The following is a 144,179-nucleotide window of genomic DNA, read 5'->3' as shown; positions in this document are numbered from 1 at the left end:
TGACTTGGTACCATATGACATTTTGATGAAGAAACTAAAATGAACAAATTCAACATGGCACGCAATAAATGCATTAAAAACTGGCTAAGTGATAGGTCTCAAAATGTAATTGTAAACAGGTAATCATGACTGAGTGGGTGTATTTCCAGTGGGATCCACAGGGATTGGGTTTTGGCCCTACACTCATTAATAGTTTTATCAGTGACCTGGAAGAAAACAAAATCATTACTGACAGTTTTCAGATGACACAAAGATTTGGGGAGGTCACTGAGGGAGAGCAATTTGGAACTCTTAGTAAACTGGGTGCAAGTAAACTATCCATTACAATAGAGCCAAATGTAAATGTATACATCTAGGAACAAAACAGGCATGCTATATTTACAGAATGGGGGACTCGATCCTGGGACGCAGTGGCTCTGAAAGAGACTTGGAGGTCGTGGTGGATAATCAGCTGAACATGAGCTCCAAGCATAGGCGCCGACTCCGTGGGTGCTCCAGGGCTGGACCCACCGGGATAATCAGTTGTGGCAGCTGCAAATCAGCTCTCGCGCATGCGGAGCCCCACAAACCTTCGGCAGGCGACTGAATTAGCGGTTTCTAACCAGCCAACTGTTGTGCGCCGCCGCCTATCAGCTGTTTTGGCAGGGAGCCAGCAGAGGAGCAGCATGGGGCTGCAGTTGGTAACCCAGCTCCCACGGCAGCTAAAAGTGGTCTGTTTCCAGGGCAGAGCAGGCTTTTACTCCTCCCTGAGCAAGAAGTTGATCTGGCTGTCCTGGAGGAGCTGGATCAGCTGCTCCTCTCTCCCCTGGGCTGTGGGAAATGTAACTTCCCCATTGTGTGGGCTGCTGCTCCCAGGCTGGGAGCAGGAGCGCTGTCTGGATTGCTCTGTCCTCCCCGCCCGTTCACACACAGAGGGAGTCTTTAATGAGTTTCTCAAATGCCCCCTCAGGCTGCGCGGCTGAGAGCCTGTGCGAGTTAGAAATCCCCCAGCAGCAGTGATAGCAGCTCCTGGGCCAGAGGGGCACTCAAAGCACTTCATGTGGAATAGTTCCCACCCAGCTGATAGGATGAGACCCAGGAGAGTGCAGTTTCTGGCTAGCCTTGGTCGAGAGAAGGGACCTGGTGAGTGCTGACCTCAAGTCTCGTCCCACAAAGCTGATCGGTTTTATTTTCAGTGTCACAGTCAGTGCTTCCTTGAGACATTTCAATTGCTCTTGATGGAAATCAGAGGAAGCATTATTGTACATACCTCTGCTTCTCAATCTTTTGTCTTGAAATGGTCAATGGATCTTGAGGACTTCTTTTTTTTTTTTTTTTTTTAATTAACAAACCTCCCGGAGTGCTCTTAATTCTACCTGGTTTCAGAGTAGCAGCCGTGTTAGTCTGTATTCACAAAAAGAAAAAGAGTACTTGTGGCACCTTAGAGACTAACAAATTTACTTGAGCATAAGCTTTCGTGAGCTACAGCTCACTTCATCGGATGCCACAAGTACTCCTTTTAATTCTACCTGGTTGTTACAGCCTTAGAACTGGTCTCTTTAGTAACTTCCTTAACATTTGAGTATGCCCTTGAAAATGACATTGTTTAGAGGACAAATTTTCTTTAAATTGTGTCATATTGTATTTTCATTAAGCCACAGTTAATCGTCCAGTTCAGTCACTGTAGATACATACTCAGGATTTCTTATTACATTGTAAAACTGAACTGTTTCCAGAGCTAAAACAGGCTTTTAGATCAGTCATTTGTAAATGCAAGTTCAATTTTTAAATTTGTTTTTATGTTTTGAATCTTTATACCTTTAATATCTTGAACTGGAGTGTGTTTTCATTTGTGCTGGAGACATATCAAATGCATTGTATAAATAGATTACAATGTTTTTAAGACTTTATTTCTAATTGCTGAGTAACTTAATAGGAAAAGAAAGCACACTGCCACTGGAAAAAGATGATAACATTTGTATCTACTGGAAATACACCCTCAGGCATCTTAGAGCTGATAGGAAACAAATAAAAGGAAGTATTTCTTCCCACAATACATAGTCAACCCATGGAACTCATTGCCAGGGGATGCTTTGAATGTCAAAACCTTGATACCTCCATTGCCCGCATCATCACATAGGCATGAATAGATTTAGCCTAGGAGGCAGGGAAACATTCACCCCATTTGGAAGGGGGGACCTAGGGCACCGAGAGATGACGTGACTTTCCTAAGACTAAGTAGAGAGTCTGTGGCAGAGCAGAGAATCAAACTCAAAACACCTGAGCCCCAGGCCTGTGCTTTAACCAGTAGGCAACCTTTCCTACCCTGAGGAGGGGAACCACCTGTGTCACTTTGAGTGAGTGGGTGGAGTCAGGTGCTAGACCGAGCCACCAGGAAGTGGGAGCAGAGAGAGGCAGAGTGGGGACAGGGCCTCGGGCAGAGTGGGGACAGGGCCTCGGGCAGAGTGGGGACAGGGCCTCGGGCAGAGTGGGGACAGGGCCTCGGGCAGAGTGGGGACAGGGCCTCAGGAAGGGGCAGGGCCAGGTGGGGCACCCACTGGCAAAACCAAAAGTCAGCACCTAGGTTCCAAGTGCAGTAGTGTGGCCAAAAGAGCTAATGGGATCCTTAGATGCATAAACATGGGAGTCTTGAGTAGGAGTAGGGGGGTTACATTTGGCACTGGTGTCACCAGAACTAGAATATTATGTCCAGTTCTGGTGTCCACAATTCAAGGAGGATGTTGAAAAATTGTTGCGTGTATAGAGAAGAGCTATGAAAATTATTAAACGATTGGAAAACATGCTTTATAACAGGGGTGGCCAAACTTACTGACCCTCCAAGCCGTATATGATAATCTTCAGAAGATAAAGAGCCAGGGTGCATCTCCATGATCAGCTGTGCTGGTGAGGTCTTCACATTGATCAAACAGTAAATGAACATTCAAAAGTTCCTGGGGCTTTAACAGGGGAGTGGCTGTTTCCTGTGTACCTGGCTGACATGCAGTAGAGTTGAAAGTGCTCTCCAGAGCTATCACAGTGGAGCACTGTGGGACACCTTCTGGAGGCCAATTCATTCGAATTCCACAACGCAGTGTCTACACTATCCCCATGTCGACCCATGGATGTTGAACCAAGCGCTACGCCTCTCGCGGAGGTGGAGTACAGAAGTCAACTTTACAGGCCACTTAGGTTGGCGGAAGGGACTCGGTAGTGTGTAGACGCAGACACTATTAGATTGACTTAACATGGCTTATGTCGACCTAAGTTTGTAGCGCTGACCAGGCCTTAGATTCTCATATTTTCCTTGGTTGAAAAATGCACAAACCTCCTGCACGTCACAGGAATTTTATGTCCCCTCTCCCTCCCCGCACCAAAAAAGTGCTTGACTTTACTGAACTTGAATTTTAAAAAAATGAATAACTTTTGGTAAAAAAAAAAAAACATTTAATCCAGCTCTAGTATAGAGTCTGTGACTAGTCCTCTGAAGGACCACTGTGGTATTTCTACAGGGTTTTTTTAAGGAATACACTTTAGGAACAAGTCCAGTGGGATAATTGAGTTAATCCTATTACTGCTATACTGTACGATTACTGTGTATTGTCTATAGAACGTTCTGACTAGAGGCCAAGTTTCACTAAGGGCAAGTCTACACCACAAAATTAAGTCGACCTAAGCTACAGTGATGTATAGCCACCACAGTAATGGAATCAGTTTTACACATCCACACATGGATCAGCTCATGTCACTTAGTTGTGTGAGCTTACATTCCTGACACACATTATTTCTTTTGACTACTTATATAGTATAATTTTCAATGTATTTGGGAACAAATGCTGACATTTTACCATTAACTGCGCTAACTCCAACAAAGTAATCATTAATTTAATGCATTTGCTAATTACTTTTCAAAAGGTTAAAGGTCTTCTATTCTCTTCCTTCTTGAAGAAGAGCACACACTCAGAGTTCTTTTGTTACCATAGAAGCCTATTAATATCCTTTATGTACCTGGAATGGAATTGCTATTCAAACTACAGTAGAACCTCAGAGTTAGGAATGGAGGTTGTTCATAACTCTGAAATGTTCGTGACGCTGAACAAAACATTATGGTTGTTCTTTCAAAAGTTTACAACTGAACTTTACTGTGCAGAAGAAAAATGGTGCTTTTAACCATCTTAATTTAAATGAAGCAAGCTCAGAAACAGTTTCCTTACCTTGTAAAATGTTTTTTTTTTAAACTTCCCTTTATTTTTGTTTAGTAGTTTACGTTTAACACAGTACTGTACTGGTTTTTTGTGCGGGGTGGTTTTTTTTGTTTTTGGGGGTTTTTTGGTCTCTGCTGCTGCCAGGTGGCGTACTTTCAGTTCCAAATGAAGCGTGTGGTTAACCGGTCGGTTCGTAACTCTGGTGTTTGCTGTTTGTAACTCTGAGGTTCTACTGTATTTCCATACTTCTCCATATACTGTTTGCACCATGCATGTACTACTTTTCTCTGTCCTGAATTTATGATGCACTATACTGTTAGCCATGAATGATGCAGTTATTCTTGTATTAACTTTGCTTAGAACTTTGCCAAAAGTTGAGGGTGTTACAGGTTTTTAAGCAATCGATTTTTCCTCTTTTGTGACCTCTTTTAAAGGACTGGATGAAATGCCAGTTACCTTGATCAGTCTAGTTATACACTCTACATGTCTGTCTGTTTTTTGGGTAGCAAATAGAAATGATCTTTGATTCAAACACTCATCTTCAGGTAGTTTTCCATTCTCTTGGAGATCTGGTCCCTTGTTCATTATCTGTTACAATTACTTTTGCAGATAACCAGATCATTCCCCCTTGATCCATGCACAAAGTGGACTCTCTGTATATGAGTAGCCCCTCTTCCATAAAGAAGGGCAGCTCAGATGCTTCTGAGCATGGTTTTCCCCCCTCCCATTCTCAATGTGGTACAGTACCTGTGTTGAGGGAAGAAGTGGAGACAGGGTAGGATGGAGGAAGAATGGACAGGCTCAGGAATGGGAAGGGAGGAATGTACATCACTGCCCTTTGGGCACTTTGAAATTATTCAGAAAAGATAATGCAACTGAGGGCCACCTATTCATCCCTCATGTGAATTTTTCCATGAAAAGCGCTGGTCTGGGCCAAGCACAATTGCGAAGAAGTTCATTAGTTCTTTGTAGAAGTAAGCAATATAGGTATTGGACAATGACCAGCCTGTAAAATAGTTGGGTAGGCCTCAAGTAGATACAGAAATATTGCACTGTCCAGTGGCATGCTGATGAGAGTAGTGTTAAGTGATCTGTGAGCTCACTCGTGGGTGTTGCAATATCCGGCTCAATGTATATGTGGGGCTTCTAAGGGACAGAAATGAGAAGACTCGGGCTGAAGTGCTGTACGTATTCTGATGATACTTGGCTCTGTGTGACCATTTCACTGTTTTCCTAAAGTTTGCCTGATACTGGAGCTTGGATTAAAAACTCAGTCTAGATAAGACTGAAGTGGTCCTGGTAGATAGAGGAGACGGTGAAAAACTTGAGGAGATAGTGGAAGGGATATCTGCTCCTTCTGTTGAGAGAATATGCCATCTTTTGTGACTTGGATTTGCACTTTAGGGGTCTTGCCAAAAGAATATTTGCTATTTGGTTCTCCAGAAGTAGCAAAAATGGCTAAGACTGCTCTTTTTCATCTGTATCTGCCAGAGACTCTGCATATCTTCCTACTGGCTGTGGCAGCATTTTACCCTGTGCATAATAGAATTTTCGACTTAGTAGACAGCATAATTCATTTATTAAGAGTTGAGTGAGTATGTCACATCTCTAAAAAATGAACCAAGCTGGCCACCCATCAGCCTGGCTCTCTTTAAGCAGAAAAGAAGAGAAGGTGAAGCCATGACTTTGAAAACCAGAAGGAAAATATGAAGGAGAGATTGTAATGCACCAATTTGAAGAAAATGCTCATTGGTGATAGTAAAAGGAAGAAAGTTATTTTTTTAAAATGAGAGTCTGTAGAAAATATTGAAATTTAGTCCCTGCATCTCAAATAAATAGAAAGATCCCATTTCAAACAGGAAACTGAAAAACAGAGCTGTTTTCTATACATCTCATTATCTGAATAATATCACATTAGACTTGGGGGGGTTATCCTGGATCTATTGAAGTTCATAGCAAACTCTTATTCATTTCAGTGGGATCATAAAATGACTTTATTTACAAAATCAAAAGCCAGGCCAGTTTTATGACTTTTTTTTTTTTTTTTTTAGGTTTGTGAAATAGTCTTAGAAGAGACAAAAATAGGCTGCTTTTTTTTAAGTGTGTGTGCTTTCACTACTACCACTTCTGACTCAGTAGTGACACATGCATGTTCCTCCTTGTGAAGGCGTTTCCCCCGCAGTAACTTAGTGTTCTGAATGGGTATATTACAATGACACGTTATTGGTGTCACTGCTTCACTCTGAGCAAAAGGAGATCTTTACATTGCCATTATTGTAAAGGGGCCTTGTATAAATGAGGATCAGGCCCATAGTCCATTTATGGGAGTATGTCCGAGCCTTTGTATCATGCATCCATGAAAACTGCAAATACATATCAGTAATGCATAGAGAAACTGACCCACAAAAATCCTTTGAAGTCAAAGGGTGTAACTCAGCTCAGACCAGACACAACAATTGGTTGTGCAAAGGAACAAGCTTTCTTACATGATCATTGCCTACTCAGACTTCTCTGCTGAACCTGGCAAGGTATAAAGCAGATTCAAAACCAAAAATTAAATGAGACAAGTCAGATATCTTTAGTTCAAGAGCTTTCTGTTGTTTACCTGGCACCCTGCCTACTCTTTGAGCTTGACTGTGCCCTTTAGATCTGCCATGAAAAGCTTGATGTGAAAGTTCAAACTCTTATCTCTCTCTACTGGTAGGAAACTCAAATCCCAGGATCCAAAAGAACTGTTGAAACAAAATAAAATGGAGGGAGAGAAAAACTGCTCAGTGTCAATGAGTGGACAAATAGGGTCAGGACTGGGCTGAACTAGTCTATATTAGTGAGAGGGAGAGCAGAAAAGGAAAGGCTGAAAGGAAATGCTAGGAATTTACATTCAGCCACAGTGCTGTTTTCAGAAGCATAAAAGAGCTAGACAGTCACCTAAGGAAATTAGAAGAATCCTCTTTATGCGGAAAGTAATTAGTATGGAACCCATTAGAACAGACAACAGGTTGCAACCACTGTGGGAAACCCCCAAACCGCGGTAAACTGGCAAAGTCAGTGGAACTCTGCTGATTTACTTTATCTGCGAATGTGGCCCTCGGAGCATTCTGGTATGCGCTGATGACTACTTGTTGCTATAACATTCTCAGTGCTATCTTGTGCTTCTCCATCTCTTTGTTGTATCCACCTGTGTGTCTCTTCACATGTGCACTGTTAGTTCTTTGGGGCAGGGACTGTCTTTTCGTTATGTGTGCACAGCACCTACCATAACGGGAGCTTGATCCCTGATTGTGGTGGGGGAGAGGGTTGAGGTACTACATACAAATAATAATCAGAGGAGATTCCAGCAAAAGTCACTCTCCTGTCTAACCTTAATTGACACACAGTTAGCTTAGGCAATAACAGTGCTTTCAGTGCCAGGCCAAAACTTTGTATAGATAAGCACCTTTTTTACAAGGTCCAGTCAGCTTTTAGAGAGAATTATACTGCACAGTTCACTTCTAGAGCCAGGATTTCATCTGCAGTTTCTCTGGCTATAACCTGCAAATATGTGTCAAACTTTCCCTTGCCATTTGCCACCGTTTGCAGGGCTGTGCATGTAAAGTATGCATGAAAGTTGCTAAGGCGTGAGCCCAGAAAAATACAAAGAACTTTCTTGTGGTGTGTTTAGTGTTACTATGATATTTAAAAACAGAATAAACTATCATAATATTGTAACACATTTGTCGCCACTTGTATATATCCTAGTTGCCACTATACTTCACATCATGACCACTTGGAGCATCTTGATGCTAGCAGGGATAGAATTCAGAGCCTCCTTTTCCAAAAGCAAAGACCCTCTACTACTTGATCAGGTAGAGAATTGTCTTTAACACTTGGCAGTATAGGATCTATGGCACAGAGCTGTTCTGGTATGCAGTACAGGACAGTGGCACATGCACACGCAGTGGCCAGTTCATTACAATTTTCTTAAAATAACCGGACTTTGTTTTCCACTTAAACAAAATTACCAACATTTGAAAATCAAAAGCATGAAAAATCAAACATCAGCAAGGCCTTTACCATCCTCCACTTCTGCGCACATAAAATTGCATGATCATATATTTGTTCACACACTTGACAAATTCTAATACCTGACATTCCCAGAATTTCTTCTGGGGGTTTCTGGACACCACACATCGGCATGACTCTCATCACCTTGAGAGAGGGTGCAGAATGGTTCCTTCGCTGTGCCATCCAAGAAGGTGGAGATTGGGTCATGACCCTGGTCCCAGCACCAAGCCCCAGGAACCTCATCTCCCACTTCTTAGGGCACCACATGGAGCAGGAGCCCCTGCCTCCTGAAGACAGATGGGTTAGGCTCCTCCTGTCCAGAATCTGTCTCCCCTCCCCTCTGAGATAACAACCTTCTCCTGCTGCTAGCTCATGTAGTTAGTCCTGGTTTAAACACATTTTTGTACCCATATAAACAATTTCAGTTAAAGTGAGGTAAGTTTTTTAAATGTATTTATACCATTTAGTAATAAGCACAACCTTTGATGTGGGTGCACTTATACTAGTAGAAAGGTGCCTTCCCATACAGGAATAAGCTGCACTGGTATAAATAAGCACATTCATACCTCTGCCCTGAGCCCACACTAGAGAAGTTGTGCCACTTTAACTATACCAGCATAGTCAAAGCAGCACAACTTTTGTGTGCAGAGAATGCATTTAGTCTTGTACTTCAGGTGGTAGCAGTCTGTGTTGCAGTGCCAGAGATTCAGATTTCAAATTTTGATGGTTATTCATGATGGGGAGGTTGTTACAATTGCACATAGTGGAATTTTAATTTAAACTTCTCTCCTTTTTTTTAAAAAAAAAAAAACTTAGGAAATGACATACAAAAACCCTCTAAGATCTTTGACCAGGGACCAGCTTTTTGTTATGTGTTTGTGCAGCACCTAGCACAATGGGCTCTTAGTCCATGACTGGAGCTCCATATGTGTTATTTCAGTATGAATAAAAATGATATGTTAAAGTTATTTTGTTTGCAAAGTCAAGCACTTTAAGTCAGGAAATACAAGACTTATGGTTCCCATGAAACCTTAATTTTACCCCTTGAATAACTGCATTATGATACAGGTTTTAATCCACAAATCCCTGTATCTTTCAGTGCGTTGATTGGATGCACAAGGGGGTCAAATTAAAGTTGCACAGGCAACCGTAAATCTGGTCTTTCCTAATTTATGAGCCCTTGACTTGATGTGCTTGATGGAGCTTTGTAGGGTTTTCACTGGCCCCTTGGTTAAACTTCTGCAACCAAACTGAAGATATGGTTGCAATGAATTCTCTGCTGATGATGGAGTGTATCCACTCTTGTTAGCTATATCAGGCCAGACATTGTTTCTGCCTCTGAAACTTCAGAAGAGCAATTTTATTTTTTGCCTCTGGAATAAACCAGATTGCACCAGGTGTCAGGTATTTGCAATACATTTTTCCAGTGGAGGATCCTTTTGTTTATAGTCTTTCACTTCCTTCCCACATTTCAAATTACACAAATTGGACAAAGAAAAGGAGTACTTGTGGCACCTTAGAGACTAACCAATTTATTTCAGCATAAGCTTTCGTGAGCTACAGCTCACTTCATCGGATGCATACTGTGGAAACTGCAGAAGACATTATATACACAGAGACCATGAAACAATACCTCCTCCCATCCCACTCTCCTGCTGGTAATAGCTTATCTAAAGTGATCACTCTCCTTACAATGTGTATGATAATCAAGTTGGGCCATTTCCAGCACAAATCCAGGTTTTCTCCCCCTCCGCCCCCCCACACAAACTCACTCTCCTGCTGGTAATAACCCATCCAAAGTGACCACTCTCTTTACAATGTGTATGATAATCAAGGTGGGCCATTTCCAGCACAAATCCAGGTTTTCTCATCCCCCACCCCCTCCTCCAAAAACCACACACACAAACTCACTCTCCTGCTGGTAATAGCTTATCCAAAGTGACCACTCTCCGGCCTAATAACATCAGCCACACTATCAGAGGCTCGTTCACCTGCACATCCACCAATGTGATATATGCCATCATGTGCCAGCAATGCCCCTCTGCCATGTACATTGGTCAAACTGGACAGTCTCTGCATAAAAGAATAAATGGACACAAATCAGATGTCAAGAATTATAACATTTATAAACCAGTCGGAGAACACTTCAATCTCTCTGGTCACGCAATTACAGACATGAAGGTCGCTATCTTACAACAAAAAAACTTCAAATCCAGACTCCAGCGAGAAACTACTGAATTTGTAAATTGGATACTACTAATTCAGGCTTAAATAGAGACTGGGAGTGGCTAAGTCATTATTCAAGGTAGCCTATTTCCCCTTGTTTTTTCCTACCCCCCGCCCCAGACGTTCTGGTTAAACTTGGATTTATGCTGGAAATGGGCCACCTTGATAATCATACACATTGTAGAGAGAGTGGTCACTTTGGATGAGCTATTACCAGCAGGAGAGTGAGTTTGTATGTGTGGTTTTTGGAGGAGGGGATGGGGGATGAGAAAACCTGGATTTGTGCTGGAAATGGCCCACCTTGATTATCATACACATTGTAAAGAGAGTGGTCACTTTGGATGGGCTATTACCAGCAGGAGAGTGAGTTTGTGGGGGAGGGGGGGCGCGGAGGGTGAGAAAACCTGGATTTGTGCTGGAAATGGCCCACCTTGATTATCATACACATTGTAAAGAGAGTGGTCACTTTGGATGGGCTATTACCAGCAGGAGAGTGGGATGGGAGGAGGTATTGTTTCATGGTCTCTGTGTATATAATGTCTTCTGCAGTTTCCACAGTATGCATCCGATGAAGTGAGCTGTAGCTCACGAAAGCTTATGCTCAAATAAATTGGTTAGTCTCTAAGGTGCCACAAGTACTCCTTTTCTTTTTGCGAATACAGACTAACACGGCTGTTACTCTGAAACAAATTGGACAAGTTGTTGTACTATTAATATACTATGTATAGTTTTCATAGAATCATAGAATATCAGGGTTGGAAGGGACCCCAGAAGGTCATCTAGTCCAACCCCCTGCTCGAAGCAGGACCAATTCCCAGTTAAATCATCCCAGCCAGGGCTTTGTCAAGCCTGACCTTAAAAACCTCTAAGGAAGGAGATTCTACCACCTCCCTAGGTAACGCATTCCAGTGTTTCACCACCCTCTTAGTGAAAAAGTTTTTCCTAATATCCAATCTAAACCTCCCCCACTGCAACTTGAGACCATTACTCCTCGTTCTGTCATCTGCTACCATTGAGAACAGTCTAGAGCCATCCTCTTTGGAACCCCCCTTTCAGATAATTGAAAGCAGCTATCAAATCCCCCCTCATTCTTCTCTTCTGCAGGCTAAACAATCCCAGCTCCCTCAGCCTCTCCTCATAACTCATGTGTTCCAGTCCCCTAATCATTTTTGTTGCCCTTCGCTGGACTCTCTCCAATTTATCCACATCCTTCTTGTAGTGTGGGGCCCAAAACTGGACACAGTACTCCAGATGAGGCCTCACCAATGTCGAATAGAGGGGAACGATCACGTCCCTCGATCTGCTCGCTATGCCCCTACTTATACATCCCAAAATGCCATTGACCTTCTTGGCAACAAGGGCACACTGCTGACTCATATCCAGCTTCTCATCCACTGTCACCCCTAGGTCCTTTTCTGCAGAACTGCTGTCTAGCCATTCGGTCCCTAGTCTGTAGCTGTGCATTGGGTTCTTCCGTCCTAAGTGCAGGACCCTGCACTTATCCTTATTGAACCTCATCAGATTCCTTTTGGCCCAATCTTCCAATTGGTCTAGGTCCTTCTGTATCCTATCCCTCCCCTCCAGCGTATCTACCACTCCTCCCAGTTTAGTATCATCCGCAAATTTGCTGAGAGTGCAATCCACACCATCCTCCAGATCATTTATGAAGATATTGAATAAAACCGGCCCCAGGACCGACCCTTGGGGCACTCCACTTGATACCGGCTGCCAACTAGACATGGAGCCATTGATCACTACCCGTTGAGCCCGACAATTTAGCCAGCTTTCTACCCACCTTATAGTGCATTCATCCAGCCCATACTTCCTTAACTTGCTGACAAGAATACTATGGGAGACCGTGTCAAAAGCTTTGCTAAAGTCAAGAAACAAAAGTTTCAGAAACAAGGTGTAACCTTGCCAGTAATAAGTGCAGATTAATGTGTTTCTTTACCACATTGATGGCTCCTTCCTTGGTTATAAGACAGTGTCTTGTTTATTTTATTAGTTTTTAACAGGCAAACAAATGAAAAGTTTCCCCATCCCTTCACTCCACCCCACACAGTTCTGAAATAAGGGTTTAAGCACCAGCTAAGGTAAAAGGATCTTGTGAGCGCACCTTGTTGAAATACTGGCAGTACATCAATGCTGTCCTCTGATATAATACTCTTATATTCACACGATGACTTTCATCCAGCTGCATCCTAAAATACTTCTGTTAATTGATTTTTAAGAACTATAGGCCATATCCTCCTCCTTCCCATTTACACAAGTGCAAGCAGAATCAGGCTGGTTTACATGGAAGGAAGGCAGTAGTGTCAAAATGTCATCAATTCCCCACTCTCCTTCCACCAAATCAGTATGTGCCTCTCCATGCACACACCACCGGGTTGGAGCTCTGGCTTTGGGATGAGGGGGAGTGGCCAGCTGGCAGGCTGATTAAGTCAGTTGTCAGCGCACTATGCAATATCATTCCCCCAGACATTCCAAAGAACTTAAATTGGAAATTCCAGCTGGAACTTAATACTGAATTTTCCTGTATTAAGTCCTCCTCTTTTGGAGGAAAGGGGTAAATGCAGGCTGGAAGCCAGTGATAGTATGGTTATTTAAAAACCTGGCTATCACATGATAGGTTGCCCTAGACAGCAGTTGACGGGGACTGATCCTTTTTCTACATAGATGCCCTAAGATCCATGGAATTTTTACCACAAAACCTGAGACAACTGCATATTTATGTAGACCCCCTCCCCATCTGTGGGGTTGATGTCTTGAGAACTCTATGCAGTTCACCCCCACAGAGTTTCTCAAGTAACTTCTCCCACTCCTTCATCCCCCCCACCCACTGCAAGATTTCCCACAGAAAGGGACAATTTAATCATATTGTTCATGACTGAATTACAGGCAACTAAGCTACATTAACTGGGGCCTAATATGTGAAAACCAGGCCGTTGGCACTCTCCCAAATGTTTGCTAATTTTCTTCCTGAGAATTCTACTCACCTCAGTTGACCTACTCTTGCAATGTACCGTATGTGCTTTTGGTCTTGAGCCATATACCTAGGAACCATTTCTCATGCCACAGAAGATATTAGTTAACTAGATATTTTCATACCCTGAATAACATGCTAGTAAAGCTAAATTGAGGGGCCTAATGGTGCAAACCTTATTCGTGGGAGTAGCCCCACTGACTTCAGTGGACCTCCTGGTGTGAGTGAGTGCTTTCCAAAGTGAGTAAAGGTTGCACAATCAGACCATGAACTTAATACTTTTTAAAACAGCGTAGAGCAATTGCAACTCTGGGTTGCTGGGATGGGCACCAGAAATAAAAGGAAGGAGCTTGTCTTTCCTGTGTTTTCAATTACCCCGGTCTGGGCCCCAGGCAATGTGAGGGAGGAATATGCCTGATTCAAATGCAGAGGGGAAAAGAGCAAGACTCGGTGGAAGGACCCAAGGGGGTTGGTTGACTAGATTGGGACAAGGAGCCTGGGAGGGGATGTGGTGGACACGTGACCGGGACTGGAAGCTGGGGGATAGAGAGATAACTGGGAGTTGGGAGGAAGGGGGAGACAAGGGACTGGGAACCAATGAGATGGGGGGAAGAATGTGGAGAGGGGAAGAGAGACAGATCAGATGAGGAGCAGGGGCTGAAATTAGGATTTGCTGGGAAGAAGAGTGGGGACAAAGAGCTGGGGGTGGAGGGAACGGGAATGGTTGGGAAAGGAAAGTCTGACTGGGAGCAGGGAAGATAAGGCAGAAGGGATCAACAATTGCAAGGAACGAGCAGAGAAGTTTGTGCACACTAGAGAACACTATCTCCTCTGAAATCTCTGCTCCATCCTTCTGCCAGAATCTACTTTTTCATTTCACAAGACTTCCCCTTTTCAAGCCTTTTGGTTTATTTTATCTGTAATCAAAACACTCAACCACTCTCTAATCACAACAGGGGTTGCTGTATTTTGAAAAAGCACTGTGTTTGGGTGCTTAATAGTACTTGGCTTTGTGCCTTGTGTTTAATAACATACCCAGGCAAGCTTCCCCACTTCGTTAAAAGATTTAAAGATTAATGTTAAAGGGCATTCTACACAGACATCATAGAACCTTAAATTAAATTATAAGGCTGGAAAAAAGCCACTTGGGTCATCCAATCTGAACCCCTTTAAAGTCCAGGAAAATGTACATTAGAAAGGTGTGAAGGAAATACTTCTCCTAATAATCATTGCCAGCTCAGGCTTCTCCACTGACGCTCTCAGGACAAATTTGAATTTTTACATACAATCTATATCATTGCCAGGAATAATTGATCTAAGATCATGTTTTCAAAAATGCTCAGTATTGTCCAAATTATTTTCCCACTGACACCAAATGGGAGTTTTGTTAGACCAACACCTTTGGAACTCCTATCCCAATCTCTTTTTGACTATCTGCAGTACTCCCAACTCAGCCATTGATCTTAGTAGTCTGTTCCACTGCCCATTTGCTCTGATTATGTGAAAACCTTTTCCTAATTCTTCAATTAAATTATCCTTCCTTAACTTCATACTATTGTATCTACTCCATTACTCTTCTGAGAATCTGAATAAAGCCCTTCTTTGGTCACTTCTGTCACATTTGAGTAAGTATAGAACAATCAACTGTTATACCAATAAAATAAAAACCAGCAGGATCTTATTAAAGGGGGAAAGGCAAAATGCCACATTTATTTTGAATACAGAAAGAAAGCAGTTAGTTATAGCTATAACATTCCATTCAATTTCATATTTATTCACACATTCATTTATACACACACTCACACACAGGTTCTGCAAGGTTGTTATCATAGTTACCAGCCTTAGAGTTGCTCATGCCAAGCCACTGGCCAGGTGGCCTGGACATGAGGAGGGAGCAGGGCCTTGTCAGATGCTCATCTGATGCTCCTGGAAGTTGGTTTGCAGAATCAGACCCCAAAGTTCTCACTTTCTAGAGTCCATTTTAATAGGAATTTCTTCCTATGCCAATCTATGGGAATTACTTCATCATGCTGTTGCTGAGTCAATCAGCAGATGTCACATTCCTGACGGTTCCGTGCTGCCAGATGTTATCTTGTTCTTTGGTTCTCCCATCCTTGAGGCTGTTGGGTGGATTCCAGTCTGCCCTCCAGGGGTCCTCTGGTTATTTCCACTTGACGCCTTCTTCAGCTGATGGACACTGGATTCTTAGGCTGGCACCTCCCTGATCATTCAGTTATTATCCACACCAAGCATCCATCCACATACATCCTTTATCTCTATTTTAATCACAGTTGTTAACAAAGCGAGATGAATACAACAAAAGGGCGGGGCGTCTCTGGGTGCTGTTTCCATTGTTACACTATGTTAAACTATGGGGAATCAAACTCATTTGTGATTTTAATACAGAACTTCTTTAATATGATCCAACACAACCACTATGATGTGTCATGAAAGGATGAGCAATCAAAGTTTCTCAAAGGAACAAGAGCCTCTGCTTGACAAATAAAGGGGAAAAATCAAGTGGAGTATCATAAATAATATTCACTAAATGGACTCCTTTTATCCAAATCAAGTGTAGATGGGGTGAAGAGCCCATCTTACATCTTATGGTGGATTCGACTCAAAGGTGTATAATTGACTGTAAGTGTACTTTACTGAATCCTTTACTGGTCATCTCTGTAAACACTGAAGAACTCACAGGAGGAAGTAAAACAGGACATCCTCGCAGGATGTGCACTGACTACAGATGTCATGTGCTTTGTCTCCAAGAGACATACAGAGGGCCAAATAACACTAGGTCATGGATTCCTGGGATGAGATTAGCCATAGTGTTATCTTCATGAAACCAGAGCTCACTGTCAACACAACATCTATGACAGAGTAAAACGACATTGAAGTCTGGACCATCGATATGGACAACATCTCCATAACATCCATTTATAAGCCCCCGGGGAGAGGTTTGCCTTTATGAGCCCAGGAAACCTAGACCATGGCAAAGCACACATGATCACTGGTGACTTTAATAGCCACTGTGTCACGTGGCTTTATAGCAAAAACTATGGGAATGGCGACTTCGTCGAGATGTGGGCTGAGGCATATCACCTAAGCCTGATCTATGGCTCAAAATTACCCAGGTCCTTTAACAGCTCCAGATGGAGGGGAAGCTATAATCCAGACCTCACCTTTGTTGACAGCAACATAGAAATTATGTGCAAAAGAGAAGACGAAAGGCAACAGAATGGGAAAGAATTAATCGAAGGAATAGACATGACCCACACTAATCAGAAAGCCTGGTTGACCCTTCACAAGCTCAATAATGATCCAAAAAAAGTAGAGCAACACCACAATATCATAGCTAAATCAGGTGGCACACTGGTTTCTGCTCAACAGGAAAGCTCTGAACAAGCAGCCTACAATACTAATTAGATGACAAACTCATCTGGAAGAAAATAATTTCAGTGCGCTGTTAGAGGGCTTATTCCTTCACTCTCCCACTTCCTGGTCCTTCTCGCATGAACAGAGAGCAACAATGCCCAAAGTCCGAAGGTGCAAACAATTCAATGTTTATTGGGGTGAACTTCCAGCAAGCTTAAATCCAAGTTCCTTTTTCCTTATTTTCGAATCCCAACTTACTTCCTGTTTGCCCCTAATTTATATAGTAATATTCTTAGCTATACCTTAACCAATTATTCTATTGAAATTTACCTAACCAATCCTAACATATTGTAACATGATTAGCTAACCAATTATATCCCACCACCTTAATTAGTTTACACCCAGCAAAATTAATTATACAGCAGACAGAAACAATCACAGAACCAGAAAGAGACCATGAAAATAAAGAATAGCAAAGTGGGAACTATAATGACAAAACAATACAGAAGTGAGGAATTCACAACTACATCTATAAAGACATAAGGGTTTCCCAGCTGTGTCTATTGATAAGTGAGTTCTTACCAAACAGAAAACTATGAGACTAAATTTCTTTTTACATCTTCTAAGCTCTTCCCTTTCTCTGGAGGTGATAGATCGGATCACCTTTCTAACAGCCCCAGATTGACTAGTTTGGAATGTGAGGATGCGACCGGTCGCTTCCCAGCTTATGGCTGCCTCTGCTGCTTAGCCAAAGGCATTGGCCTAAGAACAGGGCCTCAGACTGTCACAGTGAGAGAAGGCCCTTACACAGATTCTTTCTTGTATACCTCCATTACTAGCTAAATAATAAACATATATCTAAATTCTTAAAGTATAAGCCTTTACAGGCAGGCCTGCATATCTGTATCCTAACATGCACCATATACAATAGATGAATTAATTAATGCCAGAATAAGTCACTTAAAGAATAGCAAAGCAGCTGGACTCGACAACATACTCATGGAGCAGATTAAGAACTTTGGTCCTGCAACCAAATTATGGGCATTATGCCTTTTAAACAATTGGTCATCAACCCTTAGATTACCTAAATTATGGCAATGACCCCTTATAATTGCTCTATTGAAGGCAGGGAAAGATGCCTCTGACCCAAAGAACATCAGGTCAATATCACTTCTATGCCACCTTTATAAACTCTATGAATGTCTTATTCTCAGTCACCTCTCACCTCATATCAAACAGCATCTAGTACCAGAACGAGCCAGATTTAGACCAAGAAAGTCCTGTATGGCCAAATACTAAATATCATCCAGCATATAGAAGACGGATTAAGAGAGGGATGTGTGACAGGTTGGACCCCCCTTTTGGGGTGCCACCTGATATATTGGGGTCCCACTGAGCCTGCTAGTTCCACCAGCCTGGGCTCCCTCACCTGTCCTCCTGCGTGCACGCGCACACACACACACACACACACAGGTAGGGACACACCCAGCTGTAGAATCACACAGAGTCTGCAATCAGCTCTATGTGCAAAGATTCAGCTCAGGGAATTGCCCAGCACTCTGTTGCACACACCCTCTGGAGTGTAAACCCAAAATTTTATATTGTCTTGTACTGAATAGAGATCTACACAGCATAGAAATGAAATTTGTTCCCTTCCTCAATATGGAGGAAGACATGCACAGCTTTTAGTCTCTCTCCCCCACCTCCCCCCCACCCAGTTATGAATTGCACAAACTGGTTATAGAATAAACAAAAAGTGAGTTTATTAACTACAAAAGGTAGATTGTAAGTGATTATAAGAGATAGCAAACAGAATAAAGCAGATCACTGAGCAAATAAAACAAAACACATAAACTAAGCTTATTACATAAAAGAAATTTGCTACAAATAGTAATTTCTCACCCTAAATGTTGTTCTATGCAGGTTGCAGAGTTTCTTTAAGGTAAACTGCACTGCTTGCGGCTTAAATCTCCAGGTAAACCCTTCACAGGCTGACCTTTCTCACCTGGGCTCAGCCCCTTCCTCCCTCTCCCACATCTTAGTTCCTTTGTTTCTTCAGGTGTTTCCAGCAGTCTTCCTTCTTGGGTGGGGAGGCAGTGGAAAAGAGCCAAGATTAACTCACCCCACGCCTTAAATAGGATTTACATATGGCGGGAATCCTTTGTTTCCTAGTATGACCCCCACCCCCTTCCAGTAGAAAAATAGTAGAAGTCCAAAATGATGTCCAGTAGCAGGTGACATGATCACCTGACCCTACAGTGTTAAAGCAGCATCCCAGGAAACTTCTCAGGAAGGTAGGAGATTAATATCTTCAAAGTCCTATTGTCCTTCCTAATGGCCCATCCAGGCTGTTTGCATACTGTCTGGTGGGCATTCCCCAGGTGAAAACACAGTTGTAATTATTACATAGTCAATATTTCTAACTTCAGATACAGAAATGACACATGCATACAAATTGGATAATCACATTCAGTAAATCATAACCTTTCCAATGATATCTTGCATGACCCATCTTGCATAATACATACCTTAGTTATGCCATATTCATATCATAAGCATATCTCTATGAAGAATATGGGGTGTAGGATCACACGATGATAACTGCGGCATACGATACGATACAGTCAGCCATCAAAACTTGTTTGGCAAAGTCTATGATATGATGAATGACTGCCACCTAGTGCAGCTCATCCAATCACTTCGGAGACCAGACGTTTTTACATAAAACTGCAAGAAACAGAGCCTCTGGAGACAACAATGAAATAGCCTCCCACAGGGCAGTGTGCTGGCACCAACCCTCTTCAACATATATACCAATGACCAGCCCATACAGAGCAATATGAGGAGCTTCATAGACACCAATGATCTAAGCATCACGTCACAGGAGGACTTTGCCACTATCGAGAACAGATTGTGAGCAACCTCTCAACTTATTACAATAAGAACCAGCTTCACACCAACCCAACCAAGACACAGGTGACTGCTTTTCACCTATGCCATCGAGACGCCAAGCAGAAACTACATCACCTGGGATGGAAACCCGCTGGCTAATCACCCAAATGCTGTCTACCTGGGGGTGACATTGGTCTGAACACTTTCCTTCAAAGCACATGTAGAGGAGACAAAAGGAAAAGTTTGTGCTTGCAACAACATCTTCCGAAAGTTGGTCACCTCCAAGTGAGGAATCAATCCAGCTACTCTGCAAACCACTGCTATTGCTGTGTGCTACTCCATAGCAGAGTATGCACGTCCAGTGTGGGAATGATCTGTCCATGCCAAGAAACTAGACCCAGTTCTAAATGACAGCTGTCATGTAATAATAGGATGTCTAAAGCCAAGACCAAAGGATAGCCTGTAATTACTGGCTGGCATTGAACCACCTGATATCAAGAGGAAGGTAGCAAGCCAGAGGGAAAAATCACAGCAGATGGAAGATCCAAGGCATCCATTATAGTCACACAGGAGTAAGCAAATGCCTTAAATCACTAAAGAGTTTTATCAGCATTGTTGTGGCTTTGGATACGAAAGCTGGCAAGGCACTACTGAGGCTTTGAAATGAAAGACTACGCGCAGTTGGATGCGCTGAAATAGATCTGGAACCCCAGGAGGATCTTTCCAGAGGGGTCAATACAAACTGGTCAACATGGTGATGTCTGAACTGCCTGCACACGCAAACTGGCAGATCAAAGACTATCATGATCAAATGGGGCTACTCTAATAACATGAATACATGCGAGTGCAGTGAAGTGCAGACCATGGAGCACCTTCTCATTTGCCGAGACCTGTACAAAGAGGACCTTGCTGCAGTGACGGAAAGAGTCCTCGCTTGTGCACAGTTCTGCAAAAAAATCTAGTTTGTGACAAGGACACGAGAAGAAGAACTGAATCTTTGGTTGTTTCTGGGTGCTGAGACAGCAGTGGTAGCCAAGATTGTTTTTATCATCTATATTTGTTGAGGGGATTCAGGGCTTTTCTTTGAGATGTAGCCTTTGCCATAGTTATCCATAGGTAACTGCAGTGTGTTTATCTTGGAGGCAAAGACCACAGCTATTGCAGAATACAGATACTCACTTACTTGGGAAGTCTCTCACAGGGACCAGAGTATAATGATGCTCCATAGACTTCGCTAGTTTCTAATTCATTTTCCAGGTGCAAATCAAAAAGGTGGTTTTGATCTGTCAAGCCCTTTAAGATTTGGATCCGATGTATCTTAGAGGACATCACGTTCTTCATGTTTTAACCTCACAGCTCATCATCTGAGACATTCTAGCTAATGGCTTTCAAGTTTATATGTATGAGGTCTCAGTGGAGGGCCTTCAACTCAAACTCACTCCCTTGGTCTGATAAAGCCCAAATTTATTCAATGCTAGGATATGTTACATGGCTTATCTACTTAGCTAGACTTTTTCCATGAATCTGCATGGGGAAATTAGGTTTTCTGGGTGTTGTTTTGTTTGTTTGTTTTTTGTGGGACAGTTTTGTTCATGCTTTTATTAGTTAATATTGGTTTGACTGCTATTCAATGTTGATATTTGTGTTGTTCATTGTAAATGCATCTGGTCGTTGTTTGGTGCATCATATAAAAGGACAAATAAACAAGTAAATATTGACATTAACCCCACTGACCTAATGCCCACGTGGAAGTCCAAATTTCAACTGAATTTGAGATTGCTCCCATTCAGTAGGGAAAAAATGTAACTTTATTAGACATTATGATGAAACACTGCCTAGATACAAACTCTCCTTCATTATATTATACCAATGCAAGAAACCAAAGGAATCCTTATTTAGCATGAGTTCATTTAATAGCAGATATGTAATCAAAAACTTCTATTCCCCAGATACAAACTGAACAAATTTGAATAATATTGGGACTGGTTACAGAAATATCATGTTGTTTCCCCGTCCTCTGACAAGAGTGTCAACATCTGGAAAGCAGTAGCAGGTTTTCAGGGCATTGGAGGTTGGTTTCCCAGTGGATGACAAATCAGTAAAGTGGAATCTGGATATACACTATGTTTTAACTTGTTTTATGAACACAGATACACCAGTCCTGAAATGAGATGGTCAAATAGCATGCAGGGCAATCCATTCTTCCAGGAATGTCAGCCCAACCCCAATGCCTAGTCCCCAGTGAGCACCTTTTCTTGAAGAATTGACTTAATCAGAGACTAAGGCAGAGGGTAATTTCTCCTGCTGCTTGAACAGCTCCTTCTTTCTTGATACTGCATAACTCAACAGCTACATGCCATGTCTTCCCAAGTGTCAAAATTTGCTCAGACCCTTAGTTTTCCAGTTTCTTTCACTTACTATATGTCTGCATTTCAAGTGGAGGTGTGATTCCCAGCTTGAGGAGACATACTCACTCAAGCTCTTGTCGGGACAGACTAGCCACCGAGTACATACCCATCCAACACCCTAGACAGATATTCAGGATGGCTAACGCATCCTGCCGCTTACACCACCATGGCTGCATTCTATTTTTAGCATGCTAGCTCAATGAGAGCTAGCATAAGTATGTTTCCTTGAGCTGGGAATCACAGCTCGAAGCGTAGACTACCCTATGCGAAACAGAAATACCTGTTGATGCCTGCATAACAATATGTAGATCACCTGAGGTGCTTACCGAGGTTAGAGCCTAGATTAGACTACAAATCCTTCCTTATTAACCCTAACCCAAAACTAAACAGTGCTATGTGAATGACTAGTGAATTATTCTACTGGCCCACTAGACCATAGTACAATAATAACCTGTTGGGTTACCTAGACCACAACATGTTTTTAAGTAAATATTAGCAGCTATTGTTTATTAAATGCTCATTACTAGGGTAAAAATGGCCTCTGTTGTGTACACAGACCCGCCAACAGCAATTCCGGGCCCCAGGGCCGTCCCTGGCGGGGTGCAGGGCCCAGGGTGGAAGTGACAAATCCATCACTTCCGGGACTGACCATGCTGGCCAATCGCACCAGCCCATGGGGCCCCCCCAAACACGGGGCCTGGAGCAGTCACGCACACCTAGGAGCCCTGTGGCCCCCACCTGGGCAATTTAAAAGAACCCAGGACTTGACAGCAGTTGCCAAGGGCCCCTGGGCCCTTTTAAACCACCCGGGCCCCTGGGCAATCCCCCCACCCCCCGCATCGGCAGGCCTGCGTGTACATGCACTCTTCTAGAGCACTTAGTCTAATATAAATTTTCAAACCTATCCTTTCAAATGTTATGGTTCAGCCTGTTCGTTTGTTTTTCATGTATAGAAGTGAATGCAAAATTTAAAAATAAAAAGCAAGGTAAAGACAAAAACATTCTTTGTAACTTACTGAGTGAAGAAAATAAAAATTTAAAAATGAAAAAAATACATAGGTCAAATCCAGCTCTCCATACCCTGTAGCACTACTTGCCTAAGAAGGAAAATTTGGCTCAGGATGTTGCTGCATATAACAGACTAAAGTTCTTATGATCTACATAAATAGTCTATAGTTAAACTGGTATGTTATATAGCACTTGCCATGGTAACAACACTTTTTCATTGAACAGCACAATAATGGTAATGTAGAACATATATGAAATGTCACAGGGCATCACTTACTGAGATGGTCTGTTCGCTTTTCCCTTGGTGTAAATAACACATGACTTCTGTGAAAAGGAAACAAAGGTTGTTTGCTTTGTGGTTTTTTTAAATGACCAATGTTAATGATCTTTTGTTTCTTTTATGAAAATTCTAGATGAAGAATTGTTCCATTATCCCTTCCTATCCACATAAACGTGAGTATTGTCAAAGTGGGACTGAGGTCAGATCAACAAGTGGGGTAAATCAGCATACCACAGATATGGCCCTAAGTGTTTAAAATAATATTAAAATTAGTTTAAAATGACCTTCATTGCACTGAGACATTCAGTTCAGTATTTCACAAATTGACCACAAATTCTGCCAATGAGTGTTCTTTCTGAAGAATAATTTAGACATGGTAGATACAGTATTCTGGATAAATATTTCCTATCTAGTAAGTAATTAACCCATATGGCTCACTTATAAATACTGTATCTATAAAAGTATTGTTGCCAACATTAAAAAGTAAATAGTATTACATATTACCCTAACACTTTGATTCCAGTTTTCACAAGTGATTACAAGCGCTTGTTATGTCAAGCAAATTTTAATTGAGAACTCTATATAATTGTAATAATGGTTTTTGGGAAATTGGGAGCCTTGGCGAAGAAGTCAAACCAAAGCATTTTAATTCCATGGTAAAGATTTGTTTGTGTATACATCTCCTTTGGGTCCTGTAAGGAAAAGGCTAACTTTTTGTTTTCAGGAGAGTTATTTTTTCCAATTTCATGTTGAAGCATATAACATTATCAGTGTAAACTGAATTAATCAGAATAATAATTGAAAATCAGGGAACATTTCATTTAGCAAAATAATAACATATTGAATACAGAAACACTAATTTAGATATTTTTGTTAATGAATGAACTGTACAAAAGTAAATATTGACCTGAAACAATGTATTGTCTCATTCCTCACCTATGACAAAAAAGAATCTTCAGCATCATCCAGTTGTTTTGTTTTTAATTTAAAGTGAGACAAGGTAGTTTATACTATGGAGTAGAAAACATCATTCTAAAATAGACCTGCATATTGTCAAATGGATTGATTCATAAAAATACATTTTTCTTGACCTTGACCCCAACAAGAAGCTCAATCAATGTTTACTTTTCACCTCCCTTCTTGTCATTACAAGCAGCAGCTTTTGGGTTCAGAATCATTCATATGTAGATTTACCAGTGCTTTGGCTGACCTTTTTCATTTTTGCAAGCATTTAATTGTCCTCTGCAAATAACAAAAATGCTAACTAAAAATTAAATCCACCACTAAACTGTATCCACTTCCATACAAAAACTGAAATTAAATGGCTGATCTCTGGCAATATAATATAGCTCAGTAAGATGTTCTTCCAATGCTGGTAACATATACATTGATTTTCAACATCTGTTTTAAAATAGTGAAGCTTCCAAATGAGGTGCTTGTTAAATCCCCAGCCACTTGTGCAGAAGCACTAGTCTATTATCTGGTGCCTCTCTTAACAGAAGTAAGGTCAACTCAACCTTTCAGGATTATGATACAGTCCCAAGAGCATAGAATCACTTCTGGTCTGAGTCATATCAGTGCAAACATGGCAACAAAGTGCTTCATATTTCTGTCTGTAATTGCTAGGCTCTAGGGGGACTGAACATTTACTGGTCAAAATTGACTGTAAGTCACAATTAAGTTTTACCATATTTATTTGGGCCTGATTCTTATTTACACTAAAATCACTTTACAATTTTCATTTTACATCTACTTAAAGGCCCCTTTACACTTCTAGAGCAGTGTAAAGTGGCTTTAGTGTTAATGAGGTTCAGTCTCATTTATTTCTAAGTACTGCAATGTAGGTTAGTAAAGAAGTTAGCCTGTAGGTTTACTGGTACTCTGGTCTTTAGCTTCCAACAATATATAAACAAAGCTAAATCAGTATAGATTTCACATTGATTTATAAAAACAGGCAAGAAAGTTTGGGATCTCTGAGGAAACAGAGATTGATTCTATGCATCTTTTGTAATTACAGCAACTGCACATGAGTTCATTTCAGAACTGGACACCAAGTTGAACCGAAGTACATTTCCTGACTTTAGGAAAATGTGTGCTATAACACACTAGGCAATGGAAGGACAGTGAAAAAGGGTGTTAGAACTGTCTGCAGTGCTGGCATTCTATGCTAATACATATCCTCACTGTACACTGCATGGGAGAGAAGGCTGAATAATAGTGAAGAATTTACAATTCAATTGCAAAGATGTCCAAAGAAAAATGTCTGGGTAGTCAGCCATGAGACTTAAACCTTGTCTACAGGGGAAGGATTTTGAAGATGCCATCACTAAAGGGGAAATATAGAAACATCTGTGCTCTGCTCTCTCAAGCAGTCTTGCTGAGATGAGGTTACTCTTGATAGGTCCAGGCCTGCTGCCAGAGAGAGGTGGGTGTGAACTACTTTCTCTGCCCTTCCTCCCAAATGTGCTGGTGTTATTATTTGTATTACAGTAAACCCTAGAGGCCATAACCAAGATCAGGGCCCCAGTGCGCTGGCACTGTACAGAAGCATAGTAAGGAATAGTCTCTTCTCAAGAACTCACTTCAACAAGACAGACAAAGGAAATACTGTTGTCTCCATTTTACAAATGAGGAACTGAAGCACCGAGAGGTGAAGTGACTTACTCCGGATCAAACAAAATCGGTAGTAAACCTGGGAATTGAACCCAAATCTCCTGAATTCCAATGCAGTGCCTTAACCAAAAGACCACTTGTGTCCCTTGGGCGGGGGTGGGGGATGGGGAATAGTTATTTCTTAGGCTACGTCTGCACTACAGCCAGGATCGACACTCTGAGAGCGATCCACCGGCCGTCGATTTAGCGGGTCTAGTGAAGACCCACCAAATCGACAGCAGATCGCTCTCCAGTCGACCTCTGTACTCTACCCTTGACGAGAAGAGTAAAGTAAGTCGATGGGAGAGTTTCTCCCATCGACCCCCCGCGGTATAGACCCCACGGTAACTCGACCTAAGGTATGTCGACTCCAGCTACATTATTCACATAGCTGGAGTTGCGTAGCGTAGGTCGACTTACTGTGGTAGTGTAGACATAGCCTTAGACTCGAGACACCTGCAAGAAATGCATACAGGAGACATTCCCTTCAATGAGACTTCAATTCTCCAAGATGGAACTGTAACGATGTTGGTTCTGGTGGGACCCAACTGAGAGTGCCAATTCAGGACAAATTGCTTTAAGCAGGCAGTTACGGCCCAAGGCTGGGGTTTCTATGCACACCAAGGCAAACCAAACCAGCCTGACAGAGAGGACTTTGGTTTTACCCCACTGGCTAACCACAAGTCACACAAGCAATTCCCTTAGACACTCCAGTTTCCCAGTATCACCACCAGTCCCACTCGTCATGGGGACAAATGGTTATGAAAACCAATACCCCAGTAAAAGAAAAATGGTTCTCTCAATCCCAAACGACCATGCCCCAGACCCAGGTCAATATACAAATCAGATCTTACCCACAAATCATGCTGTTGCCAATCTTTTAGAATCTAAAATCTAAAGGTTTATTCATAAAAGGAAAAAGATATAAATGAGAGCTAGAATTGGTTAAATGGAATCAATTACATACAGTAATGGCAAAGTTCTTGGTTCAGGCTTGCAGCAGTGACAGAATAAACTGCAGGTTCAAATCAAGTCTCTGGAGTACATCCACAGCTGGGATGGGTCATTTCATTCAAAGCTTCAGTGTAACAAAGTCCCTCCAGAGGTAAGAAGTAGGATTGAAGACCAGATGGAGGAGCTGCAGCAGCTTTTTATATTCTCTTGCCATGTGGTCTCTCTTTCTTTGTCCCAAAGACAAGCATTCCATCACATGGCCTGGAAAAACCTCAGAGTTCTGTCCATAGGCATGTCCCTGCATACCTTGCTGAGTCACAAAGCATGTCTGCCTTCTCTCAATGGGTCAGTTGTATAGCTGATGGTCCGTAATGGGCCATCAAGCAGGCTAGGCAGAGCTGACACCAACTTGTCTGGGGTGTCACCCAGAAGCATAGCATAAGTTTGAAATACAGACAGTATAGAGCCAATATTCATAACTTTAACTACCAAAAGGATACACACATATAGACAGCATAATCACAACCAGCAAACCATAAACTTGTCTTAGACACCTTATTTGACCCCCTTTATACAAGATTTGCTGCCACTGCAGGACCTTGGTTGCAACAATGATCTATACAGTCCCAGATTATGTCAATAACGTCATAGGAACAAAGATACAAGTAGCTCAACTACTGGGGTAAGGGTTGTGACACTTTCTCCTGACATCACTGTTTGCTGCTGTTTTATAAGTTTTCCCCTTTGCAGCAAGAACTTAAGCTAATTGGAGGCTTATGTGACTGAAGCAAACATGCAACTCAGTCATAGAGTCAGTACATTTTCTAGCAGATGCAAATATCTGCCTTGTGTGTTCCTAGGCTGTATCCCAGGGTTTGTACAACAAAAACTGTAGCAAGTTGGTGGAGCTTAATCTTTCTATTTGGTATACTACTATATCATCTTAAAGGTAAAATCCAAAATTGGTTCCCATATAAGAGCTTCATATGAGCAGCACAATCAAAGGGGTATCTGATCTGATTAAATGTGGGAGTCAGAGCAAAGCTACAGAAGCTACACTGGAAAAACAAAGTTAATTACAGCGGAAAATTGATAGAACATTAACTGTTTCAAATGGAAGTAACCTGGTATTGGAAAAATCTGAACCTTGGGGCAAAATATAAATGCTTCATTGCATGTGAAATCATATATGGACCTTCTGCAAACAATGGGAACATGGGCTTCATCTCAGACTCTAACTAGCTTTGAAAAAAGAAAAGGAGTACTTGTGGCACCTTAGAGACTAACCAATTTATTTGAGCATGAGCTTTCGTGAGCTACAGCTCACTTCATCAGATGTTTACCGTGGAAACTGCAGCAGACTTTATATACACACAGAAATCATGAAACAATTAGGCTTAAATAGAGACTGGGAGTGGCTAAGTCATTATGCAAGGTAGCCTGTTTCCTCTTGTTTTTTCCTACCCCCCCTCCCCGATGCTCTGGTTTAACTTGGATTTAAACCTGGAGAATGGTCAGTTTAGATGAGCTATTACCAGCAGGAGAGTGAGTTTGTGTGTGTATGGGGGCGGGGGGGATGTGAGAAAACCTTGATCTATGCAGGAAATAGCCCGACTTGATTATGTTAAGAGTTGTCACTTTGGATGGGCTAGCACCAGCAGGAGAGTGAATTTGTGTGGGGGGGGTGGAGGGTGAGAAAACCTGGATTTGTGCTGGAAATGGCCCACCTGTTGATCACTTTAGATAAGCTATTACCAGCAGGACAGTGGGGTGGGAGGAGGTATTGTTTCATGATTTCTGTGTGTATATAAAGTCTGCTGCAGTTTCCACGGTAAACATCTGATGAAGTGAGCTGTAGCTCACGAAAGCTCATGCTCAAATAAATTGGTTAGTCTCTAAGGTGCCACAAGTACTCCTTTTCTTTTTGCGAATACAGACTAACACGGCTGTTCCTCTGAAACCTAGCTTTGAAAAGTTAGCTGCACATTTCCTTATGTTATGGCTCCTTGCTTGGCCCACACTTGCTCCCTCTCAGATGGAAGACCAAGGGTCCAGTCCCCCTACTCTAAAGACTACTTTAGCATATACCCAAAGTGGAATAGCTTCAACAGAAGACATTGAAAAACCCCCACAACAGGATATCCTTTAACTTAGTGGTTAGTGCATGCTTGTGAGAGGTGGGAGACCCCTGTTCAAATCCTTTCTATCCAGCAAGCAGAGGGGGAAATTGAACCTGGAGCTCCCACATTCCACATAACTGTGCTAATCAGTGAGCTAAAAGTTATAAAGTAGGCAGTACACTTCCTCCAGCTGATTTGTGTGGAGTGAAACAGGTGCCTAACTCCTCACAAGAAATGTTTTAGGTGTCTAAGCTACCTCACTCCAGGAGAGAGTTTCCTGGCTATAGATCACTAGCAGAGTTAGGTGCCTACCTATAGCCTGGATTTAGGCATGTAATTCCATGAGAAGGGCAGGCCTAAAACACAACCTTTTGTCAACATCTCCCACTGGCTTGCTTAGGTGGGTCCACGTGTGCTGGCTTTTGGAGATCACATTCTACGGGTATATCTACACTATGAAATTAGGTCGAATTTATAGAAGTCGTTTTCTTAGAAATCGTTTTTATATATTCGAGTGTGTGTGTCCCCACAGAAAATGCTCTTAAGTGCATTAACTCGGCGGAGTGCTTCCACAGTACCGAGGCAAGCGTCGACTTCCGGAGTGTTGCACTGTGGGTAGCTTTCCCGCAGTCTCTGCTGCCCATTGGAATTCTGGGTTGAGATCCCAATGCCTGATGGGGCTAAAACATTGTCGCAGGTGGTTCTGGGTACATATCGTCAGGCCCCCGTTCTCTCCCTCCCTCCGTGAAAGCAGCAGCAGACAATCGTTTCGCACCTTTTTTCTTGAGTTACCTGTGCAGACGCCATACCACGGCAAGCATGGAGCCCACTCAGGTGACCGTCACCGTATGTCTCCTGGGTGCTGGCAGACGTGGTACTGCATTGCTACACAGCAGTATCAACCCATTGCCTTGTGGCAGCAGATGGTACAGTAGGACTGGTAGCCGTCATCGTCATGTCCGAGGTGTTCCTGGTCGCCTCTGTGAGGTTGATCAGGAGTGCCTGGGCAGACATGGGCGCAGGGACTAAATTTGGAGTGACTTGACCAGGTCATTCTCTTTAGTCCTGCAGTCAGTCCTATTGAACCATCTTATGGTGAGCAGGCAGGCGATATGGATTGCTAGCAGTCCTCCTGTACCATCTTCTGCCGAGCAGCCATGAGATGTGGATGGCTTGCAGTCCTTCTGCACTGTCTGCTGCCAGCCAAAGATGTAAAAGATAGATGGAGTGGATCAAAACAAGAAATAGACCAGATTTGTTTTGTACTCATTTGCAAACCCCCCCCCCCCGACCCCTATCTAGGGGAGTCATTCCTCTAGGTCACACTGCAGTCACTCACGGAGAAGGTGCAGCGAGGTAAATCTAGCCATGTATCAATCAGAGGCCAGACCAACCTGCTTGTTCCAATAAGAACAATTACTTAGGTGCACCATTTCTTATTGGAACCCTCCGTGAAGTCCTGCCTGAAATACTCATTGATGTAAAGCCACCCCCTTTGTTGATTTTTAATTCCCTGTAAGCCAACCCTGTAAGCCATGTCGTCAGTCGCCCCTCCCTCCGTCAGAGCAACGGCAGACAATCGTTCCGCACCTTTTTTCTGTGCGGACGCCATACCAAGGCAAGCATGGAGGCCGCTCAGCTCACTTTGGCAATTAGGAGCACATTAAACACCACACGCATTATCCAGCAGTATATGCAGCACCAGAATCTGGCAGAGCGATACCGGGCAAGGAGACGACATCAGCGCGGTCATGTGAGTGATCAGGAAATGGACACAGATTTCTCTGAAAGCATGGGCCCTGCCAATGCATGCATCATGGTGCTAATGGGGCAGGTTCATGCTGTGGAATGCCGATTCTGGGCTCGGGAAACAAGCACAGACTGGTGGGACCGCATAGTGTTGCAGGTCTGGGACGATTCCCAGTGGCTGCGAAACTTTCGCATGCGTAAGGGCACTTTCATGGAACTTTGTGACTTGCTTTCCCCTGCCCTGAAGCACATGAATACCAAGATGAGAGCAGCCCTCATAGTTGAGAAGCGAGTGGCGATAGCCCTGTGGAAGCTTGCAACGCCAGACAGCTACCGGTCAGTTGGGAATCAATTTGGAGTGGTTTCAGAGTAACAGCCGTATTAGTCTGTATTCGCAAAAAGAAAAGGAGTACTTGTGGCACCTTAGAGACTAACCAATTTATTTGAGCATAAGCTTTCGTGAGCTACAGCTCACTTCATCGGATGCATACTGTGGAAAGCGTAGAAGATCCTTCTATACACACAAAGCATGAAAAAATACCTTCCCCCACCCCACTCTCCTGCTGGTAATAGCTTATCTAAAGTGATCACTCTCCTGAGAATGATCACTTTAGATAAGCTATTACCAGCAGGAGGGTGGGGTGCGGGGAGGTATTTTTTCATGCTTTGTGTGTATAAAAAGATCTTCTACGCTTTCCACAGTATGCATCCGATGAAGTGAGCTGTAGCTCACGAAAGCTTATGCTCAAATAAATTGGTTAGTTTCTAAGGTGCCACAAGTACTCCTTTTCAATTTGGAGTGGGCAAATCTACTGTGGGGGCTGCTGTGATGCAAGTAGCCCACGCAATCAAAGATCTGCTGATATCACGGGTAGTGACCCTGGGAAATGTGCAGATCATAGTGGATGGCTTTGCTGCAATGGGATTCCCTAACTGTGGTGGGGCCATAGACGGAACCCATATCCCTATCTTGGCACCGGAGCACCAAGCCGGCGAGTACATAAACCGCAAGGGGTACTTTTCAATAGTGCTGCAAGCTCTGGTGGATCACAAGGGACGTTTCATCAACATCAACATGGGATGGCCGGGAAAGGTACATGACGCTCGCATCTTCAGGAACTCTGGTCTGTTTCAAAAACTGCAGGAAGGGACTTTATTCCCAGACCAGAAAATAACTGTTGGGGATGTTGAAATGCCTATCGTTATCCTTGGGGACCCAGCCTACCCCTTAATGCCATGGCTCATGAAGCCGTACACAGGCAGCCTGGACAGTAGTCAGGAGCTGTTCAACTACAGGTTGAGCAAGTGCAGAATGGTGGTAGAATGTGCATTTGGACATTTAAAGGCGCGCTGGCGCAGTTTACTGACTCACTTAGACCTCAGCGAAACCAATATTCCCACGGTTATTACTGCTTGCTGTGCGCTCCACAATATCTGTGAGAGTAAGGGGGAGACGTTTATGGCGGGGTGGGAGGTTGAGGCAAATTGCCTGGCTGCTGGTTACGCGCAGCCAGACACCAGGGCAGTTAGAAGAGCACAGGAGGCCGTGGTACACATCAGAGAAGCTTTGAAAACCAGTTTCATGACTGTTTGTTTCTCCTTGATGAAACCCCCCGCCCCTTGGTTCACTCTACTTCCCTGTAAGCTAACCTTCCTCCCTTCGATCACCGCTTGCAGAGGCAATAAAGTCATTGTTGCTTCACATTCATGCATTCTTTATTCATTCATCACACAAATAGGGGGATGACTACCAAGGTAGCCCAGGAGGGGTGGTGGAGGAGGGAAGGAAAATGCCACACAGCACTTGAAAAGTTTACAACTTTAAAATTTATTGAATGCTAGCCTTCTTTTTTTTGGGCAATCCTCTGTGGTGGAGTGGCTGGTTGGCCGGAGGCCCCCCCACTGCATTCTTGGGCATCTGGATGTGGAGGCTATGGAACTTGGGGAGGAGGGCGGTTGGTTACACAGGGGCTGTAGCAGTGGTCTGTGCTCCTGCTGCCTTTCCTGCAGCTCAACCATGTGCTGGAGCATATTAGTTTTATCCTCCAGCAGCCTCAGCATTGAGTCCTGCCTCCTCTCCTCATGCTGCCACCATCTTTCAGCTTCAGCCCTCTCTTCAGCCCGCCACTTACTCTCTTCAGCCTGCCACCTCTCCTCCCGGTCATTTTGTGCTTTCCTGCACTCTGACATTATTTGCGTCCATGCATTCGTCTTTGCTCTGTCAGTGTGGGAGGACAGCATGAGCTCAGAGAACATTTAATCACGAGTGCGTTTTTTTTTCTTTCTAATCTTCACTAGCCTCTGGGAAGGAGAAGATCCTGTGATCATTGAAACACATGCAGCTGGTGGAGGAAAAAAAGGGACAGCGGTATTTAAAAAGACACATTTTATAAAACAGTGGCTACACTCTTTCAGGGTAAACCTTGCTGTTAACATTACATACATAGCACATGTGCTTTTGTTACAAAGTCACATTTTGCCTCCCCACACCGCGTGGCTACCCCCTCAACCCTCCTCCCTCCCCGTGGCTAACAGTGGGGAACATTTCTGTTCAGCGACAGGCAAACAGCCCAGCAGGAATGGGCACCTCTGAGTGTCCCCTGAAGAAAAGCACCCTATTTCAACCAGGAGACCATGAATGATATCTCACTCTCCTGAGGATAACACAGAAAGATAAAGAACGGATGTTGTTTGAACGCCAGCAAACATACACTGCAATGCTTTGTTGTACAATGATTCCCGAGTACGTGTTACTGGCCTGGAGTGGTAAAGTGTCCTACCATGGAGGATGCAATAAGGCTGCCCTCCCCAGAAACCTTTTGCAAAGGCTTTGGGAGTACAGCCAGGAGAGCCGCGAATGCCAGGGCAAATTAATCCTTTCACATGCTTGCTTTTAAACCATGTATAGTATTTTAAAAGGTACACTCACCGGAGGTCCCTTCTCCGCCTGCCGGGTCCAGGAGGCAGCCTTGGGTGGGTTCGGGGGGTACTGGCTCCAGGTCCAGGGTGAGAAACAGTTCCTGGCTGTCGGGAAAACTGGTTTCTCCGCTTGCTTCCTGTGAGCTATCTACAACCTCCTCATCATCATCATCTTCTTCGTCCCCAAAACCTGCTTCCATGTTGCCTCCATCTCCATTGAAGGAGTCAAACAACACGGCTGGGGTAGTGGTGGCTGAACCCCCTAAAATGGCATGCAGCTCATCATAGAAGCAGCATGTTAGGGGCTCTGACCCGGAGCGGCCGTTCGCCTCTCTGGTTTTCAGGTAGGCTTGCCTCAGTTCCTTAAGTTTCACGCGGCACTGCTTCAGGTCCCTGTTATGGCCTCTGTCCTTCACGCCCTGGGAGGTTTTGGCATTTCGAAAACGGAGTTCTGATAGCACGGATTCCTCTCCCCATACAGCGATCAGATCCCGTACCTCCCGTTCAGTCCATGCTGGAACTCTTTTGCAATTCTGGGACTTCATCATGGTCACCTCTGCTGATGAGCTCTGCATGGTCACCTGCAGCTTGCCACGCTGGCCAAACAGGAAATGAGATTCAAAAGTTCGCGGTTCTTTTCCTGTCTACCTGGCCAGTGCATCTGAGTTGAGAGTGCTGTCCAGAGTGGTCACAATGGAGCACTCTGGGATAGCTCCCAGAGGCCAATACCGTCGAATTGTGTCCACAGTACCCCAAATTTGACCCAGCAAGGCCGATTTAAGCGCTAATCCACTTGTCAGGGGTGGAGTAAGGAAATCGATTTTAAGAGCCCTTTAAGTCGAAAAAAAGGGCTTCATCGTGTGGACGGGTGCCGGTTTACAACGATTTAATGCTGCTAAATTCGACCTAAAGTCCTAGTGTAGACCACAGCTTAGATACCTGGTTCCCCGTGCGTTGTATAAAAGTCTAGGCACTTAACTCAGGTTTTGTGGCATTGCAGTGTTTCTAAGGGCCTAAAAGTTAGGAGTTGTGACACTCAAAAACATTGCAATGCTCAAGTCCCTTTGTGGATCTGGGCCTAAGACCCCAGGATTGCTTTCACTCAAGTCAATGGCAAAACTCATAGCTCTATAGCTATGAACAAATACATTCAAACAGCAAGGAGCCAAAAAATGGAATGTTTATCCCTAAACTTAATACATTCAGATTACGTCTAGTATAAGGTGATCACCGTTGTTAAATGGAAATAAGGGAAAACCACACAAAAAATAAGAGACAATGCTTTATTTTAAGTGACATTTTAGGGACACAGCATTTCCCTTAGCATATCATGTATTTTTCTCTCAAGTATACCTTTCTACTGCCCTCAAGTATGCAATGCAATTATCAGAAGTTTCAATTTAATGTTTAAAATAGTAGTTATAAGTTTTAACACATAAGAACGGCCATGCTAGCTCAGACTAATGGTCCATCTTAGCCCAGTATCCTGTCTTCCAGCAGTGGCCAGTGCCAGATGCTTCAGAGCAAAGAACAGAACAGGGCCATTATCAAATGATCCATCTGCAGATACGCCAAACCCATGAAAAAAATGCAGAAATTGGACTTGGTTTTGGCTTAATTGTCTTGTGAGTTGCTTGTTGGCTAGTTTGTAGCTTGTTGCTTGTTTGGTTTGTAGCTTGTTGCTTGTTTGGTTTGTAGCTTGTTGCTTCTTTTTTTTTGATCGGCTCCAGGTAAGCAGAGGTAAGGGGGGGAGAGTCAGGGGTGCATAGCAGGCCCACCACAGTCCCAGACTGCATGCCGGGGGGGATCGAGTCACAGCAAGTGTTGGGGTTCTTAGGGATTGGCTTGTTTTGGCCTTGTTTTGAAATGGGATTAGCTTGATTTCTGGCTTATTGTGAAAGTCAGGGTGCTTATTTACCACCTGAAAGTTGGCAACTGTGTCCATCTCCTGTTGTCCAGTCCCAGCTTCTGGCAATCAGAGGCTTAGGTTATGTCTAGACAGCGAAGAAAAACTTGGGTTTGTCTGGAGGACCCCCTCAGAGTCCCAGAGCCCAGGCTCCAATCTGAGCCTGGAAGTCTAACATAGCAATGTAGGCCTGGTGTGGGTTTTTCTTTGCTGTGTTGACATACCATGAGGGACATCCAGACCATCTTGATTAATAGTCATTTATGGACCTATCCTCCATTAACTTATCTAATTTTTTTAACCCAGTTATACTTTTGGCCTTAACATCCCCTAGCAATGAGTTCCACAGGTTGACTGTGCTTTGTGTGAAGTACTTCCTTATGTTTATTTTAAACTTGCTGCCTATTAATTTCATTGGGTGACCCTTGGTTCTTGTGTTATGTGAAGGAGTAAATTACACTTCCCTATTCACTTTTCCCAAACTATTTGTGACTTTATAGACCTCTATCATATCCCCCCTTAGGCATCTGTTTTCCAAATTGAATGGTCCCAGTATTTTTAATCTATTATGACGTGGAAGTTGTTCCATTCCCCTAATCATTTATGTTGCCCTTTTTTGTACTTTTTCCAATTCCAATATATCTTTTTTGAGATGGAGCGACCAGAACTGCATGCAGTATCCAATGTGTGGGCGTACTGGGATTTATATAGTGGCATCGTATTTTCTGGCTTATCCATCCCTTTCCTAATGGCTCCTAACACCGTTAGCTTTTTAGACTGCTACTGCACACTGAGCAGATGTTTTCAGAGAAATAGATACACTTCAATATATCTTAAAATAAGGGACAAGAGATCACCTTAAGGATAAAATCAGTGAAAAAAGGTTTGGTTACTTAAAATGAGGTATGGGCCACCCTAATGTGGTACAACGAGGTTTAGAAGATATAAGAGATGTGGCCCACTGCTTCCCCCATCCATGGTAGCTTGTGTCAGTCAATCTGCACTGGGTTCAGGCTCCCTAAACGCCTGCTATTTCCCTAGCTTGTCCACAATCCCCCCCCCCCGGCTTTCCTACATTGAGGCCCACCCCCCACCACAGAACTTGAAATGCAGGGGACACAGAGGCCCTTCTGCGTGAGCTTTTCCACTCATTTCCCACAGCTGCAGACAATATTTGGCATTTCTGCTGTTGGCAGGTAATTAAGGTTCAGGGTTGGGCAGCCCTAATCCTGGCCTCCCCTAGCTTGGGAGGGCTGGACCGTGCAACCCTGTTACTGCCCCTTCGTGCAGCGTGTGCGTGTGACCTCCCCCCCCCCCCCCCGCCCCGGAGCGCTGACACAAGCCCATGGCTTTTACACCCCTCTCTGGACTGCGTGCGGGGGGAGGGCGGGGGCGGGGCCTGGCTCGAGACCGAACCCTTGGGCTTGGCTAACTCCCCTTCCCCCGTCCTCCGTTGCCCAACTCCCCCCATGGTGACGGTGACTCCAGGGGCCGGGAGGGAACTGTCCGACCCCAACATGGCCGCCAGCGCGCGCGGCCGCCTAACCGCTGCGTGCCGACGGCATCCGCGCCGGGACCCTCGGCTGCCTCCGCGCCCCGCCCATTGGGAAAGGTGGGACCTCTATGGTTCCGGGCGGAAAGTAGCGCGCCCTGATCTCGAGCGCGGTGCATGCCGGGATACCCTGCTATGCCCGCGAGTCCTCCGAGGCTGCGCCGCGCCGATATTCGTGTTTCTCCCAAGATGGTGGCGCTGGGTTCGGGGTGAGAGAGGCGCAAAGCGGGCCCTGCCCACCTCCCCGACCGACCGACCGCCGCCCTCGCCTGCACCCGCCGCCCTCCGGACCCCGCCGAGGCCGCAGCCCCGTCCCCTCGCCGCAGCCCGGCCCGGCACAGGCAGCGGCGCCGCCTCCCCCGCCCCGAGAGCAGCGCGGGCCCCGCATGAGCCCGGGCGGCGGCGGCAGCAGCAGCAGCAGCAGCGAGAGCGTCAGGGCCGCGCCGGGGAGCAGGCCGCAGCGCGCAGGTCCGTACGCGGGGGTTAGGGGGCGGCTCAGCCCGGCCCGGAGACAGGCGCCGACGGGCCCAGGCGCGGCCCGCCCGCCCGCCGGCGTGTCCCGACTGGGACGGTTTCGGTTTCGCCGCTGAGGTTTGCGGGCGGGGGGCCTCCGGTGCCGGGGCGGGGATGGAGAGCGCGGGGCGGCTGCCCAGGTGCCCGGAGATGGGGGTCAGTGGTGATCTCCGAGGCAGCGGGCAGGTGCTGGTGGGGCCTCCGCTCTTTGCGGGGAGGTGCCCACGGGGCAAGGTACATGGTGTGAGCGGCCTCCTGTCTCTGGTGCACGCGGTGTGGGAGGTCTCGTTAACATGGGGCTACGGCTTTGAGAGAAGGGGGTGGAGAGGAAGCCTGACCAGTGCTTTGGGCATTCGCTGGGGAGACGTCAAGTCCCTGCTCTGTCACCAGCTTCCTGTGTGACCTTGGACACGTCACTTAGCCTCTCTAGGTAGGTCTACACGGCGTTTTAGAACCCACAGGAGCCAGCTTCCGAGTCCAGGGCAATGGGCTTGGGCTAGCAGGGCTCACTCCGGTGCTTTAAAAATAGTTGTGTAGACAGGGCTTTGAAGTTGTGGTGTGGGCCGGAGCTGGGGTTTTGAAACCCTGGCCTCCACCCTGAGCCACAACTTCAAAGCACTGTCTACACAGTTACTTTCAGAGCACTAGCAGGAGCCGCGCTAACCTGAGTCTGTGAACCCAGGCCAAAAGGCTTGCTGCTGCGGGTTCCAAAAGACTTTATAGACTGTGCCTTAGTTCTTTAAAGTGCGGGTAATAGTACTTCCTTATCTCATACTGTGTTGAGAGTTACAAATATTAAAGATTAGGAGGTGTTCACATGCTACTGTGATGGGGGCCATATAAATGTGGTAGTCTATTCAAGGGGGCAAGCTGACTTGCTTGTGTAATATGTCATCCTGGTTGAAGAGTTGGACTTCCTGAGCTGTAAACAAGCTGCTCTTCAGTTCACTTTATTTAGTTAATGTTGATTGCAGGATTTTACTGCTTCTTGTGCCAGTATTTAGCATCAAAAAACAAATATATTGGCTGGAATGTGCTCCTTGGACTCTTTCTGATCATGTCTCAAGTTATAACATAAGTAGTATGTTCTGAAGTTGTACCAGTGGCTGAGGGAAATGCTGGAGCTGTGGAAATGTTTTTATTAAATTGATTAGTTGTAAGCATATGGAAACTATAAACACTATCTTGTTAGGGTTGTTACTGTTAAGGAAAGCTTTCCTTCACTTTCTGTGTAATATCCACACTGCCGCTGGGTTCTAAGCATCTTTGGGCGGGAAATGTGTTCTAGGCACCATTCTTGTGATCTGAGACTTGCAAGAAGGCCCTGTGTGTATGGACTTCTGTGGGACTCTTTACAGATGCAAGGGCCTGCAAGGATCAGTTTTCCAGATTCGAAGTCTTATTTGATGCAGGACATCAAACCTACTGTATCTGTGGCAAAAAGTCAGTTTTAGGGCAGAGACCTTGTTTTTTATTTTATTTTAATGAAAAGTGGCTAGCACATTTTGTGTGCTACCAGAACAAATAATTTAATATATCATGTGCACTGAAAAAGCAAAAAAGCTGGGAAACAGGTTTAAAGATACAGATTCTATCACTTTATAATACTATGAAAGTTAGTGTTTGTTAGTGTTTGTGAACTGTAACCATATTCATCTTGTAAATTAAATCTCTAAAATGTGTATTAAAATTAATTTGAATAACTTTCTCACATAACATCCATCATATTGACTTATCTGTATATTCAGATTTTGATTATTCCTAGTTTTGGTCACTTTTAGCTGCACATCTCAGTCAGAACAACTGTAATTTTGTGTCAACTGATACAACATAAACCAGTCTTAGAACAAGTAGTTATCACAGTATTAGGTAATATATGGCACGATTTATCACACTGGAAGTTAAAAGAAGATCCTTGCTCTCTCTACTCTTGTGTTTTCCATCACTACAATATGAGTACCTCCCAAGAATTTCAAAATAAATAAGAATGGCTGTACTGGGTCACACCAATGGTCATCTAGCCCAGTAGCCTGTCTTCTGCCAGCATCCAATGCCAGGTGCTTCAGAGGGAGTCAACAGAATAGATAATCAAGTGGTCCATTCTGTGTTGCGTGTTCCCGGCTTCTGGCAAACAGAGGCTTGGGACACTTCAGAGCATGGTTTTGCATCCCTGCCCATTCTGGGCAATAGCCACTGATGGATCTACCCTCCGTGAACTTACCTAGTTCTTTCTTGAATCCTCTTTTAGTCTTAGGGCATGGCTACACTTGCAGATGTGGAGTGCTTTGAGTTAAACCAGCCTTCGCGGAGCGCAGTAGGGAAATTGCTGCAGTCCATCCACACTGACAACTTCAAGCGCACTGGCGTGGCCACATTTGCGGCCATTGCAGCGGCATTGGGAGCAGTGCATTATGGGCCGCTGTCCCAGCATGCAAGTGGCTGCAATGTGCTTTTCAAAGGGGGAGGGTGGGGTGGAGTGTTAGAGGGAGTGTGATATGTGTATGTTTGGGGGGAGAGTGGGTTTTTGGGAGGCTGAGGGCATGTCAGCATGCTGTCTTGTAAGTTCAGACAGCAGCAGAACCCCCCCCTTCCCCCCCCTCTCTAACAGCATTCCACACTAATGGCTTGCTTTGTCTCGGAGCAGATAAGCAGCCGGCTGTCAGAAACAGAGCTTTCAAAGGGCATTTCCGCATTCCTACAGCCGATTCCCAACAATGACAAGAGTGGCCACTTGACTTAAGGGGATTCTGGGACGTTTCCAGAGGCTGATCAGAGCGCAGTAAAGCAACACCTCGTTCACACTGGCACCGCGGTGCTCCAGTGAGGGCGCAGCAAGCGTTATTCCACTCGCCGAGGTGGAGTACCAGCAGCGCTGTAGTCACAGAGTCAGAGCGCTCTATGTGCCTTGCCAGCGTGGACGGGTAGTGAGCTAGTGCGCCCAGGGCTCCTTTATTGCGCTGTAACTCACAAGTGTAGCCAAGCCCTTAGCCTTCACAACAACCTCTGGCAAAGAGTTCCACAGGTTGACCGTGCGTTATGTGAAGAAATACTTCCTTTTGTTTGTTTTAAACCTGTGCCTATTAATTTCATTTGGTGACCCCTAGTTCTTGTGTTATGAGAAGGAGTAAATAACACTTCCTTATTTACTTTCGCCGCACCGGTCGTGTTTTTATAGACCTCTGTCGTATCCCCCCCTTAGTCGTCTCTTTTCCAAGCTGAAAACTCCCAGTCTTATTTATCTCTCCTCATATGGAAGCTGTTCCATACCACTAATTATTTTGTTGCCCTTTTCTGTACGTTTTCCAATTCCAATATATCTTTTTTGAGATGGGGTGACCAGATCTGCCCACAGTATTCAAGAATACCATGCATTTATATTGAGGCAATATGATATTTTCTGTCTTATCTATCTGTCCCTTTCCCAGTGATTCCCAACATTGTTTGCTTTTTTGACTTTTACCAATATTTAAGTAAAAACATGAATCTTCATTCCTAGGCTTTAAGAGAAATAATTTGATTTGCTTAAAATTTATTTTTGGTTTTGATTTTAGTGTGAATGGGTTTTGTGCTCCTCCGTCTTTGAAAAAAGAAGTTATAGAGGGAAAGTTAGGTTGAGGAAATTTGTTTTGTATTTAGCTCTGAAAATGGTGAGGTTCATGGTCATTACCACCTTTTGTGGGAGTGAGTTCCACAGGATAAATCCAGCTCCTGTGAAAATTCCAGCTTCGTACCTCTCTTTCTTTTAAAAATTTACACAAGTTTATGTTTAAAACTCATTCTGCTTATTGCTGCTGTTGCTAAGAGGCAAATGTCAGTGATGTTCCTTCTGATTGGCAGTTTTTGTGGATTTTAGTTAACTAATGGAAGAAAAACATTGGTAGGTAGTATTAAATTGGCCTTTTAAAAATATTTAAGGTTTGTCAAATACAAATTGACACAAATTGTCACATGACCTAACTTGTCCTGTTATAATGACTATTTTCAGAAGGCTAAAGAGCTGTCTGTTTTATATTATGTTGGGCTGAAACTTATTACAGAACTTGTTAGCTAAGATAGATGTTTCTTAAGTTAATTAAAACTACATTTTTAGCATGCAAAGTTTTAAAAAAATAGTAGTAGCACTTTGGTTGATTTCAGAAGCTATTTAGTAGAACTCTGACTTTAAAAAAAACAAAAACAAACAAAAAAACAATGCTCACTTTTTAAAAAGTTAGAAAGCATGATCATAATGCTATTGCAAGACCTTAATAGATTTATCAACACTGGGTTATCGTCTAAATTTTCCCACCATAACAACTCCCTGCTAGTGTTACTAGTGTAGACAAGCTGTTGGAGTTTCAACCACCATGTCAACTAAACCAATACAGTCCCATTGCATTTTCAGTTCATAGAACCCTGAAAAGTTGTGCATCTTGCATATGGCTCAATTTTTCCAGCTTCATTTTTTTGTTATAATAAAGGAGAGGTATTGATCACTTCTCTGCATCAGCAAAGTTTTCTTGCCTGTTATGTATCACAACAGGCTTTGTGGGATGTGTAAAGAATTTAATAGCTTAATTTATACTTATTAATAACATGAATGCCCCATTTAACCAATATTCTGGATAGTTGAGATACTTGATATGCAGTTCTGTACAGTTTAAAGTCATTGCTTTTATTTTAACAATTTAAGTGTTGATGTACAGTGCATCATGATGCTGTAGGTGGGATATTTTAGTGCTGTTTGCTTGTTTAGCATCTTCAATAATCCTTTGGACATGACACCTTCAATGCATTTTTATCAACCTCTGTTCTGTATTAAACTTCTACACTGCTGAAATGTAGTGTTTTGAATGCATAAAAGTCAAGAAGTCTAGTTGATGAGGAACCACATCTCTTCTGCGTTGCAAATATATTTTCTCATCTGTTTACTTATTTGTAAAATAGATGTAATATTTATCTAACTTATTAGGGTATTCTGAGATGTGATTAATTTATGTACATTATTTTGACATCCTGCTATTAAAGACAGTGTAAAGTATATAAATGTAAACTGTTTATGTAAAAGCATACACAAACTATAGCTTCACTTTTCTTCTCTCCCTCCCATCTCTCAAAAACATTATCAATAAAAATTGAGGAAGCTGAGTACTAATGGGATTGGGTCTGTAATAAATAAATGAGGTTCATAATGAGTTAACGTAAATTCTCATGAAGGAATAAGTCTTTCCTATCATCACCAGCTGGTAGGAGTAGGTCCATGTGTAGTTCCCTCCTAGTAGATGATTCATGTAAGTAGACAGGCAACATATTTCCGCATAGGGTCCATGGAAAACACGTACTTGTGCTTCTTTGGTGTGTGGTAGTCCTTGGTCATGCTTTCTGCTTTTGGCCTACATGTAATGAAACTGCCTATGCACTAAGGGCCTGATTTTCAGAGGTCCTGGGCACCTGCATTTCCCATTTATGTTAATTGGACTTGCTGATGCTCAACAATTCTGAAAATCTTATCCTGAGTCTCTTGATTTTCTTTCCACCACCTCTCTACAGGCCCTCTGGGTTCAAAGGTGAATGGAAAGGGGTTCCATTGATCCTCTTTTTCTCTCCCTGCCTTTCATGGAGCAGGGATTTGGGATCTTCCATACACATACTTGGAACAGGAGAGTGCAGGAGAAGGTATGATGATATTCAAACTGGTTACTTTCACATAAATGGATTCTTTATAACAAAGGAGGCAGTGAAACATTTTTGTAGGGGGCTGAGTGTGGGAAAGTTTAGGTGTTTGATTTTCCTCATAGCTATGAAACTGGTCCACGCTTTTCTCCAGGGATGCTTGTGCACTTAGTAGCTAGATCTCCTGAGGTGGATTTGGAGAGAACTGCCAATGCTTTACTGTATGTCTACACTGCAGTAAAACACCCATGGCTGGCCTCTGTCAGCTAATCCGCACTCACAGGTCTCAGGTTGCAAGGCTGTAAAATTGCACTATAGCCGTTCAAGATCGAGCTGGAAGCTGGGTTCTGAGATTCCAGCCCAGTCCCAAACATTTACACTGCAATTTAATAGCACCGCAGCCTGGGCAGCTGCTGGGGCTTGCAGGGCTATGGGCCAGCTGCGAGTGTTTCATTGTAGCATAGAAATACCCTTAATGTTTTATGTCTCTTCTTGTGCAACAAGGGTTACCTCCTTGTGCTGTCATGGATGAGATGTTTCCCAGATCCTACCTCCTGATTCTGCAACAAGAAAGGAGAGGGAAGCATTAAACAAGGGCCACTCCCTCTAACCTTAACAGGAATTCTCTTAAAATAAAATAAATAAATAAATCAGTGAAATTCTGGAGAAACAGAAATCTTGCATTCACAAAAGCTTGAGCAGGGAGTCAAAGGTAGTAAACAGGTGTCTGGTGTTGTGTAGGTAAGGGACTAAATGAAGTAGAAATAACTTTTTTGGAAGATGACAGTACTAGACATGGGAAGGATAGATTTGAAATAGAGGAAGCTTTCAGGTTCCTGAGACACACTCAGTGGCATGGAAGCGGGATTGAAGGAAGCAAATGTGAGAAATGAACCCTGGTTGAGAATTAGTACATAAGAATTGCCATACTGGGTCAGACCAAAGGTCCATCTAGCCCAGTATCCTGTCTTTCAACAGTGACCAATGCTAGGTGCCCAAGAGGGAATGAACAGAACATGTAATCATCAAGTGATCCATCCCCTGTTGCCTACTCCCAGCTTCTGGCAAACAGGCTAGGGGTACCATTCATGCCCATCTAGGCTAATAGCCATTGATGGATCTGTCCTCCATGAATTTATCTAGTTATTTTTTTTTAATTATAGTCTTGGCCTTTACAACAGCCTCTGGCAAGGAGTTCCACAGGTTGACTGTGCGTTGTGTGAAAAAATACTTCCTTTTGTTTGTTTTAAACCTGCTGCCTATTAATTTAATTTGATGACCCCTAGTTCTTGTGTTATGAGGAGTGGAACACTTCCTTATTTTCTCCACACCGATCATAATTTTATTGACCTCTATCGTATCCCTCCTTTGTTGTCTCTCTTCCAAGCTGAAAAGTCCCAGTCTTATTAATCTCTCCTCATATGGCAGTTGTTCCATACCTCTAATCATTTTTGTTGCTCTTTTCTGTACCTTTTCCAATTCCAATATATCTTTCTTGAGATGGGGCAGCCACATTTGCAAGCAGTATTCAAAATGTGGGTGTACCATGGATTTATATAGAGGCAATATAATGTTTTCTGTCCTATTATCTATCCTTTTCTTGTTGATTCCCAACATTCTGTTCACGTTTTTTGACTGCCGCTGCACATTGAGTGGATGTTTTCAGAGAACTATCCACAATGTCTGCAAGATCTCTTTCTTGAGTGGTAACAGCTAAAATTATGTATGTATTCCATTTTATATGTATAGTTGGGATTATGTTTTCCATATGCATTACTTTGTATTTATGAACATTGAATTTCATCTGCCACTTTGTTGCCCAGTTTTGAGAGATCCTTTTGTAGCTCTTCGCAGTCTGCCTGGGACTTAACTATCTTGAGTAGTTTTGTATCATCTGCAAATTTTGCCACCTCACTGTTTACCCCTTCTTCCAGATCATTTATGAATTTGTTGAATAGGACTGGGCCCAGTACAGATCCCTAGAGGACACACTGTTTACCTCTCTCCATTCTGAAAACTGACCATTGATTCCTACCTTTGTTTCCTATCTTTAAGTAATGATCAAGACAGAAAGAACTTGGTCAGGGAGAGAGCAGTACTTACATATGCTCATGTACCAAATTTACCATCCAAATTTACTTTACCAAATTTACCGTCCTTTTTAGTCAATTTCACAGTCACAGGATTTAAAAAATCATAAATTTCATTATTTCAGCTATTTAAATCTGAAATTTCAAAGTGTTGTAATTGTAGAGTCCTGACCCAAGAAGGAGTTGTGTGTGCGGGGGTTGTGGTGGGTGGGGTTGTGGTACTGCAACTCTTACTTCTGTGGTGCTGCTGGTGATGGTGCTGCCTTCAGAGCAGGACAGCTGGAGAGTGGTGGCTGCTGGCAGGGAGCCCAGTTCTGAAGACAGCTGCAGCACAGAAGGGAGGATGGCAATATCATACCATGCCACCCTGACTTCTGCCCTGCTGCCTGCAGAGGTGGGCCATTGGCCAGCAGCCACCACTCTCCAGCCACCCAGCTCTGAATGCAGCAGCGCAAAAGTAAGGGTAGCATGGTATGATATTGCCACCCTTACTTCTGTGCTGCTGCTGTGGGGCACTGCCTTCCGAGCTGGGCATCCGGTCAACAGCCGCCGCTCTCCGACTGCCCAGTTCTGAAGGCAGCACAGAAGTAAGGGTGGCAATATCATACGATGCCACCCTTGCAACAGGCTTTCGGGTCAGGTACCCAAGTTGAGAGGTGCTGGTCTGCCCTGTGAAATTGGTATAGTATAGAGTAAAAGCACACAAGACCAGATTTCATGGGGGAGACCAGATTTCATGGTCATGAATTTGGTAGGGCCCTACTCATGTGTGAATTAATAGATCTGTAGATGCGAGAGTGTTAACTCATATTGGCAGGTGGGGAGAGGATGACTTTCATGTGAAGAGGAGGAAGAACTATGTGGGGGATGGATTGTGGAGCAGGGAATAAAGGATAAAATGGCTTATTGATTAAACAATATAAATGAAATAGCGTAAGACAATAGATTCATTAGAATGAAGAACATTTTTTCCCGGGGTAGACTTAAAGGAAGTAGTGATCTGCTTCTCTTTGAGGCTCCCCTAAGACTTTCTCCCAAACTATCTATAAAAAGCATTTCATATCAACTGGAGGAAAAGGCCAGTTGATTCAATATAAATATCTTCTTTTTAACTATCAACCTTTTTTTTTTTTAATAAGTTGAGCCTGCTTCCCCTTATCAGTTTTACAAACCCCATGGTTTGAGGGAAGTAGGGATGGTGTCACCTGCTTCAGTTTTTTCTACTACCTCCTTCCACCTTTCCCACCCTCTTTGCAGAATAGTGGAGAATTTCAGAGGAAGAACTGCAAATGCTCAACTGTGGAGCTATATTGGTGATGTCTTTAAATCCTCACTTCAGTGGCAGAGGCAAGAGGGGTGAGCCAACCACTTCTTTGAAGCATCCTGCTCTTTTTTTACTTGGGCACGGGGTGGAGTCAGAGGGGGGCAGAAAATGTGTTTTAAGAGAAACTTCTGATACTCATCTGAACAGATAACTTGGATTTTCCTTGGTGGGTGAAAGAGGCTTTATAGTCTTGATACGTGCATTCGCTGTCATTATAACTACATGGATTGTAAGGCCTGGTCTGCAGTTAAAATTTAGGTTGGTATAGCCACAGTGCTCAGGGGTGTAAAAAATCCACATTCCAAGTGCCATAGCTGTGCCAACTTAACCCCCAATGTAGATGCAGCTAGGTTGATAGGTTCTGTCAACTTAGCTACTGTCACTCAGGGAGATGGCATTCCTATCATAATGGAAGAAACCCTTCCATTGTGATAGGCTGCATCTACACTACAAGGTTATGCCAGCATAGCTACAGTGCTGCAGCTATGTCAGACATTGTAGCGTAGACGTGGCTTTAGACTTTTCAGCCAAACATATTGCAGCTTTCATCCAAATCATTTTAAAAGTATTGCTACATGTTTACATACATTGTTAGCCCACTATTCTTACACTTTTTTTTCAAAATCCCACAAACCGACGCAGTCCTTCTTGCTGTCCACCATCTCTGAGAGAAGCATGGAGCCTGCACAGCTCTGCACTATTGTCATGAGTGTTACAAGCACAGGGCGCACAATCCTGGAGCATTTGCAGAGCCACAAGAAGAACCAAATTAATGGGGAACGGCCTTCCTTGGAGGATGGATGGCTGTGGGGCATAACAAGAACCAATTCTGGGTTGTTGGTGGCGTTCACAGAGCAGCTCTAGACAGTGGCGCACTGCTTCCGGGCCTGAGAAACAAACTCTGGTGGGATGGCATCAAATACAAGTTTGGGATGATGAGCAGTGGCTGCAGAACTTTTGGACACACAAGGCCACATTTCTTGATCTGTGCTGAGCTCATCCCAACCCACTAGCACAGAGACACCAAAATGAGAGCTACACGAACAGTGGAGAAGTGAGTGGTGATGGCACTGTGGAAACTTGCAACACCAGTTTGCTACTGGTCAGTCGGGAATCAGTTTGGAGTCGGGAAATGGACCGCAGGGGCAGTTTTGATGCAAGTTTTTCAGGGCCATTAATCGCCTCCAGCTATGCAAGACTGTGACTCTGGGTAATGCACAGGACCTAGTCAATGGATTTGCAGCAGTAGTGTTCCTGAACTGCAGTGGAGCGATAGACTGCGCACACATCCCTATTTTGCCACCAGGCCACCTCTCCACTGAGTACATCAACAAAAAGGGCTATTTTTCTGTGGTTATGCAATCATTCATGGATCACTGAGGATTCCTCACCAACATCAGTGTGGGCTTGTTAGAGAAGAAACATGACCCATACATCTTTAAGAATATAGGACTGTTCAGAAACTATAAGCAGGGACTTGCTTTCCTGACCAGCAGATTACTGGCATTTCAACATTCCCACCCAGTGGTAGAGATCCTGGGGGGCCCAGCCTTCCCCTAGGTCACAAAGTCCAACTCCAGCCACCTTGACAGCACCAAGGAACCATTCAGCTACCAGCTCAGCAGATGCAGAATGACAGTTGAATGTGCTTTTGGTCGTCTGAAGGGTCACTGACGTTGTTTACTCACAAGATTGGACCTCCAGTGAGAAAAATATCCCAACGATTAGAGCTGCCTTCTGTGTCCTGCATAATATATGTGAAACAAAGGGGGAAAGATTTTTCCACCGAGGTGGAGGTGGAGTGGCTGTCTGCTGAATTTTAACATCCAGGTAACAAGGGCTACTAGAAGAGCTCAACATGGACCTATACAGCTCAGGGAGGCTTTGAAAGATAGTGAACCAGAGTAGTGTGTGGTGTTGTGGTATGCTCCACCTGGCCCTGCTCTTTTTGTAGCCTGGTAAGGATCGTGTGGTGACTGCTGTACATGTAGGAATATAAAGTTCCATGCAACTATTTTGTTTTGCATGATCCTGCAAGTTGTGTGTCACTGTTGTTATGAACTGCCTTTCTGCCAGAGCAATTCAGTCGATTCAAGAGAAACTGGGTGGATTTTAACCATTTATTGAAAACTACAATAGAAGTAGGTAGACAGTCTCACTTCCTGCTGGGTGGTCCAGCGAGGCATACCGGCTGCAGGCAAATGCATCTTTTTTTTTTTTTTTTCCTGTTTAGAGTCTCATCACTACTCCACCACACAGAGAAGCTCTTAACACCCTCCTATTTATCCTGAGTTACGCATGTGCCTTGTAATGGTTACGTGCAGGGTGGATTTGATTTAAATCACTAGTCAGGAAGACTCTATTTAATCATGGATTTCTACATAAAAGTGCATTCTTGTTGGTTGGTATAACCTTCATACATATTCTTCACAACTCGGAGTTAGATGTAAATTTCATTTTTAGAAGGTACACAGTATACATTTTTAAAGTGATTTATTTTGAAAACTTTTCAGATTAGCTTTACAGCTATATTAGCAAATGAATGATTGATTGGTTATTTCATTTACCAAAGGTAATGGAAGCAAATATTTATGAAGTCATTGGGAGGTGAACTATCTCCAGTTCAACAGGTTAATCATTAATATTTGGAGGATTTTCTTTCCATGCTGTATTAGGAGGAGAATATCACCAGTCAGACATTTAAATTGTTTTGTTTAACTAAAACAATAACATTATGTATTCTGGATTTTTTTTCTTCAACAGCAAACATATAATATTTTAACAAAATAAGCATATGAATTTTTGAATTTAGTTAAACATTCAAGTTTTTTAAAATCAGGTTTGTTTTTGTGTTTTGTTTTTTTAACTAAAATAGTTCTGCAGCTAACTCCGTCATCTTCACTTTCATTTTCCTGTTCGTTCATAATCTGGAAAAGAAAAACAAGCTTTCCTGCTTTTTCAGGTCCCAAACGATTTCTCAATTTGGAATGAATTAGTCCAAAGGGAGAAGATATTCTTTCTAGACCAGCAGAAGAAGATACTGCTGTTAAAAGTGAGATTAGCACTTCAACAGTCTCTGAATCCAAGTGCTTACGTGACTTCCACCAGTTCACTGGTGTGACTTTCTTTAAAACACCATCAGCAAACATATATTTCTTGAATGGTTCACCCTTAGCTCAGCATGTGTTCAACATTTCTCTTAAGCCCAATGTTGAGAACTTTGGCAGTGACAGTGCCATCTCTTTTTTTCACGATTTTGTTCACAAACTGTCGTCAGATTAGGCCAGTTCTTGATACAGTGCTCAAAACAGTCCACTGCTGAGTTCCATTGCATGTCTTGTGGGAGAGTTAGTTTGGTTCCTCCCACTTTTTTCAGAGCAGTTGCTGCAAAGTGGTTGTTACGGAAGTATTTTGCCATTTCAACAACATTAGCGTTTATTTCTGGAACACTGAACTCTTTGGCTAGGAGGTGCATCAAATGAGCACTGCAACCGTATGTTATTAGGTTGGGACTCTCTTCTAAATAATTTCTTCTCATCTTGGATACATTTGCAGCATTGTGACCAAGCTGTGTACTAAACATTTGAATTTTTTTTAAAATTTTGTTATAGCTTTTACTGCTACTACTTGTAAGTATTCTGCTGTGTGCGCGTTTCCTGATGTATCAGTTGTTTCTGTAAGGAAGACATTCCCTTCTTCTGTTGTCACACAAGCACATACAACGGGATCGTTGTGAACATTGCTCTGCCCATCAGGACTCAGGTTAACAATTTTACCCTCTAGACCTTTTGCACACTGCTCAAATTCTCTTTCATACACTTTATCCTGCAATTTGCCTGTGACATCTGCTCTTTTGGGTGGATTCTATCCTGGTCTTAATGACTGAACCATGTTAATGAAGTGTGGGTTCTCAATCATACGGAAAGGGGAGTTTGTTGCATAAACAAACAGGGAAATTTTTTCATCAATTACCTTTTTGTAATATGCTGGTTCTTATCACAAACTTATCTATTGTGCTTTCTGAATGATGGAGGAGTTTTTTTTTTCTTTTTGCGACAGGTGGTATACTGTGGCTATGTGACATACATGTTGTGACTGAAACACTATAATTGGCAGATAACTATGAAACTTCAATCCATTTTGTGAAAGTATCCACTTACCAAGAGGTATTTATTTCCTCTAGGTGTGGTAGGTAAGGGCCCAGTATAATCGACTTGCACCTTAATGTATGGACCATATAGCCTCTGGGTTTGTTAAGGGAATCTTGCTTCTTCCCTGAGCTGCGTTGACAGAATCACACTGCAAGCAATTTCTGACATATTGGTCAATATCAAAACCACCAAGCTGTTTGCAATAGACATTCAGTTGAATGAGCAATGCTCTGGTGCCCCTCTTGATCACATGCAAGATACATGATGTCATTTTGTAAGTGTTTAGGCATTACTCACATCCGCTGGCTTTGTGGCTTTGCTATGAGTAGACCACCCCCTTCAGGTAGTATTCGAAGAGGAATTCCTCCCTCATCTTTTTTTAAAGAGAGATTTCATAGAGAGATTTTGTTCTGCATTTCAGCAAGACTGTATTTTCTGACTCTGGTGTTTGAGTTCTTGCTACAACACTTTGTTGTGGAGATTGCCAGCAGGGTACATTTAATGCTCCCTGTTTAGCTTCAAAATCAGCCTGATAGGACCCCCAGCAGAATGGAACATGCTTTTGATGAGCTTTTACTTTGCCAATTAAAGTTTCATCTCTTCTGCTTTTTAAAAGGGTAACTGTATACAGATATAAATCAGTGAGTGGTACAGGTTTACCATCTGAACTACACATAGCATTTTCCTCCCATTCTGAAAGCCAGTCAGCTAGAGCCATGCACACCCATTGAGAATCAGAACACAAGTACAGATCTTCTTCTAAGGAAACATTTTCCAAAACTCACTTCACCCAATTCAGCTTACTGAGCCAAATGTATATTACATTTGCTTGCAATCACTGTCTAATTGACAGGATCTATAAGTGCAAAACCAGTGTAGGCTCTTCCATCAATGTGGTATGATCAACCATCTGTAAACCACACCTGAATACATTTTAGTTCAAAAAGCTTTCTCATCCCATTTGGAGCCTCAGAAAGATATTTCTTTCGAGTGCTCAGTTGAAGAAGTGGGCACTCATGGGGGTTCCCACCTACCAATAAACCTAAAGCAGTTTTAGATGGTCCAGGCAGGGTCTTTACCTGCAAATCTGAATCCATTAAAGCTAAAGTCCAGTGTGCCAGCCAAGAATTTGATACCTGTCCATCTTTAATTTGCCCAGAGAAAAGATATTTTAGAAGGGTGTGAAGAGTCCTAAGGACTGTGTGTTTAACTCTGTAAGAGATTCAAAATATTGAATGGCCCAATACACTGCTCAACTTGTTTTTTGCTTGCAGAAAATCTTTCTTCCACTCAGCTAGGAAGCAGGGAAGCATAGGTGATAGGTTTATCCTTGCCTAACTGAAGCTGCATTAACACAGCAGAAAGAGCTGTAGTTGAAGCTCCTACTTCAAAATAAAAGGTTTTTGTAGGTTAGGATGTGCTGGTGCAGCTATCTGGGCACTTTTTGATGTTAAGCCATGGACTGCTTGATGGTGTTTTAGACTTCCATTCCCAAATTTCTCCCTTCTTGAGAAGCCTATACAGCGGTTTAGCAATTTCAGCAAATGCTGGAATAAATTCCCTATTGAATTTTGCAAATCTCAGAAAGGATCTCAACTCATGTTCAGAGTACTGGGAGGTCTAAGATACCTTGGACTTGTTCCTGAAGGGGCTGTCTGCTATCAGGGCCAATTTCAGTTCCCAGGAAGGATACTTTATTCCTGCCTATCTGAACCTTAATTTTAACCCTGTCTCAGTCAGCAGTTTAAACAACCAAGTTAGGCCTTCTCTGTGTGCTTCCTCAGTTTCTGAGGCAACTAATATATTATCATCATGTACCAATACCTGATCAGTTTCTAAAAGAGGAGCCAGAAACTTGGTTATGGCTGCATGAAATAATGTGAGCGTTATTAAATCCATGAAGAAGTAGGGTTTGTGTAAACTGTTGACCTTTGTGCATGAAAGCAAACTTATATTGGCTTTCTGGGGCCACAAGGACAGACCAGAAGCCATTAGTTAAATCAAAAACAGAAAACTACTTCTTTCTGTCAGTTACTCGTTCTAATAGATCTTGACAGGATGCTACCTGAGAGGGCAACTTCAGGAATCCATTGATTCAGTGCTCGATAAGCAATGGTTAACCTCTAGGAACCATCCAGTTTATGGACTAGCCAAAGAGGAGAATTATTTTTGTTAGTTGTGTGAACTAGTATCCTTTGGTCCACTAAGGACTTAATAATTTGAGTAACTGCCTTGTCTGCCTCCTGAGGGTATTTATGCTATTTTTCGGTGGAGGATCACTTCCCACAATTTGCACTTCTCCACTGAGCTTTCCACAGTCTTGTTTATGTGTAGCCCACAATTTATGGAATTGTCTTATTAATTGGTCCCATGGGAGGGTTCTACTTGAGGCACTGGGATGGATTCATTGATGGTTCTCATGTAGTAAGAGAATCCCTTGAATCAGGATTAGTTTCTATTCCTTTTCTAATCCACGAAATGTGTGTCTTATAATCATGGGTGTCACTCCCAAGAATCCCAATATCATCTTCCAAATTTTGTTTGCCAAATTTTGTGTCGGTTTGCGCCCCAGATATTATTATTATTGGAATTTTACCTTTAAAAGGTATAAAGAGGGTTGACCAGTGTAGCTATCCAATTCATATCTCCTTGATTTTAAGGACCCAGTGTGCACTTGGTTCTACAGGTAAGATACTGTTTGACACCCTGGTATCCACTAACATTTTGTATTGCCTATCATGATTTTAACATTGGGGCGCCCACAGGAATCCCAGGATAAGGGAACCCCTATGAGTTGGTGGAGCATGTTGTCCTATTGTGGACAGGGAGCACTAGGCTTCAGTCCTGGGACACCACCCAAGGTTCTATCTAAACAGGTACAGATTTAGAAAAAGTCTTTCCAGGTGCTATGTACTCATTTTTACAAAGTGACATCATTAACTTCCAATATGGAATTCTTTCCTTGACATCTTCATACATATACATACATACATATAAAAAATGTATTTATTTTTAACGGTCCCTTAACTCGAAATAAGAAGGCCTCTTTTGATCTTTTCCTTTATCCCTGTTTATCTCTGAGGCCCTTTTCCTCTCCTTCCTTTCTCCCTTGAATGGTCACAACAGATCTTGTTTTTCCTTTTGTCTTTAAATCCTGCCTAGCCGAGCTATCCTGCTATGCTCCATATGCATGCTTGGCAGCATTGAGGATTTTGCCCTGGGTATTGTTTGCATTGACCACCAAGGCAATCCTATTCCTAAAATCAGGATGGAATCCTACTATTAACATTTGTAGACCAGATTATCACAGTTGGCATCTGGGAAGATTAAATCATAACCTCCCCAAAATCCTGAGCTTCAAAATCCTGAGGGCTCTTATTCTCCCTTTGTTTTGTATTCTACAAATTAGTTCCCCCTAAGAGTGTGGCACTAGATTATTTTTAGCTTCTCTTAATTGTGGTTTCTCATCTAGATGCTTACCTATAATCTCAGTGGGAATATCTGATTTGAGATTGGGTGTCAGTGAAACCGCAACCACTAAACAAAAATCTTGATTTGTCCATTCATTTATTTTAGCTTCTCTTTCCCAGTTTGGAAGCCAGCTCTTGTTACAGGTCCCATGGATGGAACAATGGCTCAGATTTGTTCAGGAAAAAGTGAAGTAGTCTCATTTACCACTTCTTCGCTGTCACCATTTTGATTGCCCCCCTCAGTGGGTCTCCACCTGACATGATGGCTTCTAGTGACAGGGACCATTGGATTAGGGAAATGGTTCTCAACCTATTTACCATTGTGGGCCGCATCCAGTACTACCTGTATGGCCCCAAGGATGTCACATGGGCCACAGCTGTGTGCTGATTGGCGAGGCTGAGAACCACTGAATTAGGCAAAGAGTCTTGTGGCATCTTTTAGACTAAAAGACGTATTGGAGCATGAGCTTTCCGACAAAGTGGGTATTCACCCATGAAAGCTCATGCTCCAATATGTCTGTTAGTCTATAAGGTGCCACAAGACTCTTAGTCTGGATCTGTAAAAGTGGCAAACACAGCTACCCCTCTGAAGCTTGACTGAATTAGGGTGACAATCTCTCTGATCTGGAACATCATGCCATAAATCACATTCATAATCATAATATGAGGGATATAAATCTCCCTCATTGTCATTCCTCTGAGGAGAAGGAGGATGAGGACTCTGTTGCATGGGAACCTATAATGGAAGCCATCTTACCCCTACTTGCAACTGCATTTGTAATTCAGCAAAGGTTTGATTGCAGTGACCATGGGAGGCTGCCTGTTTCCATCCCTGGTTCTCCTGCAGTAAAACTCAAAGGACAGATGAAATGTTTTTAATTCTTTCTCTAATTCCCCTACTTTTTGCCCAAGTTGTTGGCATTTCTTGGACAGTGTCACATTTTCATTAATGATTGTTCCCATTGTCACTGAGGAGCTCAAAATGGAGGCTTGAGCAGCCTGCAGATTGCTCTAATGCTGAAGAGCATGCTGATGTCCCACCCATTGGACTTGTAAATCCTTCAAGGCTTTCTGGACCTGACTCAGCCTTTCATGGAATTAGGTGCTCACCTTCCAGCATCTTTGAATGAGGGTGTTTTTCCTAATGACACTTTTAGGCTTAGTTGCCTAAAATAAATTTTTTAGTCTCTAAGGTGCCACAAGTACTCCTTTTCTTTTTGCGGATACAGACTAACACGGCTGCTACTCTGAAAAATATCTCTTGTATATTCCAGGCAGGAGTGCGTCTGTAGCATGTAGCCAGCATGATCAACAGGCCAATTGCACTCAGCTATGGACAGCTACTAGATATGCTCGCCAAGCCAGGCAGTCAGTGTAGACGTACACAACTCGGTCAGTGTGAGCTGCCTTGCATCGACCTAACTCTGTAGAGTAGACCAGGCCTGAGTACACTTCACAGACCTGAAGAAGAGCTCCGTGTAAGCTCAAAGGCTTGTCTTTCTCTCCAACAGAAGTTGCTCCAATAAAAGATATTACTTCACACACCTAGTCTCTGTTTTCTTCTCAGTTATTTGGACCAGTTCCAAACAGCAATTTTTTTGGCAATGTCCATTATCATAGCCTGTACGACATCATTTTGTTTCTTATTATAGTAAAGATGTGTGTCAGAGGAGTGCTGGTAAAAAAACTAATCTTTGGGTTTTTGTTCCAGTCACATGACATGGGTCAGGGTTATGTAAGTCTAGACCCCTGTCACTTGCCAGGGGTTTGTGTCCGCTGAATTCAGGGCTTAGCTTACCTCACCACCACCCCTCCCCGTCTCCCCCCTTACTTGGACATTTTTAAAATAGAATGGAACAGGTAACCAAACCTAAAAGTGCCAGTTAGTAAAACACAGATAGAGTGTCTTAAGCTGGCGGTCATGTGGATGTCATGAACTACTTTGACAGGATTATTCTGCTTCTTATTGGACAATAACTATGAACTCTGAATCTCAGATGTTTCCTGATCATGTAGCTACACCTCTACCGCAATATAACGTGACCCAATACAGCACGGGTTCACATACTACATGGTAAAGTAGGCCTCTTCTCCCCCCTCCCCCACTCCAGGTCTGGGAGGCAGGAGCTATGGGGGGGCACTTTTGGGGGCCCTGCAGGCCCAGAGTGGCCTGGGTGATTAGTGGGGGGCCGGGAGCAGCCCGCTCTGCTTCCCTCACCCTGGCTCCAGCTGTGTCGCTCGGCGGAGGGGCCTTGGGGGAAGCGATTTCCCCCCCCCCATCCCCCACCGGCAGTGGCGGGAAGCAGAGCAGCCTGGCCCCAGCCTGCTCCACTCTGCCAACTCCCAGCCACGGCACTCCGCTTCCCGCCCCCGGTGAGTGTGGGGGGCGTCCTTTTCCCAACCTCCCCCAACTCACCGGTGGTGGGAAGCGGAGCGCCGGGACGGGGAGCTGGTGGAGTGGAGCGGGCTGGGGCCACGTTGCTCCGCCTCCCGCCACTGCCGGTGAGTGCTTGTCAGGGCAAGGCATTGAGGGGACAGGGAGCAGGGGGGTTGGGTAGGGGGTGGGGTCCTGGCGGTGATTAGGGATGGGGGGTCTCTGAAGGGGGCGGTCAGGGGACAAGGAGCGGGGGGGCCAAAGCAAGTTCGATATAACACAGTTTCACATATAATGCTGTAAGATTTTTTGGCTCCCGCGGACCGCATTATATCGGGGGTAGAGGTGTACTTCTCAAAGATCTTCTACAGTGGCCTGTTCAGCTGCTGAGACAGATTCCATCTGCTGTTGGTGGTGGTGAATGTTGGAAGACAATGGGTCAGGGACAGCGAGTCAGGACACCTGGGTTCTGTTCCAGGCTCTGCCACAGTCTGTGTGACCTTAGGAAAATTGTCTTTGTCCCCACTTCTCCTGCTTTGTCTTTTCTTTTTAGATTGTAAATTCCGAGGGGCAGGAACTTTCTGTTTTGTACAATGCCTAACATGGTAGGGTCTCAGTCATAACTGGGCTATCTAGGAGTTACCCTCTTGTTACCCTCTTACTTTTAATTATGATCATAAATGTTCAGTGACTGGGTGAATTTACGGTACTTCTCTTAGTACATTGTTAGAATTCTGGATGTTCTCAGACAGAGAGGTATTCTCTTCCTTCGTTTCATTATGTATGTTAACTTGATATGCATGGTATGGCTTTGCAGATTGCTGTTTATCTTTTCAGGTTGCCAGCCACTTTGTTAGATACCTGATATTCCTGTTTTGGTCACAGTAGTGTTTAAATTCTTTAATGACTGATTTAGTAGCTTGTAATCCTCTTCGTGCTACTGCTGAAATGTCTCTGGACCTGCCACTTTTAGTGTGTGGAGAACTTTGCTTGTTTCGGATTCTCTGCAGTATCCTCTGCTTCCAGGAAAATTGTAAACATTGCAATCACCTCCATTTATTCCTTTCCAGATTGAGCAATTCATGTGCTTTCATATGATGCATTTTTTTAAATTCATATTCTAACATAAAATAATAATGTGGCACACTGTTGCTTGTAATTTTAATTTCCTAGTCCCAGTCGCATGCCATGGGTGTCAGAGTAGTTGTCGGAAGTGTTCAGTAAAGTAGTAGCTTTGTTTCATGTGCCACACAAGCTACATGGTTGAATAAAGTTTTAAGACAAATTTTCATGTGGTTTGCATAGCTTAGAGGTCACAGTTCCACTTGTGAGTAACTAATCTTTTACTGGAATAGATGTGATGGCACCTAAGAATACAGAGTATATATATTACCAGAGAGAAATCATCTTTATTAAGTGAATCTGTGTGCTAACAATATTAAAGATTATGAAATAATTGCAGGTACTTATTGTTGCTTTTGCCGGGAACAGATCAGGAATGCTCTTCATAACTCCTCAGAACTTCTGTTAAGTTAGTAAGTAATCTAGCTAGAAATGCGTTAGATTTCCTTTTGTTAAATGGCTGGTAAAATAGGTTGTGCTGAATGGAATGTATATTCCTGTTTTTGTGTCTTTTTGTAATTTAAGGTTTTGCCTAGAGGGATTCTCTATGTTTTGAATCTGATTACCCTGTAAGGTATTTACCATCCTGATTTTACAGAGCTGATTCTTTTTCTTTAATTAAAATTCTTCTTTGAAGATCCTGATTGCTTTTTCATTGTTCTTAAGATCCAAGGTTTGGGTCTGTGTTCACCTATGCAAATTGGTGAGGATTTCTGTCAAGCCTTCCCCAGGAAAGGGGGTGTAAGGCTTGGGGGGATATTTTGTGGGGAAGACATCTCCAAGTGGGCTCTTTCCCTGGTCTTTGTTTAACACGCTTGGTGGTGGCAGCATGGGGTTCAAGGACAAGGCAAATTTTGTACCTTGAAGTTTTAACCTAAGCTGGTAAGAATAAGCTTTAGGGGGTCTTTCATGCAGGTCCCCACATCTGTACCCTAGAGTTCAGAATGGGGAAGGGAAAAAATGGAAAAAAAATCTGGTCTTGAAAAATTTGGCATGCAGTGTGAGACTAAGGATATGTCTACACTAGTACTTTTGGCAATATAATCTATGTTGCTCAGGGGTGTGGGGGGGAAAAACCCTCTGACAGAAGCGCTGATGTGGACAACGCTATGTTAACAGGAGACTCTCTCCTGCCAACGTAGCTACCACCACTTCTTGAGAGTGGTTTAATTATGTTGATGGGAGAGGTCTCCCATCTGTATAGAGTGGTTTACACAAGCGATCTTACAACTGCATCGGTGCAGCTGTGCCACTGTAAGTTCGTTAGTGTAAACATAGCCTAGATAAACGCGGTCTACTTAGTGACAATTTACCAAGGAATGTGATGGATTTTCCATCCCTTGGCATCTTTAAATCAAGATTGGATGTTTTTCTGAATGATTTGCTCTAGCTGCACCAGAAGTTGTGTACTTGAGGCAGGAATTACAGATGACGTTCTATGCCCTGTGTTGAAGGTTGGACTAGATGATCCTAATGGTTCCTTTTATTATTTCATTTCAAAGTACCCGAAGATGGTATTCTGTACTAAATTAATGATCTGACCATTTTTATCTATTGAACCACAGTAACACAGCTTTAAAAGACTCAGCATTAACTCTGAGTACCATATATACTCAATCATAAGCCTGTTCATTTATAAGCCTACCCCCACAAGATGGATAAGTACAAATTAAAAATTTTTATGACCCATTCATAAGACGACCCTATAATTCAGGGGTCAGCAAATTTTGGCTCCCGGGCCGTAAGGATGAGCCGTTGGCGAGCCGAGATGGTTTGTTTACCTCGAGCATCCGCAGGCACAGAGGTAAACCTAAGTAAACAAAGTGTCCTGGCATGCTAGCTGCTTACCCTGAAGGGCCAGGACAGCAACTGGTGGGGACATATTTTGCGGGGGAGAAGCTGGGGATCAGGGGAGTAACCCCTGTGACCACCCCCCACGTGACCCCACACTCTCCCCATCCCATCCCTTCCCACCTTATCTGGGGAGGGCCGGGCGGCGCAGCAGCAGCCTACTCCGGCAGGCCGGGCCAGGCAGCACAGCTGCTTCGGAGGCTCGGGGGAGAGCAGCGTGGCCAGAAGCGAAGCGACTCTGGCCCCGCTTCTTCCCTTCTGGCTTTGCTGCCTCTCCTTGCTCCCTCTGTTGGGGGGAGGGACTGTGTCCCACCTCTCCCTCTCTATACCTGTTCATAAGCCGACCCCCTTCTCTGATGCTTCCCTTTTTTACTAAAAAAAAATTCGGCTTTTGAACAAGTATATATGATACATTTTTTTTTGTCACCTATTCCCTCAAAAGTAAATTTCTAAATGAGTAGTTTAATTGCCACAAAAATAAAATAGAATAAAATAAGGTAGTATGCTAAGGCAGATTTTGTTGTCAGTTTTATGCTTGATTCTACTGATAGTTACAACTCCATAAAAAGGAATTCATTATAACATTCAAAGATTAAATGTTCAGCAAAAACACCAAAAAAATGTGATTTTTTTCTTCTTTTCTGCTGCTTTATGATGTGTAACGGCAGCCTTAAATTTTTTTTGCAGTTATACATCTCAGTCTCTCCAAAGGCTTTCCCAAGATCCTACATCAAAGAGAGGGAAATGGATATTTATATTAGATTATGTGGGTCTCTTGGGAAAGTCTTTTTACATCCTCAAGGAGAACAGAAAAAGGCATTTTTTTGTTTTGATTTTTCACAGTTTTCCTTAATGCTGCATATGTGTTTGTAAACATTGTATCTTGTTTGTGAATTACACTCTGTTTGTTTTTGTGCACATAACATGTTTTTTGTTTGAGAACGTTCATCCAGTAAATGACACTAGTTTTTCGAGGCTGCTTTGTTTTGTTCCACGTTGGTTGAACTTGTTCGTCAGTGCAAAAACTGAAATGTGATGTTTTGTATTGTAGGTTCAGAAACAGTGGAAATCCATTTCATAATTTGCAAGGACAAACTTCTGAAGCTGTGGAAAAATATGGTATGTCTACTGTATTTTCATGTGTTGTACGTGCAACTTGTTGCCAACTGTCTCTTTAACAAAACTTGCCTATAAAAATGAGAATGATAACAAAAACTCCATTCAGGGGAAGTACTGAGACATATTCTTTTATTTTCAAACATTTAAGTTGTAATATCTCTTCCCTTATGATACGCAGTTCTGACAGTTGGCAGTCACTTGACGTTCAGGGATTCAGTAAATGAAGCACAAAATGATGTAGCCTGGATGAGCCCCCTTTAAAGTTGTTTCACAAACCTAACGTACTACTGTTACTATATATTTGTACTTACGTGGATTGAATCAGAATTGAGACCACTTTTAATTTTGATCTAACTGCTGAACACATTTGCAAAATTTCTAGAAGTTTGAAACTTCAGTTGCTAATTTCAAAGTACAAACTAAGAGGTAGGACAGCATTCAGTGCAAAAGCTGATATTAACATAGCTTTCAGTTTAGAAATTGAAATATCAGAAAATGCAGAAATTAAGGTTCTAATAGTAATGTTAAAGTGGTTGTAGTGCACACTGTCTCTCTTTTGTTGATACTTTTAACAGTGTGAGCTAGAACTGAAAATATTACACATGTGCAGTGTAGCAAAATTAATGTTTTAATTTTTAAACTTTTAAAATATCTTGCAACCTTTAAACTTTATGGGGTAAAAATATGGGTAAGAGAAGAAAAACCCTAGTGTTCAAAACAGTTGCATAACTAGCTAGGTTTTCAAGTGTCCTTTTGTGGAGATACAAAAAAATATAGCTGCAGAATTCTAAAATTTCCGAGCGTAGTGACCAGTAATTGACTGAAAACCTTTTAGAACTGCACATGCCCAAAGTGATGTTTTTAATCATTGTTACATTTTTTTCTAGTTTACTGAGTGACTGTCCATTAATAAAGACTAACGTTATGGAATTGGAATGCTTAAGTTTTAAACTTCAGCCACTTTTGAATAGTATACAGAATGTTTTTTGGAACAGTTTAAATGTGGGAAGAGGTGGTGTTCCTAATTAAAGAACTGCTGAACGCATCGGGGGGAGTTTTTTTGTTTTTTAAAAAGCAACCCCCCCAAAAAAGTTTGTTGTGCTAAAGTATTGGCCCAGAAGGAAAGAGGTTTTTAAAGAGTTACGAACAACGTAAAACTGTTGGGGGGGTGAGCTTTATAATGAAAATTGAGTTACAACCTTAGCTATAGATTTTGCTTTCGTGACGGATGTAACTCTTTGCAAGAGCTGTGATGTTTCCTTTTCATAATACAGTTGTTCTTGGGAGACTTTAGAAATTGGTCCTCTGCTCTGTCAAGCAGGTAGCAGCTAGTGACTGCTCAGTCATTTTTGTGCCCACAGCACCTCTGAGACCACCCACCTGCTTCTTGTTCTCCAAAAAATTGCTCCTCAGTTGCAAAAAATTTTGTGGATGGTAACAGCTCCTGTTGAAATCTAGGCCACTACTTTTATGCTGACTTTTCTCCTACTGGCCACTCTGCTCTGAATGATGTAACTATTTGTCATGGTTGGGTTTTTTTAACATAGTCCCTGAATGTGTACTAGACAAATTAGGCACTTTATAAAATAAGGGCACATTCCTTACCCCATTTTAGAACTTGCAATCTAATTTTAGGTGTGGGGAACACCAAGAAGGATGATGATTACAGGAACATAATCAAATGGTTATTCCATTTTAGTATCTGCCCATCTTAGTAGTTCCAGTAAGTGACGGCGGGGAGGGTGTGAGAGAGAGAGCAAGCACAATCACATCCTGTAGGTAATATGGGGGAAGTTTTTGTTTTTTTGTTTTTTTGTTAAGAGCTGTCAGGGGATGGTGAGGATTGGTGAACAGACACTGGGAAGGTAATCTGCATAAGAAGCAACAAGAAAGAAGATAGGAGTGTGAGAAGGAAACTAAGAGGGGATCACAGGTGGAGAAGAGGCTTGATGGAACAAAAGGTCAAACGTGAAGGCTGAAGTGGAACTGTGTACTATCTTTGTTGCAAGGACAGGAACTTTAAATTTGATACATAGGGCAAGAGGGAGCCATTAGAAGAATTTAAAAGGGGGTGATGTGGTCTAACAGCTGATATGGAAGGTAGTTTCAGCAGCAGCTGTGGGTATCAAAGACTGGAAGGAATTTACAGTGGTGGAGGTGATTGAGATGTAAACAAGTTATTTTGCCATTGCAAAAGACGAAAAGGAATGGATTCTTTTTTATGATGGGGAGAAAGATGGAGCAAGATTTGGTTATGACCCAAGTGAGAGATGGAGTTCAAATGACTTCCAGATTTTATCACTTTATGATGGAGACTCATGTTGACAGTAATGAACAGAGGTAGTGGACAGTGTATAGGAGGAAAAATAAATGGCTTTTGTTCATGCTGAACCTAAGGTAAGAGCAACCTATCCAAAAGAAAACCTAGGAAAGAGTCTGAAATGCAAGGCTGGACATACCTCATGTAGAGAAATAAATGAGTCCTAAGGCTAGAGATAGCAGATGCAGGCAAAAGAGCATAAGAATGGCCACCCGGGGTCAGACCAGTGGTTCATCTAGCCCAGTGTCCTGTCTTTTGACAGAGGCCAGAGCCAGATTCTTCAGAGGGAATGAACAGAACATGGCAGTTATCTGTCCCTTATTGACCAAGCCTAGCTTCTGGCAGTCAGAGGTTTAGGGGGACACAGAGCATGTGATTGCATCCCTGATCATCTTGGCTAATAGCCGCTGATGGACCTATCCTCCATGAACTTATCTAATTCTTTCTTGAACCCAGTTATAATTTTGACCTTCACAACATCTCCTGGCAATGAGTTCCACAGGTGGACTGTATATTAGCTACCTTCCAATCATCTGGTATAGAGGCTGATTTAAGCAATAGAAAACGTACCATAGTTAGTAGTTCTGCAGTTTCATATTTGAGTTCTTGCAGAACTCTTGGTTGAAACCATATGGTCCTGGTGACTTCTTATTGTTTAATTTATAAGTTTGTTCCAAAACCTCCTCTACTGACACCTAAATCTGAGAGAGTTCCTCAGATTTGTCACCTAAAAAAGGTAGCTCAGGTGTAGGAATCTCCCTCATGTCCAGTGGAATGAAGACTGATGCAAAGAATTTATTTAGCTTTTCTGAAATGGCCTTGTTTTCCTTGAATGCTCCTTTAGCACCTCGATGGTCCAGTGGCCCCACTAATTAGCAGGTTTCCTGCTTCTAATGTACTTAATTTTTTTATTGACTTATTTATTGCTGTTCTTTTTTTAGTCTTTTGCTAGTTGCTCTTCAAATTCTTTTTTGGCCTGCCTAATTATATTTTTACACTTGACAAGCCAGATTTTCTGCTCCTTTCTATTTTCCTCACTAGCATTTGACTTCCAATTTTTAAAGGATGCCTTTTTACCTCTTACAGCTTCTTTTACTTTATCATTGTTGTTTGCCATAGTGGCACTTTTTTGATCCTCTTGCTATGTTTTTTTAATTTGGGTTATACGTTTAGTTTGAGCCTCTATTATGGTGTTTTTAAATAGTTTCCTTGCATTTTGCAGGCATGTCGCTCTTGCGACTGTAACTTATAATTTCCATTTAACTAGCTTCCTCATTTTTGTGTGGTTCCTCTTTCTGAAGTTAAATACCACTGGAGTGAGCTTCTTTAGCATTTTCCCTCCCACAAGGATGTTAAATTTAATTACGTTATGGTCACTATTAATGAGCAGTTCAACTATATTGACCTCATCCTGTCCATCACTGAATTTTGTAGAAGTACCATCTCTCTAGCTTTACTCCGTCCTTTGGTGGTTTCTCTTTCTCCACACTCCTCTTTGCTGGAACACATTCACAGGGCTCTATGATTGCTTCTCTCTTGTTCCTCTACGCTATCCCTTTTGCTTTTAGGATCCCTTGTCAAAGGACCGTGGCTATCTCATGGAAAACGAGTTTAAAAAGCCAGCTCCTGAGCAACCAGAGGGAGCTACCGAACAGGAGAAGCAAACAGGAGTTTTGTGGTGGTGTGTGAGAGCCAGATACGCCTTACTCTAAACTTCGGCAAATAACACCCCTCCTCTCCCCCAGAAAAGAACAAACAAACAAAAACCTCTACAAGAGTAAAAATAATGCATGCTGAAGTCCAGTGGCAGAACAGGGCTATCAAGTTTATTGCACTGAATGCACCACATACGATTAGCTTCTTTGTAGGCATAAGGCATGCGTGTGCAGTTGTTGCAAGCAACTCATGGCCCTCAGAGACTAATATGGGCTCTTGAGATTGCAATAGCTGAACTGGAGGAGTGAAGGGAGACAGAAGTACACAGATGAAACTTTCAGGGACACAGTAGCGCGATGTCACCGCCGGTCCATCAGCCTCTGTGTTGTCGAGGAGGATGAAAGACTCAAAGGAGAATATCAAGCTGGAGGGGAGAAAAACAATTCCATAGTTGGGACCCTCCTTCCAGGTGGTATCCTCTCGCACTGAGGAGACCACTTCTTGGAAAGGGAACCCCAGTCACAAGGAAGAGCCAGGTAATAGTATTGGGGGATTTGATCAGTGGAAATATAGATAGTTGGGTTTGTGATGACAGATAGAACCACATAGTGAATTCCCTGCTGGGTGTAAAGGTTGCAGATCTCTCAAAACATGTAGATAGACTTATGTGCAGTGCTGGGGAAGAGCCAGTGGTCGTGGTAAACGTAGGTACCCATGACGTAAGGAAAGGTAGGATAGAGGTCCTTGAGGCCAAATTTAGGCTGCTAGGTAAAAGATTAAAGTCCGGAACCTCCCTGGTAGCATTTTCTGAAATGCTTCCAGTTCCATGTGCAGGGACAGTTAGGCAGAACAACAGAGTCTCAATGCGTGGATGAGATGGTCGTGTTAGGGGGAGGGATTTAGGTTTATTGGGAATGTTTTGAGAGGAGGAGGAGCCTATACAGGAAGGATGGGCTCCACCTAAACCAAAACAGAACCAGACTGCTGGCATGTAAAATTAAAAAGGTCATAAGGGTATTTTTAAACTAAGGGCATGGGGAAAGCAGACAGGTACGGAGGGCCACATGGTTCAGATAGAGACATCCCTTAGGAGAGGATTTATTAAAGGGGATACTCTATATCCTAATGAAGAGGAGAGGATAGAAGTTGATAAAGTACAGATAGGAACTGAAGAGAAACGGTCAAACGAGTCCCATTTAATCACATCACATGAAGGCAGACAACTAAATATTGAAAAATTTTATATGTGCTTGTATACAAATGCAAGAAGTCTAAATACTAAGATGGGTGAACTTGAGCACCTGCTATTAAATGAGGATATTGATATAACTGACCTCACGAAAGTTGGTGGAACAATTATAACCAATGGGATAGGATAATACCAGAGTACAAAACACACAGGAATGAGAGTAAGTCCTACTGGAGTGGGAGTGGAACTATATGTGAAAAAAGGATAGTCAAATTTAGTAAAAAATCTTAAATGAATCAAACTACCACAGAATCTCTATGAATAGAAATTCCATACTTGAATAATAGGAGTATACCAGTAGGACTATGCTACTGATCACCTGACCAGGATGGTTTTGATTGATTGTGAAATGCTCAGAGAGATTAAAGAAGCTATAAAGACAGAAAATCCAATAATAATGGGGGATTTTGACTATTTCCATACTGATTGGGTACATGTCACCTCAGGATGGGATGCAGAGAGGAAATTTTTAGACACTATTAATGACTGATTCTTGCAGCAGCTAGTTCCTGGAACCCACAAAGGTAGAGGCAATTTCTGAGTCTTAAATGGGACTCTGTATCTGATCCATGAGGTGAATATAGCTGAATCGTTCAGTAATAGCAACTATAATGTAATTAAATTTAACAACCTTGTAGGGGAAAAAATATCAAAGAAACCCACAACAGTAGTAGTTAACTTTCAAAAGGGGTATTACATAAAAATGAGGAAGCTTGTTAAATGGAAATTCAAAGGAATAGTCACAAGAGTGACATGCCTACAAGCTGCATGGAAACTATTTAAAAACATCGTAATAGAGGTTCAAACTAAATGCACTCCCCCTCCCACCCCCACCTCCCCCAAAAAAAAGACAGTAAGAGGACCCAAAAATACTAACATGGCTAAACAGCAGAGTAAAAGAGGCAGTTACATCCAAAAAGGCATCCTTTAAAAACTGGAAGTCAAATCCTAGTGAGGAAAATAGAATGGAGCATAAACTCTGAGAGGTCAAGTGTAAAAGTACTTTTAAGACCAATTATGCTACAGTTTATCTAGTTAATTTCTTTCTCACTTGGGCCAGGCACTGTTCCAAGCAGCTTTACAAAAATCAGGTGGCTGTCTTCACTGCTCTCCAGAAGATTTTTTTGACAGTTCTCTGTTTAGGCAATTGGTTCATCTTGTCCATATTTTGACCCTGGCAGCAAACATACATAATTTCTTTCTCATGGGCCTCTACCATGTTTGGAGGCAATAGTAAAAATACTCCAGAAAGGAAAGTTTTTTCTAACAGATAGAATGGTCAAACTGTCATTTCTAATTAGGGTTTTAAAGAAGCAAATTTCACCAACAAGAAAGTCTCACAACCTGTAGTTTGTCAGCCCTTATTCCTTAGGCCCAGTCCTGACTGAGACCACTTTACATCATCTTCTAGTAGGTAAAGCTGTATGGAGAATCCGGAAGCAAAACTCAGTCCCTTTTCTGGGGAAAGCCTTGGTGGCTGAACAAGCAATGCACAAAAGCAAGCACCATTCTCCAGGAGCTAGACACTAACGAGCTGCAGACATAAGCCTGACAGAATCCTCAGGGCACACATAGAGACCCTCTCAGAATAAACTCTTCAACTATAGAAGGTGAAGAGTGTGCACAGAAAAGTATTGGGGCTCATAGCTGTTCAGCTAGCACTATGATGAGTAGCTCAAGTATGTCCCTATAAACACATACTATTCAGAATTGAACCCATGTCAATGGTGACCTATATGTAGTACTATGGCAAAGCCATAGTCTTTTCAGGAATCTGTTCTCTTCAGATGAGCAGAATGAAATCTGCTGTGTAACACACACTTCCATCTGCTGGGCACCAAAATACTTGGCCAAAATAGTTGAAGGGAGGGGCCTCTAAATCCATAAATCTTCATCAGGGTAACTGAGGAGAGGAGCTCACAGTGTGCATTTATCATCCCCAAGAATGTTTTTTTGGCATCCTGTCCACCTCACCACTTTAAAAGGAAGGAAAAAAGCCCAATTATTGTGAAAATGGTGAGTGGTGTTAGACCATCTGAATATTGCAGGGGAAAAACCTCCCCTTTCCTTTACTTTCCTTTGACCCCAATCAGATAGCTTTTTCAATTAAGTAAGAAGTCCATTCCTGTTCCAGATGCCTCAAATTTGTAGCATGGCTCATGTCACACAGTTTATCCAAAATAACGATATTGGGTGTAGCCAAATTAGGTTCCATTCTTCTCTATCTATAGGCACTCCAATTAGGCTTAAGAGAAGGGGCTAGAATTCAGTTATTCATGGATTTATTTTTCATTTCTAAATGCATCCTTACAAACCTGCTTCACTGCACCCATGCAAAACTGAATAAAAACATGCAATTCCTGCTGCTTTCCCAAGAAGGAAAAAGGAAATTACATTGCTTCCAATTAGGGCTCCTTTTCTTCTCTAAAACAAATTGAGAAGATAGAAAATGGCACAAGACCGGTCTAAAGGTCATCATGCCCTAAAGGAATACTATAAACTTTTCATCCTGTTTTGCATCACCATCGCTTGCTTGGATCACAGATATTTCATTCCATGGACCACTAATGATCCATGGACAATAGTTTTAGAACCACTACCTTAAGGATTTATGTCTCTGCCATTGATGATCTTAGGGAAATGTGGCAGTCTATTTTGAGCTTTTGAACCTAGTGCCAGCTTCCTGGAAATGGTTATTTGCATTTAGATCCCCCTGTTTTCTACCATTAGGTCCCCAGTTACCTTGAGCCTTAATTTGATTTTGATAAGGTTACTTTTTAACATTCCTTCCTCACTCAGATGCTTTCAGAGGTGTTGCAGCCAGTAATCTAGATTGTTTTAGATTTCTCCTCTTTGTGGCCATTAGGTTTGCCAGAAGAAGAGGGATAATAACCCTTTCTGCAGTTCCAGAATAGATTTTTTTTTTTCATATTTCCAGTCACCTTTCCTATTTCCCTTTCATTCAACCCTCAATGTACAAAGGAAATGTCATTTCACTATTTTGATATTGGTATTAGTAATATTTGCACTTTGCCCTTCTCATCTGTTGATCTCAAACTGCATTACAAAGGTAGTAAGTATCATTACTGCGTTTTACAGGTGGAGAATTTGAAGCCCAATAGTGAAATGACTTGTCCTAGTGAGTCAGTGGCAGAGCTGGGAAACTTCAAAAAGTTTGAATCCTTTAAGGATCATAATGAGCTGTGGTATACTTCAGCGAAGAGAATTAGTGACTGTTGCTAATACTTGTCAACATTAGATCCCTTCTGCAAGGGTTCTTGTGACCTGTTCAGCTGAAAGTAGGGGGCTTCGCTGGGTGACATGTATCAAGCCTTCAATGCACTCCCTGATTATTCACCAAATAATTGTGTGATTTGGCCATTAGCAGATGTGGTAGTCAGCTGCAGAATGCTGGAGCCTTTTTTTTACCTCAGTAGGCCATGTACCTTTGTTCATATGTGTGTGTGAAGATAATGCTAGTTAGAGCCTTAAGGTCTGTATCGGTCAGAGAGAGAGCTCACTGAAGGAAACTTCCTAGCTATTGCACAGTCCTGGACTTGTGTCCACTGACTGTTAACTGATCACTATTTTTAGAAGAAACTAAAATCAATTTTTTTTTCACTCACTAAGTGTATAAGTAGCATATACACATGTTTAAACAAAAGGCAGTGCTTGTCTTGAATTAATCCTTCTGCACTAAGAGATCAACTTAGATAAATTTCTGCTTTTTAATTGCTTTTTGTGAGCTGACTCCATCACAGGATATAGGATCCACATTTTTTTCTATACTATACTCCCATCCAGTCCTGCTAGGAGTGTGGGAGTGGGATGGAGGAGGAGAGAATGGGGTGATTTTAAGTGTTGAGGATTGTTTTTTTAACCATTAATTTTAGTTTAGGACAGATAATAGAAATAGGTAAGAGACTAACTGGTTCCTTTTCAGACATGGAAGTAATCAGCTGGGGTGGTCCAAGGGCGCTTTGGGCACGAGTATTGCTGAGTTATCATTGGCTGCCACCTGCCTGACAGAGTAGAGGACCAACCCTACAATTTATGCCACTGGAGACACATCACAGGAAAAAATTGACAGGTAAAATAATTGTTTTTTAAATGTAAGGAGAAGACTACACAATCTGTACTATAAATGGGGCTGACACTCTAACGAGATGTCCAAACACTGTAAAGTTTATTGCTCCTGTCAAATATCCGACCAGTTTCATGCATGGACTTCGATCATTCTGCTTATTTTTAGATGAAACACATAGCAAAAAATAAGCTATATGGAAGTTCCTGGAAACCCAACAATCTTTCTGGAAACAAATTAAAATTGAGTTATATTAAGGAAACATAGTATCAAATATAGTATTATACTGAGAACTGAACTGTAATTCATGTTTATGTAATGTTTCCAAATCTTTGAATGTTCCTTATATTGAAATGAAGTATCTTCCATTGGTCAGTGAGGTTTGTGTGTGTGTTTTTACTGAGCTAAAAAACTTCAGGGTTAGTATTAAAGTTCATTTATATGGACCAGTACCATCTGTTATAGTGAATTAAAGTAGAAATCATAGCTGGTCTTGAATGGCCCTATAATTCTTTTTGGCAGCATAGCATTAAGTTTATCAGCTAAAACTATTTTTTAGCATCTGTAATTATTTTATCTTTGTGTTATGTTTATTCAGTGTACTGGCTGGAAATGTTAACTTTTAAGGACTTTTAACTGTTTTTATTTATTTAGAGTTGTTAAGCCTAGGCTTAGTCCAACTTAATGACTGGTGTGACAACCTGTTTTTAATCAGTGACTCAAAACTGTGATCACCCCGATGTCACCGAATGGCCACAACTTGTAAAAGGTAAACATAAAAAGATTTAATGGTATTTTTGTGAATTAACTAAATATTATCATTAGTGTAATACTTAATTTAAAGAATAGTTGATTCATATGACTTGAAGGTAATTGTATAAATGGAATACAAGTAGCCTTTGAAAGGACAGTGTGATGGTTAGTCGAGACCTAACATTTGACCTATACTTTTTCTTGTGTTAATATGAAAGTCCATGTAATTCTCCCCTATGCTGCCTGAAATGTCAGCATCCTAGGACTCATGTTTACCCTTCAACAGCAAACCACTGTATGCCAAAGATCTAAGAAAAGCATTGGTAAGAAGCAGATCACAATTTCAAGCCTCCAACTACTGTTATAACAGTATAAAAAATAATGAAAAATATCTTGCCAGCCTCTTATTAAAATATGCATTTAAGTAGTGAGTATTTGCTAAAAACATTAGTCCAGGAAACTTGATGATACTGAAATTCAGTAGACTTGCATACCTTTACTTTTCTCTCCTAGGGAGTTACAGTGGAGGTAAAAGGAGTGGCTTGCAGAATGGAGAAGTTGCTCCCAGTGTTGTTGGAAGTGAGCCATCATTTGAATTTGCTAGCTCATGCTGCAGTATTCAGATTAGTTGGTGTCTTGTGATCACTGTTTCTGCAATCTAATACAAGACTGAAAGTTGTAAGAGCATTTGGGGTCTTGTTAAAACTGTTATTGTAAAGTAACTTAACTCTTCTGTTCAGATTTTTAAACAAATGGTGTTGAAAGAAAACATTTCAGCATGTTTAAGTATAATGTAATTGTCTTCAGTATTTTACATTTTTAGAAAAGTAGTACTATATTTTGTTAATTTTTTGATATTAATAAATAGCTGCTCATCAAATTCGTGAACTTCCAGTCCTGTAATGATTGAATTCCCACACTGTTTTAATTAGTGTTATAAGCTTCGCTTGAAGTTTTTTAAACTTGACATGATTCTTACATCTTTTATTTTTTAAAAACATGTCCTGTCCTTTTTAATCTCTGATGTTTAATGAGAAAAATAATAATTAACTAAATCATATTGTAAACAGTACCGCTGGAAACCTAGGAAAAAATACTTATAGGGATTTTGCACTTTGTATCTACCGAAACGATTCTGTGAGCTCTTGTGCTTATTCTGAAGTTGCTTGATTTTTCCATAACCATAAAGGTCTCTATTACTTTAAAAATAAATAAACTGGTCAGCCTGTAGGACAGCTTGGGGTTGGGTGCCTACTCTCTAGTGATGTCACCTTTTGGAAGACCAGATGGGATGAATATAGATTATAGGGATATACTGGATATACTCTACAGCAAATTGGTGCCAAAGACTGGTACCTGTTTCCTTTTATTTTATTTTTGTTGCTGTTGTTTTCCTGGTGTCTCTGCTTTCTTCTGTTTCCCTTCTCACTTTGAATGTGTTGCTGCATTATGTTGTTGGAAACTGCTGCTGCTGATCTTCAATTCCCCTAATACCAGCAACTATTTTTTGCCTTCCCATTAGTTTATGAAAATGTAGAAGTGAATGGAACTGGCTCACTATAGTGTAGTGTGTGTAATTTCAATTTAAGTCAGCTAGCACATGGATATTGACAGTTTAATATTGCAGCTTTTAAGGTGACATTCAGAAAAGATCTTGAGACTCTTTTCTAGACAGCTGCTGGAGGTTCGATGTTACAAAGGAAACTTGCTTGTTCATTGGGAGTAGGAGACTAGAAAGTTGTATTTGTCTCATTGCTGGGCAGAAGTCATTTTGCTAGTCTTCTTTTTAAATGAATAGAGGGAAATTGACCCCCATAGCAAGCAAAATTGAACAGTAGCAGACTTAAAATGTTAAAAATCAGCTGGTGATAACAAATGACTTAAAGGGAGAAGATATTGAGGTAGAGGAAAGTAAACGTGCACATTGTCCATTCTTTCCAATGGTTCTGAATATTAAAATTACAGCTTCAGCATAATTATAAATTTAGTTATATGGTTACCTGGTCAGAGTACATTTAGGACTGTGTATTAATATCAGTTTTTTAAAAAAGAAAAAAGCTCTGAAATTAAAGAGTTTCAGAATATTTCAGTATTTTTGCACCATCTATCACTGTATAGCACCCAAGTAATACAGTAAGTTTTTTAAAAATACAAAATACTTACTTAAGTTACTTTGAAACGTCTGCAATACAATTTGGGCAGGGACCATGTTTTCATTGTGAGTTCAGTGTCTAGCAGAGTGGGGCTTCCTAGGCACTACTGTGATACAAATAATAAGTAATAGGTTGATGGAAATAAGTGAAGTACAGAAATCCACCAAGATATACGGTAAAGTATAAATGAAATCTAATAAGAAAATAAGACTGCCAGGGAGTAAGGGCCTGCAGCTGAGAACAGTCCTTATACCGGAAACGGTCTCCAGGAGCAAGACAGCAAGAGAGTACCTTAGTTGAAATGATGGAGCATGAGTGAAGAAACTACCTCTCAGTTAGGCAGGCTACCAGAAATTGTCTGCTTCAAAGAGTCCACTTTCAGTTACATGTGGAATGACTATAGGTAGCCATATAATATAGCTATTAAAAGTATAGAGGTGTTATTCTGGTAAAGACTTAGAAATAACTAAGGCTCAAGCAACTATATTAAGATCCACTTCAGAGTGGAAAGGTCATACAGAGCATCTTAAGGTATGGCTACATTGCTATAAAAACCTGCAGCACTTAGTCTCAGAGCTGAGGTCAGCTGACTCAGGCTCACGAGGATCAGGCTGTGGGGCTATAAAATTGTATTAATGTAAAACATCCAACTTTTCTATTGGAAAAGATCAAACAATCTCTGCCCATTCCTCTTGATGCTGCAGTTCTCCCAGTCAGGTTCGCTTGTGTCTTGTTTGGACTGAGTTTTAGTCAGTGGCTTTCATGCAGGTTCTGATTTCAGTCAGATGCTAGGAGACGGACACTCCACAGATCTGGGTTTGACAAAAAGGAGGCAAAGTTAGTTATCATCTACACTGAATTAAGCTGCAATCCATTATGCCTTGTAATCCTCTCCACTGGCTTTTCCTTCATATTGAATATGAGGGGTAATGAGAATGATCCCTATGCTCTGTGTAAGAAAATTTAGGGGTGGAAGAGCAAGCTTTATCCCCAGAGGAGACATTAAAGCATAGTTAATAGTATCAAAAGTTGCTTACAGAATAAAAATCAATATGGAAACATTTGGTTTATCTTTAGCTATATGTGTACAATGCAAGTACATTAAACGCAGAATTAAAGCTATATAAAACAGTATTATAAAATTATTAAAATCATTTGTAAATACATTAAAAAAAAATTAGAGCAACTGGATGGGCTGACAGTTTTTTTTCCTTAAGTTTTCTGTAATGTGGCACATCATTGTGGTACATAAGGGCTGATACTTGTATTTGCAGTAGAGTGATTTGGCAGTACATATTTATTTCTTATATTTCATTTGCTTTATCATTTTTTATAGTTTTAGGTGAGCTTGCACACTATTCAAATATAAACTATTTTTGTAACTAAAAATTCACTTGTGTGTTTCATGTTAAAACTTTTCTTCAAAAAAAAAAATCTCAGTTACTCAGGAACATTGTAATGAGAATTAGCTAAGCATTTAGGACTAAATCATATGGCTGCTAGGCTATATAATGCAATCACAGAGTCATCTTCTCATCTGGAAAAGGCTGATTCTCACCCTCCCAGGAGCAGCTGTGAGAGTTGATAATTCTCATAGCTGACACAATGATTTTGGTACTGGAGAATGATTTTAGCTGAGGCAGTTTCTCCCTTACTCCCACTGGGGTGGAAGTGACCTGAATGGGCTGGGCTGGCTTCACTATAACTAAGAAGAGGGTGATGACATGTGGGGGGCATGCTGGGAATGTTCACCTTCCGAAACATCAATCTATTTAAGCTGGGAAGGAAGAGCAGAAAAATACATGTAACCCAGCCCCCCTGCCCCTCCCACACACACCGCCCCAGTCTCTCACCACCAACAGCTCTGCGGGATTACAGCAAGCCTAGGGCTGCAGCATTGTGGACACAGCATTGTGAGGGAGAGGTGACTAGAATCTATTCTCAGCTACTTCAGGTGTTGGGTGTTTCACACTTTGTTTCTGTTGAACTTTTCTGTCTCTCTCGCCACACAAGGCTCAACCATGTGCAAGATCAGTCCATTTGGCACAGAGCTGTTTTTGTGGTGATAAAGGAACTTCAGTGCAACTTACTAATACAGAACTTGCTGTGACGATTTGGCCCATAGTTGACTGTGAAACCTGGAAGGGAAAATGACCAACAAAAATCTCTTATACTTTCCTATCCTATGAGCTTTGAAAACATTGCCTTTCTCACTAGAGAATCGTTCCTGTCTTAATCTTATTCTCAGCCTTTGTCATTACATATTTACATAAGCCATGTTTTCCCCCAGAGTTTAACTAAACTAATAAAAATGAATAAGCAAGTCATATTTCATTTGCTTGTTTATACTGTTTAACAGTAATATAAACATTATAGACCTAGCAATATAGATAACATTTCCTTTTCTGATTTTCCTCTCCAGCATGTTTTAGTCTCTTAGAATAAAGAATGATTCTTAACATTTCTTTTCTGCATCTTGCAGATCACCAGGAGAACCTCACTCTGAAAACATTGAAACTAGCCGAATGTAAGTATAGTAAGCAATAATTAGATGGGTTTTGTGTATTATGTTTAACGCTCCTCTGAGCTAAATGCAACAGCAGCTTTTTGCAAAAATAAATAAACCTTTAAGTGTACATTTAAAACAAACAAGAAAATCATTTGGCTGTCTCCTTGCAAAACCTGTGCACTGTTGTTGTAGGTGAGTTGGGTCCCAGGATATTAGAGAGACAAAATGAGTGAGGTAATATCTTTACCTCTGTGTAGCTCAAAAGCTTGTCTCTCTCACCAGCAGAAGTTGGTCCAATAAAAAATACCTGTCCCACCTTGTCTCTACAAGACCTATGTCCAATTTAGTATTTTTCTCCAAAAGAGTAGTATTTGGTTCTTAGTCTAGAAATATAATTCTCACTGAAATAACATTTTTTTAGAAGTTTCATTTCGTACCAGCCAGCAGATGGTAGCATAATACAGTATCTGAAACTTACAACCCTGCATTTAGACCTAATGGCATGTCAAATTATACTCCTGAAGAAGAGCTCTATTGAGCTCAAAAGTTTCTCCTTCACCCAACAGGTGGTCCCATAAAAGGTGTTCTCTCACCCACTATGTTTCTCTAAATTATACTTAAGGCCCTACCAAATTCACAGCCATGAAAAACGTGTCACTGACTGTGAAATCTGGTCTTTTGGGTGTTTTTACCCTATACTATATAGATTTCACTGGAAGATACCAGTGTTCCTCAGATTGGAGGGCCTGACCCAAAAGGGAGTTGCACGGGGGTCACAAGGTTATTTTAAGGGGGGGAGGTTGCAATATTGCTACCCTTATTTCTGCACTGCCTTCAGAGTTGGGCAGCCGAAGAGAAGCGGCTGTTGGCCAGGGGCCAAGCTGTGAAGGCAGTAACCCACCAGCAGCAGCACAGAAGTAAGGGTGGCAATACCATAGCATGCCATCCTTCCTTCTGCACTGCTGCTGATGGTGACTCTGCCTTCAGAGCTGGGCTCCTGGCCAGCAGCTGCCGCTCAGCAACCACCCAGCTCTGAAGGCAGCAACAGTGCAGAAGTAACAATAGCAGTACCACAACCCCCCTCCCCGCCCATAACCTAGCTGCCCCTCCCCCACCAGCAACAGTGCAGAAATAACAGTAGCAGTACCACAACCCTCCTTCCTGCCAATAACCTTCCCCCTCTCCGCCCCCCCCCCCCCCCCCGCAACTCCTTTTGGGGTCAGGACCCCTACCGTTACAATGCTGTGAAATTTCAGATTTAAATAGCTGAAGTCATGAAATTTATGATTTTTTAAATCCTATAACCATGAAACTGACCAAAATGGACCATGAATTTGGTAGGGCCCTAATTATACTCCTAGAGTTTTAACATCTCATAGCACACATTTGAAAACAACTTGATTAGTCAGATACTTAGCAAAATAGAAAACATCAGGTTTTGTATATTGTTGGAAGTGGGTTGCAGAATAGAGAGAACGATCCTTGACCTGGTATGGAAACTTGTATAATGTAGTTTGTGCTTGTTTTCCATATTGATTATTGCAACTTGCAAGTTAGCTAATTTCCAAAGCAGCATTATAATTATAATTAGATGTGTTCCCTGTTTATAAGAGCTGAGTAGAATCCAGGGCTGCTGACTTTATTGGCCCTGATTATTTTCAGGTTAACTGGAAGCGTGCTCAAGTTATGCAGAAATGCTCATTCATACTTCAAAACGAAAAAGAGATTTGAAAAAAGGCTATAAAACTACTGAGAAGGAAATAAATTCTTTTGGACCTTCCTTTTCTACAGGTCAGCAAGGCACTTCTCAGCAAGGTTTCTTTAAATTCTCCTACAGTTGGGAAGAAAAACTCCAGAATACAAAAAGAAACACACAAATATTGTAGATATAAGAGCCTAACTGACATATGAAGAGAGATGGTCCAAAAGAAGTTAGAGGAAGGATGACTCAGTGTTAGGGCAATAGTCTAGGAGTTAGGTTTAAATTCAATTCCTTCTCTGCCACAGACTTCCTATGTCATGTTGGACAGTCCCTCTGCTTCATATTGTCAGGATAAATGCATTCAAGACTGCAAGATGCTCAGCTGCTGTAAAATACCTATCAAGCGTAGGAAGAGAAATGAGTCAAAACTGTTTTCCTTTCAACAGTTTGACAGCCCCATTTTTGTTTTTTTCTGTGATTTTTTTCCTTTTAGAATTTGGAGCTGAAAGGAATGAGAATCTGAGGGTGCCATGTTTGTTTTACACACAGACTGAAAGAATTTTGTTACATGAGTTAATGAGACAGTGATTGGAATCACTCTGATTATTCAGATCCCTGCACTTCGGCTAAAAATGATTGTTAGACACTCAGATTTTGAGGATCTGCATATTTTTGAGCAAAAGTATACAATGAATATGGATATTACACTTGCAGAAATGAAGAACCTGGAACTGCATAACTGAATAACCATATGGTTATTCATCACCGACTGCAGAATTTCTGCAGTCTGCCAGACAGTTGCTCTTAATACACAAAATGGTACATTTTGTTTTAGTTATGCAGTTCCTGGCACTCTGATTCTGGATGTCTGATCTGCATAATCATTGTACGGTTAGAACAATAACTACAGTGTTCAATCCATGTACTCCAGCTAGTAAAGTCTGTCAGCCAGTTAGAATGCAGAGATTGTCATAATCACTTTTCAGTTTTGCTAACTGCACTGTGAATATGCAGATTGATTTACTTTAGTTTACTGTGATTTCTCTACTCAGATCCTAGACTGTTAAAGCTATGTGCCAGCATCATGGATAGCCAAATGCTTTTAATTCACTTCAGCTAAACCCGGAAAATGTACATTTTATATGTTTGATATTTTCGCCTCTTCATGTGACTGCCAAACATCAAGAATTGACATTTAAAAAAAAAAAACGAAACATTTTTGTGTCTCTTCCCTTGCATTTCCTCCTCCCCTTTCTCCAGTGAAACAGGGCTCTTGTCCCCATAATAACTTTTATTTATCCAAATGTTTCGGTTTCATTGGATTCCCACTTCTAGCTCCATACTTCATTGACTCATATTTGTCAAGTTTTTGTCATAAATGTGCTTTTCACAGACCTCATTCAAGTGCCTGGTTTGTCCCTGCTATCTTAGCTGAGTTGCCTCATCCTTTCCGCCCCCTTACTAGATTCACACAATATCCCTTTCTAATTTCCTCCTTTGATTAGTCTCGCTTTCAAAGCTTGTTCCAGCTTAATTTGTGGGGGGGGGGGGGGGTTTCCATTGATGCAGCAAGATCTTATTGCCTGCCTCATCAATATCTCCAGGCTGTTGTCCTGATTCTCACACTACATCAGATCTCCACTGATGCCTCTCGCCATCTTTCAAGACAGGTGTCCGGGTGTGTTGATGAGACATTTCATTTCTGTGGCCCCCCCTCTCTCTCTGCTTATTCTTTTCAGTGTCAAGACTTTGAAACGCTAGGGGTTTTGAGCCCTCCTGTTTCCATCACTACTTTTCTTGTGGTTGTGCTTAGTGCATAGTCATCTCTTTGATGCTGCATTTCTGTCATATTATCACTTGCGAAAGAAGGGAGGGAGGAAGACTCCAGCAGCTTCCAAAAATACACCCAAGTATATGTCCCTTACAGAGAGGCATGACTAGTACTTGTCTGGTCAAGGACTGGGTGGGCTTACATCGTATCATCTGCTTTCAGATGTCGCCGTGTGCCTTCAATCCTGAGAGTGGCCAATAGCCACCCCAGTCTCTTCCAAAAATGCAAGTAAATCCAACACATAGCTCAACACTCTGGCCACGGCCTCTGAATCAAACACCCATATTTAATGCAAAGACTCTGCATTGGCATCAGTTCCTTCTTTGCAGGTCTAAAGAGGGGCTATATCTACAGCAATACTTCCACATCAGAGTCCTGCGTTTCACTGTCACTAGGCTGTACTAGAAATTCCACACAGCGCCCAGGCAACACATGCATTCAAAGAAAATTAGTACATTGAGGGAGCCACTGATTTCTTTGAAATGTCATGCTCTGTTCATCAGGAAAGCACGATTCAGCTTCCCAACTCAGAGCCATTACGGCCCTTGATAACTGGTAGCAACTTTAGTAATCCTCCACTAAGAGTGCCTATTGTTCTCCATGCTACAGCCACAGAAGCTTGAAGGTTATGTCAAGACTCTCTTCAGGACTGAGCTGCTTCAGCTGCCAGCCTAAAATGTGTTTGTGCCTAGGTTACTTGCAAAGCCACCGCCTTTATGAAGCATTGTTACCCAAAGTTGTCATCTGAGCAGGAATCCGTTACTGGATTATCTGTGTTACAGAGCCTGTTCCCCATTTAAGGGTGCTTAAACTTTGTTCCCCCCTCCCTGCAGTAGGTATTTTTTGTTTGGAAATATCTCTTTCCTCTCATTCTGGGACCGTCTCTGGCATTTAACCCTCAATTTCTCATTGTTGGAAGGTACCTTCCTTCCCTATTTTAAATCCATTGTTTCTGTTTTCATATTTCCATATTAGTCCTTGTTTTAGTTTGGAGACAGTCCTCAAGCCTTTGGGTTTCCAAGAGGGAGAGTTTAGTGGGATGAACATCTTTTGGAGAAAGCAGATTACTTACCTGCAGTTCTTGTTCTTTGAAAATGTATTGCATAATTTAACATCTTGCTGTGAAGTTGCAAGAATAAATTTACAGTGGAAAACGTCAAGTTTAAAATACAGGTGTACAAAAATAAATATGAATATACCTGGAACACCGTATGAAATATGCACATGAATATAAAGCAAATTTACAATATATCATTGGTTTATCACTTACCAGTCCTGCTCCATATAGACTCTGGAGGGTTATGTAATTTATTATAGGTCAGTCTTTCTTTGTGTTTTTTTAAGTGTTTTTTTTTATTTAGGAGTTTCTGCCTCCTGCTTTCAAAAAGATCTGACTTTAGGACTATTAAAACCTGGCCCAGTATCCTCTCTGTATGGACACCAGTCTGTTGCAAATGTACCCAACTGCTGGGTCCCACATGCATCTTATGTCCCCTGGGTCTTGGCAGAGTCTAGTCACTGTTTTAGCTCTGGATCTGACAAGCATACTTCGAGACCTCTTGTCAGAGTCCTTCATTGGCATGGGAGACTCTTTTATACAGACTCCCCAGACCTTGAAACCTGTGCTTTATATCTCCATAGCACCCAGTTGCTTACATATGCTTTCCAAAGCTCTACCTAGGCTGTGGACAACTGGGCTTCTGCTTTAACTAACCCCTTTAGGGACAATATAGCAGGAAAGCAAGGATTGTAGGTTTAGCAAAGGTATTTCTTTAGCACAGAAACTCTACTCTTTAAAGTACTAAAGTTACAGATTTCTGAAAACAACAAAAAGTACCAAGGCACACCCTCCCCATGTCTGAGCTTTCCCTTTCGTGAGTCAGAGGTTGGTCACTGCTCAGGCTGAACAGAGCCCCTCTTGCCCTCTCTTCGGCAAGTCCTTATAGGTGGCGATGGTTGCTCCCACTACCTCTGGCCTTAAATAGCCTGTCTTCTTGCCATGTACTCTACTGGAACTCTCCAACCCTCTGCCTCAATTGTGTATGCATCCCCTGTGGGCGCCCTCTGTGAAAAAACATTGTTCCATGGGAGTTGCCAGCAGCTTAGAGACCATCAAATCCAGTAGCTTGATGACTTTTCAGTGATAGTCTTTCAATGAGGTGGTGCAAACATCTCCTGGGCAGGGCTACTTTTTGGAATGCAATTCAGTAGACTTGCCTTGGGTAAGTGTAGAATACAAGTTAAACGCATAATACGAAATAGAGTCTATAATTTGATACAAATATATCCCACTTCATCACAAGGACATAAGGGGTAATTTAGGCAGTTGGCTGAGGTGTTCAAAAAGAGCACCTATACATGTTTTGGAGGCACGCAACATCTGTGCAGTTTCCCATGTGGCCTAGTGCTGCTGTAAGCTGACCTGGACATAATTCAATAGGATATATATTTTTAGAAAATAAGAATCACAGAAAAATTAGTCGTATATTTGTCTACATTATTTGTTTGCTTCAGGAGAATTCTAACCACCACCAACCCAATTCAGTTTTGAAACACCACATGAAAAACGTTTCTGAATTTACACTGGGGACAAGACTTTTTAACCTGGGAAAAAATCATGGAGGGTGAGGGATAGAGAGGATATAATACTTAATATTTTATATATTTGGTATCAAGACAATATACAGACTGACTAATCCTCACAAGCCCGTGAAGTTAATATGTAAAAGGGGATAATATTCACCTGTGGAGACAAAGTTGATGGTGATTTGATCAAGGCCACACAGCTAGTGGGGAAGTCAGGATTGGAGCTCAGGACTTTCCCGATTCTGTCTTGTGCTCATTCCTGCACACTTCACTAACTGAAGAGGGTGAGGAGGAAGAAAACAGAGGAAATGCTTGAAATTTTTTTAAATAACTGAACAGACCTTTCAGCAGTTTGAAGTCTATTTTGATTTTGTAATCTCTCAAAGTATCAATAAAAGTAAAAAAACTTCAGTATAATAACTTGAGGGTGCTTCATTTTCACTTAGTAATAAACTGAATCTTAGAGAAATAAAAACTTCACCCTTCAACTGAGTTTATTCAGCGCAGTATACAAGCTATTACTTCAGAAACAAAAAGCATCCTCGGGTTAGTTTATTAAAGCTGCATTTTCTTGCATGGCCTTTTCAGAAATGACTGATCTGAGAACTAAGGCACAGCCTTTTTTAAAGGTGGTACAGTCTATTTATACCTCCTACAATCCTGACTACTTTACTCATGATCAATACAATCATTGTCTAGAAACTACATCTCCTATAATTTTTCACCTTATAAGCCATTAAGTGTATAAAATGCAAGAATTTGTAGGATTCAGTATTTCTGAAACTGACGAGGGATAACTGATACACAAATGCGATTTGGGATGAGCGGTGGTTTGGCTATATGGGGGTGTTAATGTAAATAATACGAATATGGAATTTGCTTCTGCATCCATTCTAGTTCTGTCATCATTATGCTAGCCAATTGGAGCAGGCAGACTGGAGACCAATGGCCATTAAGAACGTACCCAAAGTTTGTAAATTAAAACTCTAAAAGGGCAGGTTTCAGAGTGGTAGCCATGTTAGTTTGTATCAGAAAAAATGAGGAGTCCTTGTGGCACTTTAGAGACTAACAGATTTATTTGGGAATTTATTTGAGCTTATGCCAAAATAAATTTGTTAGTCTCTAAGGTGCTACAAGGACTCCTCGTTTTTTCTAAAAAGGCAGTAGCTGTGCTCCCAAATTGGCCTGTGCCCTTGTTGGCCCATGTTGTCTTGTGACTTTCACTATATTTCCATAGCATCATAAAATAAGGCATGAAGGGAGCATCAGATCATGCAGTCTGACCACCTGTATATCACAGGCCACCAGCACCATTCAAAATCCACATATTAATCCAACAACCAATATTAGACCAAAGTATTACAGCTCACAGGGAGACTAAACTGCTATATGCCACAAGCAGAGAATAGCTGGACCAAGTTGCACCAATACAACCAATGCAATGCAATACCAATACAACCAATGCAACCAATACCCCTGCAATGTTACAGAATTGAGATGTGTCCAGATGATCTAGGCAAGTGGCATGCAGCCTATGCAGAAAAGGAAGTTGAAAAAAGCCCTGAGTTTGGGGGGAAATGCCTTCCCAACCTCATCTATGGCAGTCAGTTACACCCTGAGCATATGAGCAGAACCAGCCATCCAAGCACCTGAGAGAGAGAGAGAGAGAATACTCAGAGGATCAGCCCACCCATCCATTGTCCAACTCCAGCTGCGGCCATCCTTGATGCTTCAGAGGAAGGAGACCAAAAAAAAAAAAAAATACATAGAGAGGGGGGAAAAAATCCCTTTGTGACTGGCTGACACCCTGAAGCATGAGATTTAGGAACACAAGACATAAACCGGAAGGCCCCCATAGGGCTGCTGAGCCCAAACCTCTCTCTTCACAACCAACTCTTTCATATACTTCCATCCATAAATTTGTCCAGCTCTCTCTTAAAACTAATTACGTATTTGCTCCCACAACTCCTATTGGGAGGCTAACCTGTTCTTCCAGTCTCCTCTCATAAGATAGGCCCTCTATTCCCCTGATCATCCTAGTAGCTATTCTCTGCGCATGTTCCAGTTTGAATTAATTTTTCTTTAATATGGGTGACCAGAATTTTACACAGTATTACAAATGAGGCCTTACCAGTGCCTTGTACAATGGCATTAATACTTCTCTATCTCTACTGTAAATGCATAGCCTGATGCATCCTTGCATCACATTTGCCTTTTTTGCAGCTGCATCATACTGAAGAGCTAGTCATCTTGTGATCAACCAGCACATGCAGGTCTCTCATCTTGTGTCATTTCCAGCAAATGAGCCCTTAGCTTATAGCAGAAATTTTTATTATTTGACCCTAAGTACGTTGCCTTGCCCTTTGTACTGTTAAATTTCATCCCATTTCTGTTACTTCAAGATCACGTACTTTTTCCTACATAATCTTCTGATTCTCCTCTGTATTAACAATACCTTCCAACTTTGCATCATTAGTATGGCTGTCGATTTATTCCAGTTAACTCCCACGATTAACTCAAAAAAAATTAATCATGATTAATCGCAGTTTTAAACACTTTGTTAAACAATAGATTACCAATTGAAAGTTATTAAATATTTTTGGATGTTTCTACATTTTAATATACATTGATTTCAATTACAACACAGAATACAAAGTGTACAGTGCTTATTTTATATTTTTATTACAAATATTTGCACTGTAAAAATGATGAAAGAAATACTATTTTCGATTCACCTCATACAAGTATTGGAGTCAGAGTAACAGCCGTGTTAATCTGTATTCGCAAAAAGAAAAGGAGTACTTGCAGCACCTTAGAGACTAATCAATTTATTTGAGCATAAGCTTTTGTGAGCTACAGCTCACTTCATCGGATGCATACTGTGGAAAGTGTAGAAGATCTTTTTATACACACAAAGCATGAAAAAATACCTCCCCCCACCCCACTCTCCTGCTGGTAATAGCTTATCTAAAGTGATCATTCTCCTTACAATGTGTACAATGTTTCATACACATTGTAAGGAGAGTGATCACTTTAGATGAGCTATTACCAGCAGGAGAGTGGGGTGGGGGGAGGTATTTTTTCATGCTTTGTGTGTATAAAAAGATCTTCTACACTTCCCACAGTATGCATCCGATGAAGTGAGCTGTAGCTCACGAAAGCTTATGCTCAAATAAATTGGTTAGTCTCTAAGGTGCTGCAAGTACTTCTTTTCTTTTTAAGTATTGGAGTGCAATCTCTTTATCATGAAAGTGAAACTTTAAAATGGTAGATTTTTTTTGGTTACATAACTGCACTCAAAAACAAAACAGTGTAAAACTTTAGAGTCTACATGTCCACTCAGTCCTACTTCTTGTTCAGCCAATTGCTAAGACTAACGATTTTGTTTATATTTACGGGAGCTAATGCTGCCTGCTTCTTATTTACAGTGTCACCTGAAAGTGAGAACAGGCATTCAACTGCATGGCACTTTTGTAGCTAGCATTGCAAGGTATTTACGTGCCAAATGTACTAAACATTCGTATGCCCCTTCATGCTTCAGCCACCATTCCATGCTGATGACACTAGTTAAAAAAAATAATGCGGTAATTAAATTTGTGATTGAACTTCTTGGAGAACTGTATGTCTCTGGCTCTGTTTTACCCGCATTCTGCCATATATTTCATGTTGTATTAGTCTCGGAGGATGACTCAGCACATACTGTTTGTTTTAAGAACACTTTTGCTGCAGATTTGACAAAACTCAAAGAAGGTACCAATGTGAGATTTTTAAAGATAGCTACAGCATTTGACCCAAGGTTTAAGAATCCGAAGTGCCTTCCAAAATCTGAGAGGGATAAGGTGTGGCTCATGCTTTAAAAAGTCTTAAAAGAGCAACACTCCAATGTGAAAATTACAGAACTCAAACCACCAAAAAAGAAAATCAACCTTCTGTTGGTGGCTTCTGACTCAGATGATGAAAATGAACATGCGACGCTGGCTACAACAGTGCCATGCAGACACCTGTTCTCACTTCCAGGTGACATTGTAAACAAGAAGTGGGCAGCATTATGGTCTGCAAATGTAAACAAAGTTGTTTGTCTAAGTGATTGGCTGAACAAGAACTAGGGCTGAGTGGACTTGTAGGCTCTGAAGTTTTACATTGTTTTGTTTTTGAATACAGTTATTTTTTGTTCATAATTCTATATTTGTAAGTTCAACTTTCATGATAGAGATTGCACTACAATACTTGTATTAGGTGAATTGAAAAATGGGATATCTTTTTTTACTGTGCAAATATTTGTAATAAAAAATAGTGAGCACTGTACACTTTGTATTCTGTGTTGTAATTGAAATCAATATATTTGAAAATGTAGAAAACATCCAAACTATTTAAATATTAAGTATTCTATTGTTTAACAGCGCAATTAATCGCAATTAATTTTTTAATCGCTTAACAGCTATAATCATTAGAAAATTTTATTAGCGTACTCCTACTCTTTTTGTGCAAAGGTCATTAATAAAAATAGTGAATAAATCGGTCCTAAGACCTTCTCTGTAGTCCGATAGTTCCACCTTTCAGCACAGCCTGTTGCCTTATCCTCTTTAGCCGGTTCCTTACCATATAATTCTTGTACTTCATCTTCTCTAATTTAACTAATTTTCAATGTGATACCATGTCAAATGCTTTACAGAAGACCAAGTATATTAGATCTACTGCATTTCCCTTATCTAAAAAATGTTATCTTCTCAAAGAAGGGTATAGGCTTAGTCTGGCATGAAGGTAAACATATGATGCACTACATCCCCTTTTCCATTTACCTCCAAGAGTTTAATTATTTCCTTCAAATTTTGTTCTAAAGCTTTGCATACTACTGAGATTTAACTAATGGTCTGTAATTCAGGATCACTTTTTTTCCTTGGATCACAGTTCCCCCCTTTCTTAAATATTGTACAGCATTAGCTATTCTCCCATAATATGGGACTACCCACAAATAGATTTATTTAAAAATTCTTGTTATTGGACTAGTAATCTTACATGTCACTTCCTTTAGTATCCTGGGATGGAAATTATCCAGATCACAGTCAGTGCTTTAAGATTTTCTTCTACCTCAGATGTGGTCATTTCCATTTCTGTGTACTCGTTTCCATCAGTCATTCTGTCTTCATACTCATGTTCTATATTATCATCCTTACTGAAAACCACGGCAAAGTATTTATTTAGTTTTTAGGCCATACCTACATTATTTTTAATCTCCTCCCCATTCACACTGCATAGCAGTCCAACCTCATTCTTTCTTTCTTCTCTTTTTATTTATATAACTAAAAATCCTTGTTGTATTTATTTTAATTTCCTTGGCAGGAGCTAATTCAGATTGGCTTTTAATAGTTCTTGCTTTATTCCTACATTTTCTGACCTCTAAGATGTAGCTTTTGTTGCTGATCAAACCCTTCTTCCTTTAGGCTCTCTGCTTACTCCTAATAACCTTTTTGAGGTGGTTATTCATTTAGTTGGGTCTGGAGCCTTTTCTCTACCAAGTTTTTTCCCCTTGCTTGGGATGCAGATTGGAGATAGTTTTTGTACACTTGATTTAAAGAAATTCCAAGCTTCCTCCACATCTAATTCATAGTCTGTCCCGTTAAAATCAAAAACCATAGATGACAACCTGGTTTTGATTATCCTTTCCTTTAATTTAAACTGAATCAACTTGTGATCACTCAATCCAAGGTTATTTCTTATGACCAGCTTTTTTTATGATGTTCTCAAAGCTTACCAAAACCAAGTCTAAAGTTGCATCATCTCTTTTTGATTCAGTGGCTACTTGATGAAGAAAACTGTCATCTGTCACATCTATGAATAACTGTGCCCTGTTGTTGTTTGTAGCATTTATTCTCCAGTCTATATCCATGAAGTTAGTTTCCCATTATGACACAATTCCCAGTAGTATTTCTCTTTCTAATAATATTAAAGAAATCTCTATCCATAGCTGAGCCCAACCCTAGAGGTCTGTAGCAGACCCCTAACACTATCCCAATAGAACTTCTTTATAACCCTTCTCTGAAGTCACTTTGGCCCGAACAGATTTGTTTTGTCTGTAGTATCACTTCTTTCTTCTTCACAGTTTACTGCATCACTAATGTACAACACTATCCCACCACCTTTTATATTTCTCTTCTAAATAGCTAATACCTGAGTTTTAGTCATGAGCGCTTTTCCAGGATGTTTCTGTAAACCCTATAAGATCCATTTTGACCTTGAGTAGTTCAAGTTCCTGCATTTTATTGCCCAGACTCCTTGCATTTGGGTACAGGTGTTCTCCGTTGTTTCCCTTGAACCTCGCCCATTAGTTTTCTAGCCAGATTAGCCTTCAACTAACTACTGTTGTGCCACAAGTACTCTTCGTTGTTTTTGTATTACCTACCTGACTATTGCTCCTATCTATAGATACACACTTTTTTCTCTTAGCTGTTCTTATTCTTACCTTCTCGTTTTCCTTTATTCCTTAGTATTTTTTCGTTTAGCTGATTTTCCTCCTCCTCAGTATTGAAGCCAGGCATGGACATTACATGAGTCTCTCTCAAAATCTTCTCCCCTCATTCCCTATCTTAAAATCCTTCTTATCAATCATTCCAGTCTCTATTCCAGAAGGCTAGTATCCCAGGTAAACAAGTGGAGTCCATCAGTTGAGAAGAGTCTTCTTTCTGTGAATGCCTTCCCATGGTCAATCATCCCAAAATCTTCCTCAGAGTACCAATTCTTGAGCCATCTGTTCATCTTCATTATCTTGCCGCATCTTCACACTCCTTTAGGGACTGAAGATCATTTCCACATCTTTAAGCATCTTTCCAAGCCTAGTGTAATTATCCTTGATCTAGTCCATTGGGAATTTAGTAAGGTCATTCATCCCGACATTCAACACAGTCGGTGGATTTTTCCCCCCCACTCCCATCAGGATCCTTTTGAAATTCATGTTTACATCTTGTGTCCTTTCTCCTGACAGATAATGAACTCTTCTGTCTCTCTTAGGTCTAGTGACAGGCCCGTCAATTCTTCTTAGGATGGAGTCCCTGGTCACATAGAGACCTGTCTATTCCTGATGTTGGTATGAATCTCACATTCTTTTGCAGTCCGCTGTACATCATCTTCATTTTTCCTTGGGCTCCAGTCCTTGGCTAGCTCCATTCTCTCTTCTGCAAGGACTGACTTCCCTTCTTTTCTTCCTCGATATCCCATCTGCCTGTTTCTTCTCCTCCTTCAACTCTATTTCACCTCCACTAGCTGGTCTTTTCCTCTGCCTTGTCTTCATGGTCACATTCTTCCATTGATCGCCCTCCTCCTCTGGCAGTCTGACCTCCTTTTGTGGACACCTGACGAACAAATATTGAGGAGTTTGTGCCACCTCCTCTTTTGTTTTAAATCATCAAATCCCCATCTGAATTCTGTCATCTCCAGCTGCATCTCCAGTCCTTGAATATTCTCTGCCATGAAGGCTCTATCAGGTAACAGTTTATGCATAAGTAGCTTCCATCAGAGGTACATACCACAGCTACCACATCTTTGTCTCCTCTCCTCCTTGGGGTGCTTCTAGTGTGCTACTTCAGTAGTTATCATCATCTTCACTTCGTAGACCCTACTTCTAGGGGGGGAAAAAAGAGGAGAAAAATGCCTGCCTCCAAACTCTCACATAAATTTCACTTTTAGCTGCTAGTTGTTCGTTTCAGCTACAGTTGTTTCCAGAAGTGCATTATAAAAATACTGCAGCTGAATCGGTGATTCAAAATTTTGTCTTGCAAGATCTCCTATTTCATTTATTTTTAATATAATAAAGGGCAAACAGTAATTCATGAATTAAAACATAAACATTTTAAATTATTTTTCTTTTGTTTTCTACATAGAAAACTGGCACTGTTTGCCTTTTACTTCCATAATTTCCACATGATGCCCGTTGACATAGTTCACTTGTTGTGGATAATCTAACGCTGATTTTTTTTCATTGTGCTTGTTAGAGAAAGGAATTAGATAGTGATAATGCTGCCTTGGTACTTCGAGTTCCTACTGAATTAATTAGTATAGGAGATTGTAAACTTCAGTGAACATTAATGTATATGTTTTCCTCAAGGCATTAAATAGTGATGCTGCTCTGTACATAAAAGTATAAAAGTTAGCATGCGTGTAATCCTTTTTTTAAAAAACCACCATACTTTATACTGTTGTTGTGCTAAGTTATTACAAAATCTTATTATGCTTCATTCAAAAATGTGTGGTTATGTAAATTGAACACTTAAAGGTTGTGTTTTTGCACCAGTTAATAACCTAGGTTAACACCAGATAACAGAACTTTGGAATTTTACTTGTGAATTCTTTATTCAAAACAAAACAGTAGACAGAGATGTGGTTTTAAATTTCTTCTGAAGCTGGTAAAATGTTTATACATCTCTCATTTGCTTGGTTGCCTAGTTATGTATGTGTTGCGCTTACATGTTTCGCTTATTAACAATTTCTTGTGCAAGTATTGAGTTATTTGAGAAATGCAGATTCAAGTGCTATCATGTATTTAAAATATATACTCTCTTTTTATTATGGAGAAACTGTTCTTGAATTTTTCAATAAAACAAATAATCCCCCATAATCTATTCCACAATTTGCATACTAGTCTTGGGCATGCTAAATGCTATAATCTTGAAACCCAAATTATAGTACTGAACAGACAAACTTAAGAGGCTAGTTCCTAATAAAAATTAAAACACCTCTGAACTTGTGGTTGGTTGTAATTGAATTGTGGCATATTTACAAAGGAATGTCTGTAAGCATTCTCCATTATTCTACAAAAACAGTCAGTGTAAGTTAAAGTTTATTTAAAATAAAAACCAAGATTTGAGATATTTCTTTGTAATAGCTAAAAGCAAAATTATGTCTGTGATTTTGGGGAAATTTACACACATTTCTGGAAGAAACTAGACATACCAGAAAGAAAAAGAGTACTTGTGGCACCTTAGAGACTAACCAATTTATTTGTGCATAAGCTTTCGTGAGCTACAGCTTACTTCATCGGATGCATACTGTGGAAAGTACAGAAGACGTTTTTATACACACAAACCATGAAAAAATGGGTGATGATCACTACAAAAGGTTTTCTCTCCCCCCACCCCACTCTCCTGTTGGTAATAGCTTATGTAAAGTGATCACTCTCCTTACAGTGTGTATGATAATCAAGGTGGGCCATTTCCAGCACAAATCCAGGGGAGAGAAAACCTTTTTGTAGTGATCATCACCCATTTTTTCATGGTTTGTGTGTATAAAAACGTCTTTTGTACTTTCCACAGTATGCATCCGATGAAGTAAGCTGTAGCTCACGAAAGCTTATGCTCAAATAAATTGGTTAGTCTCTGAGGTGCCACAAGTACTCCTTTTCTTTTTGCGAATACAGACTAACACGGCTGTTACTTTGAAACTAGACATACCCGGAGGACACTGCCTATGAAATATTCTGTTTCATTCAAACAGTCTTCAGATGTGGGTATTAGTGTATAATACTTGTAAACTGAGGGGAGTCTGTATAGGATTTCTACTGTCCTGCTTGACTTAGGGCTTATCTATATGGGGAAATCTACTGGCATTATTATACCACTCTAGTTGTACTGGTATAATTCCTCGTGTGGATGCACTTTCTGGAATAAGAGAACCTCTTTCTCTGTTTAGTTTGTCACTTCCACACGCTTTTTGCACTATTTTAACTCTATGGGTTTAGATATAGAAAAATAGTTAAAATAGAAATAGAAAAATAGAAGTATGTTTAAATTGGTACAAAAATAGTGTAGATCAGTCCTTAGTGTCAACATTAACAATTTCATTGCTGATCTATCTCCAGATAGTTATTTATATTGCCCCTCCATCATTATCAGATTTTGTCATTATACTTGCAATAACCCTGTGAGATATGCAAGTATTAAAGACTAAAACCCTGTGTATACTACATATTCTTCTTCGAGTGATGGTCCAAATATGTATTCCACACATCTTAGCAGTGTCCGTTCACCTGCATGTGCATGGTGCATTCCTTTCTGTTCCCAGCCAGGGGTATAATCGGTAGTGCGGGTCAGTGCAACTCTAGTTCCCTCTTATTGCTGAGTTAGAACCCCTGTTCCTTCATGCTCTTAGTTTTGCTCTGAGAATGACCACTCCTTGTTCAATGTACATAGTTTTAGATAGTTATATTTTGTCATTTTAGAGATAGCAAGTAAGTTCTTCCCCTCTTTGGGGGCCATCCTCACCCATGGGAACTATGCTCTGGATTCCAAGATTTAAAACTTTTTCTCCTGCCTGTGCTCACTCTCTGAGTGATGAGCACCAGAGGTGCCTTTACTGCCTTGACAAGGCACATATCATGGCTCGCTGCTCCATCTGCAAGTTCTTCCCACCCCAAACCAAGGAAGCTCGAGAGCTTTGCCTCTGTAAGTACTTGATGGAGGAAGCCATGAGACCAGAAACCCTAGTACAACGTCTGTCTCCAGCGGTGAGCACCCCTGTGAATACTCCCCATGCCCTGGATCCATTGGTACCAAAGAGAAAGGTCAAGTCCTGACAGGAGAGTAAAAAAACACTCTCATGGGTGTAAGAGCAGATTCCCAATGCAGACTGCTTCTAAGCACAGCGTTTCCTCCCCGTGTGGCAGGTAAGGCCAGGTACAAATGGAATCTGACCGTACCGATGACTGCTCTGGTAGGCAAGGATATCGCCCATCTTACCATTATCCCTGCGCCTCTTGGATAGGCCGGCCCCAAGGACACTACCTGGGCACTCCGGCATTTCCAGAGGCATACGACAGACTCCTTGATGCTCTGAGCCTTTCTTGTCAATGGAGGAGCTGATCCTTCCATAACCACAGTCTCCACTCCTCTCTAGACGCCCCCCCCGCCCCGCCCACTCACTGATGTCATCCCCACCCCAGCAGATGAACCTCTCCTACTGCTGCCAGAGAAGCCCATCCCATTACAGCATTGCAACCCTCCAGTACCAGTGGTCCACCTATTGCCAGATCCATCTGAGGAGTTCTTGGAGCCAGAGCCTCATTTTCTCCAATGTCCCACTGAAGTCTGGACTTGCAGCTCAGATTGCCCTACCCCCTAGCATATGATCCAGCAGCAGAGACCTGGTACCGGTACCTGCAGGGCCCACCACAGCCTAGGGACTTGTCTTCTTGGCCAGACAGGGCACCCTGGGATTCCTGTCGCAGATGCCAGGCACCATTGCAGGCATCTTATTAACTGTCTCCTGTTCACCCAGCAGCACCACCCGTCTGAGGAAGAGGCAGACATCAAACCGGTACCATCAACTGCACCGGTCTCCACTGCTGCTGCTTCATTGTCGTGCGAGGTGCTTATTCCTCTCCCTCTCTCTTCCCATGACCATCGCCAGTACCAGGACTTGCTCCAGAGGATAGCGGCAGACCTGGGGATTCTGTTGGAAGAGGACATCAGTTCCTGGACATTCTCAAAACCTCGGATGGCTCTACCCGTTAATAAGGCCATTCTTCAACTGACGCAGGCAGTATGGCACACTCCTGACACCGAAGAGGGCATTTCGTGCCTGCCAATAGGGCAGATTTTCTCTTTACATTCCCACCTCCCCAGCTCTCTCACTGTCAGTGCAGCAGCAGAGCAGGCACACTAGTACCCACAGAAGTCTACTCCTCTGGGCAAGGCGGCAAAGAGGATGAATATGCTAGGCCAAAAAGTATATTCCTTGGTGGGACTACAGTTCCGGATTGCAAACTACCAGGATACGCTAGCTAAGTATGATTTTATAACTACAACAGGTTAGCAACATTCAAGGACAAGCTGCCACCGAACTAACAGCAGCAATTCCAGGCATTGGTGGACGAGAGGCGACTGGTGGCCAAGGTGGGCTTCCAGATCGCCGTGGACCTAGCTGACATGTCCTCTCAGTCTCTAGCAACAAGATTCGTTATGCACTAGGACTTGTGGCACCAATCATCCAGATTCCCCAGTGAGGTCTAAAGTACAATTGAGGACCTCCCTTTAGATGAGCACAAGATATTCCACAAGAAGACGAACAAATCCCTTCATTTGCTACTTTCCCTTAGTATATCCACTCTTGCCCCAAGACTCAAGCAACGGAGACAACCATTCTGAACCACCACCACACACTTCCTACCCAGCCTACTACCTATGCCTGTAGGAGGCGCCATGTAGGAAGCACCACTCACAACGGCCACACTTCCCACCTCCACCACAACCCTTTTCCCAGCAGCAGCTGAAACCTCAGTTTTGACAATCAGTTCAAGACTCATGAATCTTCCCTGATGGCATCCGCAGCACCCTATATCATCTTTGGGAGCCATCTTGCCTTATTCACCTACAATTGGGACAAGATCACCATAGACAGTTGTGTACTGGAGATCATCCACCACGGATACTCCATAGAATTAGTCTCATTCCCACCTAAGCAACTCTTCCCCCGGGGACCCACCCCATCAATGCATTCTCCAACAAGAAGCAGACACTCTGCTGCTTCTCAAGGGGGCCATAGAGTTGTCCCACCTCAATACAAGGGCAGAGGCTTCTAGTCACCATACTTCCTCATCCTGAAGAAGGGTAGAGGACACCGCCCCATTCTAGATCTTTGGGTTTTATCAGAAAGAAAGTCCAAATTCTATATGGTAATACTGGCATCAGTTTATTTCCTCCTTCCCACCGGGAGCCTGGTTCGCAGTTCTCAACATGAAGCACGCTTACTTACATGTGGATATTCTCCCAGCCCACCACAAGTTTCTTAGTTTTTGGGTAGGACACCAATACTACCAGTTTCTGGTCCTTCCATTCGGTATAGTGACCGCTCCATAGGTGTTCACAAAGGTCTTCAGTGTGGCAGCCTCCCAAATTTACCATCTTGGCTACTTGGTATATCCCTACCTCGATGACTGGCTCCTCATGGTGCTTTTGCACCAGGAAGTAATCTCCTAAATGATCAACCTATTGTCATTGCTAGGTATTTGTGTCAAAGAGGGAAAGTCAGTATTGATACCTACACAAACAATACACGTTTTAGGTGTCTCTCAACTCCATAGAGGCAAGAGGCTTCCTCCCAGCGGAACACTTTGCAACACTGACATCCATCCTTGCAGACCTACATCAGAGACTCTACACCACGTTCCAGCTTGCTCTCCTTGGCCATATGGCTGCTTGCACCTATGTGACACCGCACACACGTCTCCACATGCATTGCCTCCAGGCATGGCTCCTCTGCATCTACAGACCCAGCAGGGACAATATGCAGACTAGCGTCATCGTTCCCTGGAGGGTGCTGGCCTCCCTCACATGATGGGCTGATCCTTTCAAGGTCATGATCAGCACCCCCTTCACACCTCCGGTACCACATATCACCGTCACAACAGATGGCTCCCTCACAGGTTGGGGAGCCCACCTGGACCACCACATGGCCCTGGGAGTATGGAAGCTGTGGGAGACCAGGATGCCTATAAGTGTGTTAGAGCTCCAGGCAGTCCTCTTAACCTGTCAGGCCTTTCTTTTGCTCATTCAATTCCTCCATGTTCAGCTGCTCTCTGAGGAGAACGCGGCAGTGGTATACATCAGTAAGCAGCGTTGCTCTGAGCCCGTCCATCTTTGAAACTGGTGCATCGAAAACATTATAATGCTTCAAGCCACAAAGCTCCCAGACACCCAGAATCCTCTGGCCAACACTCTCAGGAGGACTCTCCACTTAAATCACAAGTGGGAGCTATACGACACCCCACTACGGTACCTGTTCAAGAACTGGGACACCCCTCAGTGGGATCTCTCTGCCACTCATGAGAGCCAGAAGCTGCCCCTCTATTGTTGCATTGGAGAAGTAGGGGGAAAACTGGAGTGCCGGCACTCTCTTCCTCCTCTGTACAGAATACCTCACTAAGCCTTTCCTCCCATTCCTCTTCTATGTAAGCTTTGCTGGGACGGAGTCACCATGATACTCGTAGCCCTATTCTGGCTCTGTCAGTTCTGGTTCATGGACCTTCTCTGACTCGCCACCTGCACACCGCTCTGCCTTCACACGCTCCTGAATCTATCTCACAAGATCAGGGGAGAATCCGGCATACGAGTCTGCGCCCTCTTCACCTCACAGCCTGGTATTTGGATGGGGGTAGAGGGTAGTCCAGGCATGCTCCACTGCGATGCAGCAAATTCTTTCTCAGAGCAGGAGAGAATCCACCAGGGCATGCTACCGAGCTAAACGGAAACAATTTATGGCATAGGTGCACTATCTGTACCAGTCGTCCTACGCTACGTTCTTGCCCTAAAAACGTGAAGCCTAGCCCTCAACTCTATACAGGTGCACCTGGCAGTGCCTTTCTCCTCCCCTCTGCATGGCATGTCTGTGTTTACGCACTCCACCACCACTGTCTGCTTCATGAAGGATTTACTGAACGCTTTTCCTCCAGTACTGAAGCCCATACTCCCATGAGACTTTAATCTCATCTGCTGTGCCCTCACAAAGCCACCCTTTGAACCATTGGCTACATGCTCCCTCTCCCACCTCTCGATGCGAGTGACATTCCTGGTAGCCATAACCTCAGCCAGGCCAGGTCAGTGAGCTAGCAGCGATAATGACAGATCCCCCGCGCCCTGCCCCCCAACCCCACACACGCAGTTTTCCTACATCTCCACCCTAAGTTCTTCCCAAAGGTATTGTCAGAATTGCACCTAAGCCAGTGCATCCACCTACCTGTCTTCTGCCCCAAACCGCATGCCTCCCCCAGTGACGGTCCTGCACTCACTTTATCTGCCCGTGCACTGGCTTTCTACCTTCACAGGACTCGATCCTTTTGCACATCACCAAAGCTGTTCGTGGCCATTGCCAAACCAAGGGTCAAACCCTCTCCTCCCAACAAATCTCCAAATGGGTCTCCGGATTCATCTGTGTATGTTACAAGCAATCCAGCTTAACCCCACCTAGTAGTCACAGCTCACTGTCTGAGTGCGAGCTGCCACATTGGCCTATTGGCAGATGTGTACTGGCAAGACATCTGTTGTTCAGGCACCTGGTGCTCTGTCCACATGTTTATGATGCATTATGCTGTCACAGAAACAGCAGCTCGGGTAGTTCCACACGTGTCCAAATTGCCAAAATCTCCAGCTTCCCCATAACAAATTCTGTATATATTCAGTTATGCATTTTAATACTAAATTTTCAGCACATTGAAAATAATAAATTACGGGCAGCATCAAATATTAAATGAAATAGATTACATAATTACAATACTGAAGTGACTGAATGATTCATTTCCATAGGGAATTCAGTAAAAGCCTCAGGGTTGATGTAACTGAAACTGTTGTGGAATCTTCAGTCTGCTGCAACATAGTGCAACAGAATTTAGGTCTAATTTTCCGTAGGGTACACAAGGCTCTGGATAGGTGACAAACAAAACGAAAATGATTCTGAACAAGGAAGGTTAGACTAGTAAATGGAACAAACCTCTGGGTGTTATAAGCTGGTAGTAATCTAAGAGAAGCAATCAGCAGTTGGACAGGTGAACCTAGCTTCTGGAGTGACCTTTGGCCTCTGTCATAGTTGAGTTAGAGATGCACAGAGTAATTTCTGGCTTTTCTTTAGTTGAGCACTTTAATTATAAGTTCTCTTGTGATGTAAGTGTCCCTTTGTTTAAATAGTCACATTTCACCCCGATTGATCTTTATGCGGAAATGCCTTCCTGTCCTGTTTGGTAGAATCAATTTTTACATTGATTCTGAAGCCTGACATTAAAATTGTGTGGATGATATTCTACAGAAACATTTATGTAGTATATTTTGAAACCGGTAATATTCATGCATGATGCATTATATTCTGTTACGCTTTTCTCTTTTTCATCATGATGAATATAGAAGCAAAGGACAACTGTCCCTAACAGCAGTGGTTTTCAACTTTTTTTTCATTTGCAAACCCCTAAAAAAATTTCAAATGGAAGTGCATATCCCTTTGGAAACCTTAGGTGTAGGACCCCAGGGGGAATACCATTGCCTTAGATTAAGATTCCTATTATAGATAGTGGCAGACCTCAGTCTTTATTTTGTTTACCAAATATAGCAGTAATCTCAAATATGACGTGATAAAAATAAAATAATTTGCCATACTAAAATAGGTCTGGGTATATTAATAGTGTACCTAGGTTTCATAAGAGCGAAAGTGGAAGGGCTTGTGGTTTTGAAGAAGTCCTAGTTTACCTTCTAAAGGAGAGTGGCCTCTGTCACACATAAATGATCAACTGTGAATATGCCTACTTCTTGAATATTGCATGCAGTTCTGGTTACCCCATCTCAAAAAAGTTATACTAGAATTGGAAAAGATACAGAGAAGGGCAGTAAAAATTATTAGAGGTCTGGAACAGCTGCTATATGAGAAGTGAGACTAGGACTCCTTGGCTTAAAAAAGAGATGAGTAAGAGGGGATATGATAGAGGTCTATAAAATCATAAATGAAGTAGAGAAAATGAATAAGGAGTTTTATTTACCCCTTCACATAACATAAGAACCAGGGTCACCCTATGAAATTAATAGGCAACAGGTTTAAAACAGTACAGGAAGTACTTCTTTACACAACACACAGTCAATTTGTGGAACTCGTTGCCATGGCACATTGTGAAGGCCAAAAGTATAACCGGCTTAAAAAAAAAATAATTAGATAAGTTCATGGAGGGATAGGTCAATCCATGGTTATTAGCCTAGAGGGTCAGGGACACAACCTCATGCTCTGGGGGTCCCTAAACCTCTGGCTGCCAGAAGTTGGGACTGGACAACAGGAGATGGATCACTCCAATAATTGCCCTGTTCTGTTCATTCCGTCTGAAGCATTTGGCATTGGCCATTGTTGGAAGACAAGATATTGGGCTACATGGACCATTATTGTGACCCGGTATGGCCATTCTTATGTTCTTAATTGATCCTTTCCTCTATGTTTAAATATAGAAGATACTAACCTACACTTAAGTCTAAATAGGCTGGATCTAAAAGCTCAGAATAGGGAGGATTTATACTATAACACCTAAAGAAGTACTAGCACTTTATAAAAAACAAAGATTACGCCAGAGATCTTGCTTTCTAAATTTAGACATGATTAAATAAGCGAGGATAACAATGCAGGGAATGGGTTAAGGAAGGCTAAATGTTACAGCAATAATATGATGTGGCTATTGTTGGACATCAGGGTTTTATGTAAAAAATTATCATCTTGTATGTATCTTGGAGAAAAAGTCTTAAAGGGGGTATGGGAGATGAAAGGAGTAGTGGTATGGACTTTATTTGGGTACATGTTTCATGATGGGAGGTGGTAAAAGTAATGCATTGTAGTAATCACAAGAGAAGCGAACAAATGAGGTATCAAGGCAAGGCCTACACTTTCCTTAGTAAGCTAAAAGCAGCTTTAGTTTTAAAAGAACCACAGACACTATGAGAAACAAAGATTGGTTCTAATTTCATGTATATATATCCACTTCCAAACATCCAAATCTCCTACTTTTAACATTACAGTCTACCAAATAAATGTATCTAAATTGTGGACCTGTTTTTACAGTTTTATATTTAAGGTTTGCAAAAGCGGGAGGAGTTGTTTGTAAAAAGTTGCTTTAATTTTGTAATGTGAGTGGATATGAGAGGCAGAAACTTTTGAACAAATCAGTGGCAGGTTTTCCAATGTTGGGGGTTTTTTTTGGTTTTTTTTGGTTTTTTTTGGACTGGTATTTAAACATTTCTAATCTGCTTCTGGCTTATCTATCATCTGCAGTAGTTGACTTGATTTTGCTGGCACATCTCTCTTTTTATTTGTTCATTTAGGCTCTGTGTGATGTATCTGGGATGTCTTGTATATTCTCTTGGTTCTGGGCTCAAAATTGGGCATTCAGAAGATCAAGGCGACAAATTGTGAATACATTTGTGTTATAAAATGAAATATTTGAAAAGTCAGTCGTCTTTGACTTGTACAGTACTTGTTAAGCCCTGAGTCCAATATTGTGTTTTCTCTACAAAAGTTGAAGAAAACATCTAAAAATTTGTGATAAAATGCACTTTATTCAGTTTTAAGTATTTGTCATCAGCTATTACATGGAGAAGCAGAATTTTGAACTCGGGACTTGATAGATAGATTAAAGGTTTATAGTTCGTAACCCGAATCTAAACATATTTTTTCATTTTCACCTGGATAATGTTTTATTTAAATCTTGTTGTTACACAAGTGTAAAACTGTAGGAAAGGATTATAATGTTTTACAGAACTATTCGAAGGCGTAAGTAGAATTAAATGGTAAAATATAAATAGAACCATGCTCATTCACACTTTGTTGAAATGCAAACACGTCGTGGAAGTAGATGCTCATGTTTTTAGTTCAGTGTAGAGCAGTGGAGTTCTCCAGCTGTTCTGGGTTCACAGCCAGTGCTGGTGACAACATATTTCCTCTGTAATCCTTGTATCTAGATGTATCTGTATCATTCATTGCCCAGTTACAGGATTTTTGTTACTGACAGTGCTAGGCTCAGATGAGATTCTTCTTTGCAGCTTGCTACTTCAAAAAGAAACCAGGGAGAAGGAGGCAGCTGTATCTTTGAAATAGTACATGGCACTAGGTTAGTATCTATTTTAGAAAGTGCTGTACCACCAAATATAATTAGAAAAAAAAAAGAGAAGGGAAGATCTGGTGAAAGGCTAGTCAGGGGTTCAGTTGCCTTATCTGAGCCAGGGGAAAGTGTCATTTAGGCTTGAGCTCCTCTTTTATGGTATTTTCAGCAATGAGTATTAAGTAAATAAACATTGGACAGGGTTCCATTTTTGTTCCTGGAATGCTGTAAAAATGGAAATGTAATTTTTAAAGGATCTATATCTCGCTGGTTTCAATGGGAGTAGAAGGTGCTCAGCACCTATAACAGGATCGGGTCCTAAATTAATCAAGGGTTGCTTTTCAGCTTGGACAGACTTAATGTCACTCTAGTATTTTTATAAAATAAAACAAACTTACAAGACTTTCAGATTGTGTGAGTGTCACACAAGTGCTTATGCGAGGTGTTGATAGGCCAACCAAGTGAAATGTTGCCCGTAACGGGACAGAACCCTAATTCTAGATTTGGAACATCAAGATCCTTAGCTTCAATTAATTTATACCTCTGTTTTAACTGAGTGACTTAGTTTCCCCCAGCAGAATTTTCATACTAAACATAAGTATTACATTTGAATGTAGAACTGAGAATTGTTAGTCCTGGAGAAACATGGTTAAAAACCTGCTTTTCTTTCAGTTTACATATGACCTGAAATTAAATTGTGCGTTAAATATACTTTCTTTTGTCAAAATGAGAATCCTGCATTTTCAAAATCTCCTAATGCATATACTTTGATTCAGAAGTGTTTTATTTCAGTGTCTGACTAATCTCTGCTTTGATGATAATTTGAATGAGCTTTGTATGTGAAAGCCGTACTAATCCTTGTGCTTACTGTTTGAATGTTTGGTACAGGAAGCGAGCAGCTGCAAAACATCTAATAGAACGCTACTACCACCAGTTAACTGAGGGCTGTGGAAATGAAGCCTGCACGAATGAATTTTGTGCTTCCTGTCCAACTTTTCGCCGTATGGATAACAATGCAGCAGCCATTAAGGCCCTCGAGCTTTATAAGATTAATGCAAAACTCTGTGATCCTCATCCCTCCAAGAAAGGAACGAGCTCAGCTTACCTAGAAAACAATTCCAAAGGTGCCCATAACAACTCCTGTACTGACAGAAAAATGAACAAGAAGGAAATGCAAGGCCCCAGAGATGACTTTAAAGGTAAGGCATTCTAGAATCTTTATAAAATAAAAATTCCTAAAAATGGTGGTGGTGGAAGCTTGTAGATTTGTCTTTCTCATGTCCAGTATATAGATCTAAAATTACAACTCTAGGTATCATGTGTAAACAGTTATACAGTATTCTGGGGTGGAGGTAGATACTGTAATAAAAACTAGTGATTTGATTATTAGGATGTTCAGAATTGTTGGATAGCAAGTAGTGGTTATGAATATCTAACTACTGTTACATTGATATTGGTAGCTGGTATGGAGAAAGGGAAAGAAAACTGTACTAGAGTAGGCTAGATATTGTGGGAAATTGGTTGGAGATTTCTGGACAGAACGACAGGGTTATATGTGGAAGGAGAAGACACAGAATTCAAGGACTATGGATAAAATGCTGGAAAGGGAATCTAAGGCTCTCAGTGGAAGAGAGCTGCAGGTTTGATGTGGAGGGGAAAGAAGCCCGGTCATGGCTGTTGCTACATAATTATTTAAGTATTCAGTATTTGGGCTGCATTTTAGAATACGATTTTTACAAATATTGCAAATGGGCTGGATTCATGTCCAGAATTGATTCCAAACTGGGTATTCATCACATTCCTGCTAAAATATATGGGTGGGTTAGGTTATTATGGAAACATTTTTTATTTTGTCTTAAAATTTCAAAAGTTAGTGTTGTCACATGCTAATGTAATGGATGCTTCAGTACTGCCAGTTTACTGCTCAGTCATGTGACTCCTCAGTTGAATAGATTCTCAAGATTGCACCTTTCATTTTTGGCCCCTGAGTTCTGTGTTTGGGAACAGACAGGTAAAGGAGGAAAGGAACAGCGAAAGGGCCAGCTTGGTTTCATGGTTTTCAAGCTTGGGTGAGGCAGAGCCAGTCAAAATAGTCTATTCTAGAGTCTGGGTTTGAATTGTACCTTCCTTTGGTACTAGGATGAGGAGGATTTATGGCCAAATTCCAGAAAACCAGCCAGCTCTTACAGTGTGGCTCTGTGCTGAGCCTGGTGATATTCCACACACATGCAAATCATTAACTTACAGATAAGATTGCTACAGTAAACACACATATTTGCTGGCTTAATGTCATAAATAAAAAGAAAAAAAACCCTAAGGATGTATAATGTTAATGGCTTGGTTGTAAACAGAAAAAATACCTGTCCTGTGGAAAGATCTTGTTTAGACCTACATCTATAAAAGCTAAAACGTGCTAAAACACATTCATTTGTAAGTTAGAGGTCTGAAAAAAATACAGCATCCCATAACTATCACTTTATACTCTTTTGAACATGTAAACAGTTAAGCCTATTTACTTCTGGCTTTCCAGGAAATTACATCTGTACTCTGAGTGACTTGTGTAACTTTGGTTATGACCAATACTTTACTTTCATCCCTAGCAAAGGCTGAAATCCCACATTAACTGAAAAACCCAAAGCCTTTAACTGTGGAGGTGCCCATCACATTTCCAAAATTAGTATTACTAGGGTACGGTTGCAACAGGTTGTGCAGACATGCAAGTTGGGTTTCACTAACAATTAACTAAAAGGAAGGTATAGCCTTTTTAGCAAGGATAAAGGAATGGATTGCACCTGTAGTGTATCATCCTGTTTGTTTGTATTACAATAACACCTAGAGGCCCCAGTCAAGATTGGGGACCATTTGTGTTAGGCACTATGTGCAAGAACATAGTAAGAGATGAACCTGACCCCTAATTTCTTACAGGGTTAGGGAAAGGGATCCAATATCTAAACAGCGTGATTGTCGCAAGTGTCATGTTCTGCATCTTTGTGGTGAGAGGGCATTCTGTCTAATCTATACCTTTAATCTTTCTATATTTTAACAGGGTGTCTTTAGTTTCTCTACTTTTTCACAGCTATGTACATAGATTCTAGACAATAGTTTCCTTGGAACTCTGGAGGCAGACCAATCCTGTGAGTCACTGCTTCAGGGTAGGCCCCAACCATTGCAGAACCTGCCAGTATTGACCTGTCTCCATAGCTGCTTGGACCGACTGACCATCCTCTGCTGAGCATTAGTGCCTAGAGGAAAAAAATTCTGAAGTCCATTTGAGGCTCCCAAATAGCTTTGGAACCAAAACTTACTTCTGAGGAATTTGAAATCCTGAATTACTGCGGTGATCCTTCTGCAGCTGCAGTTGCTGGGGAAGCAGCAATCAAACTTTAAAATGCCAAGGAAAAGGGTAAGCAGCCTGCTATTACATTTGATTTGGAACAGCAATTTTGAAGTGACTAAATCCAAAAGCTCAACAGCTTCCCCAAAACAAAGCCCACCAAGTCCATTGTTAAACAACCATCTGGGTTTGCCTTAGCCGTCTGTGCTACTGACCATAAGCCCAACAGTGAGCTTTCCCCTAACTCAGGCCAGTCTCAAAAAGCTGCAGCCCCAATTCATAGAAGAAAGTGGGGGACCTTTGTTTCATTTGCTGTTATGGAGAGAGACCATTTTCTTTTGGTTAAATCACTTCAGGAAGGGAGTCACATCAGCCTCTGTCTCTTCAGTCAGCTTGAGAGAAAGGAGCAACCCTCCAAGGAGTTAGCAGTGTTCGAAGAGCAACCAGGGGAGTATTTGTGGCAGTACTAGAGCTTCTGCTGACTTGTTGCCGAAAATTCTCTGTGGAGATGCTTTATGCTGCTACTGATCATGGCCTTAGCACCATACTTTTTCTGCTCATGGACAACTCTCTGGAAGAACAGAACATCTAGCACAGATGACAGAGTAGGAACAAACGGTTAATTTTTAGCAAGGAAAAAGATTGGCAATGAGGTATCCCAAAGTTCCATGTTCTGTTGTTCTTTAACATATATATCTTCAAGGTCTGGAAAACAGGATGAATAATGAGGTGACGGAATTTGCAGATGGCTCACAATTGTGGAGGTTAAATGAGACAAATATCAGAAAGATGTAACAAGACTAGGTGAATGGGTAAATAGTACAAATAAGTCACTGTTGAAAATGCAAAGTAATGTACTTTGGAAGAAATAACTTGAACTACTCATATTGCTGGGTCCTAAAAAGTGTGACCACACAGGAAAAATACCTGGGTGGTGGTATCAAGAGCTCAGTGCAAATCTCTATGCAATGTTTAATGATGCTCAAAAAAGCAAATGTGAAGATGTATAAAGTATGCGCTGAAAAATATTTCTAAAAACAATATAATGCCACTACATAAATTGATGGTGCACACTCATCTGGAATGCTGTATTCAGTTCTGATTACTCTCAAAAAAATGGCAGAATTAGGAGTCCAGAGATGAGTGACAAACAGTTAGAGGCCTGAAAAAGCTTCCATATAAAGAGATTGAAAAGATTGTTTTGTTTAGGGAAACTCCTAATAAGAGAGGACATGATAGAGCTAAAATAACGAATGGTACAAAAGTGATGGATCTGGTAATCTTATTTACATTTTTCATAACACAAGAACATTCAATGAAATTGAAAGGCAACACACTTAATGATAGAAGGAACTATTAGAGACAGGATATTGGACTGATCTGGTATGGTAGTTCTTATGTTACTGGTAATGTTACCAGTATATAAATAGATCAGATGGACTGTGCTTATAAGGTATGAAACTATAAAACTTGTTTTAAGTGCCTGGAATGCAAGCTATTTGGTCAGAAACATGCATTAGATATGTTTTTTGGATGTTAACATAGAAGAATATGATACATATATTCTTGTTGGAAGTGGGTGAGATTTGAAATGCAGTATATTTCAACAATAATCACTGTCATAAAATGATCCATTTGTTATACACTACAGCTAATAACCTCTGTAATCCAGAGCCAGTGAATTTAGTATTTCATAAACCTGGTTTAGGAGACTTATCGTGGCACAGAACCGAAAATGTTTGAAATAGTTGACTATCACTTCCTTTTTATATCACAATTTGATTTCTATATGTATGCTGAAACAAACCTAAAGCATATCTGTAGTTAATAGAATTACTTTCTAGTGCATTCAGTACTACAGCTTTGTATTTTAGCAATAACATTTTAATGCAAATGAGTGGGGTCTGCTTTTTTCCACATGAACAAGAAGTTAAAGAGCTGAGTCCTTCCTGTAACAAGTGACATGATCACATGACCTGCAGCATCAAAGCAGCATCCCAGGAAACTTGTCAGGAAGGTGGGAGATTAATATCTTCAAAGTCCTATTGTCCTTCCTGATGGCCTATCCAGGCTGATTGCATACTGTCTGGTGGGCATTCCCCAAGTATACACACAGTTGTAATTATGACATAGCCAATATTTCTAACTTCAGATACAGAAATGATACAGACATACAAATTGGATAATCACATTCAATAAATCATAAGCTTTCCAGTGATACCTCACATGACCCATCTTGCATAAAACATCTTAGTTATGCCATATTCATATCATAACATTTCTATGAAGAATATGGGGTGTAATGTCACAGATGTTAAACAGCAACTACTAAAATTAGACATTTTTAAATCAGCAGGTCTGGATAACTTGCACTCAAGAGTTTTACAAGTGCTGGCTGAGGACCTTGCTGAACCGTTAATGTGTTTTTCACTAAGTCTGGGAACCCTGGGGCAGTTCCAGAAAAATGGATCAAAGCTAATGTTGTGCCAATAATTTAAAAGGGTAAACAGGTTGACCCAGGTAATGATAGGCCTGTCACTCTGATGTTTATCCTGAGCAAGATAATGGAGTGGCAGATAAAGGATTCAATTAATAAAGAATTAAAGAAGGGTAATGTAATTTATGCCAATCAACATGGGTTTATGGAAAATAAATCCTGTCAAACTAGCTTGATGTATCTTTTTGATGAGATTACAAGTTTGATTGATAAAGATAATGGTGTTGATGTAATATACTTAGATTACTGTAAAGCATTTGACTTGGTAGCACACAATATTTTGATTTTTTTAAAAACAGAACAATATAAAATTAACATGGCACATATTAAATGGATTAAAACTTGCAAAGTGACAGGATGTTCCCAAAATGTAATTGTAAACGGGGAATCATCATCAATCGGATAGGTTTCTAGTAGGATCCCAGAGGGCTTCATTTTTTGCTATTTGCATTTTTTGCTCTCATGCTATTTGACTTTCTATCAGTGATCTGGAAGAGACCATAAAATCATCACTGGTAAAGCTTGCAGGAGACTTAATATTGGGAGAGTGGAATAATGAAGAGGACAGGTTACTGATACAGAGTGATCTGGGTTACTTGGTAAACTGAGCATAAACAAATAATGTGTGTCTTAATACTGCTAAATGTAGGTTATAATTACGAAAAGGGGCACTCGGTCCTGGGAAGTAGTGATTCTGAAAAAGATTTAGAGGTCACGGTGGCTAATCAGCTGACGATGAATTCCAAGTACAATACTGCAGCCAAAAGTGCTAATTCAATCATTGGATGTGTAAACGGGAATCTTGAGAAGGAATGGAGAGGTTATGTTACTTCTGTATTTGGCACTGATGCAACTGCTGCTGGAATACTGTGTCCAGTTCAGGCATCCACAATTCAAGAATGAAGTTGATTGACTGGAGATGGTTCAGAAATGAGCCATGAGGATTATTAAAGGATTGGAAAACATGCCTTATAGTGATTGACTCAAGGAGCTCAATCTGTTTATTTTAACAAAGAAAATGTTAAGGGGCAATTATAGTCTATATAGTTGATTATAGTCTATAAGTACCTACATGGGGAATAAATATTTGGTAATTAGCTCTTCAGTCTGGCAGACAAGAGTATAACAATATTCAATGGCTAAAAATTGAAGCTAAACAAAATCAGACTGGAAATGGAGTGTAAATATTTAACAGGGAGGGTAATTAACCATTGGAACAGTTTACCAATGGTTGTGATGGTTTCCCCACCACTAGCAATTATAAATTGAGATTGGGTGTGTTTTTTTAAAAAGATATTGTGACAGACTAGACAGATATAAGAGAGTAGTAGAAGGCAGGTATATCAGCTTCAGAATGAGCAGGTCCCTGTTCTCTGGATAGCCAAACAAAGGCTATGCCAGGCTAATCAAGACACTTGATGCCAATTAACCAGTTAAGGTTGTTAGGTTAATGCTGGCACCTGACCCCAGTTAACAGGCAAAGAGTCAGTTAAGGCCATTAGGCTAATGGAGACAACTGGAACCAATCAAGGTCTGTCTCATACTGCTTAAAAGCTCTCTTTTCCAGTTCCCTCGGGGAAGCCCAGGTGAAAGGAGCTGGAGGAGAGGAAGCATTGCTGAATCCTGAGGTTAGGGTGAAGCTAGGAAAAAGGGGATCATGGGGAAGTGGCCTAGAGAATCAAAGTAGCTTCAATGGTGAAGGGAAAACCGCCAACAGCTGCTACTATTAGGGTCCCTGGGCTGGAACCTGGAGTAGAGGGCGGGCCCAGGTTCCCCTCTTCCCCCCGTGATTTACAGAGATCCCCTTGAGTGGGGAAGCAGACTTTGGTCCAGGCAGGAGGCCAAACTGCACCTTCTAAGCTCTCAGGAGCAACAGAGACTGTGGGTATTCCACCTTCCCACCTCCCATACTGGCCTGTGATGAAAGCAGCTCAATAACCTGTGACCTTTGCCGCTATACTGAGAAAGGGAGGTCATATTGAGGGCCTTAGTGAGCTTCTGAGGCCACTGAATCTGCCTGGAAGCGCGGGACCACCAATACAGGCTCAGAGCTTTGTCACAATATGTTCTAGTTCAAAAGTAATTATTTCAGGGAAGTTTTCTGGCCTGTGTTATACCAGAGGTCAGATTAGATGATCACTATGGTCCCATCTGACTTTTGGATCTATTAACCTTTTTACATTCGGATCCTATAAACATTTAGGCACAGTAGTAACTTCATGCGCATAGGTAATTCCACTGAAATCAATGAGATTGGTGTAGGTAAAGTAATTTATAAGTAACTTACAAACAACTTAGCTGTTTGCAAGATCAGGGCTTCTGAAGGAATGGAGAGAAAAGCAGCAACAATAAAGAGGAAAAAGGATAAATCTTAAAGAAACCTTTCAAAAATAAGATTTTTTTTCAAATCTATGAGAATGACAGTTTGGCACCCACTGAAACTACCTTTTTAAAAATCAACTTGTGTAGACTTGAATTAACATTAACAGATATTCTTAAGGTTGCCTACTAGAGTTTGTGCAATTAATAAAGTGGCCCAGCACATACAGAAGCAACCCCTTTGATTCGAGGCCAGTTATGTATGTCATATACATTGCAGCATCAATTTCTGAGATTGATATTGATTATGTATTTTTTTTGAATGCTTTTCAGACGTTATGTTTCATGTTCATGAGATTTTTTAAACTGTTTTAGAAATTACTACTATAAATGACTATATTATCCTTCATTTACTGTATCACAAAATCAACAATTGACTAGCACTCTTGTGAAGAATCTTTTTTTTAAAAGTTAACATTTCTTACGGTACCTTAACATAAATAGTTGCTACTGAGCAGTGACCCTTTTTTTTGTAATTTTCAGCTTAGTTACTTTAATGTGCATTTGATCAACAGATGTTTGTGTAAAAATTAATTTAAAACAGTGGTATTCTGTCCTATAACATCAAATGGAGGCAGTTTTACCAAGTACGTTGATGGGTTGGTCTTCATGGTTTAAAGTTTTTAATGTTTTACACATTTAAACATTTTACTGACTTTGTTTCCAGGCTATAATACCGTTATATATTACCAAATGTATTTCATTTTTCCTGCAATTCTGTTGCAAATCTGTCTCATTATTGCAATTCACTCCTAGGTCACAGAGCTCCATAGAAGTAAGGAGTAAAAAAACCAGGGTAGGATAGATCTGTAAATAGATGAGTTTGTTTCTTCATGTTAATGAAATTACAAAGTAAATTTGTCTTAAACTCATTCAACATTGTCAGAGTAGGAGGTATTAGATGTGAGGTGGTGGTAAAAAAAATGTTGTATATCATTGCAACTTCATAAAAAGTGAGTGTATTTACTGTATCAGGTAAATTTCAAGTGTGGTCTCTCTTTTAATTTTATAGATGTGACCTACCTAACAGAAGAGAAGGTAGATGAAATTCTTGAACTGTGTAGAGAGAAAGAGGACTATTCTCCTCTAATCCGTGTCATTGGGAGAGTGTTTTCTAGTGCTGAGGCATTGGTACAAAGTTTCCGAAAGGCCAAGCAGCACACCAAGGAAGAGCTGAAGTCTCTTCAAGGAAAGGACGAAGATAAGGATGAAGATGAAAAAGAAAAAGCTGCCTGTTCCACTGCTGCGATGGAGGAAGATTCCGGAGCATCGTCATCCTCTTCATCGAGAATAGGTGACAACACACAAGGAGATAACAACCTACAAAAATTAGGCCCTGACGAAGTATCTGTAGATATTGAAGCAGTCAGGCGGGTCTACAGTAGATTGCTTTCAAATGAAAAAATAGAAACTGCCTTTTTAAATGCACTTGTGTACTTGTCACCTAATGTAGAATGTGACTTGACTTACCATAATGTGTACTCTCGGGATCCTAACTATCTGAATTTGTTTGTAATTGTTATGGAGAATGGTAATCTTCATAGCCCTGAATATCTGGAAATGGCTCTGCCGTTGTTTTGCAAAGCAATGAGCAAGCTACCTCTAGCAGCTCAAGCAAAACTAGTCAGATTGTGGTCTAAATACAGTGCAGAGCAGATTCGGAGAATGATGGAAACATTTCAACAGCTTATCACCTACAAAGTCATAAGCAATGAATTCAACAGTCGCAATCTAGTGAATGATGATGATGCCATTGTTGCTGCTTCAAAGTGCTTGAAAATGGTTTACTATGCAAATGTAGTCGGAGGGGATGTGGACACAGATCACAATGAAGAGGAAGATGAAGAGCCCCTCCCAGAATCCAGTGAATTAACTCTTCAAGAGCTTCTGGGTGAGGAAAGAAGAAATAAGAAAGGGCCTCGAGTGGACCCACTGGAAACTGAGCTTGGTGTAAAAACTATAGATTGCCGAAAACCACTTATCCCTTTTGAAGAATTTATTAATGAACCACTGAATGATGTTCTAGAAATGGACAAAGACTACACTTTCTTCAAAGTAGAAACAGAAAATAAATTCTCTTTTATGACATGTCCCTTTATATTGAATGCTGTTACCAAGAACCTGGGATTGTATTATGACAACAGAATCCGCATGTACAGTGAACGACGCATAACTGTGCTCTACAGTTTAGTTCAAGGACAGCAGTTGAACCCATATTTGCGACTCAAAGTGAGGCGTGATCACATCATAGATGATGCACTTGTCAGGGTAAGTCATGCAACAATGTAAAACTTAAATATGCTATGCTGTAATAGTAGCTAGAACCCTTCACTACCTCAAAAGCAAAAATGTACCTATTAGTTATTAGGGGTCTTCAAGGTGAAATGCATCGTACAAACTTAAGGTCCCATCCTGCACACACTATTGAGGGTACAGCATCATGGGACTACTTTGGATAGTAAGTATGACTCCTGATGTTTGCAGACTTTGAACCTAAACTGATAAACACCTTGTCCATTAGTAGTACAGTATTCAGTATTGAATGGAGCCCTTGCTACTGGACATTGGCATGCCAACTCTTTTCGTGTCTATAGAAGCTCCTTATTTTCCCATGAACAAACTTTCTTTAAATTATCCTTTTGGGCTGAAATGTTCTGTACTTGACCTTAATCCAAAGGTGAATTTTATTTTTCAGGAGGGAGTTTGAACAAAAGCCATTACATTGTTTTGAGTTCCACAAAAGAGAGAAGTTTCTATTTTATTTAAAAAAAAAAAAAAAAAAAGTTTTGAATGCACACACAATGAGTAAAACTTACATTTTAAAAGACTCCTGTGGCTTCATCTAGGTATATTAGTAAACCACACCTTGTAGGGCAGAAGGAAGAGTGGCTTCAAGCACCTGAAAACTGCACCAGTAACCTGCTAATAGATACTCTGATATGGCTTCTTAAATTAAAACTCCAGTATAAAAACAAAAATTGTTAGAACCACTTTTGAGCACAAAGGAAATAGTGGGTTATGCAAGGCATTCACTATGAAAAATAGTACATAGTAGATAAATAACATATAATGGAGAGAAGTTGTAAACATCTTCTTGTATGAATATAACAATTTAACTTTTTTTAAGGTTCACTCGTCTCAGACCACTTCTCCCCTTCCAAGTTTTTCTATGTGCTCAGCTACTGTTTACCTACAATTTCTGTTGCTAACAAACTACATTGGTGATACTAAATTTATTTAATTTATACTGTTACTGAAGAAACAGAATTGAGAGCCCTAAATGAGCTCCCAGTTCAATGTTGTGAGTACATTTTAACTTTCAAACAGCCTGGCTGCTTCTTGGGTGGTGATAAGTATGACCAAACTGGGAAGAGTCCTGCTTCAAGTACTAGCATGGAACTTGTGGAGGGAAAATGGCTTTTTTCCCTTTGAACTTATCTGACACATTCAGCACCTGAGAAACAGCCAGGTTGTTGTAAAGCTTAAGTTTACCCTGTGTACCAATCTTTTATCATTTGAGTAAGAATGTGCTTCGTGATTTCACTGCTTGTCTGGTTTATAGCTATAACCAAATATGTAGTGTTGTGTTTAACCTAATGGGATTATTGCGTAAACTCCACATGGCTTCTAGATGCATAAATTGTGGGAGACAGCAGGAGGTAAAGTACACTTTTTCTGTTCATAATACTCTGAGAGGATGGGCTAAAACTAGATAACAGCCAATTTCAAAGGAGTGTTCAATGTTGTAAATTCATGCAGGGAGGACTGATCAGGGAGGAAAAAAATATGCAAAAAAGTACTCAAGCCTTATCTACACTTACAGCGCAGCAGCGGTACTGTTACACCAGTGAAGGTAGTGAAGACATTACCTACGCTGAAGGGAGAGCTTCTCCCATTGGTGAAGGTACTCCACCTCCCTGAGAGGCAGTAGCTGTCGACAGGAAAAGTTCTCCAGTCTACACTGGTGGTTGGGTTGATATAACTATGTCACTCAGTGTGAATAAATCACAGCACTGAGCAATGTAGTTGTACCAACATGCATTGGTAGTGTAGACCAAACCTTAGAAGGAGATTGCTTATTGTGGAAGGAAATTAAAATCTTTTGACAAGAACAAAAGAACTGATGTCCCTGCCTACCAGTGTTAATCTGAGGAACATGTGCATTTTGAACTGGCTCAGTTTTGATCGCTTTCTAATAAACCTGATCTCAGTTAAGACAAGCGGAATTGAATTGTGGTGTGTGTTAGTGGGGACAAGAACTGCTGGCCATTCCTAGAAATAAAGACCTTATTTTCCACCATTAGGGAAGTGAAGCTTCACTTTCTTTGTTAGGCAAGCGAACTGTGGGTGCCCTCACCAACAGATGCAGTAAGGGATCCCATGTAGGCTGGTGTGGACATGAAGGAATCCATTAGACCTAACAAATACTGTGCAAGGATACAAAATGTGACCCTTTGGCCTGGCTCTTGTATAACAGCAAAGTGAGGGAAACTAGTTAGAACACTTCTCTCTTGTTACATTACAGTTTGAGATATGTATGGCACCAAATCGCAGTTTTTTCCTCTAACTGCTAGATAACACTGCTTTCCTACTCCAGGGTTTTTACCTTGGTCCATAACAAGGTAAAAACCCTGGAACAGGAAAGCAGTGTTATCTAGTAGTTAGAGGGAAAAACTGGGCTTTGGGGCACCTGGGTTCTCTAATATGCTTAGCCACCTCATTGTAAAGCATTTTGAGGCCTTTCGACAAAAAGCAATCACATAAATGCAAACCAAGTATTAAGTATTCCAGTTTTCATGCAAATATTTATAGGGCCCTTCTTATTTCTCTGTCCTCACTGGTATTCAAAACAATTTGTAGTTAATATCCTTTACAAATTTTCCTGATCATAATGGAAGTTAAGTAAGACTAGGGGTGTAATTTTAAAAGGACTTGAATGATGTGGGCATCTAAGTCCCATTTTCAGAAGTGACTTAGTGCATTCAAGCTTGAGTATCATTGAAAGTATTAGTAAATGGATTGTCAGGATCAGTTCTCCAATTTTAAAAGTAAAATTTTCAGATCTGATTAGATAAATAGTTACTTTGTTAAATACTTTTATACAGTGTTTAGTTCATGGGTGAGTTAATGCTGCTGTAAGAATGTTTTTAATACTTTGACTTTTATACATTTAAATTTGCAACTTTCATGTTAATTTATCTTGGAGTTTTTGCATATTATGAAACTATTTTATTGCTGTGAACATTAAGCTGTCTGAGGAACAGTAAGTCATTACATACTCAGCAGTCAGTAAATGTACAGATCTAGGTAATTTCTTATTTATTAATTGTTTCATATGATTCACTCATGGAATAACTGCATTGTGAATAATTAGTCCCTTCAACCAGATGCCTCATTACATCAGCTGAGGCATGCAGTAATCCTCCCCAAATGTATTGCTTATGATTTTATTAAAATTGAGTTAGGAGGAGTATGTCCACTTAAGTACATATAATTAGTTACCTGAAAAAATCTCCTACATAATTTATTAATAAGTAGCATAAATAACTTTAAGTTGCACATTTGAAAAAACAGACTGCTAGTCACTCCGTGATCACACTGCTTGAGTACTGCAAAGTAGTATAAAAATAAAACTTTGCTGACCCACTATTGTATTTTAATATAATATTAAACTAGTAATTGAAATACTTCCTAGATAGCTGCTTTAATTTGCTTCTTGGTGGAAGGATAGAAAGGTGGTCGTGATTGTTGTTGATATACCTTTTATGTATAATTTTATTAAGGTTCCATTTCTTTGCTCAGTCTGTTTCCTTATACCTGTAGGGAAGCTGTTCCACTTTTTTTTCATCTGTTGGATTAGAATGGACTTGTTGAAACTGGCTTCCTTGTAATACATGCTATATATTTTAGTGTGTGGCTATAGTCTGAATAGTAACTGTTTTAAAAGAGTGAATCTTGCTGAACATAGTTACTCCCTGTGTGTCTTGAGGTCTTGTTAATTTTACTGTTTTTTATTCTTAACACCTCAAAGTCATTACAACTATGAATGAGCAACCTTAATTCCTCTCCAGTTTATACTCCTTGAATGGAATTAAGTTCCACTTGCAGAATCTTTATTGCCGATGGTCCCACACAAACCAAGAAAGAACTTCGCTTGACTGACTAATTCCAGGCTGAATTTGGAGGGCTGGCAGTTAAGAAAACTATCCTTATATGTAAATAGAGCTGATTTGCCTGGAGTCATTAGGGGATAACTATGAAAGTATGCAGTGACAGGGTCATTTTTGGAGTACAAGTGTCTGCACTTCATGCAAGTTATACTTAAGATGATTTATGCCACCAGACTCTGATACTACTTTCCCTTCAAACACTAGACCCACTGTGATTGTGCAGCTTCCTCCTTATGCTGGATGTGCTCCCACAATCATTAGGCAGAGATCACTGATACTCTGTTCCAAGATTCTGAATTTTCTTCTGACAAACCATGTTGAATTTTAAAAAAATCTAAAAGTAATAGTTATTAAAATAAAACTAATTTTAAACATACTTAATTTTCTGCTTCCAAAATTAAGGATTTGAATAATGTTATAGTGTTTCTATGTTGTGATTAAAAAATACAGGCATAGTGTATACATTGTCAGGTTTCAGAGTAGCAGCCGTGTTAGTCTGTATTCGCAAAAAGAAAAGGAGTACTTGTGGCACCTTCGAGACTAACCAATTTATTTGAGCATAAGCATTCGTGAGCTACAGCTCACTTCATTGGATGCATTCAGTGGAAAATTCAGTGGGTAGTACTAAAGCCAACTGTAAACAGAAACGGAGTAGGCGGGAGGACTCTTATCTACCCAAGGTGGAGATCTGTGACAGAACCTTCATTAACACAGTTGTGACTTTTTCAAAGTAATGAAATAGCCTCTCTGTAGTCCAGTGTTCTTAATATAATTTTATGAAAATCCTTGCGGCATACGCTTCATACTTAGTTTAAATATTTATTAATAATTGTATTGCAGTAGCATATGTGATCCCCGATCAGGACCCCTTGTACACACCAAAAAAAGATTTTCTTTTGTGAAAAGTTCTCAGTCCTAAATTTGAACTGAGACACAAAAGGTAGATATAGTGTAGTTGTGGGGAGAACTAATATAACTTTATGGTGTTTTGCTGCACTAGTACTGAAAAAAGATAGTATCTCTTTCAAGAATATTTTGATCCTTGAGACTAAATATGAATTAATTTTAACTGAAGATTAGTTAGTTCCATTAACCTCTTTGCTTCACTTTTAGGACCCTTGAAGGCTTAGCTCTTCCTCCCTCCCCCTCTTGTATATGGTATGGAGCCATCAGTACCCATCTTTGCTCTGCTAGTGATGCTTGCCTTCATTGCCAGTTAGTCAAATTATCTAGGAAACACCTACATACTTTCTCTCATGCTGCCCCTTTTGCATGAGAGGAATTCCTCATAAAAATCTACAAGGCCACTACATTATCCTCCTCCACATTCTACTCCTGGGGAAATTCTGCAGCACTGCACACATGCAAAATTCATGTCCCCTGCAGAGGTTTTTTTTCTCTGCAGAAAATACATTCTGTCGGAGAGGAGCTGAAGTTACAATTTTTGCCCACCAAGGGCTGCTGTCGCACCAGAACAGAGGGCAGCTGGCTCAGCGGCCATAGTAGCCAGCAGCTGATAGCGAAGAGGAGAGGCTGCATTCCTCAGAGCGCCCTGTCTGTTAGGCCAGGTGAGGAGGCACAGGATACTGGGGGGACAGACAGAGCACGGTATCCAGGGGTCACATAGACTGGGGTTCAGAAGGGCTTTTGGGGGGACAGACTGCGGAAGGGCTCAATGGGAGTGGGGGTGTAGGGACACCGGGAATGGGGGATGACTGAGTGGGGGTGCAGGGACACGTGGGGTTGGCGGAAGGTGGGTGCAGGAACACCTGGGGAAAGAAGACAGAGGTGTCTGACTGACTGAATGGGAGAGGCTAGGGATCTGCATGGTGGCGGCTCCCCAACAATCCCTTCTTCCCACCAGCCCCCAAATAAATTGTTCCATACTTCTCCAACCCACACGCAACAACCCTCAAGGTTCACACCCAGGGTCCTTCCCAGCAGTTACTTTCCTCTCCCTCAGCTCCTCCATTAACCCTAACTTTTTCCCCAAGCCTTTGCACTACTTCTGAGGGGTACAGAAAATATGGTTCTATACTGTAGTTTAATTAATACTCAAAGTTCTGTATGAATCATAGTTTTGAATTCATTTGAACTAATGAATCTATTTGTCAAATACATTTCCTGAATCTTTTTTGTTGTCCGTATTGTTACGGACATACTTGTTGACAGGTATTTTGAAATAAATTACCAAAGTAATTTGAAACGTGTGATTATATTGTTGTTTTGACAAATAAATTTGCAGAATTTTAAAATATTGTGGACAGAATTTTTAACTTTTTGGTGCAGAATTCCCCCAGAACTAACATTCACCTCTTCTGTGATGCCTAGAAAACATTTGACAATGGCTAGGCAGTTCTTAAGCAGTGATCACAGTACACCTGTAATTTTCTCACTGTTACCTTGTCCTTCCCCCTATCTTTATGTTGTATCCACCTGTTCTCTTGTTTTATATTTAAATTGTAAGTTTATGGGGACCGGGAAGGTAGTCTTAGGTATGTTTGGGGCAGGGTGGTTGGCAGCAGGGAGGGGAGGCTAGCACAGTTGGGCTAGGGCCTCTAGGCACTACTATAATGCAAATAATTATTAAATTTAAGATTTTTTCCTATGGTTGATCAGCAAACTAAATGAATGGTATAATTTGGAATATCTGGGATTATAGGCAAGTATTTCTGGCATGGATTTTCTGTTGTGTGGCAATGCATACAACAAGAACAATTAAAGTAAGAGTTTGTCTATGCTGAGGTTTTTTGTAACAGCATCGAGAACCTCAATATAGTTGCACTGATGCAAACTCCCTGTAAACAGATGTAAACATACTGCACAGGTGTAAAAAGTGATTTATGCAGGTGTGGAAACTGCACTAAGATGCACCACAACAAGCTATTGCTTACGTTCATGCATCTGCATAATGGTGTGCGTCCTCTGGTGCAAAAAAATCCAGTGTAGGTAATCCAGAAGACTAAATATTTTTTGTTTTCTCATGCCAAAAGAGTACTCGTGGATAGACAGAAAAGTGACGCAATCCCATCAAAGATTCTTGTATAGAAATCACTGGACATTTCACAAAGAGTCAATTATAGGATTAATGAATTCACACATGCACTACTTTCATACATTAGTTTTGTTAAAGAAACTAAAGAAATTAGTACAAGAGATTTCTAAGGGTTCTTCGGTAGGTTGATGGGAGAAGCTGGTGAGCCTGATACTCTGTTCTTCCCTTTCTGGTTTTGCCTTTATTTTCCATTTTTTCAGTTTTCATGCAGCTAGGTATAGATATGGGAGACTGTTGAATATAATGATTCCTTTCACTGAAAACTGATATAAAGGGGGAAAGGTGTTAATAAGGACATTTGTTTAAATAATTATTTCACCAAACTTTTAATGTGAAGAACAATGAGTTACTCATATTCAAGCATTTAAATGATATTCAGTTGACCGTAATGGAAATCCCAATTTTTAATTATTCCGTTGATAAATTTTGTAGTTTATTTGTATTTTATTCTGTTTTCTATTTACACTGTCTTGACTTATCTGTCTCAAAACCAAAAACTTTAATGAAAATACTGAAAATAAGAGACAGGGCACTAATGCATTTATGCTATTGGTAAGATATGATAGTCCTCATTAGATACCTTTGCCCCCAAATTCGTGGCTTACAGAATGCACTTAGTCAGATTCTGGATTTTTATTACCTTCCCATATTTACACTTATGGGTGGCATCTGCCTGCCTTTCTGTTTCTCAGTTTTTCCTGTATTCGTTTTGTATTCATCATTTTTTCTAGTAAAATGGGTATACTAATGACATGTTTGTATTGACCCAATAGCTAGAGATGATTGCCATGGAAAATCCTGCAGACTTGAAGAAGCAGTTATACGTGGAATTTGAAGGAGAGCAAGGGGTAGACGAAGGAGGTGTTTCCAAAGAGTTTTTTCAACTGGTTGTGGAGGAAATTTTCAACCCTGATATTGGTATGCAATTTAATAACTCCCTCATCTCTATGAAGTTCATGCACACACAGTTTCTCCCCATATCTACTCCCTAATATAGGTACTCTCTTTCTGATGGTTCTCTGTATCCCTTTTGAGCGAAAAGGGCATCTGATTCAGGTTGGGATCCTGCATCTGACAGAGCCGCCATCCCAAGGACAACTGGAATGACTGAAATACCTTAATTGCCACAAGTGAAAGTTACCACGTACACATTTAGATCACTAACAAATAATGCAATATTTTTATTTTTACCCGCTTCTTAAAATTTGAATCTAAACCTTCTCTCGGCTTCCCCCTTGGCTTCAAGTTTTGCTTCTAGGGTTAGTAATCATATCTGAGGGGAAAAAAATGTCTTACCAAGTGTCCAAGGCAAACCTGTATAACGAGGTGAGGGTTTTTTTTTTCAAGTTTTCAAAATCTGGCAATATAAAAAAGGATTAACTTTATTCTCAAGTAGTGATGCTGATTTAAATTGTTGTGGAAAGTTTAGAAATACAGTCAAATGCAAATCAATTAAAAAGAAAAGCAGTAGTTTTTGTATTACACCTACTCCTGGGTTCCCCTACCGGTTTTTGTGGTTTAACAATCACATTTTCTTGAGGTGTGGTTTTTTTAAAATGTTTTTTCTGTCCTGTTCTCCCTTCACTCTCCACTGCTGTGTGAAAGAGCCACTCATATAAGAGAACTGACTATAGGGGATACAATGAAACCAACAATACACGGTTCTATGCCAAAAAAATAAAATGAACTTGAAAAAAGTCTGTCTAGTTTCTTAAAATTGTAACTTTTTTTAAAAATTCAGACTGGTATGATTTATCAAGTTGACATTCCCCTTTAAAATTGAATATAGCTGAAGGACATTGTTATGTAGGGATGAGGAGGAGGAAGAAATGTTAAAGGAATACTTGGGTCCAGTTTGTCCCCAAATTTAGTCTTTTTGAGAAAAGCTTTTACAAAACTTAAAAGATCCCTAGAGACTTTCCCAAAATCTTCTAAAAATTGTAATCAAAACAGTTTGTGCTGTAACAGGGGAATATTTGGGTAATCAATCACTGCATCATTGTGCTACACTGTAAGAACTTGAAAGTGAAAGTGAAATGGAATAGAAACAAACATGAAATTGGCTAGTCTCCTTTCATTGTTGAAGGTCAGAATAATGAAATGTATAGACAACATAAATAGAAAATAGAAGTTTTTTGAGTGTTTTTCAGTTTCGCTTTTATAGTGCATAATGTAGGAGAGGAATTAAAATGATGTCTCCTTAACATACCAATTACAATTTGAACTGTTCATATGTAACCACCTTTTTACACCTATTGTGCACAAAGTTTTTAAATTAAAACATGTCAGGAAGTCTTTCCGTATCTGATGCATTTCAGTGGACTTATTTCATGCCCTTTATGACCTATTTGGTGAAGATAGATATCTGAGTGTTAAAAATCTTCCTCTGAAAGGATGTCTTGTTTAATTAAATTCACACTTTTGAAAAGTAAATAATTTGTTCTGAAATCCAACCTCCCCACCATCCCATTTTAAATGGAAAAGGAGTCCCTGCCTTTTAGTTAGGCGTTTGTTTACACAATCAGCATTGAGGGGGTCAGCAACTAAACTGCCGGAAAACAAGCTTCCAGTGCCAGCAACAACCCTAAAGGAACTTCGAAAGAGATATCTCTAAGTTGTTACTAGCCAAGTCAGAAGGGCAGAGAGCACACTGCTGTTGGGGAACATTTGGGTTTGGCAGGCATCAGAGCTGGCAGTGAGATACCTAACTCTTGCTATTTTGTAGAGGTGTCAGCCTGGCCAGCCCGCCCGCCTCTAAGTGAAATGTATTTTCAATTAATTTGTCATATTCCATGTTGTACATACAATAAAACTATAGCAACCAAAAGGATCACATTCATATTGCATCACGTATACCTTAGACTGAAGATTTTCTCCGCTTTATCCCTTTTAGTGAAATCAATGCGAGAAATTTGTAGGTTATTGGTTTTTATTTATCAAACATTTTAGAGAGATTTTCAAAAGCACAATGGGGAGTAACGGGGAAGTTAATGGGAATTAAGTGCGTTGTGCCTTTTAAAACCTTTAATGTGGTAACAAAAAACTTTTATGTATAACTCTGATACCTAGAAATTTTTGAGTTGGAATATTCTTTAATTTGATAGGAGCAATCAAAGTACATTTATTAAACTTCGAAGTCTTTATAGAATTTTGTAGTTTAATAAAGCACAAATTTCTGAAAGCTAGCAAAATCTGTTACTCTTTTAAAAAAATAATAATATTCAGCGCTATACCCGTTTTGTGCACTCTCCACATACAGTAGATATATACACACCTATATATACATATATATATGAGAAAGTGTCACAGTTAATATAGCAAACTTCTGGTACCTTCTTAGTTTGTCCAGGACTCCAGGCAGCAGTTTTCTCTCGAACTCTGTGTGTTTTTTTGGCCTTGTGCATGTGACTCTGGATACTTTAAACCTTGCCTACTGTGGTTTATACATCTTAACCACTGATGTATACCAGGCTTCAGATATCTGCAGCCATAGGAACTTAATCATTGCAGATCGTAAAAGATTAAAATGGATGAAATTATCCAAACATCTCTTGCATAGGAAAAGTATATTATGAAGGTAGTACAGGAATTGTATAGGTCTTTGATTTGAATGGGAAACGTGATGATACGTCCTTGTACTTTTGCAGTGCCTTCCACTGAAGAAACTCATCACACTTTACAAACACCAATTAGTTTAGCTTTAGCTTTAGGGCTCTCTGAGAGGTAGGTAGTATCTTTAATTTGTATATGATGAAACTGATGCAGAGAGACAGAAAATTATTTGATCAAGGTCCCAAAGGGAATCTGCCTTAGCACTGGTAATGGAACTCAGGTCTTGGATCTTCTTTAGTGAATGAGACAGGATGAGACTCATTCACTCTCCAAGCTGTGCACTGACAGCTTGACTACAATGGGATTTGAATCAGGCTCTGAATTACGAGGGGGGGGTCCTGTGGGAAAATACATACCTATGCTCAACCTGACAGAATTAAGGTTTGTTGCATGGTCCTCCTTAATTTTGTAATTTCCTAATTCAGCTATTTTACTTTGTAACCTTACCGTTCTTATTGTAGTTTTAGATATGGAATAAACATAAAATTTAGATAAATAGATTAGAAATGCACATTTATCCTCTGAGCATGGACATATAGTAGTGCTTGAGGTTTGAAATTGTATTCAACAGCATAGATGAGAGTTGGTAAGTATTTCCATTAATTCCCTTTATTAAGAAATTTATACTGGATTTCTTTAGACTTGTTTCTGTGCTGAGTTTTCATTAGATTTAGACTAGACATGACTTGTTGGTGCTCAGAATACATATATATATAATGAGAAATGGTATGGCTTGATGAGATAAAAAATGTTTGCTTTCATAATGCAATTCTGTATATGTCCTTAAACAGGAAATACAACTAAATAATTTCAGATTTTTCTACTTGCTGTTGTTTACATTTTTTTCCCACAGGTAACATGCATTATAGCATCATGGTTAGGTCATTATATGTGTAAGGTGTCGCTTCTGTGAATTTGAAGAACATCTGGATGTGTTTCAATGGGAGTGTAAGAAAAATCTCAAAAATATAATTTAGGGTGCTTGAAATCTTTGTACTCCAATAGGTGTCATAAAAATAAGCAAGTATTTATTAGGAAATTAGTATAGATGAGTTCTGTTACCTATTGCATATTAAATCTGTTTAAAAGTTAATTTAAAACAGCTGTGTAAAATTGAAATCATGAAGAAAGTGAAGGATGAGTAAAAATTATTATGCTTGTTATCAAAAATCATTATGGTAAAGGGGAAGCGAATAAGTAATTTTTTGTGCTGGGGTCTAGGTTAATTATGACAAGACTGTTTTTAAAAGATATTGCAGTCTTCATCCTTTATGGTGGCTCTCATTGCTTGCCTTGTTTTGTTACAATCTTAATGTGTTTTCTGACTTAACTTTTACTTTTTGCATTATCTGTGATATCTTATGAATATGGATTCAGATAAACTAGAGTTCTAAATTATTCCCCCATCAGAACAGCAAACACTGCAAGAGTTGCTCATTATTCTATGTTTTTAACTTTTCATTCAATTTACAGAAAGTACATGCCACCATTTTTGCTGCAGTGGTAGTCTGGAAGACCACTTTGAAACTTCACTGAATTCAAAAAGCAGAATGTAGCCTCCCACTTTACTTAGTAATGTGTCTCATAGGGAACATATACTTGTGTTCCAAAAACTGCTTGGGGTTTCCAGTCCATTGCCTTGCTGTCTAAGGGCTTGTCTACGCTTGAACGTTAATTTGGATTGAGGAGAGTCCACATATGGCGTTATTCCTGAATAGCTGTTCTGGAGTAATTCCTCATATAGACAGTCCCTTAAAGACTGCTTCTCTCTCTATGCACCATTCCACTAGTTGAGATCTACTAAAATACTTCTATAACCCTAAATTCCTGCAGGCAGGCCAACTTTTTTGAATGGGTCTCAATCCTGGATTTGGAATTCACTTACCCTGTTGGTCCAAGTGAGCTAGAATTTGTTGGCCTTCAGCTTTTGTCAGCAGGGGGTTGCTTGAGTGGGATACCTTATTTTGTGATTTGGGGAATGTAATGGGGTGCGCTAGGCCCAGAGGCTTCTGCTGGAGGCCTCTGGGTCCTACCATACCCCATCCCAGAGAGCAGCAGAAGAGAAGTCCTCCAAGAGGCCAGTCAGGGCCTAGCAGATTCGCATAAAAGGAACTGCAGGGCCAGAGTCAGTCAGTTGCTGCCTGGAACTGGAGGATTGAGTTGCTGGCAGGGACTGAGGGGGAGCAAGAAGGCGTTCCTGGTTGGCTGCTGGGACTGAATAAGGACTGAGCCCAGTGAGGGCTGCAGGAAGTCAGTTACTCCAGGGAGCAAACCCTGGGGTATGGCCCCATACCAGAGCTGGGACTATTTAAGGACTAAGCCCGTGGAGGGCTGCAGAGATATCAACAGAGGGGTACTGGGATAGGCACCAGTTGGACTGCATACCCTGGAAGGGGTCTGTTCTGTTTGACATACAGACTGTGTGAGAGAGTCAGCCGGGGGGGCTAAATTGTTGAAAACCTCCCTGAGAAACCATTGACAAGGGTCAACACAAATTGAGAGTCTGCAGGCACACATACTCAACCAGGAGGCACTCATGAGAGGTGGGTGCCATCCCATTGCAGGGAGACTTTGGGAGATAGGTTATAAATGTGTGGCTTTATAACTGACATACGTGTTTCTATAGGCTGTGAGCATCACATTTTATAAAACTGGAAAAATTAATTCATGCTATGAATATGTAATGTTTTTGGTAAATTATACAGTACTAAATTTAAAATGTAATTGTCCATGTATATCTGGTGCAGATGATTTAGAAGGTGGATTTTTAAACTTCATGTTTACTCTACATTTTTGTTGTTTTTCTAAATATAAAAGTAATCATTTAAATTCATTTCTTATAGGTATGTTCACCTATGATGAGTCTACAAAACTGTTTTGGTTTAACCCATCCTCTTTTGAAACTGAGGGTCAGTTTACACTGATTGGCATAGTACTGGGTCTGGCTATTTACAATAACTGTATACTGGATGTACATTTTCCCATGGTTGTCTACAGGAAGCTAATGGGCAAAAAAGGAACTTTCCGTGATCTGGCAGATTCTCACCCTGTAAGTTCATTGTGTTCCTTGAATTTATTACTCCAGGTTGTGGAAAATTTATATTCATTTAATTAAGATTTGATTTCAACACAAGCTTACTGTCAGAATAGGTGAAAGTGAAATGCCCTGTCAGGTTAGTGGAAACGTTCTATGGTTATTTGTTAAAATGTGTGGATTGGTACATGATGCTACCAGTACATCTAATTTGGAGGAGTATGCATTGGCTAGCAATAGGATAGCTAATAGGTCTGGAGGTCAAATGACGTAGGTTCTGTTTCTGCCTCGCTGCACGAATGTGAGCAAGTCACTTAACCTTCTATGCCACAACAACCAAGTCTGCAAAATGAGAATATTATTTACCAATCTTTTGTAAAACACTTTAAAAAATTCTGCTACGCTGTGGTGACTCTAAGATTTTTAAAGTGAAAGGCAGTTGTGGCAGATGGAGATTATTCACAAATTCTTTAAGCAATTATGAGTTTTCTCACATGCTTTTTATTGTCTCACCTTAAAAACAATAGCAATAAAGGTGGGAGGAAAGGTTCTTTTGCTGATGGCTGTAAAATAGCAATAAGCCACAATAACTATTTGTGAGTAAACAGTTAAGGCACATCTCACATATTTTGGTCCTGTGCCTTCAACCATCCAAAGAACACCAATAGCTTTTTAACAAGCAACCTAGTGTGCTTTAGTGCTGTTAGAATGATTTATTTAAAATTAATTTGGGGGTAATTTTTCCATTTTTATTTGTAAGAGCTATGTAGTAAATCCTTCCACTATTGCAAATGTTTCAAAGAAAGAAAAGAGAAAATGAATAGGATAAAGGTGGTTATAAATGCCTTTTATTTTACTGTATCAGAAAAAATAGCTTAATTTTTTTATAGATTCCCTGGTCTGTTTAATTTGCTTCTCCTTCCAACAGTATGCCAAGTCAGGCCACTCTTTCAGCTGTAGTTTGAGGGCTTATAGCAACTTTAAACTCATTTTTTTATTGTAATAAGTAAATTGAGCTATTTCAGATTCCCAGTTTAGTTTTATTTTTAGTAACAAGTGAATTCAGAATTGTCAAGAGGCTACAAAATGTGGGGTGACCAGTCTCATTTTTGTGGGAAGAAAACGGGTGGATTTAAAAGTTCAGTTTACCTGTTACCTCCATTCCTTTTCCACAGTTGCCTTACTCTGCCATCCCTACTTTAATATCACCCTTCATAAACTCCATTAGACAGACCAAGATATTTAAATGCTGATTAAGAGTCTTAAAACTGTATAAAATTCAAAGTAGTCAGGCCACGTTAGATATTGTTGAGTACCACAGCCAGAATTCAGAGGGCAAGAAAGCCAGATCTTATTTAAAAGGCAGTGTTCCTAAATTAGTGATTACTAACATGGTACATTTGAAAGTGTTTGTGGAGCATAGGAGGAAGACAACTGGTGAGAGGATGAGGATTGCAGCTAAAACTTACAATAAGTTTATGGGGAAAGTTCACTATACTTTCTCCAATTAAAGAGCACTCACTTTCTCTGACCTTCAGTTTGCATCCTTGAGAGGCTCATACCTCTGTCCCCTAGTGGGAGTCCTTGAACAGCTACTGCCTGCACATCCCCTGCTGCTGGGAGGTATTCCTAGGCGGTTCCTCAGAGGTGCAGGGTTTATTACTGCTTTAGTATAGGGACTCGGAGGGCTCCCTAAACCCCTTCAAACAACTTAAATTCATTTTTTAAAATTCCACTTATACTGCTCAATGTCTGACCCTAACTTGTGCTTATTTTTCAAAGACAGGGTCAAGTATTTAGCAACACGTCAACTTCCTCCTCTTCACATTATGTGCACAAACGTTTTCCTGTCACTTCTAGTGATTATGTCCCAATCATGAACAATTGGGATTTGGTACAAAGTTTTGACCTCACCCAAAAGATATAGCTGATCAATCCAAGCATGTTTTTTGACAATCCGTATCTAAAGCTGTACTCTGATTATCATTGGTGATAGAGTTGTAAAATAAAAGTCCCACTATATATCATCAAATGTTTTTATTTTATTAGGTTCTTTATCAGAGTTTAAGAGACTTGTTACAGTATGAGGGAAGTGTGGAAGATGATATGATGATAACTTTCCAAATATCTCATACGGATCTCTTCGGCAATCCAATGATGCATGATTTAAAGGAAAATGGAGATAAAATTCCTATTACAAATGAAAACAGAAAGGTAACTCACATGGCACTCTAACGGTGGAATGATCTTTGTTATTACTATGTATCTCAGAATTTCAGTCAATATTCTGTAGGCATGTAACTAAAACATTAATTTCAGCTAGAGATAAAGAAATAGTTAAATTTAAAATTCTAATAGTCCAACTGGGTTAAGAAGCAGAAGAAAACACTTCTGTAAAATTCTCTTGCATGTATGACTTTGAGAACACCAGTTGTATTATACGTTTTCTGTAACACACGTTTATGTATAACAAGTCAGAAATTTAAGACTCCTTTTTAATGTTTGCTGTTTACAAGCAACTATTAACCTAGATATCTATTCGGGATTCTGTTGTGTATATTCAGATTGCTGAGTAAACTGTTAATAAAACTAGTAAATTGAAATGTGCATACCAGACTTCACATTGTGTATCTCCCCAGATACATTTTGGACTCAGCATCTGAGCATCATCTTCTAAGAAAATGTGCCAGACCAAAAGATCATCTACTGTCTCCTTTAGTTGTAATTTGTTGCTGAATGGTCTTAGATTTCATACAAATTTAGACTACACAAAATTTTGATACACATAGAAGTGAGCTTTTATCTTAGATTTTGAATCCTACCATTGTTTGTGATTGCTTAAACTTTATTTACTGCTTGCGGTGCCCTACCAGAGTCCTCCAGATTGGTGGATGTGTGCGTAGGAGAAAGAGAATTTTTCCTTGCTCATAAACTTGGTTTCTCAAATGAAGTTGTCCACCAACTGGGAGGAATCCACTTGGACTATTTTGTGTGTGCATGTGGATAATTTCTGTTGAAAAATTTCAGTACATGTAAAGTTAACACAATTGTCCAGTCATAGCTCAGCTGCCTCGGAGATTGATTGTAGGTGGGCCAAGTCCAGCAGTGTACCCTGGCTTGGTTCCAGTTATGAGAAAACAGATTATACAATGCCATGAAATACTTGCTTTCCCTATTTAAAACATTAGACCAAAATGTCTTGTTGGGTGTATCTTGTTTTTTGAAGGGTAGGATTTGGCTTTTAACTATTAAGTAAGTTTTGGGGTTGTTTTCTTACAGGAATTTGTCAATCTGTACGCGGACTACATTCTCAACAAATCAGTAGAAAAGCAGTTCAAAGCCTTTCGGAGAGGATTCCATATGGTGACCAATGAGTCTCCACTGAAATATTTATTTAGACCAGAGGAAATTGAATTACTTATTTGTGGAAGTAGGGTAAGAAATCTGGAATGTGCAACAAAACAAATTGCTGGTTTTCTTATCCCAAAGATACAATTATGGGTGGTGATAAAATGTCTTACATTTACAGAATCTAGACTTTCAAGCATTAGAAGAAACTACAGAATATGATGGTGGCTATAGCAGAGACTCTCTTATTATTAGGTAAGTTCTTTAACTTTTCAAGGGATATACAAGTAAACTGTATTTTACTAAATTCATGATGAAGAGGCACTATCTGTAATGTGAGGTTCATGTTTTTGAAGTACACACTGAAGTCCAACAAGAGCCAAGTATCATTTATTATTATTACTGAATTATGAGTATTTAATAAAGTCAGCAAATGATAAGATGTTTAACATGCTATTATAGAATAAACTCTTTAAACAAGGGAAAACTTATCAAAAGCTATTGAAGAAACTGAAGGGTAAAAAATGATGATTATTTTGCTCTTGATCTTTTTTACTCGTGTGCTTTCTTGTTGAGAGATGGAAGGGACTCATTAGATAATCCCCAACTGGCCAGGATTATTTCTAACACTATGCTACCTATTATTTGCCTAGTTTAGTAAAAAATGTGTCTCATAAACGTTTAGGGCCTTTTCATCTCCGACCTGGATTATTCCCACATACAGGAAAGGAAATTCCACATCTTGTTGCTTGCAGAATTTCCAATTAATTCTTCTCTTAGTGTGAGAGAATCTGTAGGAGCTGGGCTGGTAAAGTTCCCCTGTAATTCACTAGTCAACCCTTCAGGGGAGAAGTTCCTTAGTACACAGCAGGGGTAGCAGGTAGATTAATATTCAAAGTCCTTTGGGGTTGCTCTTACGGGATTTATGCCACAGTTTGCTCAACCACATCCTTCTCACTCACAGAGCCCATGTTGCACAGAAGGGCTTGTCGGGTCAAAAGTGGAATAATGCTGTAGAGAGCTTTCCCATCTTCCTCTGGGAGAGGATGGTATAGTTCTTGTAATCTTCGGCTTTCCCCTCCGGCCCATGGTTGTCTTTCTCTTCTAATCCTTCTCCAGTCTGTCTACATCATTCTAGTATTGAGGTTCCCAAATGTGAATGAAATATTGTGTGTGTAGTCTCTCTTATAAGTCTAGATATATTCAGATGATCTTCAAGACCATGAAATAAGAGATGGTGATGTTTTTTCCTCAATGATGAATTATCCTAATAAGATTTTGTGATGGGTGGAAGTGTCATAATTTGTTCTGGTGGGCCATTAGTGAGTTCATTCATTATCACATATAATCCAAACAAAAGGCCTTCAAACCATGTTATTTGTCAAGAACGAGGATGTGCAAAATAGTGTGTTTACCATAGTTATGATTATAGAAAAATGTAGGGGCTCCAAAAACTGCTCAGATTATTTTACATATAATCAGGCTGACACATTTTTGATGAATTATTGTTTTTATTCCTCTAATTTTGTGGAAGCCACCTTTAATTTCACCTCAGTTTTGATCTTAACACACAGCTGGTAACTGACACGTGACTTGAACTGTTTAGTCAGACAAATATTGATATGTTTGGTAATATGATAGGAAGAAGAGAGAAACAAGATTATCAGAGAATAGACAATGCTTTGCAATAAGAATAGTTGAAAAATATAGAAAATACAAACAGTATTGAAAAGAAATGGACAGCATCTGCAAATTATTTGCTAATTTTAGAATAAACTGAAACAGTCTTAAAAAGTTAACAGGTTAACCTTCAAGGATTTTGAAATACTTCAAATGTAGCTTCAAAACTTCCGCAGTTAGCAAATGTTTGAATGCAATCTTGTTCAACTCCTATATGCTCAGTTTGTATGTTGATTATTGTATCTGTGTTAGATGATCAAATATGGTGTCATATATGATAATGTGTCAGTTAGCAGCTCCAAATTGCATAATTCTGGCAGTTGTGAAAGTTACATACAAGTAGGGGGAGGTCTTGTTTGTATCAAATATTCTTAACAATATTTTTCTCTTGCTTTCTCAACTGTGTTTTTAATTTCCTCTCAATAGGGAATTCTGGGAAATAGTCCATTCATTTACAGATGAGCAGAAAAGACTATTTTTGCAGTTTACAACAGGCACGGACAGAGCACCTGTGGGAGGACTTGGAAAATTAAAGATGATTATAGCCAAAAATGGCCCAGACACAGAGAGGTAAAATATTGACCTTTTATTTGGTAAAAATTTTATTTTGACTTCTTAAAAATTAAGACGAGTTCTGCAAAGTGAAAATACTAGCAGCCAAATCTTTACATTAAAGTTAAGTATCTCTTAAATTAGCATTTTAATAATATTTTATCGTGCTTTGACCTCAAGGTTACGTGAAAACAACAGGTATAAATTTTAAAGCAAAGCTGGAGTATTGTTTGTTCTTACCTATGGAAGCAGATGAAATAGCATGGTATTTCGAAAAGATGATGATACTTATATGTGTGCGTTTTGCATTCCAATGGCTGAATTCTTCCTTTTCTGTTTTTCCTCAGATTACCGACATCTCACACATGCTTTAATGTCCTTTTGCTTCCGGAATACTCAAGCAAAGAAAAACTTAAAGAGAGATTGTTGAAGGCCATCACATATGCCAAAGGATTTGGCATGCTGTAATAAATAAATCAGTCTAACGAAAGGGATTAAAATTGGTGGTGGTGATGTCCCTGTCCAAAAAAGGCCATAAGATAGTGAGCTACAGTAGTCACCTGTGTTTGTGCCTCCCTTCTTTACTGGGGACACTGGGCTGGAACAGCAGATTTCAGCTGCTTATATGAACAAATTCTTTATTTTTTCTTTTAGCGTGAAAGTATTACCTATTCTTTCACTTGTATGTACAGAGAGGTTTTCCTGAATATTTATTTTAAGGGTTAAATCACTTTTGCTTGTGTTTATTACTGCTTGAAGTTGAGCCTTTTTGAGTATTTACAAGAAAACAAACTGTACTCTCCCAAGGAAAATATTGCCATCATTTGTAGACCCTGTAACCTTCAAGTATGTGCTATATTTTTGTCCCTGTATCTAATCAAATCAGGAACTGTACTTTTTTGAAGTTTGCTTTTGAAACTTGAAGTCTTGGAAAACAGTGTGATGCAATTACTGCTGTTCTAGCCCCCAAAGAGTTTCTGTTCAAAATCTTAATCAATAAAGATGGAAGGGAGAACTTGGAATGTTAAACTGCAGCCTTGAGAACTTTACTTTAGTCACAGCACAACAATTAAAACTCATTTCACTATGTGTTGTCTTCACATGTCTTGTAATATATTGTGTTTTAAATTAGCAAAACATATTTTAGTCTCTGAAAGGGTAGGAGTTTTAGTTACATTGTTTAAAAAAAAAAGTTTACTGGGGAAAGTGCATTTTCAGCCAAACAGCTTTAGAGTAGAGAATGAAGTTTGTTGAAAAAAGGATAGGAAGTTGCTATATTATAAACAAAAAGCATGTGGAAGTGCACTTAAAATGAAGTTTTATTATTAATTGCCTATTACGTTGACATTTTAAATAGACAATCCAAAGTCTTCCCTACATGTTATGTCATCATCCTTATTTAATGAACTGTTGTTCCTTTATCAAGGCACATGATCAGTGTTGCAACATATCAAAAGGGATGGCTATTGTACCTTATATTTTTCATCTGACAATAGACAGCATTGAAAATGATTAAAACAAACTTTTAAGGCTTACTTTATATTGTTTATTCCCAACTGTTAAATATACTGTTGGAAAGGAAATACTAAGGTTACTTTCCTCTGCTACATAAAATATACAATAGGTTTTGAATTTAAATCTACAAATCATATCAGAAGTAAATCCTTTACCTTTCGTAGTCTGTATATGTAATGTTAACTTCTCCTGTTGCAATATAAAATAAAGGGATTATGCATTTTTAACTAAGACGACATAATTGGCCTATCTCGTTTTACAACAAGCAACAGCTGATGTGCAGAGCTGAGCTTGTGCCTTGACAATTGCTATAACTGACTCTACTACAGATCAAATCCATTTGATGATTTGTGTGAAATTGGCAGTAAAGGGCATAGTTTTGAAATCATTGGAGGGAGAAAAGATGTCTTTTCAGGATTATTTTAATAAATTCTTTCTAGTAATAGAAACAGACAACTGTTATGTAACTATAATGCTGAATAAAACAGTGACGTTTTTCACCATGGTTCAGTGAAAAAGAAGACAGTGATTTCCTTTCATAAATTATCATGGGGCATCATGAAACTATTTATTTTGAAACCTTTATTTAAAGTATATTGTATGCTGAGGATGAGACAAACCTTAAGCTCTCCAGAAATGACATAACTCAGTGTTGCCAACCCTAAGTGTTCAAAAACCATGAGTGAGCCGAAACCATCAAGATTGCCTTAAAAATTGATTTTTTTTTTAAATGAGACTTGAAAAAATGGATTCTTTTTATCTGGTTTTTGAGGCTTTAGGGTGCACTTAGAATACATTTTCAAGATTTTCTCCACCACCATGTGGGCTAGAAACTTGTTGGTTTAAATGAAAGTTGGGAGTCTCACCTAATGTCTGCAGGAGCCAGAACTTCAAGAAAAAAAAAAATCATCTATTGCAAATCTCTCACTACAATGCTGCCTTACTGAGTCATTCGGGCTCCTTGCCATCTTCCTGTGCTTTAGATGGTGAGCATAGATGCTGCTTGTGATTGCCTTGAGGCACTTCGTAAGTATGAAAAGTTCTTGATACCACATGTTTATTCTAGAGCTGTTCAAACCATATCTCTCTAATGTGATTTGCCCAGGAAATGTTCTAAATGATATTTATGTCAAGTTTTCTCTGTGTAAGATTTGTGGTGACTTATTTTTATATAGCTCCAAAAGTGTGCTAGGCATTTCGCAGTCAGGTAAAAATACATGGTTCTTGCTTTGCGTCTGTTACATTCTAAATGGATGAGAGCTTTATACTCCAGAAGAAAAAGTAACATTAAAATAATGTAATTGTACTAGCTTTCAAAAAGCATGAATTGCTTTTGTGGGGGCATTACCAGATACATATGAACTTTGTAGAATTACCAGACTTCTGATTTAAAGATACCACCTACACTGGATCCTTAGGCCTGTGTTTTATCTCCTTAGCACAGCACTGATGGAATTCTCTGGACATAAAGACTTCTTTTACCCTTGAAGGGTAGAAGTAGCGGTAGTAAGCCAGAACCCTTACTGGCAGCTGCCCGCTGTAAATACTGCCCTGAAACGTTCCACTCAGTTTCATTTACTGATCCTATCAAGAAAGCAGCATTTCCCTCAAAGGACTGGCTTTTCTGTCTTCAGCTATTCAGGATTTCTAGGAACCCTGACTGAATATGCTTCACTATTACTTATCTCCCTGGTACAGTCAAAGGCCTACAAAACTGAGCTTGGGAACTTTGGTACACCTGTGCAGCACCTTAATGCCTGCTTCTAGGCATTTTGGTGCACACCTTCCCCCCAAGGTAAAGGTGTGGGTGGCATTCTGGAATTTATTTTTTTTTTGCCAGCACCTTGCTGTTTTTACTAGGTTCACAGAGCTCTACCATTATTGTTGTCCTCGGCACACTGACCCCTTAATATCTTAGGCACCTGAACACCTTACAGTGAGAGCATGTAGCCTGGTTCAATGCCTTGTTTAGTGCTCATCAATTATTTGGTTCAACGTCCAGCACTTCCTTCAGTGCCCAGGTATCTATGGTCCATTTATTTCAGGCATGGCATTTAGGGAGGAAAGAAGGTTGCTCAGATGCTTCAACCATTTGCTCAGCGGGCACGCAACATTTGGGAACATGGAGCTTGAAGGCGGTGCTACTGACAGTGATGGGTGCCTGGAACTGCAGTACTGCTGAGCCTCCGTGGCCCACCAGCCTGGGCTCCCTTTACACTGTACTACACTGACCAGCCTGCCAAGCCCTCTCCCAGGCTACAGCCTGCACTTTTACCATCACACGTACAGAGGGACACACCTAGCTGCAGTTATATGTGGAGGCTGTGATTGGCTCTGGATGGGAAGGCTTCAGCTAAGGCGCTTCCCGGCTACTCAGGTATACTCATCTGTCTGGGGTATAATATAAACCCAAAACTTATCTTTCACTGCACAGTGTAAGCTCATGAAATTCACCCCCCTTTCTCCGTGTGGAGAGGAAATATACAACAGCTTTCTGCCATGAGTTATGATTTCCACATGCTGGTTTTAGACAAAGTAAAAAGTTTATTAACTACAAAAAATTAAGTGATTATAAAGGGTAGCAAACAAATCAAAGCAGATTATCTAGCAAATGAACAAAACATGCTAAAGAGATTGGATATGAATAGCAAATTCTCACTCTAAATGATTATGCAAGCAGGCTTCAGGCTCTTAAGGGGCAAGCTGTGCTGGCTTTCAGCTTAGAAACCCCAGTTCCCTTCACAGGCTAAAAATCACTTTAGCCTGTGTCCAGCACTTCTCCCTCCAGTTCATCTTTGTTCCTCAGGTCTTTCCAGGAGTCGTCTTGGGCAGGGAGTCAGTGAAGAACCATGATGATGTCATTTCCATGCCCTATATAGCTTTTGCATATGATGGGAACCCTTGGTCTCAAAGCTTGATTCCCACACTAGTCAATGAAACAACACTGGAATTCCAAGATGGAGTCTAGCACCAGGTGACCTGGTCACACGTCCCTGTGGTGTTACAGCAGACATGAGTCAGAGCCTGTTTGTAGCATCCTCAGGAAGGCCCCCAGGTGGGAAATAAGCTGCGTCTATGGGCTATTGTTCTTCCTAATGGTTCATTAATTTGAATGGGCCCTTCCCAGCCAGCCCTCTAGACCGAGAGTCTTTTGTCTAGTGGGTGTTCCCCATGTGTAAACAAATTTGTAATAGATACATAGTCAATATTCACAACTTGAGATACAAAAATGATACATGCATACAAACAGGATAATCATATTGTGACAAAGTTCCTCCTCTAGCTGGGTGGGTCTTGCGCTTATTGGCGGATTTGCTTGCCTCGGAGATTCACAGCAGTCCTCAGTTTGGCCATTTTTGTGAACCCATAGTCCAGGTCAACTCCTCCAGTGTCTGATCAGCAGTTGGGAGGTTTGGGGGGAACCCGGGCCCGCCCTCTACTCTGGGTTCCAGCCCAGGGCCCTGTGGAATGCAGCTGTCTAGAGTGTCGCTTGGAACAACTGTGCGACAGCTACAACTCCCTGGGCTACTTCCCCATGGCCTTCTCCTAATGCCTTCTTTATCCTCGCCATAGGACCTTCCCCCTGGTGTCTGATAATGTTTGTACACCTCAGTCCTCCAACAGTCAGTGTTCTCACTCTCAGCTCCTAGTGCCTCTTGCTCCCAGCTCCTCACACGCACACCACAAACTGAAGTGAGCTCCTTTTTAAACCCAGGTGCCCTGATTAGCCTGCCTGTCTTAATTGATTCTGGCAGCTTCTTGATTGGCTGCAGGTGTTCTAATCAGCCTGTCTGCCTTAATTGTTTCCAGAAAGTTCCTAATTGTTCTGGAACCTTCCCTGTTGGGAAACGGGATGTCCCTCGCTTGTTCCTCAGCTATCAGCTTTCTATTCTTTCCTAAAGCCCCCTGGCCTGGATTTTTCTTACTTTTCGACCCTGCCTTAGTTCCCCTCCCCCCCCTGACCGGGCCAGATGCTTTTTTGTTTTGGTTTGGTTTTTTGCTGTTTTTCTTTGCTGCCGTTGAGTGCTGGTCGGCTGCCAGCTTGCCGCCAGCACCCCCGCCCCACGCCTGCTCTCGGGTGCAGCTACTTGCCTCAGCTGAAACCCCCGAAGGAGGGGGGGAAGACTGCCGACCCGCTATCCCGAGGGGGGAGTGGAAGCCCCCAGACCCAGCCGTTTTGCTGTCAGCTTATTTCTGTAATTTTTCTCAGCTTGCCGGAAGCCTTGGAACACAGCCAACATAGCTGGAGAAGAAGATTTCAGAAGACAGGAGAAATAACCCAGGGAAGCTACAAATCATCGTGAAAGGGCCCGTAAGACTGAGTAATTTTCTGAATTATACTCTCGTGGGGGGAAGTTTGACTGTGTTTTAATTGTGTCTGTGGTGGCACAGGGGGTGTGGCACGGAGCTGCCCCCCGATCCATCGGTGCCCCTAACCCCCCACCATTACTACAACTGTCACGGCCCCCCCGCCATTCATACCTGCTGGCAACCTGCCATCTGCCTTCAAATCCAGCTGTTTGCTTTGAACTTTGCCTTTCAGACCGGACATAACAGCTAACCAAACGAGACTCTTTGGACAAACATGCGTGGGTACACACACACACACACACCCCGGACTGTTTATTTTACAGCTTGCCCCCATCACCGGACCCCGCTTCTTGTTTTTTCCCCCTTCCAGTCCAACCCATTTAGCACCCCCCCACCCCCGCCTGCAGCCCAGCAGAGAGGAGCGGTTAATCTGCTTCCCCCTCTCCCCTCCTCCTTCCGGTGTCTCCCCGTCTCTCCCTGCTCACAATGGCAGGGAATGAGAGGGGCAAGGCCCCTCTAACAAAATCAGCTGCTGGGGCACCGGCAGCAGGAGGCACCGGGTGATCACTGCTGCTGCTGCACCCACCACCCCCCCAGATTCTAGGAAACCCCCCTTCAGCCGGCCGGAAAGGCCAGGGCGGGAAGAAAGGAAAGGGCCCCGCTAAAACCACTAGGCCCTCCATGGCAGGGGCTGCCCCCACAGCTGTGGCCTCATCATCGACCGTGGCGTCCCTCCCTGCGTTTCCCTCCACCAGCTCTGCGAATGTTCCGCGGCCCCCAGGACGTTTGCCCGGGTGGTGACGGGCTCCCCCCTGCCTGCCACCTCATCATCTCGCCCACCCCCTGCCTCCGCTACCCTCACCAGTGGCCGGGGCCCTTTCCACACCTTGACCAGGAGGCACGGTGTCCGTTGCCTCCTGGTGCCCGCCTCGCCCCACGTGGAGACATACGTGCAGGCGTTGGCGAAGGTGGTAGGACCCACGGCTATTGTGGTGGCCTCCAAGATGTATGGGAAGGTCGTTTTTTTCTTAGCTGTGGAGGCTGCCGCCCAGGAGGCGGTGGAGAGGGGCCTGGCGGTGGGGGCGGGTGTTTGTCCCCCTGGAGCCGCTAGAAGACCTGGGTGTTCGCCTTGTCCTCACCTCCGTTCCTCCCTTCTTACCCAATGTTGCCCTGTTGCCCGCTCTCTCCACCCTGGGGAAACTTGTCTCTGTCATCAGCCCTCTCCTGCTGGGCTACAAGGACCCCACCCTCCGTCACGCCCTTTCGTTCCGCCGGCAAGTGCAGCTTCTACTGCCGGCAGGGGCACGTGACAGAGAGGCGCTTGAGGGGTCCTTTCTAGTCCCCTACGAGGGAGCCCGCTATCGGGTCTTTTACTCCACTGGAGAGGCCCGGTGCTACCTCTGCCGCTCAGCGGGGCATGTCCGCAGAGACTGCCCTTTGGCCTGGGGGGGAGGGGCACCCGAGACCCGGCAGGACATCAGCCCTGTCGTTGCCGACGCCCCTGGCTACCCGGCACCTGAAACCAACCCTCCTCCTACTCGATCCATCGCTGCTCCCGTCCGGGCCCAAGAGATACCTTCCCTACAACGCCCAGGAAAGCAAGAGAGTCCCACCCTTGCTATTACCAATCCGGCAGAGCCTATGGAGGAGGGTTTGGCAAGGATATTACCGGGTATAGGAGAGGGCCCGCCCCAAGGAGAACCCCCCGCCCTTCATGCTGCCTCACCGCTACCCCCCCAAACCCCTGAACCATCGCCTCCGCCTCCCGACATGACCCCTGCTTACCAACCCCCAGACGACGCTATGGAGGGCTGGACCCTAGTCCAGGGGAAGCAAGGCAAGTGGAAGGCTCGAGCTCCACTGCATCCATCCGACGTGGAAGCCCCCCGGAAGACCAGGAAAGGAGGCACTGATATTGAGCCTCCCACTACGGCCACGAGTGAGATCCATCCGCTGGTGTCGGGAGGGGAAGACAGACTGGCATTGGAGGGCAGAATCCCCCCTCCACGGGAGACCCTCCCCTCCCGAGGACGCCCCTTCTGCCCGGACACCACCCGAACCCCCCGCCAATAAGGAACCCCCCACCAATAAGGAACCCCCACACCCCCAGCCCTCCGCATGACGCCTCTCATTATCACAATCCTGAATACCAGGGGCTGTAGGATGGCTCTTCACAGGTCCCAGGTGCTCTCTTACCTTCGGGAAGGGAGGTACTCTGTAGTTTTCCTGCAGGAGACCCATACGGATCCGACCGCCAAGGGCGGCTGGAGTGGAGGGACGGGGTCTACTTTAGCCACTTCATGACTTGGCAAGCTGGAGTGGCGACCCTGTTCTCCCCCAACCTACAGCCCCAGGTGCTAGGGGTCACTGAGGTGCCGGGCCACCTGCTGCATCGCCGAGTCCGTATGGAGGGGCTCGTGGTCAACTTTGTTAATATCTATGCCCCGACAACAAGCCCGAAATGGCCACAATTCTATCAGCAGGTGTCCGACTTCCTCAGCACCCTAGATTCTCACGAGTGCCTAGTCCTGGGAGGGGAATTTAACACCACCCTCGAGGAATGGGACCACTCAGGGGCCGAGCTGAGCCCGTCCGCCGCGAACATTCTCTGAGAAATAGTCGAATATCACTCCCTAGTAGACGTCTGGCGTGACCACCACCCAGATGACACTTCCACATTCACCTGTGTCCGGGTGGAGGCCCATCGGTCACACCACTCTCGGTTGGACCGTATTTATTTATCCCGTTTCCATCTTTCACAGGCCCACTCCTCCAACATTCGGCCGGCCCCATTTTCCGACCATCATTTAGCCACCATAACAGCCTCCCTCCGTGCAGAGAGGCCGGAGCCGGCCTATTGGCACTTTAACAACAGCCTGTTGGAGGATGTGGGCTTCGTGACGTCCTTCCGGGAGTTCTGGCTGGCCTGGCGAGAGCAGCGGCGTGCCTTTCCCTCGGCGCGGCGATGGTGGGATCTAGGGAAGGTGCCCGCAAAGCTCTTCTGCCGTGACTATACCCGGGGCACCAGCCGACGGAGGAATGCAGTGATAGAGCAGTTGGAATGGGAGGTCTTGGAGATGGAGAGGCATCTGGCCGCCAGCCCCGAGGACCCATTCCTCTGCGGAGCGTGCCGGGAGAAGCGGGAGGAGCTCCGGGCCCTCGAGGACCATCAGGCCCGAGGTGCCTTTGTTCGATCCCGCATCTGCCTCCTTCGGGAGATGGACCGCGGCTCCCATTTCTTCTACGCCCTGGAGAAAACGAGGGGGGCCAAGAAACACGTCACCTGCCTTCTAGCAGAAGACGGCGCCCCCCTCACGGATCTGGTGGAGATGTGTGGGAGGGCCCGTGACTTCTACACAAGCCTTTTCACCCCGGATCCAACCGATCCTCGCGCTTGCAGGGTGCTCTGGGAGGAACTCCCCACGGTCAGCGTGGGCGACCGAGACCTGCTAGAGCTGCCTCTCACCCTGGCCGAGTTCTCAGAAGCCCTCCGTCGCATGCCCACCAATAAATCTCCGGGCATAGACGGGCTGACCGTGGAGTTCTACCGCGCATTCTGGGACATCTTTGGCCCAGACCTAGCCACTGTCTGGGCTGAGTCTTTGCAGGGCGGGGTCCTCCCTCTTTCGTGCAGGTGAGCAGTGCTCGCCTTGCTGCCGAAGAAGGGGGACCTCCGCGATTTACGAAACTGGCGTCCCGTCTCACTCCTTAGCACGGACTACAAAATCGTAGCAAAAGCAATCTCGCTGCGGCTAGGGTCCGTGATGGCAGACGTGATCCACCCAGAATACTATCCCGGGTCGCAGCATTTTTGACAACCTCTTTCTAGTCCGAGACCTTTTGGAACTCGGGCATAGAGACGGTCTGTCGTTCGCCCTCCTGTCTCTCAATCAGGAGAAGGTGTTCGATAGAGTAGACCATGAGTATCTCCTGAGCACTCTGCAGGTGTTCAGATTCAGACCTCAGTTTGTGAGTTTTCTCTGGGTGCTGTACGCCTCCGCGGAGTGTTTGGTTAGGCTCACTGGACCCTGACTGAACCGGTCAGCTTCGGGCGAGGAGTGCGGCAGGGGTGCCCCCTCTCAGGCCAGTTGTACGCTCTGGCGATGGAGGCTTTCCTCTGTCTCCTCCGCAGGAGGTTGACAGGGTTGGTGCTGCGGGAGCCGGAGCTGCGGCTGGTCCTGTCGGCGTACGCCGATGACGTGCTCCTCGTGGTCCAGGACCCGGGCGACTTGGCATGAGTGGAGGCTTGCCAGGCCATCTACACGGCAGCCTCCTCCGCCTGAGTCAACTGGGTCAAGAGCTCTCGCTTGGCGGTGGGGGACTGGCGGCAGGTGAGCTCCCTCCCACCCGCGCTTCAGACCATCCGGTGGAGTGCGGGTCCACTGCTCTATCTCGGCGTTTACCTTTCCTCCACACAGCCTTCCCCGCCGGAGAACTGGCAAAATTTAGAGGGCAGGGTGATAGAGCGGCTCCGGAAATTGATGAGGCTACTCCGATGTCTCTCCCTCCGAGGGAGAGCACTGGTGCTTAACCAACTAGTCCTGTCCAAGCTCTGGTACCGGCTCAACACCCTGGCCCCGGCCCCGGGTTTCCTGACCCACCTCCGGACAACGATTCTAGAATTCTTTTGGTCAGGAATGCACTGGGCCCCTGTTGGGGTTCTTCATCTACCCCTGAAGGAAGGAGGGCAGTGTCTGCACACTCAGGTCCGTGTCTTCTGCCTCTAGGCCCTACAGAGGCTCCTTTATAGTGCACATAGTTCAACGTGGAGCATACTGGCGCACACCTTCCTGCGCCGCTTCCAAGAGCTCCGATACGACCGGCAGCTCTTTTATCTCTGTCTGAGAGGTTTTCCACGAGACCTCTCCAGGCTGCCGGTCTTCTACCAGGACCTCCTCCGGACCTGGAAATGGGTTTTTAATTACCAGGTCCATGGCGGCCACCGAGGGGGCAGATCTCCTCGCGGAGCCCCTGCTACACAACCCCCAGCTCCGTGTGCAGGCAGCGGAGTCCCGCTCGGTGCGCCAGAGTTTGGTCCTGGCGGAAGTCACGAGGGTTGAAGACCTCCTGGACTACAACCAGGGAGACTGGCTGGATCCCCTGATGCTCGCTCGGCGCATGGGGCTCTCTAGACCTCATACCCCCGGCGCGTACTTCAGGAGGTGAAGGTCACCTTGACACCCGCTGCTTGGGCTTATCTCAACCGAGGTCTGCGCAAGGGTGCACCCCGCCCACCCTCTACCCCAGGCCTGCCGGACCTTTCAATTGGGCCCCTACCCCGTAGATCCCAACAAACCCCTCACCCTTTCACTGCAAGCCAGCTGCATGAACTGCAGCCGGTCAGCTTCCAAATTGCGCCATGGAAATATCTATACACACTCACGCTTCACACCCTTCACGCCCACACCCTGGTGTCCCACCCCGATACAAAGGGGCGGGACCTCCTGCCACCTTTGGAGGGTGAGCAACCCCGGTGGGCCAGCCTGTATTCCACCTTGGTCCCGAGGCCCCTCGGGGGACCTTAGTTGGCAGCTCCTTCACGGAGCTGTGAGCACGGGCGTGTTTTTGACGCGGTTCACCCCCATCCCGGATACTTGCCCTTTTTGCAACGTGAGGGAAACCCTGGCGCATGTATATTTAGAATGTGCCAGGCTGCAGCCCCTTTTTCAGCTCCTCACGAATATTTTATTATGCTTTTGGCTACACTTTTCCCCTCACCTTTTTATCTATACACTCCCCATCCGTGGCCCCACAAAGTTGCGAGATCTCCTGGTTAACCTCCTCCTAGCCCTAGCTAAAACAGCCATTTATAAAACCAGAGAGGGGAGGTTGGCTAATGAGGCGTCCTGCAATTGTAGGGCCGTTTTCTGATCCTCAGTACATTCACGTATCCAGGTGGAGTTCCTCTGGGCGGCGTCCACCGACTCCCTTAACGCCTTCGAGGAGTGGTGGGCGCTGTCCAAGGTTCTCTGCTCGGTGACCCCGTCCGGTTCCCTCCATCTGACCCTTTGATTGAGGGGAAGAGCGAGAGACCCCAGCCCCAGCCATTGCCACTGTGGATACCATCATCACTGTCACCTAGGAGGGGTCCTATCACACGTGGTGTACGTCCCCCCAACCCCCAGACCGCCCACCCCGCAGCCGTGCCCATCTTGTCAGGTACTCTCAGGAGAGGGATAATCGGTGACACTGGGCGTGGCACTAGGTAACTCGAGGGGTGGAAGACCACGAGTGTTGAGGAAGCCCCCCCGCTCTGGTCCCAGACTAGCCTGAACACTTCTCCCTCCTAAAGGCTGCTGTGTTATTTGTGTTTGCTTTTGTTTTGTTGCATAGTTTTGCTTTATCCTTTTTGGTGATTCTTTGTAAGTGTTACACAAATAAAATTCTTTTCTGCTTCAAAAAAAAAATCACTTTCCTGTAGCCATCTGGCATGATCCTGTCCCAATATTCAGTAAATCATACCCTTACCTATGACACATCACATGACTTATCTTGCACAAAATAATTACAATTGTCATAATCATATAATAAAATCTCTATGAAGAATATGGGGGGCAGTGTCACACTGACCTCTACTCATCACATATACAGAAGGCAGGCACCAAGAGGGCTAACAGCTCCCTGAGATACCCCAGACTCAAAGCAGCTTGTATTGAGGTTTCCTGACTGCTTCAAAGCAGTGAATACAAAGGAGGAGAGATATCCGTTCCTAGTATCACTCTATAGTAAGTGACATGCCGTCATTCCTAGTCCTTTTCAAGGATGCCATGAAGCCCTTAGTGTCAACCTTGAGTCACTCCTCTTCCATGAGGTCAGCAGAGTTATGATCTCAGTGCAGCAAGTTTACACATTCTTAGCGTCAGCACTTCCAGCACAAGAAAACTTTGGCTTCGCCAATGGTGCCTCTAGTACTCAGGCCTCTGACACAGCTAATGTTGGTACTTGCAAATCTAGAGTATTTGGGGATTCCATAGCTTTGCCAGCTTGCCATTACCAGTGCCCTGCCTGATGGAGGCAGAACTGGGGACCTTTTTAAAACTGCACGGGCAGCTGGTCTCCTCAAACACAGCTGCTGAGTATTCTTTGAGGTGGACGGGAGGGTACAAGATCAAAAGATTGCCCCACCCATGAAAATCATAGAATCATAGAATATCAGGGTTGGAAGGGACCCCAGAAGGTCATCTAGTCCAACCCCCTGCTCAAAGCAGGACCAATTCCCAGTTAAATCATCCCAGCCAGGGCTTTGTCAAGCCTGACCTTAAAAACCTCTAAGGAAGGAGATTCTACCACCTCCCTAGGTAACGCATTCCAGTGTTTCACCACCCTCTTAGTGAAAAAGTTTTTCCTAATATCCAACCTAAACCTTCCCCACTGCAACTTGAGACCATTACTCCTCGTTCTGCTCCCATGTTTCTCAGTAACAGGAACAGACGCTGCAGGCAATTCACTCCTGGCACCAAAAGTCATCAAGCCTCTCTTACCAGACAAGATGAAGTCTTATTCCAGAAATGAATGAATATCTGATCAAAGAAAAGCTCAAGATAGTCACCCTGAGCCATCATACTGCTTTAGGTTTTTTATTTTTAAAGCGGAAGGCCATGTGTATCCCTAGGTGGACACCTTCATGCACATGGGGATGCTCCCCAAACACTGGAAGATTTGCTGTACTAGTTTCATGTTACCTTTGGGGATACCATTGGTGCCAAATGTTTTCACAGAATGGCTGGAGGGGTAGATGTGTCCTACCTGCACAGCCTGGCAGTACATGTGTTCTCCTACTTGTAAAATTGGCTGATTGCACCACTCTGCAATGTGTCAAAAGATCAATCCCTGTTGTGGGGTGTTGAAGCTGGAATATGGGAGTCACTAAGGTTCATGATAAATTACCCAGAGACCCGATTTGTACCTAGCAGACAATTGGAATACAGATAGGGTAAAAGTTTCAGAAGTGCCTAAGGCTTGGTCTACACTTCACTTTATTCAATTTATTTGAGCATAAGCTTTTGTGGGCTACAGCTCACTTCATCGGATGCAATAGGTCTTATGTGCAGAAAACAAGAGTAACTGCATCCTAAGGGAACCCAGCTCTCTTCACCTTCCCTCTTCTGGTGGCTGGTGATGGGTAGAAGACTGGAAAGTTCCCAAAGAGACAGATGAGCCAAAGCAGGGGTGTAAAAAGGAAACACATGAGGAGGAGAACACAGGAAGTTTGGGAGGAGCTGGGAAAGAGATGGATACCCAAGGTCACAGAAGGCATGCTGAGGAGAGAAAGCTCCATATTTCAGAACACAAACCATGCACTGGAGCAGAACTCTTGATTGTCCAAAGGACTCTGACCA

General features: G+C 41.9%; 1 protein-coding gene across 6 annotated transcripts; it reads left to right on the top strand.

Moving 5' to 3' along the window:
* The first annotated feature begins 37,694 nt into the window (after positions 1–37,694).
* On the top strand, positions 37,695–132,050 carry UBE3A (ubiquitin protein ligase E3A). Of its 6 annotated transcripts, none has more exons than XM_073353037.2 (15): positions 37,695–37,717; positions 60,848–60,915; positions 70,084–70,230; positions 70,940–70,993; positions 75,613–75,657; positions 99,578–99,664; positions 101,242–101,552; positions 109,576–110,831; positions 118,562–118,706; positions 124,244–124,449; positions 126,484–126,648; positions 127,714–127,869; positions 127,964–128,037; positions 129,889–130,032; positions 130,362–132,050. In XM_073353037.2, the coding sequence occupies exons 4-15, from the start codon at positions 70,974–70,976 to the stop codon at positions 130,480–130,482; spliced, it is 2,730 nt and encodes a 909-aa protein (XP_073209138.1). In that variant the 5' UTR covers positions 37,695–37,717; positions 60,848–60,915; positions 70,084–70,230; positions 70,940–70,973; the 3' UTR covers positions 130,483–132,050. The 6 variants fall into 6 exon arrangements, with proteins under 6 accessions (XP_073209138.1, XP_073209119.1, XP_073209170.1 ...); XM_073353018.2 differs by having other exon boundaries at positions 70,879–70,993; XM_073353069.2 differs by lacking the exon at positions 99,578–99,664 and adding an exon at positions 71,491–71,556 and having other exon boundaries at positions 70,879–70,993.
* The last annotated feature ends 12,129 nt before the right edge of the window (positions 132,051–144,179 follow it).

The sequence above is a fragment of the Lepidochelys kempii genome, chromosome 1, assembly GCF_965140285.1.
Source record: "Lepidochelys kempii isolate rLepKem1 chromosome 1, rLepKem1.hap1, whole genome shotgun sequence".
NCBI classification, from domain to species: Eukaryota; Metazoa; Chordata; order Testudines; family Cheloniidae; genus Lepidochelys; species Lepidochelys kempii.
Note: the sequence above shows the minus strand (reverse complement) of the source record. Positions and strands in the feature narration are given on the sequence as shown.

Coding starts and splice junctions, on each gene's coding strand:
- UBE3A (XM_073353037.2), top strand. CDS start 70,974: ATGGCCACAACTTGTAAAAG. Junction 99,665..101,241: donor GAAGATCAAGGCGACAAATT/GTGAATACATTT, acceptor TGTTTGGTACAG/GAAGCGAGCAGCTGCAAAAC. Junction 128,038..129,888: donor AGAGACTCTCTTATTATTAG/GTAAGTTCTTTA, acceptor TCCTCTCAATAG/GGAATTCTGGGAAATAGTCC.